The sequence below is a fragment of the Tinamus guttatus genome, unplaced genomic scaffold (assembly GCF_059628265.1).
Source record: "Tinamus guttatus ecotype Peru unplaced genomic scaffold, ASM5962826v1 Tinamus_guttatus_pri_ptg000643l, whole genome shotgun sequence".
NCBI lineage: Eukaryota > Metazoa > Chordata > Aves > Tinamiformes > Tinamidae > Tinamus > Tinamus guttatus.
The window spans coordinates 223,646-354,021 of NW_028289177.1; the positions used below are offsets into that span (position 1 = coordinate 223,646).

Genomic DNA, 130,376 nt, shown 5'->3' on the forward strand with positions numbered 1-130,376 from the left:
AATTTTCCCAACTTGTGGTTGCCCCAAGGACCTCGCAACAGGAGCAGAGCCGCTGCTGTGCCGTGCCCATGCGACAGCACGAGGATATTGCAAAGAGATGCCAAGAAACGGCCGGGGTGGTGTCACCAGCCGGGAGCTGGTGAGGTGACAGGAGTAACGCATCGACACGACGCACCGGTACAAACACAACATGGGGGAGAGGAGGCTCGGCCACCCCGACCCAGCTCCTGCTTTTCCTACATCTCTGCTTTTGTCAGGCCCTGTTTTCACCTCCATCCGTTGCTACTCCCTTTCCAAAAGTTGTGCTCTGGCCCCAGAGCTCCCCGCTCTCCCCTTCGGGCGCTGTTAGGCGGTCGCTGCCGCCCCAGGTCTCCCGAGCGCTCCCGTCCCGTCCAGCCCCGCTCGGCGGCCGCCCGAGGGCAGCCCCTTCCCGGTGCCTCTCCCGCTCCGCGGGGCTTCCCCGCTGCCCGCGGCCGCCGCCCCCCGCCCGCCACGGGCGACGGCGCCGCTCGGCCGGGCCGGGCTGCAGCCTCCGGGCCCCGCGGCCTCCCGCCAGCAGCGGCGGCCCCGTCCCGAGCCCGGGCTCTGCGCAGGGCCCCGGGGCTTCGGCCGAGCGGCTCCTCGCGGGCCGCTCCCCAACGTCCCCCCGCGCTGCGCCCATCGCGCCGCCTGCTACCTGCCCGGCCCGGCCCCGCCGGCCCCTCCAGCCCCGGGGCGCCGGCGCGGCCCCGTGCGGCCTCGGCCCGGCCCGGTGCGGCCCCGTGCGGGCAGCGGCGGCCCCGGCTGCCGCTCACTCACCTCCGCCATGGCCGCGCGAGCGGCGGGGGGGCGCGCGGGGCCCGGATGCGGCGGCGGCCGCTCATTGGCTGCGGCGCCGCGAGGGGGGGAGCCCCGGGCGCGCGGCGGGGGCGGGGAGCGCGCGGCGCCGCGGGCCGGGGTCAGGGGCCGGGGTCGGGGGAGGCGCCTCCGCCATGACGTCACGGGGGTGTCATGGCGGCGGCCGGGGGTGTCATGGCGGGGTGTCATGGCGGCAGGGGGTGTCATGGCGGCGACATGGGCTGTCATGGCGGCAGCAAGGGGTGTCATGGCGGGGTGTCATGGAGGTGACGGGGTTGTCATGGCGAAGTGTCATGGCGGGGTGTCATGGCAGCGACAGGGGGGGTGTCATGGCGGGGTGTCATGGCAGGGGTGTCGTGGCGGTGACGGGGTGTCATGGCGGTAGGGGGTGTCATGGTGGTAGGGGGTGTCATGGCGGCGGCCGGGGGTGTCATGGCGGGGGGTCATGGCAGCAGCCCCAGGCCGCTCCCGGCGGCTCCGCGGGCCGTGGCGGCGCCAGCCCCGCACGGTGCCCGTGCGTGTGGAAGGGCCGTGGCCGCAGCGCACGCGGGAGCGCCTGTGCGCATCCCGCTCCATGCCTGCCGCCGGGAGCGGAGCGGGAGGGGAAGCAGCAGGCGAGGCCGCGTGCCGGAGCTGTTCCCGCGTGTCCAGAGCTGCTCCCGCGTGTCCGGAGCTGCTCCTGCGTGTCTGGAGCTGTTCCCGCGTGTCCAGAGCTGCTCCCGCGTGTCCAGAGCTGCTCCTGTGTGTCTGGAGCTGCTCCCGCGTGTCCGGAGCTCCTCCCGTGTGTCTGGAGCTGCTCCCGCGTGTCCGGAGCTCCTCCCGTGTGTCTGGAGCTGCTCCCGCGTGTCCAGAGCTGCTCCCGCGTGTCCGGAGCTGCTCCTGCGTGTCTGGAGCTGCTCCCGCGTGTCCAGAGCTGCTCCCGTGTGTCTGGAGCTGCTCCCGCGTGTCCGGAGCTGCTGTTCCCGCGTCTCGGAGCGCGCGGCCTGCGCTGGTGGGCGCCTCCCTGCTCTGGGCGCGGGAGGGAAGCGGGGGTTTCCCTGGGGAAGCTGCTCCTGCCCCTCTGCAGCGCTGCCCCGGGCACGGCCGCCCCGTGCTCGCCCCTCGCGTAGCTCCGTGGCCCCCGGCGCCACCCAGGGCCCCCCGTTGCCCGGGACTTGCTGTGTCCAGGGACGGCTCCTTCCTCGCAAGGTGCTTTGGAGCCGCCAGCCCCTGGCGGCTGCAGAGCCACAAGTGCCACCGTGTCCCACGGCTCGTGACGCCGGGAACGGCCCCGAGGGGGCTGGAGGCTGCGGGTCCCCCGGGGGACGCAGGCTCAGCCTGGCGCTGCCCCGGGAGCTTCTCGAGCCCCCGCTCGTCACAGGAGCCTCTGCTGCTCCGTGTTTGTTTTCGCTTGTGCTTTTGAGCTCGGGAAGCGAAGTGTCATCAAGTGCCTCTGAAGTGATCGTGGTGGCCATCGAGCTGAGAACTAGAGCCCTTCAGCAGCTCTGTATTCCCCAGCACGGAAGATCTGGCTGCTTCTTCTGGAGGAGGACTGAAACAGATTGCAGACATTGCTTATTCAATTAAAAAACTCACCTCGTCTTTATCTTTCAGAGATACTGTGACAAAAACCTGCTGCTTTCTGTCCTGCCCCTAATATTGAGTTCACGCCAATTGAGTGTTACCACCACAAAGCAGGAAGGCCTGAATTTTGGGTGCAGCGTGCCGGGGTGCAGCATGCAGAGGTGCTGTGTGCATGGTCGCTGCATGCAGGGCTGCAGCGTGCAGGGGTGCTGTGTGCATGGTCGCTGCATGCAGGGGTGCAGCGTGCAGGGGTGCGCGGGCGCTGCGGGCGCTGCAGCTGCCCCGGTGCCGCGCGGTGCGGCCCGAACGGGCCCCGGTGCCGCCCGGAGCAGCCCTGGGCTCCCCGGCGTGGGCGGCCCCGGAGCCGCCGCTCCCGGAGGGCAACACGCGGCCTGCACCGACGAGCCGGGACAGATGCTAATCTGGGGAAGGAAAAAAGATTCCACGTTTAATTGCAGAACATAAAGATATTACAAGGTCATTAAAATGCCATGAATATGGAAATGAAATCTACAGGCATCTGTGCGGGTAGCGGCAGGGAGACGGGAGCCGCAGGTGGAGCTGGAGGCGGAGAGGTGCAAAGGGCTCTGCTGCCACCGGCACCGCGACGCTCGGGGGGACCCGGTCCGGCTGCTCCCGCTCGCTCCTTGCCGGGACTGGGGTGTGCGGAGCCGGAGCCCCTGGGGCCTCAGAGCCGCGGGATGTTGGATCTGCAGCGGGAGCGGGAGGAGCACGAGCGACACCACTGAAAAGAGCAAGTGCCAGTTCCTGGTGGAAACCTCAAAACGGGAATGATGGAGCGGCGCCGAGGCGGCTGGCGCGGGGCCCCGCGCGCACGGGGGCTGTCCCGGCCGCGCCGCCCGCGCAGGGTCAGCGCCACCGCGCCGGCCCCCCCGGCGCCGCCCGCCCGCGCGGTTTTAATTAGCACCGGATCCTCGGAGCCAGAGCCCGGAATGGAAATGTACAGGTGTCCCCTTGCTCCAGTTACCATGGCTGCCGTGCCGAGGTGGGGGCTACGGCGCCTTCCGATTTATTTAATAATTTTATTAGAGCGGCTTCGAGCCGTTGGCAAAGGAGCGAAGCGGGAGAGTGCGGGGGAATAAAACCCGGCCCCATTCCCGCGCTGGGTTATTTGCTGTCATTCTTCTTGTCTTATTATCTAGCGCCGTCTTCCAAGATGCTCCGAGCCAGAGAGCTCAGAACAAGAGGCCGGTCCTTGCAGGAGGCTGCCTGGGCAGCGCCCTGTCCTCATCCACATCCTCATCCTCACCCTCATCCACATCCTCATCCTCATCCTCATCCTCATCCTCACCCTCATCCACATCCACATCCACATCCACATCCACATCCTCATCCTGTCCCCGTCCTGGTTCCAGATAGCTCCGGGGCCCTGAATTGGCCTCGTCCCACAGGTGAGGCCGCTCTGTGGGTTCCTGGGCCCACATGTCACACTCAGACGCTGACCCCGGCCCCACGGGGCCGCCGGACCCCCAGTCCCGCGCGCAGGGGGGCAGCGTTGGCACCGGCCCCGCACAGAGCTGCCCTCCCGGCAGAGCGGCCGCCCCGGCAGCCAAGCGCCGGGCAGGAATCCCGGTGCCCCCGGCACTGGCACCGTCCTCTGTCGCGGCAGGCAAACGCAAACGCGCCCATGCACACACCGATTAGTCACCAGTAAATGTTCTTTTCTCTCCCCATTTGTTTCCCTTAAGCTTGATGTTTTCCTCTCCTGCTGCCCCAGCCTCGTTAGGATGCAATTAAAACCGGGAATCAAAGCTGCGTGGTGCAATTAAAACTACAGGCAGCGTGTGGCATGCGGCGGGGAGCAGGCAGCGGGCCGGCCCCGCGCCCTGAGCCGGCCCCGTGCACGGAGCCAGAACCACGCGCTGAGCCAGGCCCGCGGGCACGGAGCTGTCCCAGCACACAGAGGTGTCCCCGCACACAGGGGCGTCCCGTGCCCAGAGCCGTCCTTGCGCACGGAGCCGTCCCCGTCCCGCCGCTGGCCGCGGGCGCCCGCTTGGCGCGTGGCCGGGGTGTCTCTGTGCAGGGGCCCGGCTGGTGGCGGGTGCTGGAGCCAGCGCTGCCCTGCACAGGCGTCTCCCAGAATAGCCGGGGAGCGCGGGAGCAGGGGCTGCCGAGCGTATGGAGGGTGCTGGGGTTATTCGAGGCGGAGAGCGCGAGCGACGGCAGACGGGCAGCATCCGCATGGCCGGACGCGGCGCTGGCGATCCCGGGCTGCGGCAGCCCCCGCGGGTGGCTCCGTGCCGAGCTCGGTGCATCCGGAGCGGCTGGGGCTCCCGGAGCGCCGCGCCGCGGAAGGACGGGGTCGGCTCTGCGAGCCCTGCAGCCGCCACGCCGGGGCCCTGCTCCCGAGACGGCCCCGTTCCCGAGACGGCCCCGTTCCCGAGACGGCCCCGTTCCCGAGACGGCCCCAGCCGTGCGCAGCACCGGTCCCGCACTGCGAGGAGCAGCTCTCGCGCCTCCCCGCAGCAGACGGGGTTAGCAGCGATGGGAACCACGCGCACGTGCCGGAGCTGCGCAAGGGAATCGCGCTGAGCTACAAATAGGCGTTAATGACAGCCGGCCGTGCTGGGGTCTCAGGGTTTGAGTGTGTTTCTGCCCGCACTAACGCACGGTGCTGGTGTCGCGCTCGGGGCGCGCGGCCGCGCTGCCCACGCCGGCGCATTGCCATGGCGATGCCGGGCTCCACGGCGGCCCCGCGCGCGGCCGTCGCGCCCCACCGAGCCCAGCGCCGCGCGGATCAGCTCTGCCCTCCCAGCTCCCGCCACATCCCGCAGCCGCCGCCGGCTCTTCCCGCCCGGCTCCTCTCGGGCAGGAGCCCCTGGGCTGGAGGGCACCAGGACCTCCCGCCGTGTGTCCCTGCACCAGGCGTTTGCCAGCAGCTGCTGCGGGTAACGGATCATCCGAATCGTCCCGTCTGCTCCACTGCTGCTGGTTTTTCCCCTCCCTCCTGGGCCTATCCGATGCCCTGGGCATTTTGCAGACATTTCCAAGGCAGTTCAGAGCTCCAGCGGCAGCGAGGAAGGAACCAGGCACTGCAGACGCCACAGAGCAGAGAGACCTGAGCCCCCACAACCACCACGCCAATGCCGCACTGCACTGGCCCCACGGCAGCCCCACATTTCCCCATCACACACGGCCAACGACCGTGGGATTCGGTGAAGCTCCATTCCCTCCCAGGGACCAAGGGAATCTCCACTCACAGCCTCGGATGTTGCTGCCAACCAAAACAAATGTCCGGAGCAGAGGCGAGGCCGAGTGTGCCGGGGAGGCCAGGGCTCCACGGCCACCCAGCCCTGCCGCGCTCAGGGCTCGGGGGCTGCCCGCGGTGGCCCTCGGCCCGCGTCGCCGGCCCGTGCTGCGGGGCCAGCCCCGGGGCTCGTGGGCACCCGAGCAATGGGGCACCCGAGCTGCTCACTGGGTGCCGGAGCAGCGGGGCATGTGCCCGTGGTTACAGGGCTTCCAAACCAGATGGGCTCGTCTGCTTACCGGCCTCGGGAACCACGTCCAGGGCAGCCGTCACGCTCCGAGAAGGCAGGTTGTGCTCCCGAGCCTGTCGCCAGCACGAGCTCCGTTCACGCGAGCTCCGCGTGCTCGCACATCCCGGAGGAGCACCCTGCGGCCTGCAGCTGGCGGCTTCATCCATGTCATCCCCTTGGCTGGCACATGCCACATGCTGGTCCTGTGTGGTCCAGCACTGCTGCCGGCAGCCCCTGGTCCAGGGATAGGGATGAGGATGGGAGCACAGCCGGGATGGGGATGTGAATGAGCGTGAGGAGGACAGGGACTGGGACGGGAGCGTGACGGGGCCGGGAGTGCGGTGCGGACAGGGAAGGGGTCGGGATGCGGAGGGCAGGAAAGGGCGCCGGGAGCGGGTGGCCGGGGGGCCGTGCATCCTGCGGAGCGGTGCGGCACGGCGCGGCGGGCGCTGGACCGCGGTCCGGGATGGGTTGCTAGGCAACAGGGAGAAGCTTTGCCTGACCGAAATAGTCATCTGCAGCCGGGCCTGGGGGAGGGATGAGGGAATGGCCCCCGGGCCCGCCTGGGTTCTGCACCAGGGCCGCGAATGAAGAGGGTGTTTGGGAACCCCCGGCCCAGGAAGACCTGGAAATCTGGGCTGAGCCCTCGCTACGCGGGAACACAGGCTAAACCCAGGCCCAGGCCACGGACACGTTACACCTGTGACTCCTGCATTGGGGGATGGGTCAGGGCAAGCGGGATGGGATCTGTGGCCTCCACGCCGAGCGCTTGGGAACGCGGCGCTTCCCTACCCTTGGTTTCCTGCAAGTGCATGAGGAGGGCTCTGCCCCTGTGAGTGAGGACAGGAGAGGAAAACACTCAGTGATGAGGCGGGATCAGGAGCATCCAGCAGCTCCGTCTGCAGGAGGATTTCCCGGGGGACGTTCCCGGGCAGGAAGAGCAGTGCAGAGCACGGCGGGGGTCCTGCAGGGTGGCCGTGCTCCATCCCGCACCCAGGCGAACGCTGCTGACGCCCCCCAGGACCCTCTGCACTGCAGCCGCTTCCCGACTCCGAATGCCAAGCACTTGCCAGGGATTTGGAGTGTTTTCCAGCTGAGCCCATCCACTCCAGTTCAGACTCACTTAATCAGCCTCTGTGCCATTGGCTGCAGCTTTGAGAGCCGCAGGCGCCGCTCCTGCTGCCGGCCCCACCAGCCCACGCGGATCCAATCCCCATGCCCTGCAAGGAGGGTCCCGGAACGCCCCGAGCAGGACCAGCCCTTTATCCATGGATCCGTGTCCAAACTCTTCTCTCCTAGGGACATCCTCTCCCTTTGCGGCTCTCCTGGGTGTTGGAGGTGCCCCTAAGGGAGGGGATCGGGGCCAGGGTCTTGGCTCTGCTGCCCCAGCCCCACATTCCCTCAGGAATAAGGGGAGAGCTGCTGCCTCAGGGCATCCCACGGCATCTCCACACAGGGACTCCCCCCGGAGCTCTGCCCATGGCAACAGGGAGCACCCGCTGCAGCTGTTTTAGAAAGGACTTTATTGCACTAGAAAGGCATCTGTAAACAAACATTAATATATATATGATATATATATTATCCACTCCAAAAATACATCATCAAATCCAGCCACAGAAATATCAAAGCAGGAACATTAGAAAAGAGTGGGGGATGGCAGGGGAAGGCCCAGCCAGGCCGCGCTCATGGGGACAGGGACGTGTCCGTCCGTCTGTCCTCCCACGCGGCGGTGGCCGGAGGGGACACGGCCGCCCTCGCTGCTCTCCGGAGGAGCCGGGGCCGGTTCCCCCGCGGGGTCTCCCCAGCCGCCATCGCGCCGCGTCCCCGGCCCGCGCCGCCAGCGCCCTGCACGCGGTTACAGACAGACGTGAGACACGCTGGGAAAGATCAGCCTCGGATATAAATAGCCAACACCGAAATGTGCCATCTGCTGCGAAGGACGAGGAGGGAACATCAACCGCCAGCAGCGGAGGGGGCGCGGGGGCAGCAGTGCCCCGGCTCTGCCCCCCGGGAGCATGCACGAGCCCGATGCAATGGGTCACACCACAGCAAACGACGACAACAACGTGCCCAAGTTTCCACCCGCACAAGCATCTCCCGCCTGCCCTCTCCCTCCCGGCGTTTGCTGGCTGGGACGGGCTGAGCAGTGATGGGAGGGGGCAGGAGCCGGCAGCCCCCACCACGGGCAGCCCCACAGCCCTGGGTGGGAAGAGGACGCAGGGAAGAGGAGCCTGGAGCAACCACCCTGGCATCACCCTTCCAGGGGCACCCGGAGCCGCCGGGAGCCGCCTTGTCTCAGCACGATCCTGCGGGATCGGACCAGGCAGGAGCCAGGAACAGCTCTGGAAGACCAGGGTCAGCTTCACCCCTCTGCGCAGGGGCTCTTACGGGAGCCTCTGCCTGTGCTGGGGCCAGGGTGACAGTGCTGGAAACTGCCTTCGCCAGAACCCGTCTGGGCAGCGGGCTCGGTGAGGCAGCACCCAGACTGCAGCGGAGCAGCCCCACAGCCGGCCCCGGGGCAGGGAGAGCCTGGAGGCAGCGGCCTCTGTGCCGGGACGGGAGCGGGAAGGCTGCAGGGCCACCACGGCCCCGGGACGCAGCCCCCCGGCCTACAGGGAGGGCAAGAGGGTGGTGAGCGGCAGCTCCGTCTCGCCCAGCAGCGTGTCGCGCTTGAGGCTACTGCCCTTGTTGACCACTTTGAGCTTCAGGGCCATCTTCCTGGCATGGCCTGGGCCCAGCCCGTCGAAGAAGAAGTCCTCGTTGAAGACGGGGTTGCGGCTGTTCTTGACGATGGTGCTGCGCTGCTTCTGCAGCTTGCCGGGCGTGAGGCACAGCGAGACGCAGCAGTTGACGCCGCGCGGCTCGGCCGGGCCCTCGCCCAGCTCCTCGGCGCAGAGCAGGCGCACGCGCAGCCGCGCGCGCCGCGCGTCGTAGTCGGCGGCCAGGCGCAGGCTGCCCCCGCGCGCCAGGCACACGCGGTGCTCCCGCGGGCTGGGCGGCGCGGCGGCCGCGGGCCCGGCCGGGGCGCTGCGTGCGCGGCGCTGCGCGCTGGGGCTCGTGTCGGCCGAGCTGTCGTCGGTGGACAGCGAGCTGTTGCGGGCCACCGAGTGCTTCAGCTTCACCACCTTGGCCTGGCTCTCCTGGCCGAAGATCTTGAGCAGGGAGACGGAGCGGGAGAGCAGCGGGGAGCCGAAGGGCGACGACTCAGCTGAGGAGCACGTGTCGCTCTCGCCACCGCTGAAGTAGCGCCCAGGGTGCATGAGGGCAGCACCCAGGTCGGTGGGTGCCCGCGGGCCACCCTCGCCCTCGGGCCTGGCACGGCGCTGGGTGCCTGGCGAGGTCGCGGGTGAGGGGCACAGGCTGCCGTGCTCGCTGTGGAAGAGCGACTCCTTACGGCGCGTGTGGGGGCTCTCCATCAGCGTGGCAAAGCCATACGAGGTCTGCGCCTTGGGCACGTACGGCAGCGACATGGCCGTCTGCGCCTGCGGGTCCGCGTTGGTGCCCAGCTCGTTGGGCGCCCAGTCCTCGGCGCTCTCCACCTGGATGACGTGGCGGGCGGCGGGGCGGGCGCGGGGGCGGCTGGGCGCCCGGGGGCTGCGCGGGGGCCGGCGTCCCGCCAGGTCCTGCTCCGAGGCCGAGGCGCCCAGGGTGGCTGGTGCAGGGGGCTCGGGGCCTTCAGCCTCTGCGGGCGCTGCGCTCAGTTTGGGCGGGATGAAGAAGTCGGGGATCTTGTCAGGGGTGAGCACGTTGCTGTAGCGGGCGCCCCGTTGTGGCTCCTCCGGCCCCGCACTCCGGCCGTTCTCTGCCGCCCCGCGGAGCCGCTCTAAGAGCCACATGGTGCTGCCAGCTGCAAGAGACCCGCGGGCAGCTCCGTCACCGGCGACCGTCACCCGCTAGTCCTGAGGGATTGGGAGGGTTAGGAACTGCCGCGCTGGCGCCAGGGGATGCAGCAATGCACGGGCACCCACTGGCCTGGGGAGGGAGGAAACCGGCAGCACCACAGGGCAGTGGGACCAGCCGGCCCGGGGAGGGGAGGCGGCAGTGGCCGCACCGCGGGGAACCGGGTCCCAGCGGAACCGCGGAGCCCCGGTGATCGGGATCCGCCAGCCCAGGAGGAACGGCCGCACCGAGGGACACCGGAACACGGCTCTGCCGTCCCGAGGGAAGACGGCCGCCACCGCGAGGCACCGGGCAAGAGAGACCCGCCCGCCCCGGGACCCGCCCGCCCCGAGGGGCATCCGGACCCGCCACGGGGGAGGGAAGAAGCCGCCCGCCCCGAGGGGACCCGCCCGGCCGCGCCGCCCCCGGTGCCCGCGGGGACGGGACGGGGACGGGACGGGGCGGCCGCGGTGCCCGAGCCCGACCCGGCGCGCGCGGTCCCGGGAGCCGCCGCCGCCGCCGCCGCCGCCGCCGCCGCCGCCGCCGCCGCCGCCGCCGCCGCCGCCGCCGCCCCGCGCACCTGTCGCGCAGCCGCCGCCGCCGCCGCCGCTGCGGGCGGCGCTCGGGCCGCGCCTTTTATACGGCCGCGCCGCCGTATTCCTCCGAGCGCGGCGCCCCCGCTTTCCGCCCGCGCCCGCTGCGCCGGGCCGAGCCGGGCCAAGCCGAGCCGAGCCGAGCCTGGCCCGAGCCGAGCCAAGCTGCCACTCCGCGGAGCTGCCGCTCTGCCCCGCAGCCGGGAGCCCCCGACGGGGCGGGCAGCGGGTCCCCGCCGGGGGCCGAGGCAGGGGGCAGCGGCCCCTCCGGCGGAGCGCGGTCCCCTCCCGCCGAGCCCGCTCCGGCTCCGCTCTGAGCCGCCCGTGTCGGGGCAGGGAGCGGCGGGGCCGGGACCAGCCCCGGGTGGGTCCGGCCCCACGCAGGGTGCGGCCCAGTCGGTGCCGGCCCGGGCGGGGGACCCCAGTAGTGGCAGCAGCCCGAGACTTGGGTCCCTGTGGGGCTGCGAGAGGCCGGCTGCTCCACGCAAGCAGCCGCTCCCCTCACCAGACCAGGCCACAGTGCCAGGGTTGCTCCTGCACCGTCTGGTTTCGGCATCACTTGCTGCTCCGCAGTGTTGGGGTGTCTGGGCTGCTCACCCTGCCGGGCGGAGCAGCACTCCAAGAGCCCGGCCCAGGCTCCAGAAAAACAGTCAGGATCCTGGGAGGGTTTGGGGTGCGGAGCCACCTCCAGTGCCCCCAAACTGTAGCCCCTCTGCAGCACAAGGCGCTGGGTGTGGGTGGTGGGAACAAGGGAAGGAGGAAGCGGCCGGAGGCAAACAGGCCAGTGATCGCTGGGGCTGTGTTTGCCACACTCCACCCTGTGCTCAGGAGGTAAATAAGGAGCAGAAATGGTTGAGTTCCCCGAGATAATCCAGGCGCTGGAGCGGGGCCAGCGCTGCCGCCCGCACACTGGGCCCTGGCCAGCAAGGCAGCAGCGGGGGCTGCAGGTGCCTGTGGCCTGTGCTGAGCTCGCCCGTGCTCTGCGCAGGGCGGCGGGTCTGGGTTCTTGCGGCTGCCGCAGGGCTGGGAACATCATAGCCCAGCCGGGGGCTGCCAGTGCCTCCACCTCCAGCACTGCTCCAGGGAGTGACGGGCCACAAGTGGGCGGGATGCAGCACATCAGCCCGGGAGTAGTGGGATTAGCACCGGGCCGGGCTCCGGGCTTGGACCCCCCCAGCTGCAGGCGGTGCCTTTCCCTGCCGAGGCTGGGGGCCACAGTGGGGCACTGAGCAGGCCAAGGTCAGGATGATGCTGCGGCCTCCGGAGCCGCCTGCGGATGCTGTGGCCGGAGCTCGGCAGAGGCCGGGAAGGAGGGAGCGGGAGCAGCTCCTTTCAAGGAGCGCCGGCTGCCAGGGAGTTTCCTGCTGGGAACGGCAGCTGTGCCCAGGCAGAGGGCCCAGGTGCTGGGACCCCAGGGCTGCTCGGGTGGCTCGTATGTAGCTGAGCACACGGGAATGGGGGCCCACAGAGCTTTCCTTCCCCAGCTTGTTCTTTGCCTTCATGATACTCCTCAAAAATTAACCTCTGAGATGCCCCCTTCCACGAACCTTTCACTGCCAGGGGGTTCCGTGCATTGCTGAGGGGTCAGGCAGTTGGCACAAGCCCGAGGCACCAGGATAGCAGGGCACGATGTGTTTTTCCTGCAGTCATCTGCTGAGGCAAAAACATCTCCTCTTGTCTGTCTTCAGATGGGCTGAAAGAGCATCTCGAGAGGTGGGAGTTGCTTCCTCCCCCTCAGTCTGGTGTTAACTCTGGAGCCTACAGGTTGCTAGCGCAAACGCAGCTACTGCCGCCGGCTGTTCTGGCACCTGTGCACCGCCAGCCTCTTCTCCGCCATTTCTCTGCCGTTCCCAGTGCCACTGCCAAATCCTGGCCCCGCGTGACCCCATGCCGGAGCGAAGGCAGGTGGCAGAGCAGTTTGATGCGAGCTCGGAGCATCCCAGGAGCCGGCGCTCCGGCTGCATCGCTCACGGGCAGTCTAGGCTTGACAAGGACCTTATGTTTGTGTGAACTGCTCTGGGGCTGCTCCCCACGCAGGAACCTGCCCTGCACCTGCGGCAGCGGCCGGGGCTCCCACGGCTCCCCGTGTCACCGTGTGCCCAATGCTGCCACCGGCTTTGCCAGCTACCTGGCAGGTACCGATGGAAAATGACTTCAGTACGGAATCTTTTAGCTGGTTCCACTCCTTGACTCACCCCACACAGACCAGGGGAGGCTGAGCCGGGCAGTGGACGCAGGGTTGGGAGCTCATGGAGCAGCACAGAGGCAACCTGGCAGGAGCCTGGTGTTGGGTTTGGGCTGCAACAGGGCAGGCAGCAATGAAAGAGCCGTCGCGGTGCCTGGCCCAGTGCCCTGGTAGTGAACGAAGGGTCAGGGCCAGCTTGCTCGTTTCCAGGTTTAATTAGAAATGTTTAGCAAACCAGCCGCGGGAACCAAAACCCGTCTGCTGCTGCCGCCGTCTGGCCACGTCCTGGCCACCTTTGCATGGCTATGGATCCCGGCGGGAGCAGAGCCGAGCCGGGCAGAAAGGGAGGGAGCGTGGGGGATGCAGCCTGGAGAGGCGCTGCTGCCTCCGAGGCTGCCGGGCGCCTCTGCCAGGGCAGCCGGGCGCAGGGCCCAGGCGTCCGGGGAGGCACTGCCTGGCCCCCCGTGCACCGTCCGCTGGCAGCGCAGCGCCCGGGGACAGCCACAAGCCAGCCCTGATCGCTGCCTGCGCCCGGGTGCTGCCCCATCCCGGCACCGCTTCGTCAGCACAGACACCGCGGTGCTGCTGGGTCGGTGCCGGGACGGGGAGACGAGAGGACGTGGGGCCGGGGGCAGCAGGAGCGGGGCTGGAGGGACGGCAGGACACGGTGGCGCGGGGGGCTGCGGCGTCACGGCTTCCTGCGGACCACCTGGCGCAGGTGCAGCTCGCTCTCAGCCGCCACGATGGGCTGCTGGTGCTGTCGGTGATGGCCGATGAGGTGGCTGATGCTCTCGAACAGCACGTCCTTGGTCCGCACCTGCAGGCATGGGGGCCACACAGGCTCCTAAGACCCCGGGAGCCTCCATGGTGCAGCGCCCATCTGCAACTCCTGACCCATCCGCATCCCATCCCATCCCATCCACACCCCATCCCATCCGCAGCTCCTGACCCATCTGCACCCCGTCCCATCCCATCCACACCCCATCCCATCCGCATCCCGTCCCATCCGCAGCTCCTGACCCATCCGCACCCCATCCCATCCCATCCACACCCCGTCCCATCCTCACCCCGTCCCATCCGCACCCCGTCCCATCCTCACCTCGTCCCTGTCCCGCGACCGGTGCTTACCACTCCCTCGGGGTCCACCAGCAGCAGGTGCCGGGGCTGCCCGCCCTGCATCCCGGTCAGCACGTACTGCCCCGGGTTAGTGATGCTGTCCCTCACCAGGAAGTCCCCGTCCATCTGCAGCAGCTTCTCGGCATCCCGCCGGCTCATCTTCCCGTGGTACCAGGGCTCCCGCCGGAGCTGCTCCTCCGTGGGGGCCACCGGGGCCTTGCGGGTGGGAGGGCTTGGCCACCGGTCCTCCAAGGACGGGCCAGCGCCCGCCATGCACTCGTGGAGCTTGAGCGCATCCTCGAAGGGCCCTGCGGGAGGGAGCCCCGGGTGTCACCGCGGCAGCAGGTCCCACGCAGGGACGTCCCGGTGGCCGCGACGCCGCAGCCCCCCCGTGCCGGCGCCGAGCTCACGCATGTCGAAGAGATCCTTCTTGGGGCTGTCCGGGGCGGCGCGGCCCTCCAGGCTCTGCGTGTTCACGTACATGTGCTCCTCGTAGTCTCGTGGCGCCGGCGCCTGCCCGTCCGCCTGCAGGTAACCGTCACCGGGACGGGCTGCGGGACGGGCGTTAGCGCCGCCCCTCTGCTCCCCCGCAGCCCCCGCGTCCCCGGCACCCACCGGCCTCCATCTCCCAGGCTGCTCCCGCCTGGACGGGCTCCCGCCGGGGGGAAAAGTCGCCCTGCAGAGGGAGCAGAGCGGGGTGTCCGCAGTGCCAGCTGGGGCGGGATGGGGACGGGATGGGGACGGGATGGGGACAGGGTCCCTGGGTCACCTGGGCGCTGAGGGGGGTGCGGCCGGGACCGGGCCGCAGGCGGGAGTCGACGAGCCCCCCCGGCGGCGGCTCCTTGCCCGGGATGCTGTTGTAGTAGTCGTGCTCGGCGCTGTCCTCATCCGCCCCCCACGCCGACTCCTCCGCACCCAGCGCCCTGCGCAGGGACATCCCGGGCAGCTCCAGCCCCGCGGGAGCGCCGGGCACGTGGGAGCGCCGCCGTCCCCTCCTACCTGTCTGGCGGCACCACGGCCCTGGGCGGGCTGTGCAGGTACTGCTTGAAGCGCAGCTCGAAGGCCTGGCCCACGGTGGTGATGACGCTCTGCGCCAGCCCCTCGCAGCACTCCAGGATGTGGCAGGCTGCAGACACACGGATGGGCGGCTGGACAGGCGGCTCCAGAGCTGCCCCAGCCCCGCGCCCTCCCCGAGCCTTCCTCCCGCTCCGCGTTGCCCCGCAGCCGGGAGCGTCACCTCTCTGGTTGATGGGGTCCTTGGCCACGTAGGCCACGTAGTCGGTGGTGTCCTGGGGGCAGAGCGGGGCGCTCAGGGCAGGGGCCGCCCGGGGGCTCCCAGCGCTGCGTGCCGCGGGCGCTCACCGTGTCCCCGCCGGAGGCGAAGGAGATGGACTGCATGTGGTGGTTGGCGATGATCTGCGGAGCAGCGGGGTGAGCGCACGGGCGCACGGGGCCAGGGACGCCGCGCGGGCCGCGCTCACCTGGCGCGTGGTCGGCACCGTGAGGTTGAGGCCGTCCACAGAGATGTTGACAGCGATGCTCATGCCGGCAAAGCGGAGGTTGCTCTTGCCCAGGATGGAGACGAGTGCCTTGTTGGGGGCCTGTGAGGTGCCAGGCTCAGTCTCAGGAAGCAGCCCCATTCCCGGGAAGCAGCCCGGCTGCCCGGACACTCACCTTCTTCTTCCAGACGCCCTTGACGCCCGGCACCGCCTCGTAGAGCCTGTTGATGGCCTCCCTGCGGCCACCGCGCCGGGGTTACCACCCCTGGCACAGCCGCACCGGCCCTGCCGGCCCCGGTGCCACCGCGGGGAGCAGCCCGGCCCAGCCACCTCCCTGCTCCCTCCTCCCCTTTCTGCCATTGACCCGTTGGTGGCAGGTGCCCTTGGCCGCGTCCCCAGCGCGTCTCCCGACCACAGCCCCGTTCCCAGCTCAGCACGGGGCTGCCGGCGCACAGTCCCATCCCTGCCACAGTGCATTGCTCTCCCCGGACCACAGCCCCATCCCCAGCGCGGCGCTCGGGGGTCCCCAACCACAGCCCCATCCCTGGCACAGGGGGTCCCTGGAGCCCAGCCTGGCCCCAGCTCAGCACCATGGCCCAGGCTCAGCTCTCCGCAGGGACGGGACGGATGCGGCTCCCGCAGCCCCGGGACCGCGGCGGCCTTGGGCACCCTGGGCCCTACCTGGTGACCTGCGTGCGGGTGTTGAAGTCCAGGGAGCGCATGGAGCGCAGCACCTCGATGCAGCCCATGTACTGCGGGAGACGGCAGGCGGCTCAGCCGGACGAGGGGCCTAGGACTGAGCTCCCTCATCTCCCCAAAACACCCGGCTCCACCGGGGAGGCTCCGTCATGACCCCAGATGGTGCCCAGAGCTGGCAAACTCATCTGCTCAAACAGCAGCCCCTGGAGCCGCCCCTAAGCCTGGCTCCTGGAGAAGGGCCTGCGCATAGAAGGCCCTTGGGCTGGAGGGAAAGCGAGACACTGCGGAGCCAGCACATCCCAGCGGACCATCCCTGGCCCGGAGCATCTCCCCAGCTCTGAGCATCCCCCTGACCCGAGCGTCTCCCCGGAGCTGAGCATCCCCCTGACCTGCGATGCACAGGCAGGGCTGCTCCATCGCCAGGCGAGCGGCCGCATCGCAGTCTGCAGCGGCCCTGGTGCCTGCAGCCCCACTCCAAGGATGGAGCTGGGGGAGACTGGAGACCCCATTCCCAGGACCGCCCGCGTTGGGGGCTCCGCGCGGGGCCACGGTGGCCGCAGGACTCACCCGGACGATGTAGGAGACGCCGGGTCCCAGCACGCGCTCGTCAGGGTGGAGCCAGCCCTGCGCCGGTTTGCTGATGAAGCTGCCCTTGCGGCTCCACTCGTCACCCGCCGCCTTGACCCCCTCGAGGCGGGCAGCCTTGCGGGCGGCCCCCGCGCCGCGCAGCCGGCTCATCACCTGCAGCGAGCAGGGCGCCGCGCACACGGGCTCGCAGGCGCTGAGCATCGCGGCCAGCCCCGACGGCGGCGCCCCCGGCTCCGCGGGGCCCCCCGCCTTGCCCGGCGCCGCCAGCTCCTTGCTGGAGCCCGAGGGGCTGCGGCTCAGGAAGCCCGTGGGGCCGGAGAACTTCCACTGGGGCATGCGGGGGATGAGCGTGCAGAAGGTGGTGCCGGGCTCGGGCTCCTCGCCCAGCGCGGGGCACGGCGGGGCCAGGGCCGCGGCGGCGGCCGGCGAGGGGCCCGGCGACGGCATGGGGGCGGCGGGCGGGTGGCGCGAGGCGGGCGGCGGCGTCAGCGCGGCGTTGCGAAAGCGGTCATACTTGTGCTCGGGGAGCATGCCCCGCGCGGCCGGGCCTCCCGCACGGCTGCTGCGCCGGTGCCGCTGCCGCTGCCGCCGCGCCGGCCCCCACCCCCTGCCCGCTCCCCCGAGGCCGCCGCGCGGTGATGTCATGGAGCGAGAGCTGCCCGGGCGGCCGCCGCAGCCCTCCCCCCGCGCCGCCTCCCGCCCCGTCAGCAGCCCCGGCTCTGTGAGCATCCTCCAGCTCCGTGAGCATCCCTGCCTCCATGAGCATCCCCAGCTCCGCGAGCATCCTCCAGCATTGCGAGCATCCCTAGCTCTGTGAGCATCCTCCAGCTCCGCGAGCATCCCTGCCTCCCTGAGCATCCCCAGCTCCGCGAGCATCCTCCAGCTCCGCGAGCATCCCTGCCTCCATGAGCATCCCCAGCTCCGCGAGCATCCCTGCCTCCATGAGCATCCCCAGCTCCGCAAGCATCCTCCAGCATTGTGAGCATCCCCGGCTCTGTGAGCATCCTCCAGCTCCACAAGCATCCTCCAGCTCCATGAGCAGCCCTGGCTCCGTGAGCATCCTCCAGCTCCATGAGCATTCCTGACTTTGCGAGCATCCTCCAGCTCTGCGAACATCCCCGGCTCCACACGCATCCCTGGCTCTGCGAGCAGCTCTCCCACCCTGCACACATCCCTCCTGCTCCAGGAGCATCCTGAGCCCCCTTCCCAGCCCAACAGCATCCTTCCAACTCCACAAGCATCCCTCCCACCCGGCGCACATCCCTTCAGCTCCGCAAGCGTTCCTCAAGCCATGAAATCAGCCCTCTGATCCCATACCTCCCTCCCGCTCCACGGGCATCCCTCCAGCCCCGCTGCCTCCTGAGCCCTGAGCTGGGCAGAGAAGGGCCAAGAGAGCCCCCTGCACAGCACAGAAGCGGTCCCGGTGCTGGATCCCTGCTGGGAATGCACAGAGCAGCTGGAGCTGGGCTTGGGGGCAGGGGTGTCCGGCTGTGCTGCAGCCACCACGAGGTTAACGAGCTCGGAGCCTCCTGCCCACCTGGAGCCCGGGGAGCTGCTGTTCCCACTGGGAGCCTAGGGGTGATGCAGGGGCTGCTCTGCGCTCCGGCTCGCACGCTCCTGCTCAGCACGTGGCTCCGGCCACTGCCCTTGCCTGCGCAAGGGATCTTTTCTCCTCTCCACATTTCTGGCACAGGGAAAAGTCGCGATCCTGGGCCTGGTGCTGCCAGGTACACTGCCAGGGGTGCCCTGTTCTCCTGCCTCCGAATGCAGTGGTCTCACTCGCTTCCAGCTCTCCAAAGCCAGGCCTATCCCCTCCGTGCTTCGATGTGTCTGGAGGCAGTGAAGAGCAACGTCATTTTCCTGCTTCTCTGAAGAAAGGGAAACACCTGGCAGGGCCTCTCTGAGCCCAAACCGACCTGCCTTGTGCCCTGCCCTGCACCCCAAGGGCCTAAGGAGCAGCCAGGACATCCCACCAGGGCTGAATCCTCCTGCAGCCACTGCAAACCCAGCACCATCCGTGTGCCTGGAGCAGGGCCCATCCCGACGGAGCTGAGCTCTTCCCTGTCAGCCTCCCGGCAGCTTCAGCACAGGGCTCTGCAGAGCAGAGGCCCTCAGCTCCTGCTCCCTCACCAGGGGACCAACTCCCAGTGCAGCCCGTGAGGGTGACGGGGGTGGCACCCGGCTGCTCCAGAGTCAAACCAGAGCTCCCAGGGCTGCTTCAGTGGCTGCCTCTGCGCCAGCTCCCGCGTCCACCAGGTGAGGGGCTGAGAGCCAGGAATTGCTCTAAGTGCAATCAATAAATCAAGGTAATAGAATTACATCTGCTGTTGCTGTATTAGGAAGCACAGCTCCTCTCCCAGCCCCCTGCCGCCCTCCCAGCTTTGTTTTCAAGCAGCCGCAAAGCACCGGCTCGGGTCCCTTGAGGCTCCCCACGGGATGGAGGCTGCTGGATCCCCGCGGGAGCTGCCCTCGTGGCTCTGCCCCACATCTCAGAGCCTCCTTTCATGCCCTTTGCAGCCGGTCTCCGGCTCCGGTTGCACCAGGGGCCAAGACAGGCGGAGCGGGGGCAGGTGGGGGGTCCCGCGGGGCCGCCCCCCGCTCTCCGCAGCAGTAGCCGGTTTGCAGAGCTCCTCTGCGGTGCTAATGAACCTCCCCGCATCTCCGGCACCGCGTTAGGGGAATTGACACCCAATGCTCTCCAGCCCGAGAAAGATTAATTAGCGGGGGGGGGGGGGCGTGAGGAGCTGCCGGTGCTCGGAGCCCCGCGGCGCCGCCTCCGAATCCCCCCCCGGGCGATGCGGGGGAAGGGCGGGCGGTTTGTCCCGAGCGCGGGAGTGACGATCGATCCGTCCCCGCTTCGAGGACACCGCGCTCCGCGTTTCGCTGCCAGCCGCTGCCCTCAGCCGTAAATAGCGGCGCCCCCCCCGCCCCGCGGGCTCAGCAGAGCACAAAGGATCCGGCGCTGCTTCTTCCCCGGCCGCAGGAGGGGACAAAATCTGCACAAGGGACCCAGGGGACTCTCTGTCCCCACCCCCTGCCTGCGAAGGGATTCAAGGGTGTAAAAACCCCACGTTCCCCAAATCAAGGACGGGGTTTTGCACGATGCGGGATGGAGAGGCAGCCGCGCACACGTGCTACGTCGAGCCAGGGTGCCGAGGCCCCAGCTGCTGTTTCGAGAGCCCCAGGAAGGCACTTCAGCATCCCCGTCCCTCTCCTGAGCAGGGGCCACGGCCAGAAAGTGAGAACCCATCGCCGGCCTCCTGTGCCCCGACCCCCGGGGCTGCAGTTTAATCCCTCCCTCAGACAGAGATCCATGGTGGAACACGGGGGAAGCGGAGCCCTGGCACCAGCGTGGGTTGATTTCGGTTTCATCACGGAAACGCGAAGCCGTCAAAAGGCGGCACGAGGGCTCAGCCGGGCTGCAGCGAGGAGGCGCTTCGGGCCGGGCCGCGCTCGGCAGCCCGGGCTGCAGCGGGGGCAGCTCCTGCCGTTTCCAGCCCGTCCCTGGGGCCCAGCGATCCCGGCCGCGCGGACCCGGAGCCGCGGGAGCCGCGGGCAGCGGGACGGGCAGAGCCGCCGCGCCCGGGCTGGCCCCGCGGCAGCGCCCGCTCCTTCCCCCGCTGCCCCGGAGCGGCTGGGGGCGCCGCGGGCGCCTCCCCTTCCCTCTGCTCGGGGCTTCGTCCTCGCCGAAACCGTAACCCCCGCGGGAGCGGAGGCTCCGAGGCCGCCAGATGGACACGGAGCGAGCAGGAAAACGGAGCGGCGGCAACGGGGGGCCCCGGGGGACGCGGCCCCGCGCCCCGACAGCCGGCGAGCACCGGGGCGGCCCCGCGGCGCCTCCGCTGCCCCGCGCCGATAACGGGGCGGGGGGGGGGGTCACTCTCCCGTGCCCCGGCGGCCACCGGGCCGGCCCCGCTGCCGCCGCTCCCAGGATGCCGCGCGCTTCCCGGCCGAGCCCCGTTCCCGTGCGGAGGCCGCGGGACGGCGGGAGGCCGGAGCCGCCTCCCGGAGGAGCTGCTGGCGCCGGGGCGGCCGCTCGGCGCCCTGCGCGGGGCTGCGCTGGCGCTGCTGCCCTCCGCTCACTGTGTTTTATGCTGCAAACGTTCACTAAAGTTCTAGCTTTTCACTATGGTGAGAAATCAATCCCTACCGGCATACTTCACTAAAAAAAACGAAGCTTCCAGTAGCTGCTTTCTGGCTTCGGTTCCCCGCTCTGGAAAACCAGAGCCCCGTATGTCCTGGTGCATCCTCAGTGCATGGAGACAGGGACAGAGCCACGGGCCATGGTGCTCGGGGACGGAGATGGGTCCACATGGCACATCCGTAATCGAGGGGGACACGGCGGAGAATATAGGATGGTTTTACTGTATGAAATGGCACTACCACAGCGTGTCTGGCGGCGCGCGCGGCGCTGCCGGAGCACAAGCAATGTCGGTACAAGCGGCACGGACGCGGTGGCAGCAGATGGACTCGAGCCGCGTCCCACGGTGGGGCAGGGACAGTCACCTCGAGCCGGGGGGGTGTCGGGGTCTGGGCAGGGCCCTGCTCTTGGTGCCTGATGCAGGAGCCCTCCCTGCACAGGGACGGGCATGGGGAGACAGGGGTCCTCTTGTGTCCCTGGTTCTCCCACATCCCGGGCTCTCCTGCATCCTGGGCTTTCCACACTCTGCTTCGGAAGGAAGGGGCTCCGGCTGCAGGAGCCGCCAGCTGAGGGCAGGTTTCCACCTGGTGCTTTCTTTGGTTTCGGTGGGGGAACACGACAAGGAAGGGGGCAGCTGGATCCGCAGAGGGGTAGGGGCCCCGCTCGGCACACGGGCACCTCTCCGGGACATCTGCCACCCCGGAGAGGGAGGAGAGGCCCCAGGGGGAGGGATCCCGCCAAGAGCGGGGCGGGTGGGCGGTTGGTTTTGGGGGAATGGGGCTATTTCAAGGCAGGGGCACTGTGTGATCCGGCCGAGGGAGCTGCTCCGTGAGCCGATGGTGCTGGAGCAGCGGGACAGGCCCGGGGCCTCGCGGGGACTGTGGCCACATGGGACACGAGGGGCTCTGCCGCAGCCGCCTTGATGGGACCCAGCGGTAGAGGCTGGAGAGGTGACTGGAACGCGGTGCAGGGAACCGTGGGGGAGAGCTCAGCTTTGGTGGCTGTGCCCGTGGTGCCACCATGTCCCAGGGCAGGTCGTCCCCTCTGCCTCCCGCTGGCATTGCCGCGGCTCCGGCCCGGCCGCAGGGACGCGCTCCGCAGCCACCAGCCCGGCCGGCGCCGGCAGGAGGGCGGCTGGGCCGCTGACGCCGCGTGCACGACGCTCGCGAGCTCCTCGCGGCCGCGGGCAGCCCGAGCAGGACCAGGCAGCTCCCCGGGGGCTGCTGCAGAGACGAATCCAGCAGCTGGGAATGCTGCAGGAGCTGTCGGCGTCCCTAAAGCAATCCTGGAGCGGCACCTCCGGCCCGGGGAGGGTGGGTGCTGCGAGGAGTCCGGGTGCTCCTGGGGTCCCGTCTCCCTCACTTTGGCCCCGGGTGGAACCAGCTTCACTGCAGCTTCCTCTCTCTGCCCCCACGGGGGGTCACTGCATGAGAACAAATAACACTAGGACGAAACAGGATGAAGACGCTCTAACGACGGCCATCCCGCCTCGGCAGGCGGGAATGGGAGGCCGCCTCGCTCCTGCTGCCGGCCCGAAGCCACTTCCCAAGGAGCCTCCGTGCTCCGCCGCCGGCCACGCCGGCCCGGCCGCAGCCAGGCGGGAAAAGCGGCTCCGCTCCCGGCAAGGGGCGGCCTCCGCGCTCGCAAACCCCTCTGCGCTCCGCAACGTCCCTCCCATCGCAGCAGCCCGGTCACCGCTCCCCGCTGCCTTATTTCTTCTCCCCCTGCCCGTCGGCGGCTGGCGTCTCGGGCTCCCACAGGACGAACTCGTGGAGCAGCGTGTTCACCGTCTCGGGACACTCCATCATCACCATGTGGCTGCCCTCGTCGATCACCTTCAGGAAGGCGATGAGCAGGATCTGCGGGACGAGCGCACGGTGTGAGCCCGGTGTGAGCTCCCATCGCGCGGCACCGCGCACGGGGCCCGTTCGTGTCCTCACCTCGGCCATGCGCTGGTCCTCCTCCACGGGGACGAACTTGTCGTGCATGCCGTGCACCAGGAGCACGGGCACGGCGAGCTCGGCGTGATAGACCTCATCGCCCTCCGGCCAGTACTGGCCGCTCATCATGGCGCGCAGCACGAAGGAGGAGACGTTGAAGGCGTTGCCTTCCTTGAGCAGCTGCTTCTCCTTGGCGCCCTGGCGCGCGAAGCCGGCCCTGGGGACAGAGCCGCACGGGCAGCACCACGCGGGCTCCCCTGCCCTCCCGCGGGACGGCCGCGGTGTTCCCGGGAGCGGGACGCGGTGCCGCCGGCCCGTGCAGCCTCCCTGCCCGCCACTCACTTGAGGAAGCTCCAGGCGAGGCAGGGCGAGAGGCAGCGCAGCACGCACGTGGGCATGTTGAAGATGGAGCACAGGCTCGGCTCCAGCGCCGTGGGGCCGCCGCCGTTGATCATGATCACCTTGTGCACCAGCTCCGGGTACTCGTGCGCCAGGAAGGTGCAGAAGGAGACGCTGCGGGGCAGAGGCAGCGCTGCAGAGGCTGCCGGCGCGCGCGGACCGACACGGGATCCCTTCCTGCCCTCCGCTAATCCCCTCACCGCCCGGCTCCGGCTCGGCGGCCGCCGTGGGCTCCTGCAAGGGCTCCTCGGCCGCCAGGGCAGCTCCACTTAGTCTCCATTTAATTGACTTGCTATTAATAGGCACTGGGCTGCCTGCTCCGTCGCGGGCAGAGCCGGGCGCTGGGATTAGCCAGCGGATCCGGCCCGACAGGAGGGAGGCGATAAAACCTGAGGGATAAAGCTAGAACCGTCCCCCGGGCTCGCTGCGCCGCTCGCGGAGGCGGCTCGCGCCTTACCCGTACGAGTGGCCGATGAGGATGTTGCGCTTCTTGGCGAAGCGCTTGAAGACGGCGCGCATGTCCTCGGCCAGCGCGTAGAAGGTGTAGGCGGCCGCGATCTGCGGGGCCGAGCTGCAGCCGTGGCCGGCCAGGTCGGGGGCCACCACTTCGTAGCCCAGCTTGGTGAAGAAGTCCAGCTGCTCCTTCCAGATGTCGAGCGAGCCGCCCACGCCGTGGATGAAGAAGAGCACCACGTCGCTGTGCGTCCCCTTGCAGCTCGTGATCTGCTTCTTGCAGTCGATGTTGACGACTTTCTTGGGCTTGCGCTTGCGGCGCTTGCCGGGGCCGCCGGCGGCTTCCCGAGGGCCCGGGGCGCCGGCGGGGCCGCCCGGCTCCGAGAGCTCCAGCTCCACGGTGCCGTTGGGCTCGGCGGCGCCGCCGTGGCAGTGCAGGATCTCGGAGCGCACGGCGTCGCCCAGGTTCTCGATGACCAGCTGCCCGCTGCGGTACACGGTGATCTTGCGCTTGCAGTGCACGGTGCCGCGGGCCGGCGCCTCCGCGGGCGCCTCCTCGGCCGGCCGGGCCGGCGCGCTGTGTCGCACCCGCAGGACCCTCCCCGGCTTCACCTCCATGAAGCTGTAGCCGTTGCTGGACTCGAGGCTGTCGAGCGGCCCCACGGCGTTGGCCGCCTTGCCCAGCAGGCAGCAGAGCAGCCCGTCAGCGATGCTGGTCAGCATCGTGCTCCCTGCAGCGGGCGAGAGGCCGAGCGGGCTGAGCGGCCGGCACCGCCTCACGGGTCCCCAGAAACTCCCACCCGCCTCCGGGATCTGCATTAGTGATGCCAATAAATAAATATATAGGGACCTCCAGTCACAGGCACCAATACAAACCGTGAGAGGTGGCAATTGTGGGCGACAGCATTGGAGGTTTTAATTACAGGCGTTCCACAAGCGGAGGGTGAAAACGCAGCGGGAGCGCTGGGGCAGCTGGGGGGACACGGAGCCTGCCTGGGCTGCGGCGGCCCGAGCAGGGTCCCCCCTCGGGAGGGGTGCAGGGGGTCCCCGCGGGCCCCTCCGCTCGGTTCTGCCCCGGTGCCGCCGCTGAGCGGTGGAGCTGGCGGCACCGGGGGCACCCGCGCGGCCCCCGCGCTGGCAGGCGGCTCGTGGGCATTTATTATTAAGGAAGCCAAACAGGGTGAATTATTGATGCTGATGGGCTGCTCGGCGCTGCGCCCGCGGCAGCAGCACGGGGACGAGGATGGGGACGTCCCCGGCGGCACCTGCGGCAGCGCCTCCCCACCGCAGAATCCCTGCAGGGCGGCCGGGCAGGAAGCGGCCTTTCCCGAGGGGAATTAAACACCCCAACCCCAGTGAGGCCTCCGGGAGCCGCCACTTAACTCCCCAACAACTGCTTTGAATGCACCCCTCAGGACGGCAGGAGCTTTGCCGGCAGAGCGCGCGGGGGAACCGGTGCAGACAAGACAGAGGAGAGGCGGAGGATAAAGCCCTGGGAAGGCCCGGCTTTCCTCCCCGGTTCTCTCCGCTGTGCTCCCAAATGGATGTGAGGCCCGGCAGGCAGCCGGAGCATCCCGGCAGGCAGCCGGAGCATCCCGGAGGGGCCTCGCGCCCGTCTCCCACCTCCCACGGCCGGGAGCCGCCGGCGCAGGATGCTCCTCCGCGCCACGGAGGGGCACGCGGGGATGCAGGAACTTTGCGGAGCTGCTGGTTACCATGGCAACGCGCCGGCCTCCCCCCGGCTCCGCCAGCAGGAAGTGGGAATTGGGCACTGGTTACATAACGGCAGGCACAACAATGAGTCAGGCACCGGGAGCGTTATATAAACCACCTTGTCCCTGCTCCGCCGCAGCCCGGCCGGCACCGGCACCGGCGCCACCCGGACCGGAGCCACCTGGAGATGCCGGCACAGAGCCCCATGTCCCGACATCTCGCTTGGGAAGCTGGATGGATCCGAGGCCAGCCAAGGGGCACATCCGCATCCGGGGTCGCAGCTCCTGAGCCCGCGCTGCCGGAGCGGAGCGCTCGCCTCGATGCTCCTGCCTGGCAACAACCGGGCTGGGGAAAAACAACTTCCTGACCTACTTTGGGCTGCGGTGCCGCGGGGCCTGGGCGCCTCGCTGGCGCCGTGCCAGGGTTGCGGAAAAACGGGATGAGATCCAACGTGTCAGGATGGAGGGGGACAAACGCCCCCCGCCCCCCGCAGTGCCGCGGCGACGGCTCCCACCCCAACCAGCACCCCGGGGTGCTGCGGGGGCCAACGCTCCCTCCTGCCCCGTGCCAGGGACCGGCCCTGCGGTGACGGCCGGGGACAAGGAGACGTGGCTGCCAGCAGCGCCCAGCCTGTCCCTGCGGGAGAAGCCAAGGTGAACGCGGCTCCAGCAAGCGAGCCAAGAGCCGGCGGCCGGGAAAGCGGCGTCTCCCCCGGCCGCTCCTATCCCGGAGCCTCTGGGGAGCATCAGGGGCTTCGTATCTGCAAATCCCACACAAATCCTTGGGGCAGAGGGGCCGGAGACGCGGTGAGGAACTCCAGAGGTGCCGTAGCCGGAATCCGGACGGCAATAATAATGTGCTCAGCTCTAATCCCTTCCCTCCGGGGCTCACGGCTATTAATGATGACACACGACCCTCCGGAGCTATAGGCAAATATTATTCTTCTCTCCCCAGCCTCTTCTGTTCACTCACTCTCTGCAGAGCAGAGAAGCCACAGCACTGAGAAAACCCTTCAGCAGAACAAGGTTTTAAGCCTCGATCTGCAATAAGCACAAGAAAACCTTCACACCGCTCAGTCCTCAGTAAACTTCCCTCCAGAGGAAGGTGAAACGGCCGCTTTGGGTGACAAGCAGCCGTATTTATCCTCTCGTGCCTCATTTCCAAGCCCTGAGGGAAATGCAGCAGCTTTATGGGGAGCCAGGCGTCGGGAAGCCTTTCCCAGTGCTGGGAGTGCATCCCGCAGATGGACCCGAGCCTGCCGGGAGCCGGGGGGCTCAGGGCTTTGCGGCGGGCCCGGCAGGACGCCGTGAACGGCACCCGTCGGGCAGCGGGAGGGACAGGGGCTGGGGGCGCAGGGAGCCCCCGCCGCTCTCCGGGGAGACCTTGAGGAACAGGCGATTATGCAACGTCCCCGTCACCTGCGCCCGACCTCGGCGACCGACCCCTCGCCCACGCGCCGCGTTCCCCGGCGCCGCGGGGACGTGTCGGAGCGACACGTCGGCTCCGTCCCGCCGGCAGCAAACGTTCCCGGGAAGGGGAGCCCTTGCGGGGAGGAGGGACCTGCACGACCCTGCTCGGGGCAGCCGCGCGCTCCGGGCCCCGTGCCCCCGCTCCGGGGGTCGGAGCAGATCTGCCAAGGCCATGGCAACAGCGGCTGCTCTCCCGCAGCCGGCGGCGCCGTCCGCGCTTGCAGCACGGCCGGAGCCAAGTTTTATTGCCAGGTGCATTTTAACCCCTCGCAACGAGCGGCCGCACACGGAGCGGCTGCAGCCCCGGGCCGCCGCCTGCCCCCGCTTCCAAACCCCATCCCACCCGCATCCCGGCCGCGGGGTGCGCTCGGGACGCCCCCGGCTCCGCCGCGGCCGGACCCCGGGCTCACCTCATCCACGGGCGGGCGCTGCGGGGAGGCGGCTGCACGAGAGCCGCGATCCTGCAGAGGCGGCTCCGCTCGGCGGCTCCTCCGGTTACATCTTTTTTTTTTTTTTCCAACCTCCCCCTCCCCGTTTTTCCCTTTGATTTGCCGGGAAGGACGCGGCCCCCCCCCGTCCCCGCCACGCGCCCGGCGCCGTCCGCCCGCGCGCGGCTCCGCGCCGGCTGCGGGGGCCCGCGGGCTGCAGCCTCGGGAAGCCCCCGCAGCCGGTGCCGGGGGAGGGCGCTCGGCGTGACGGGCACGGCGACGTGACGCGCGGGGCGGCGTGTGGGCGCCGCAGCGCCCGCCGGACCTGCCCCGGCGGGGCCGCCCCACGCGTGCACCGAGCCCGGGAGTCCTGCGGCGGGAGAGGTTCTCCCGCTTCCTGGCGGGGTTTGGCGCCTCCGCAGCGGGGATGCGGGGAAGGGGGGGATTTTCGGTGTTTCCTCGCGGTTTGGGTGTTCGCTGCCCCCCGCACCGCCCGCCGGACGCCTGGACGTGGCCGTCAGGCGCCGATGCAGCCCGGGGACATCCAGGAGCAGCTCCCCGTGGCGGAGCGGCCCCGGGGATGCGCTGGGAGCCCCGCGGCGGCTGTGGCCCTCCGCAGCAGGACGCGCGCTGCACGTGCACGTTCTCTTGCAGCGTTTCCGCGCTCGGGGCCACTGCGGGCCCGCGGGCCGGGAACGTCGGCGGGGACAAACGCGGGGGACCCAAGCGGGGCGCCCCGCACCCCGCTCGGAGCCCGGCGGGCCGTTCCCATGGCAACATCATGGCGGCCTCCCTTGCCCCTCTAGAACTACAGCCCCCGGCAGCCCCCGCGGCGCTGTGGCTCTCAGCGCGCACGCGCATCGCTCCCCTCCCCGCTCCTTTACACGGGCTGTGATTGGCTGCGCAACGGGCGCCAATGAGACGTGGTCTTGTTGGCTGCGCTGAGGCGATGGCGGCGGTGGCGCTGGGCCGGCTGTGGCCGCGCGGCGCCGGCCGCAGGTAACGGCGGGATCGGGGCGGGGCCGCCCCTCCCGGGGCATCGGGTTCGGTTCTGCCCTCGCCGCTCTTGCCAAATCCCTAAGGGGCCTCTTTCTGTGCATTGCTTCACGAGGCCCAAAGTGCTGGCGCCCGCTGTGCTGCCTTGGGTGTCCGAGCTCTGGGATATTGCTGTGATATCTTCTCATTTTTCTCATTCTTTTCTCTCTTTTCCCCCCAAGTCTCTTTCTTCCGCAGCAAGCTGTGGTTTCGCCTTGTCTCAGGACTTTTTCAATCTTCATGAGTTCCGTGGAGCAGCCTCCAAGGAGCGGCCTCTCCCTGAAGCCTGCAGACATCAGCCAAGGCCTCGCGGGCCCCGCGTCCGCCTGGAGCCTCCAGCAGGTCCGCACGAAGGCGCGCGGCAACACGTACCAGCCCAACAACCGCAAGCGCAAGCGCACGCATGGCTGGACCAAGCGCATCAGCACCCCGGCCGGCATCGAGGTCATCCTGCGGCGCATGCTCAAGGGCAGGAAGTCCCTGAGCCACTGAGTGCTGCGGCCATGAGGCCTCTGTGTCACAGGGTGCCAAAGAATCCAGCCCTTCCTCCAAGGAAAACTGTGCTGAGCAGCAGCAACCAGCCGCGTCTTTCCCACTAGGAATGTGCAAGGAGTTGCGTTGGTTGAGGGTGGCCTTTGAGAGCTCTCATTAGTGGCTGCTGTTTGAGTGTAAAGTTAGTGTGACTTGTAAACACGACTTCCAGATAAACCTGCGAAAACACGAGCTGTAATTAAATTGGAATCTCTTGCTGCACTAATTGTTGATGCACTGTTAATAAGGAGGGGAAAGCTGGCTTGTTCTGCTGCTGTTCTCTGCAGTAGAAGCACAACTCCTAGGACACCCCAGGCAGACCCATGTCGGGGGATTTCATGGTTGGGGTGGACTGTGTTTTCAGCTGACATCTGCCGGAGCGACGCTGCCTCTTCGTGCCCGGCTTTCTGGGAGGGATGTTGGCAGGGAACGTGGCGGCTGTCGCACGAGCAGGGCTGCTGCTGCCCTGTTCCTCCCGAGCTGCCCCTGCGGAGCCGGGTCCTGCACCACGTGGCCGCGTATGTGCCATTCCCGAGCTAGAAAGGGGACAGCGGGGGCACTGTGCCAGGCAGGCCAAAGGGCCAGGATGAGAGAGGCTGAATCCTCGTTAGCAAATTACTGCAGGCACTTAACCTAACCGTGCTCAGCACGGGGCTGTGGGTCAGGATGGTAATACACTGCTAATCGTCCCCGGACTGACTTCCCCTGGCCTCTCTGCCTTCGCAGTGGCGCTAATTAACCTCCCGATTCCCGCCGCGCAATTAACACCGTCCCTCCTAATGAAGGGGCGGGCTCGCGGCCAGGACTACAACTCCCAGCGCGCCCCGCGGCCAGGACTACAGCTCCCAGGGCGCCCCGGGCACATCCGGGTCTTGCGGCCATTTCCCTCCCCCGCCCCCCGGCTGTTGGAACGGGCATTTCCTGCCTCGGCCTAACCCCGCCCTCCTTCGGGCCGCGCTGAGTGACGGGCGCCGCGACCAATAGGCTGCCGGCGTGCGGCGCGGCGGGCCAATCGCCGCGCGCGGGCGGTGGGGCGGGGCGGGACGCGAGGGGCGGCGGCGGGCTGAGGCGCGGCGGCGGGGGAGGGGCGGCTCCTCCCGGCTGGCGGCGGCGAAGATGGTAGGTGCCCCCGGCCCGAAATGGCGGCGCCGCCGCCCCGCGGGCAGCCCGGCGGCCCCGGCGCCGCACCCAGCCCCGGGTGGAGGCCGCGGCCTGCGGCGGCCCCGGCCCGCGCCGCCCGCGAGGGGATGAGCGGGACTGAGGCTCCCCAGAGGCGGGCGGGGGCAGCCACGGGGCTGTGGGGCTGTGTGGGGCGGAGGCGTCCCGAAATACGGGGGTCCCGCGGCCGGGGCGTTGTGTGGGGCTCCCCGGGATGGGGGTTTCTCCTTGCCCAGGGCTGGAGCTCGTGCAGGGCGGGGGTTCCGTGTCCCCCCGTGCTGCGGTTTCCATGGGGCTGGGGCTGTGTGAGGGGCATTGGGGGGTTCCCCACCGCACACCGTGGGTGCGGGGCCGGGACTCGCCCGGGTTGGGGCTTGTGCCCGGCCGTAACGTTGGCTACACCAAGGTGGGTGCGGGGGTTTATTAACCCCAAGGGCTGGAGGGCAGAAGGGGGCGGTTGGACCCCCCCAGATGCAGGGTGTTTCCGCATCCTCGGGTTGCACGAGGAGTTGGGGGCACTTCCCAGGCTTCTTTGTGTCCCCTAAATAGCCATTTGCGCTGGGTTTGGGGCCTTCTTGAAGTGACATCATCGTTTTTGGAGGAAGAGGCTTTTCCTCCCCGCTCTGCCAGCGCAGTAACCCATGGGGATGCCGGTGTCCCCGGGCTGTCCTCGTGCAGGCCCGGGTGGCTGCTCTTGGGCTTGTTTCAGTGGTTTTCCTCTACTTCACACCCACAGGAACGTGCTCCGTGCTGGGGTAGAGCTCTGCTTTCAGCATGTGTGCTCCAGGCCTCCTGGCTTGGAGCGTCACTGCTGCAAATCCTTTCAGAGACCAAGAATGTGACAGACACATATGGGTTGTTTGTTTTGTTTTGTTTTTTTCTCCATCTCTAGATGAGGACCCCGTGAGCGGCCTTGTCAGCACAGGAGCAGTAGATGCATCTTATCTGAATCTCCCTATTAGATCATAGACGGAACCTATATTGTTTAATTAGGTTGCTCAGTCACATTGGTTTGGTTACCCTTAGGGTTTCCCCAGAGGAAATGGGGCAACTATGCTCAGTTTTGGGAGCTGTTCCTGTTCATTTCCACCTCGAGCACTGCGTCAGCTTCGCTCTCTGGCCTGGGAACCCATCCTTGAGTTAAAGAACAGCAGAAAGCGGGCAGAGGAGCGAGTTTCTTCCTGTAACACTATACTGGAGGTGTTAGTTGTGCGATAGCTGTGTACACATGCAGTGACCTCCCGTGTCTTATTTGTCTTGTGCCCTTGGAGCAGATAAGGATCGCGTTTGCTTTGCGTGTTGTCTAACTCTGAATGTCCGGGTGTACCACTTCTAGCAGCTCCTGTGCCAGAGCGGGGCCTTTTCCTAACCTCTGGGATCTTCTCATCAGATAACCACTGGAATGTGTAGCCCTGCAGCACTGCTGTCAGGGAGGTAACCGAAAAGAGTTTTGGGGTGAACTGATGGGAATTCCTGAGGCGTCCACCAACACCAAACCCGCGTGGGTGTCCAGCCCTCCTTTCCTGTGGCTGCTGTTTGCTACTGCCTGAGCTGTGACTTATCAGTATGGAACTGATGCCCTGGAGTGACTCTGGACTGAAAAAGGGCCTGATGGTGGCCAGAGCGCTGCAGCCCCCAGATACTGTGTGAGGCGACTGGGTTACTAGTCACTAGGTTACTAGTCACTAGGTTACTAGTCACTAGGTTACTAGTCACCTTCCCGCCGTGTCTCTGCGTCGGGTTTATATCTCGCTCCTGTGGCTCCCCATCCCTCTCCACCAAGGAGTGTCCAGGTAGAGTGCGTGGTGCCAACAACGGACACGAAGGAAAGCGGATAAACAGATAAACCTGCCCCGAAGGCCGGGGGACCGGGGTGCCCAACGCGCTTGGAAAGGAAGTGTTTCTGTTGCAGCAGAGTCAGGAGATCCTCCCTTCATTTTTTTGGCTCAGCAAATCACCTATGAATGAGAAGATTTATTTCTTGGATGAGAATCCTTTGATGCCTAGTGGTGCTTTGAATCTTCAGGCGAGTGCTACAATGCCGGTAGTTGATCTGTTGAGCTAGGAGGACCTGGCGCACAGCTGGATGTCACATTGCCCGTTATGTGAGGAGGGGTCTTTGCTTGCCTTTGCTGTGAGCCACGATGCTCCAAAACATGTTTAAGCCTGGTATTCTGATGATCCCATAATGTTCTCCTCCCACCTTCCGTTTTCGCTTGCAGGAAGGAACTTTCTGTTTCGTGCTGTAGGTCTTAATTAAACCAAGAGAGCTCAGCAGGGTTCCCGCTGCTCTTTAGCACATAGCCTTCCCAGCATGTGTCTTCCACTGTTTCACTGAGTGTGATCTAGCTAGCCTGCCATCAAAACTTGGCATTTCTTTGTTGTACCGGTAGCCACTGAGGCATCTAGGGCTTTATATTTCAAAGAAAAAGCTAGGCAAGGCTCGTATGTGTGTGGTCAGGCTTTTGAGGCCGTGTGGACTTCTCTTTCTGCTTCATAGAATCATTCTTGCTCCGTGACAGAGTGTTGCCTTGGAAAACAGAAGAGCACCTGGTTTGATCCTGGGTCGTGTGCCAGGATTTCAGTCATCGCAGTAGCTGTGGCAGAGTTCAGCATGTGGGGTCGTGGTTTGTACCGATAACTTGCAGTAAATTCGTGTGTTCTGTGGTGTTTTGCCAGCAGAGCTTCCTTGTTTCAGAGCTCAACCTATTGGAGAGATGTCTGTCTTTTATGTCTTACATCTTTTATGTCAAAAGAGATTCAGTCAACAACTCTCTTCCTCAATTACTGAACTTGAGAAGTATAATAATGAGCCAAACACAGAAACTGGATTTACCTACTTTACAAAAACAGCTTTGGGTTTTTTTCAGGTATCTCACTATATAGGACCTGGCAACATTCTTTGAAATCCTGCAGTTACTTAATGACCTTTTTGACTCCTTTGAGAATCAGCACAAAGCAAGCAACCAGAATATCACCCTTTCCTTCTTCCCCTACATCTTTGTTTGTGCTCTGTCTCTTTTTAGGCAGATTTTTTGAAAGGATTACCAGTCTACAACAAAAGCAACTTCAGTAGATTTCATGCAGACTCTGTATGTAAAGCATCAGTAAGTATTGAATCTAATCTGTAACCTCTTTGTGCTTTGGAAGTAGTTTTCTTGCCCAGCTCAAAGATGCTAGAGTGAAACAGACTTTAAATGAATGTTTTGTTCCTTCAGAAATATGTGTGCATATAGCTGGTAGCTTGTAAGTTGAGATTGGCAAGAAATATTTCCTGCCTGCGTTGGTGAGGGATACGACGTCGTATCAGCCAAGCCAAATCTGTGATGTTTTCTTTCCTTTCTGTGTAATTCTTTAGTTTAGCAATAGTCTAAAAAAATGATGAATGGACTTTTTTAACATATGAAAAAGACTGAAGCTTCTCAGTATGGTGTAACAGGACAGACTGTCACAGAGCATTTGTGGTTGTGGTTAATGGGGTTGGCTTAGCTAAGTTTAAATATTTTTTTTTCCCTGTGTTTGCTCTGTAATTATTCTAATTCTCCTATAGAACAGAAGACCTTCGGTGTATCTTCCCACAAGAGAATATCCATCTGAACAAAGTAAGTCTGAAGTTTTTTAAACTTTACTCTTTTCAAATATTAAAATCTGTTGTATCTGTAATTTCACTTATTTTAAATGCCAGATCAGGTAATGCTACTGACCTGTTGCCATAGCGATTAGCCTTGGTTGTTGGGCTTTGTGAGTTTCTTTCCTCCGCCCTTATCAAGTGGTGGTGGGTCCTGCATACAGTCCTTATATTGAAAAAGGACCAGGCTGTGGCATGTGGAAGTGATGTTAATGTTGAAGCTTTAAAAGTTGTTTTTAAAATGACTTCAGCATGTTCCTCTTTTTCCTTGGCAGTCATAGTAACAGAAAAAACAAATATACTTTTGCGTTATTTACATCAGCAGTGGGACAAAAAGGTATGGTTGTCTCTTCTTAATATTAATGTCTTGTCTTGAGGTGCTGATTGTGACTGCTAGAGCTGAATGTTGTTTATAACCAAGATATTGATGATTAAAGTGATCCAGTCCTCACAAACTGCAGTTCGTCAAAAGATGAAGGCAACTCTGCCCTTTCTTTTTTTTTTTTTTTTTTCCTCCCCGTTCTTTTTCTTTCTGTTTCCATTTAGTGTTCTGTCTGGAACTTGGGAGACTTTGGTTGCCTTTCTGAGTTGCCATAGGCTCCTCTGTGCCCTGGACAAATGAGTCTCCTGTACAGCTGTACAGCCAGGGCAAAGCTCCCGTTACCTCCCAGGGCTGCTAGGAGAAGACGTGTGAGCTCGTGAGAGGCCTCAACACCAAGTGTGTTAATGAGGCTGTGCAGGTAGCTTGGATACAAAGCCAGAATTCCCATCGAGGAGCATGCGGATAAGTCCGAGTGCAGTCTCGGAAGACTAAGATTAGGATTAAGATTAGGAAGCGAGGCGCTCTGGTCTGTGAGAACTCTGAAACGCCATGTGGAATGGGGTGAAGAATCAGCCGTCGAGTGTGGAGAGCTGAAAAAATATAAGGAGCCTTGAAGCTGAAAAGAAGCTATTTGTATGTGACAAAAGCCTTCGAGATTTAGCTAAGTTCAGAGACTGAATCAGAGCAGCAGGAGGGAAAGCATCTTATTCATGTTTATGAAGTAGTCGAGATCTATAAATAAAAGATGCTGAGAGCAATGATTTGCCTTCCAGCCCTACCCTCAAATCTGAAGAACAGTCTGGAAGGAGCACGCTTCAGCTGTGGGCAAAATCCTCTTTAGTGTTTGCTAGAGTGTGTCTGCCAGTTCATCACAGAACTGTATTCCCTCCCAAACATTTGGAAAGAGATTTGTTGCTCTGTTAGCTCCCACTAGAATATAATGCTTCAGAGTCTCACTGTAGCTTTCTCTGTCCAAACAGAATGCAGCAAAGAAGCGAGATCAAGAGCAAGTGGAAATAGAAGGTGAGAATTCGGCACCTCCACGGAAAATCGCTCGGACAGACAGCCAGGATATGAATGAGGACACTTAAACTCTTGGCTTTCTCCTCTACTACTTTGCAGGCGCTTCCTGTTTTGTCTCAAAGTGTGTAAATTTTGCCCCTTGCCCCCATCTCTCACCTCTCCACTATGCAGCCCAAACCACTTCAAACTTCGTAGGAGCCAATCTATTTATTTTTTTTTCTCTGTTTTTTATTTATGCCGTAAAACTTGTGGAGCAATGGTGGAACAATTCAGTAAATGTTGTAGTATAACCTTAGTTCCTCCTTTCTAAAAACCTACACTGTCACTTTTGCAGATTTCGTTGAATCTGTTACCCAATCAACCACATCTAGCCATGGAAGCCTGGGTAGGAGATGTGGGTTATTACAGAACCTTTCAGTGCTGTAGGCTTTCTGATTCATGTACCCAGTGATATATTACCGTGGTAAACTCTTTGGATGTGCCCAGTCCAGCCATAAGTGTGGAGCCTCAATATCTTTCTCAAATATTCCGAAATCGGCACTGCACTATGAAATCATGGGTGTCATTTAGGATTATGTTGATAATAGTGTTAGTGTTGTCAACTTGATATATCAGTTGTATTCTTTTGGCCTGTACTGTGAGGGCCGCGGTTGTTTGGCAGCATTCATTATCACGTGCATCAGCAGTCATGGAGAATTCAAGTGAAAGGCGTGTTGCTTTTGTTTCTCTTAAAATCTAACAGTCTTTTGGTCTTGAGCGAACTGATATGTGCAACTTCTCCGCTGGAATAAAAGGATACCTTGATCCTATTCTGAGTATTTGATCAACAGTGTGTTTAAGCAGCAGCTGATGGAATGGAGTTGAGTAGGCACCTGCAGTCAGACCGTGGCTGATCAGGCTGGGAGTTCCTTGGCACCCAGACCTCGTCTCTGTCTCGACTGTCAGCTGTGAATAATGGTACGTTGTGTTTTCCTGCAATGTCAGCGTGTCTGGAGTGGAGTACAGGACTTACAGTTGATCAAAATGTGAGCTTCCGTGGTCTCTGTTGAAGACCAATCTCTTCTGGACTGTGATAGTTCAGTGCCTGTTGCCTGTAACCCTTCAGTGATTCTTCTGTAGGAGCCGAAATAGAGACCCACAGGTCATCTAGGTGGATTCAGAAGTTGAGAGAATAAAAGGAAATGAGCATCTTCACCTGAACAGCACGGGAAAGGTGTAGCTTAGTAATGATGTCTTGTCTGCTTTAATGTAAGAAGCTGACTTCACGCTGTGTTAGTTTAAACTGTTGCATTTATAGTTGTGTTTTTTCCTCATTCACAAATCCTAAACACCAATTCAAGAAATCGTGTGAATGTTTTTCTAGAAATCCTGGATAAACCTAGTTCAGAATGACTAGAATGGCCAAAAGCTTTGAGGACAGGGTTTCTATTATCCCCTTCACCACATTCCTTTCCAACACCACGTGTTTAGCTTTGGGGGCAAAGACAATATGAAGGGAGATAGACTGTTGTTGACGACTATATGTTATGAGGCGGAACTTTGGGAAGAGCAGGGCACAGCTCCTGTTGTGTTTTGAACTTGCACGAGGCACCAAGTTTCTCATACAGCAAGCGAATTTGACTTAAAGTTAACACTGAATAGTTTAGACCTTTCCTTCTGCCTCACAAAGTTACCTTTTTGCTGTGGCAGTAACCTTAAAAGTAATGGGATGACACTGAAGATGCCAACTATGTTGGTGAAGATAAAAATACTGCGATTTCCTTGTAATTTACTGGCATTTGCAAGAGGCCTCCTCCCAAAGTTACGCTGTCAAAAAGTGCTTTTGTGCAAAATGCAGGATGTTAACTGAAGATGCCATGTTCACATCCAGCTTCACAAGGATGTGCCTAAAGCTGAAATGGAAGAATCCTGTGAAGAGCTGTAAGACACCAAACGAGGAAGCTGGTGGTGAAGTGTGACCAATCCGTGTGCGCAGCAGAGCTGGAGCTGCAGCCTGGCAGACTAATGCTTGTACAGTGCTCTAAAGTTGTAAAATGCTGTATAGTTCTTGATTTATATGGCAAGGTCTGAGCTTTGCTGACTTCTCTGCCAGACAGAGTGATGTACCATTAAAGAGAGTTGGCAGTTCCTTCCTGCTGTAAATCCCCGTCTTTGTTCCCTCTGTGTCTTTAAAAATGACCTTGTTAAAGGAGCCTTTGATATATTCCAAGTATTTTTAGTAGGTACAAGATAAAAAGGATTGCTGTCTTTATTTTCTTCTCCCAAAAGTTGTTTTGAAGTGATGGAGCAACAAGTTTTTGAAGGGATGCAGCTCTAAGTATCAAACCGTGTTGGTTTTCTTTTGCATTGGTGGCTGTGTGATTTCTGATGCCCACAGTGGATCCTCTTACATCCTATCCAACTCGAGTGAAAGCTCCCTTCTTCCCTCCTCCTTCCCCAACCTGCTTTGCTGCTGCTGCCCCAAGTGCCGTCCTGGGGCCGTTGCACTTCCATCCTCTCCACAGCTGTTCAGTTCATGGTAAGTGTGTCAGGTTCGAATGTTGCACGGAAGATCTTGCCTAACTCTGACTTCCTGGTGCCTTAGTGCATTTAAAAAAAGGAAACAAAACAAACAAACAAGGTGCATCTTTGCTAACTGCACTGTTTGTATAATACCTAATACTCCTCTAACTTCTGATTCTCTTGTTACAAAGTGACTGAAATTTAGTGACCCTTAGGGGTTTTTTGTATATGTCTGCATAGTGGTATTTTTATTGTTTCTGTTACCAATGTATACTAAAGATTTAGTTTTTTTAATGAAAATTTGAGATGCTTGTCAGAGATGAGTATTTAGTTGCATAGTGTCTCTTTTGTCTAAAGTCAAAGCAGCAGAAATGCGTTTCTTTGGTGTCGGAGGAGGCGAGTGGCAGCCCAGCCTGTTGGGAGGCTCTGCGGAGCGCTGGGTGCCGCGGGGAGCAGCTCGGTGCATGGTGGTAACTTTAGTGCATTACCAGCTTGGTCACTGCCTTTTCCTGACGTAAAGATACACTTGTGACTGACCCGCTGGAAAACTAAAGTTCTGCTTAGCTTATTTCTTGATATCATATGGCTTTTTTTTGCTCTCTCTCTAAGAGGAAGAATAATCAAAAATCTCCTTTCTACACAAAAGACTTGGAGAAGGAAAGAGTTTGAAAGAGGATAATTCTTTATAACATGCCTGGCTTCATAGCTGTGAGCTCCTGGGTACCTGTATCTGAGCGGTAAGGTCTGTGTTCGCTTTCTGAACGGGTGGTTGGCTCTGGAAGCTTCCAGGGTTGCTTCCCTGTCCCAAATCCTCGGGTGACGGTGGCACCTCCGGCTCTCCGGCGGTTTCTGTCCGTGGAGGCTGTGGAGACCCTGCAGGCCTGGAATTCCTGGTCGGAATTCCGCGCGGAGGCTGCGCTGTGCCGGGGTCCCCGGTACCAAACCCCGCGTGGCCGGAGGAGCAGGTTCCGTGTGACGCCGGCCCGGGCTGCCGTTCGTTCAAACCCGTCACCACAGGAGCATTTGACAAGTTTTTAGGTGCATTTCACTGCAAGCAAACAGGCTTTTAGGACCACGTGGTTATGTCAGATTGTTTTTAAGTGTTTCCTCAGCCTAGAAAGGACACGAAGCATCAGCAGGGCAAGGGAAAATCCCACAATTAGGACATCATCTTAATATTTTCACTAAGTACTAGGCAGATATAGTAAGTATAATTTCAAAGTTCTTTTTTTACTCTTTTTTGGTGAGCGCCTTGACACTGGCCTTAAGGGCAAAGACCAAGCAGAAGTCTGGAGGATTTTTTTTTTTTTTAGATAAACATTGTTTTAAGCACTGTAGTTATCAACCGTATTATCACTTCTTACTTCCTGTGTTGTTTATATACCACTAACTTCACGTTGTTCTGTTCCTGTGGTTCCCACTGGCGTGTGTGTAGCAGGGAGGCTGTTTGGCTTTTCCAGGTTGATGGTGCCAGCCCGGCAGGCGGGAATCGCGGGGCCGGAGGGGCCGGGGCCGATGCGGCTGCGTCGGGTTGCGCGTTGCCTCCTTCGCCGTTGGACACACGGGAGACGCTTTTCGGAGCGGGCTGGACGCACCGGGGGCTGTTTTGGGCGCGCGGGCAGGTCCGTGCGCCCGGAAGGCGGCTGCATCCCGGCACGCGGCGGCGTTCCCGCCGGGATCGCCCGCGACGCGTGTCCGTGTGCGGCGCTCCCCGCGCGTCCCGTCCGGGAGCACGGACCGAGCCGTTGGCATCGGAGCCGTTGGCATCGGAGCCGGCGGCCGCATCCAGCCCGGCCCGAGTGGCTCCTCCGGGAGCAGGTGCTGGAAATTCCTCCGCTTGCTCCGCGGCTCCTGAGCTGCCCCGTGTCAACCGCCCGCGTCTTCCGGAGGGTCTAATGTTAGAGGAACAGTAGGACTGCTGGAATCTCATTTCCTTGTTTCAACTTCTGGAAAAAAAAATCCTGAACACTGAAAATTAAATCTTGGTGGGGAAGAGCGATTTTGTAATTGAAACATGGGAATAAAATATCAGCTTTCAAATTCTGTTTAACACCGAGTTGTTTCTTTTCTTATGCAAAACGTTCCCCAGATTTGCCCAAGTGAGACTCCTCGTGTGTGTGATGTTACATTAGGTTGCTCTAGGGATAAACGTGTTTCCTGGGGTCCGCTGGAGCTGTTGATGCTTCCCGAGTTTGGGCGGCTTCGGCCCTTTGCTGGTTGGAGCGCGGAGGTGGGTCCCGGGGTGGCAGCACCGGGGGCGGCGCTGCCGCCGCTTCGCCCCGTTCCGAACCCGCGCGTTCCCGCTGGTCCCTCCGCATCATCCGCGGCCGCTTCCCGGCCCCCGCGCTCCGTTCGGAGCAGCCGGCTGCGCAGCGCCGCCGAGGCCTGGCCGCCACTTCCAGCCTCTCTTTGCCATTGGATTTTTAGGCCGCGTGTTCCAGGCGGCCCCTCCAGGGAGCATCGGAAAGGCCCGTCCTGCTCCTCGCTCCATCCCGTAGCTTTTTCCCTGCTTTGAGCCTTGGTGACAGCATTCCCCATGTCCCCTTCCACCTTCCCCGGGAACAGGACACGGAGACCCCCTTTCCCTAAACGCAAGTGCCACGAGCGCTGCTGGGGGCGATAAATGAGCACATCTCGGACTTGCTGAAATATAACTTTATTGCATTTCTGCAGGTCTTACAAAAATATGACAAAATAAATTAAAAGGAAATAAATAACCCCCCATTTAATTTAATTCCCAAAGAAAACAAATGAAACAAAAATCAGGGAAAAAAAACCCTCCTGACTACAGTAAGTGCCGAAGGGCGAGTGCCGGGGCGGGCGGGCGCGTGGGGAAGGGCTGGAGCCCCGCGGGGTTGGTGCGAAGGTTGGTAACGAAGCTCCGTGCAGGAGCAGCCCGTGTTAAATAAGGAGGAGCCCCCGGAGGAGCGGAGCCGCGGAGGGAGAGGTGGCCAAGGAGGGGATCCTGGTTATGGGGCTGGGCTCGGGGCGCCTCCTGCCCTCCCTGCGCGTCCGGCTGCTCCCGTGCCCCTTTCCCGGGGCTCCCGCTGGGTCTCCCTGGGTTTCTTTGCCCCCATCCCCAGCATTGCGGATCCCCGCGCTCCCCTTTTCCCGGCTGTGCCCCGGGAGCCCAGCAGAGCTGCAGCCTCTGCTCGGATCCCCCTCGCTGTCCCCTCTCGCGGTGTCGGTGCCGCACGGAGCGGCGGTGCAGGACGCCCGGGCCCCCAGCGCAGCGGTGCCAGGGCTGCCCCGGCTCCCGTGCTGGCGAGGGAAGCGCCCGGCCGGGGTTGTCGCTGCGTGAAATGGCTTAGATCAAAGAGGAGAAAAGCACGAGTTTGCAGCGTCACATGAAGAACGGAAAAGAGTCGCTCGCATTGGGTTTTGTTTCGTTTTTTTAGTGCAAGAAATGTTGCCCATGCATGGAAATCCAGGCGCGCCCCCCGCCCTCGCGGCAGCCCGCTCCTCCGGCGGCGGGATGTCCCGGTGCTGGGAACGGAGGGAGAAGTTGGAGCCCCGGCAGCAGGAGCGGCCTCGGGGAGATGCAGCGGAGCGGGACGAAGCGGAGCGGGGCGCGTGGCAGAGAGGCCGGAGGCGCCGGCGGATCGGGCGCAGCGGGGCCGAGGCCGGCTCCCCCCGTCGGAGCCGCAGCTCCCGCGTGGGGCTCTCCCGGCACGGAGCTGCGTGCGGCTCCGCTGGTGCCTCCGCGGGGGACGCGCTGCTGCTGCTGCTTGGAGCATCGAGGCTCCGCTCGCGTGTCCGCGCTGCGGGATGAGGCCGGGTCCGCGCCGGAGCAGCAGGGGTGTGCGGGGACGTGGAGCAGCGCGAGGAGCAGCGTGTCCGCAGGCGCCGGCTCCCGCCGCGGCCCGGCGCCGTGTTCCCATGGAGCAGCACAGGGAGCAGCCAGGGCCTCCGTGTCCTTGGCCGCTCGGGGCAGCGAGCAGGGAGCCGCACTCGCCCCGGGGCCCCGCTCAGAGTTTGTAGGCGCCGCTCTCGTCCTCGGCCCGCAGCTCCGGCTCCTCGCGCGCCCCCTCGTCCGGAGCCCCGTTGAGGTGGGACTTGCTGGTGGCCGCTTTCTCGCCCGCCTCCGCCGGGGGCCCGGGCCGGGGCGAGGCGGTGGCCGCGGCACCGTTGCCCCCGGCCCCTTCGGACTTGCCAAAGTTGAAGAGCTTGCTGGGGTTGAAGGGCTTGGTGGGCGACTGCACCTTCTCGCTCCCCGCGTCCCGCTTGGTCTCCGGCGACTTGAGGAACTTGAAGCTGAGGAAGCCGGGCAGTTTGTTGTCGCTGCCCGTGGGGGACTGGGGCGACCTGGCCGCGGTCGTGCCGGCCGCCCCGGCCCCGCCGGACAGGAACTTGCCCTGCAGCGGGATGATCTGCTTGAGCTTCATGACGTTGTTGGTGGCCAGCAGCGAGCTGGGTCTCTTGGGCTTGTCGTGCGCGGCCGCCGCGGCGCCCTTGCCCTTGGCCTGGCTCTTGTCGGGGGCCGGGTCCTGCCCGGCGGCCTCGGGCCTGGCCTCGTCGCGGCCGCCCTCGCGCTCCTTGCGCGCCTGGTACTCGGCGTGCCGCTGGCGCTCCTCCTCCTCGCGCTTGCGCCGCTGCTGCTGCTGGAAGTGGTGCTGCGCCTGGCGCTCGTGCTTCTGCCGGCAGCGGAGAGCGCGTGGGCCTCGGGGACGGCACCGCCGCACGGGGAGGGACACCGCGGCGGTGGCCGGGGGACGCGCGGCGCCCCGCGGGACCCACCTTGAAGGCCTCGCGGCGCTGGTACTCCAGCTTGGCCATCTCCTCGGCCACCCACGCGGGGATGTCGGGGATGGCCACTTGGATGACGTATTTCAGCAGGAGGGCGAAGTGCTGCGGGCAGCGGTGAGGGCATCATCCAGGTGCCACCAGCACCCGCCACGGGGACGGGAATGGGGACGGGAGCGGGTGGCGTGTCCCTACCTCCAGCACCACCACGGAGACGATGGCTCCCTCGGGGCTGAGCCAGGGGAAGAGGCGCTGCAGCTGCCCGCACTGCGCCATCAGGTAGCAGTTGACCATGATGGCCAGGATGCCCATGGCCTCCATCACCTTCTGCAAGAGAGGTGGCAGCAGTGACGGGCTGGGGAGCAGATGCGGGAGGGGGACGGGACGCGGGGACCCACCTGCCACTGTCCGATGCTCTCGACGCGGCGGCCGAAGGGGCGCTGCAGCCCCGTGCACAGCTTGAAGGCGTCGCTGCGGATCTCGATGATGTTGTTCACCAGGGCGCACATGGCGGCCAGCGGGAAGGCGGACGAGAAGAGCACCACGTAGCCGAATTGGATGAACATCTCCTGGTAGTCCTGGAAGGTGTCCTGGCGGGGCGGGCACGGCTCACCGCGCGGCAGGGGCAGCCCGGGGAAGCGCCGGGTGCCGGGGGCCGTTCCCGTCCCCGCGCCGCGCTCTGCCCCGCTCACCTCGTACTTCTTCATGCAGCTCTCCACCTCGGCCTGCGTCAGCTGCGTCGAGTAGTCCTCCTCGGGCGGGTCGATCCAGGAGGCCCGGTTCTGCCTCCTGGCCTCCTCCTCGCCCGCCGCCGCCTCCTCCTCGCCCGCCCTCCTCCTGCGCGGGGCAGCCGCCTCGGGCGCCCTGGCGGGGCTGCCGGGCGGCCCTTCGGCCTCCTCCTCGTCCTCGCAGAGCTCGAAGACGCACGCGGGGTCCATGCCCTTCTCCACCATGGTGGGGCTGCCCTCCTCGAGGAAGCTGTCGTCCTCGGGGGCGCCGGGCTCGCCGCGCCGCTCCGCCTTCTCGCTGAAGCTCACCTTCTTCAGCTTGAGGCCGCAGTCCAGCGCGCTCTCGTCCTCCGCGTCGGCCGCGCCGCGCCGCCCTTCCTCGTCGTCGTCCTCCTCCTCCTCGGGCACGCCGCAGCCGCCGTTGAGACACGTCTTGGTGGCGGCGGGCGCGGGGGCGGCGGGGCCGCGGCGCGGCGGGCGCGCGAGCAGGCGCAGGGCCGCGAGCGAGAGCTGCCGCAGGGCGCCCAGGCCCAGCGCGCCGCGCGGCAGCCGCCCGCTCACGTGGGGCTGCGCCGCCTCCCGCACGTTCTGCACGAGCTGCCGCGTGACGAGCAGCGTGGCCAGCGTCTGCGCGGGGACACGGGCGTCACCGGCCACCGGCCGCTGCCACCCAACCCGGCGCGGGCTGAGCCCGCCCCAGCTCACGGCACTTGTGTGCCCTACTCTCCCCCCACCAGCACCAGCACCCTCCCCGCTCCTACTTTGGATACTCCCAGTCTCCAGCAAAAGCCCAGGAGGCCCTTAAGGAAGATGAGGGAGAGGTGGAGGTGGAGGAGGATGAAGGGGAGAAGGGCCTCTTTGAGCTGACGCACGAGGCTTTGGGAGAGAGAGAAGATGAGCAGGAGCTGTGGAGAGGGACAGAAGGACGGACAGAGACAGACAGAGAGAGAACGCGTGAAGAGCAGCGGTGGCGGCAGCGGGGGCTCTAGGGGTCCCCTGTCCCCGTCCCCCCATTACCTCCTTCAGCCGCTCCATGTCCTTGAGGTAGAAACCGATGTAGAAAAGACTCAGGTAGGAATTTACAAACTGGAACTGCCAGGGAGGGAGCTGGTGTCAGCACGGGTGACCAAGGGTGCCCCCAGTGTCCTCAATGTCCTCAGCATCCCCAGTGTCCCCAGTATCGTGGTGTCCCTGCTGTACCCGCTGTCCCTGGACCCCCAGCATCCCCAATGCTCCCAATGTCCCCAGTGCCCCCAGCATCTCAAGCATCCCTGGTGCCCCCCATGCCCATGGTGTCCCACAGTGTCCCTGGCATCCCCGATGTCCCCAAAGCCCCCAGTGTTCCCAGTGTCCCCAGTATCCCCAATGCACCATTGTCCCCCGCGTCCCAGGCTGCTCACCAGGACCATTTTGATGATGAGGTGTTTCTCGTAGGCACTCTGCAGCCGGTAGTTTTCTGCAAGGCAAAGGGACCGGGTGAGCAGGGCCGGGGGGTGGCCCGTGGCGCCCCCGTCCCGCCGCGCACCCATGTCATTGAGCCAGCAGGCGATCTTCTTGTAGACCTCGTCACACGCGGCCACCACGAGGGCCAGCACAATCTTGGGCAGGAAGCGCAGGACACGCGGCAGCTCCTGGATGCTCAGAATGAACTCCTGTGGGGACGGGGACAGCGGGGACACGGTGTCACCGCGGCCCCTGCACCGGCCACCTGCGGCGGGATGGGACAGAGGCAGAGACCCACCTGGAGCTGGAAGCAGCCCAGCATGATGAGGAAGACGAAGGAGAGGCAGGAGAGGCAGACAGGGAGGCTCACCAGGCACTGGAAGAGCAGCCGCTTCCAGGGTGGGTAGTAAAACTCCTCGGCGCTCGTCACGGGGCTGATCCTCTTGATGCCCTAAATGGGGGGACGGTGGCGCATGACCCCCCCGTGGGGTTGGGGACACAGGGGGGTCCCTCATGTCCCACCCCCTTCCCAAGCGCAGCCCCCACCCCCAGCAGAGAGTGGCTCTGCCCCAGCGAGTGTCACGAAGCGGCCAGTTCTCTGCCCCGAGCCGGGGCGTCTCGTGGGGCAGAGCGGGCCCAGGGCCCCCCGCGCTCACCCTGAACTGGGGCCGCGGCTCCTCGATGGACTCGGCCGGCGTGTCCAGCGTGCCCCACTTGTAGGCGAACTCGGCGCCCCGGCGCTTCCACTCCTCCAGGAACAGCGTGGCCCAGATGACGTTGAAGATGGCGAAGACCACGCAGCACACGTCCTGGCTGGTCTGCGGGGGGAGGCCGCGTCGCGCCCCTTCTGTCTCTGTCCCCGTCCCCATCCCCGTCCCCGTCCCCATCTGCACCATCCTCACCCCCAGGGTGGCCCTTTCAGGATGCGGTGGCTCCCACTCTGCAGTGAGGAGCAGAGCAGGGAAAACCCAGAGAGACGGATGGAAACACCCCCAAATCCTGGCCGTTTGCCCCGGCGGTGCCGCACCTGGTCGCTCTCGGTGAAGGTGTAGAGGATGGAGCCGAAGACAGCGGGATACACCATGGCCGAGGTGTAGAAGCCCAGCCAGGCAAAGTACATGGCGATCTTCACGCCGAAGTAGTCACAGATCTCGTCTGGGGGGCGGCGGGGACGTGAGCGAGACAGGGACCCCCCGGCACCCGCGGGGTCCCGGTGCCCCCCGGCTCGGTGCCTACCGAGCGGCTGGGCCTCGCACACCGCCTGCACCCAGGACTTCATGAGCCGCTTGAGGATCCTCTGCTCGTGCAGCGGGAAGACCTGCTGGATGACGCCGCGGGCTGCCAGCTCCGGGACTGCGCAGGGCGAGCGCCGCGAGAGCGCGGGGAGAGCGCGGGGAGGACACGGAGAGAACATGGAGAGGACATGGAGAGAACATGGAGAGAGCGCGATGAGAGCGTGGAGAGAACACAGAGAGAGCGCAGTGCTGCCCAGGCCACCACGCTGCTCCTCCCCACTGGATCAGGCCACAGAGGGACCTGTCACTGGGCAGCTTGGAGCAGCAGAGCAGGGACAAGGAGAGGGGGGACGTTTGGTGACCGGGCCACGTCAGTCTCCATGCGTGACCTGCTTTGCTGCTGGCCCGACACCCGCTCATCACTGAGGTATGGCCGGCACCTGGACACAGCCCCAGGGATGGGACACACAGGGACAACAGCCTGGGGCCCTTGCAGGGCACGTGTCCCCGCGGCTCCCAGCTGGAATGCAGTGGGTTGGCCAAGGGAAGCAGGCTGGGGAACAGGGGGCATGCACCATGCCATGCTGCAGCGTGCTGCGCCAAGGCGTGACACACTACGCAATGCCATGCCGTGCTGTGCCAAGCTGTGCTGCACCATGCCATGCCGCACCATGCAATGCCAAGCCGCGTGGCACCATGCCACACTGCACCATGCTGCAGCATGCATGCCACACTGCAGGGCACCGCACCACGCCAGGCCGTGCCGCGCCAGGCCGTGCCGTGCCAGGCCGTGCCGTGCCAGGCCGTGCCGCGCCAGGCCGTGCCATGCCAGGCCGTGCCGTGCCAGGCCGTGCCGCGCGGTACTCACTGATGGGCTGCCCCTCCAAGAAGTGGATGTTGTGCAGCGCCTCGCCCTGCTTGGCCCGCAGGTTCTCCAGCCAGTACCTGATGATGTTTTGCCGTTCCTGCGGCCCCGCAGCACCGTGAGCGGAGCCAGCGCCACCCCCAGCGCCCCGCGCCCGTCCCCACCGCCCACCTGAGAGGTGAAGAAGTAGAGCTCGTTCTCGATGTTCTCGTAGATGTAGTCCTCCTCGCAGGAGAAGCTGCGCATGCCGCCACCGAACTCGGCCTTCACGGGCTTGCGCAGCCCGATCTCGTCGGCCCCGCGCAGGAGGCTGCGGGCACGAGGGCAGGGGCTGGAGCGGCGCCCGGGGACGGGACGGGGCCCACGGCGCCCGCCGCCCGCTCCTACCTCTCGTAGGTGGCAGTGACGAAGAAGGCGTAGGCGCGCGTGTGCTTGTGGTGCCGCACCTGCACGATGAGCTCGGGGATGCCCAGGCGGATGTGGTTGAGCAGCCAGAGCAGCGTGTGGTCGTCGGTGGAGTCTGCGGGGCCGCGAGGAGGCGCTGGCACCGGCCACAGCCCCGCGGCCCCGGCCCGTCCCCGCTGCCGGCATCTGCCTACCCGGGAAGGTCATGAGCACGTCGCAGTTCTCCGTGGGCACCGTCTTCATCCAGGCTTTGTGGGACATGATGTAGCGCCCGGCCTGCAGCAGCCGCTTCCCGAAGAGTTTATCTGCCAGGGAGGCGGTGCCGGGTGAGCGGGCGATGCCGGCGGCACCGGGTGCCCGTCCCAGGCGCCGCTGCCGCCGGCTCAGGTTTCTCCTCTGGCAGGTCAAGGAGCCCAAAAAGGCCCCGACAGCTGCAGGGGAGGGCGGCAGAACAACGCGCACCCCTCCGCTGCCGGCGACGGGAAGCGGCAGGGGAAAAAAATCAAAGAAAGAGAAAAAATGGGAGTGCAAAAAAAGCCACGGGTCTCCATGGAAACGCGGGGAGGCCCCGCGCTGCGGGAAGTCGGGAATGGGGGCGGGCGCTGGGTGCAGGGGGTCCCCACATGTCCCCAGATGCCACCGAGCGCATGGCAGGGCTGGACAAGCCACCAGCCCATGGATTGGAGCTACGGGACCTGCAGCTCTCCTTGTCCTGGCTCGGCCCTTGCCTCAGTTTCCCCCTCTCGGGTCACACGGGGGGACGTGCGACAGGCCGGTGTCCCCAGGGGCCTCATGGCACCTCTGGGGTCCCCATCCAGCTGCCACCCGGCCCCAGGGCCAGGCAGGGCCTCGGGGCACCGGAAATCCTGTCCCAGCACCGCGCGCCGGGAACCGGTCAGGCTGGCAGGGAGCATCCCGTCTGCCGGGGCTGCTCCGGCCCGGAAATGCCGGGACACCCCCGGGCCCTCCACGGAGCTGCCCTGGCCTCGGGGAACGGCGCTCGCCACCAGCCCTGCCTGCGCTGAGACCTGGCAAACTCATCTCCTTGGCTGCATCCATCGCAGACCGAGACCTGGCAACTCCATCCCCTTGGGCTGCTTCCGTCCCACGGGTGGATGTGAAAGGGAGCCCTGTCCCAGCGGGCCGGGGGCGAGCGGCAGAGCGGCCGGCGCCATGCCCGGCACAAACCCGGCTTTGTGGCAGCCACCGCAGCTGCCAGTCCCGTGCCTCGGCCTGGCACGGGGGACACCTCGGCCTGGCAGCGCCCCGGGGTTGGTGACACCAGCCTGGGGGCTCTGCTGCCTGCGTGTGAATTGTTCCCACCTTGCAAGTCCGGGGAGCAGGAGCTGGCCCAGGTGGCCGCACGTGCAGCTTGCAAAATGGACCTGGTTGTGCCAGCCACGAGCAGCTCCCTACTGTGCCAGGCCCAGATATCCTGCTTTTTTCCCCCAAATCTGCCTGAGCCTCCTGTCTTGCCAGGGAGCACCCTTGTCCCCTGCATGGGGGGACCTTTGCTGCGAGGGGCCATGGGAGGCAAAGGGACCCCAGCGCGGGGGCAGCACCATGGCCCCCTCCTCGCGCATCCTCGCGGGGCCGTGCCGCTAACCTTGGCTCCCCGGTGTAAGGTCACCGGAGCTGCAGCGCTCCGGGGACGGGAACGCGCTGCCCGGCCGGCACGGAGCGGAGCCCACAGCCACACACGTCATCCCAGCCCCGGCGCCGACGCTGCCCTGCGTGGGAGGCCGCTTCCCGCGGGGACCCGAACTGGGTCACTTGCTCCTGGCGCTCCAGCGAGCAGGAGTCCCCAGCTCCGTTCCCCGCTGCCACCGCACGCAGCCTGGACCCCTGTGACGCCCCCCATGCACCTCCCTGGCACCCAGCTGCCAGGGAAGCATCGGTGAGACTGCCTGGTCCCCAGGCCGCTCCTTTGTCCCCTGCCCTGGTGCCAGGCTGGGGACCAAACCTCCACCCGCATCCAACACCCACTACCCGGCTCTGTTCCAGCCCCGTCCCTGTGCCAGGGGGCACGGAGCTGGCGTGGGGGTCAGCATGGGTCCATCCTGTTGGGGGCATTTGTGCACCCTGGGGTGCAGGGACACACAAGGACTTGGTCGTGGGGGCACAGCCCTGTCCTGGGGGGCCGGGACCACATCGAGGCAGGGCACACAGACTGATCCCAGGAAGAGGGCAACACAGAGACCCAATCCCCAGGGATCACCCCTGTCTAGGGGATGCAGGGACCAGATTCCCAGGACACTTGGAGCTGTCCAGGGGGAAGCACAGAGCCCAGGGGGGACCACAGCCCCGTGTGGGGGGACAGAAACCCGGGGGACAGCCTGGGGGATGCGAGCGCGACACGGAGGGAGGTCGGACAGCCCGGGGCTCGCAGCGCTGTTGGGGGAGACAGAGACCTCCGTGCCGAGCGGCAGTCGCCCGGGCCAGGAGCTGTCCCGCAGCCCGGCCGGGCCCAGCGACATCCGCATTGAGCCGCAGGGAGCGGCCCCCCCGCTGCCGCCGCCCGCAGCCCGCGGCCCGGGACCGACACGGGGGCCGAAACCGCAACCGACACCGGCAGCGACACCGCGATCGACACCGGGAGCGACGCGGGATCGGGGAGCCGCGCCCGGGCCGGCTCGCACCGCGGTGGAGAGGGGGGAACCCGCGCCCGGTTCCCGGTGCCACCCCCGTCCCCCGCCCCGGTGTCCCCCCTCCGCCGGGTGCCACGTACCCAGCACGCCGGCCGGGGCCGCGGGCTCCGCTCGCTCCTCGGCGGCCGGGGCCCGGCGGGGCCGCTCGGCCTCCTGCGCTGCCGCCGCGGGCTCGGGCATGGCGGGGGCCTGCGGGGGCTGCGGGGGCTCCTCGCCGCGCCGGGGGCCACCGCATGGGGCCGCCGGGCTGCGGGCGCGGGGCCGCTGCCGCCCGAGCCGCCGCCGCCGCTGCCGCCGCTGCCGCCGCCGCCGCCGGGAGGAGGGGACAAAGCGGCCGAGCGCCGCTCCCGGCCCCTTTAATTTTCTGCTGGGCCGCCCGCTCCCCAGCGCCCGCCGGCGACGGCCGCGGGGCCCAGGCGTCCGGGCTGCGTCCCTCCCCCTGCCCCCCCCCCCAAGGATGGTCTGGGGGTGAGAGAGAAGGGGAGCAGCCGTCCTGCTCCCCCCATCCGGCCCGATCCTCTGAGAGGAGCTGGGGGATCCCGGGCGGCAGCCGCCCCCCGCCCCAGCACCCATGTCCTCACCATGTCCCCATGTCCCCCTCTCTGGATGCACCCCCTGCCCCCGAGGTGTTCCTGCATCCCCTGTCCTGGTGGTCCCTCCTTGCCCCTCATCCAGATGCCCCCCAGGGGGTCCATGTTCCCCTTCCCAACCAGTCCCTTCCCACCGCCCCAAATTCCCATCACTGCCCCCATGTACCTTTCCCCTCCCCAACCCCATGCCCCCCCGCCATGCCCCCCCCCCCCCGGGTCAGGGTGTTATTTCAGGCACGCCAGGCGGGCACGATGGCACGCAGGGAACCCGACCTGGGCTACACAGTGTCCCGCTGACCTTTCCGAGCCCTCCTGCGGCCCCTGCCCTACGCCCAGCCCCGGGGGGAGGACACGGGGGGATATGGAGGGGACCCCGCGCAGCCCCTCGCAGGCTCCGCAGCGCACAGGGCCCTGTGTCCCCCACGGCAGTGCGGGTGTCAGAGAGAGCAGGAGCCCCTGCGCCCTGCGTCTCACTTGGTCCCCAAAGCGCCACTGCCTGCCATGGCTATTTTGGGGCAGCCCCTGGGTGACAGCAGTGACAGCCACAACAGACGAGGACACAAGGACTCGCCCCTCCCCCTGTGGGGCCACCAGCCCAAATCCTCCATAGTCACCACCCGGGGTGGGGGAGGGGGGGGGGCTGTGTTCGGGGTGCCCAGGACCCTCTGGTGACACGGAGCAGCCTGGACCCCACTGTCCTCCCCCAGGGCAGAGGTTGTGCAAGGGGAAAGCTCCAGAGGGGAGAAAAGGAGGGAGGGGATCCGGACTGGCTCCCGTAGCTGGAATTGGCCTGAGGAGGGTGGGCAGGGGGGGTGTCCCCAGGGCTGCGTGTGGCAGGGGGTGCACGAGAGGTGTGATGCAACCTGCCCAGGAACCCCCTGGAGCGGCCTCCAGGCCAGGAGCTGCCCCCGGGATGCTCTTTGCTGCAGTCTCTGCCCCGTCTCCTCCCGGCCATCCGCGTGCAGGGGGCTCGTGGTGGGGACCAGGGCGGGTGGCTGGAGCCGGCAGCGTTCCCAGCATCCCCACGCGGACGGCGCTCGCTCCTCCCCACTCCCAGCGCCTTTGTCTGCATGGGCCTCCCCCTCCACTGTGTGTCCCCATGTCCCCGCGAGGCCTGTGGGCTGCACAGCCCTGGCACCACGTGCTGGGCGCCCATAGCGAGTGAGCCCGAGCCCCAGCGTCCTCCGGAGCCTCCCGGTGTGCCGCGGTGCCTCCCCGTGTCCAGGACATTTCTGTGCTTCACGGAGCGGCACCACAGCAGGAGGCTGCGAGCCCCATGCTGATGCCACCGTTCCCAGGGCCAGAGCACCCCCGGGCCTCAGCGGCCTCCTGCCCCAGAGCCAAGCGGCCCCCAGTGCTGGGAACCCTGGCCGGGAGGGGTGGGCACAGGGACGGGGTGTCCAAATCCTGCAGGAGCTTCCCATGTGGGACCAGCGCAGGGGACACTGCCAGGCGCTGCAGTGGCTGTTGGCCAGGGATGAGGGACTGAGCGGGGGCACCATGGTGCACGTAGCTGCTGTCCCCCCACTCCCACCCAAACCCAGGTTTGGAGGCGAACGGGGCTGGAAGTTGTCTTTACGGTGCAGAACAGGCCCTGCCACATGACCGCAGCCCTGCTAGGTGGTGGCTGGCGGCTGCGAGTGTCCCGTTCCCAGGGAGGTGACAGCAAAGCCACATGCCCTGGCCTGCCACGCTGCGACCCAAATAGCTCCAGCACCTCGGGAGCGGGGACCGAGCACCCCCGGGGGGTGGGCCGGGACGGAGGCAGCGGCGGAGGCCGCCGGGGCGAGCGCAGCGCTGCGGGGACAACGCGGCGACAAGGGGACCCGCGCCGCGCACGCCGCCGGGCGGAAGCACTGCGCCCCTGCGCTGCGCAGCCTCAGGAGGCGTGATGTCAGCCGCGCGTCCTGACCAATCAGAGAGGAAATAGGCATAAAGCCCGCCCCTCTCGGCAGCGCTGGCCAATGAGTGCGCGGGGGGAGCTGCTCGGCCCGAGGCTGCCGCGAGTGCCCGGGGCCCATGGCGCTGCGGAGGGCGCTGAGCGCGGCGGGCGGCGGGTGAGGGGACCGGGCTGGGGGAAGGAGGGGAGGAAAAGCGGGGTGCCCCGGGGTGGGGGCTGCGTGGGGACAGCGGGCAGGGGGGGCCCCAAGGTCGGTGCAGCCCGGCAGGGGGTGGGGGATGTCCCTGGGGTGCACGGGGGTGCACGGGGTTTGCATCCTGCAGTCAGGGCGCAGTGGAGGCACCTTGGGGCGGGGGGCTTGTGCATGGGGCACAGGGTGCCCGTGCGCCCTGCCTGCCCCCAGGGCCGCGGGGGTGCACAGGGGGGCTGCACAGCTGCAGCTCCATGGGATGCGCTGGCAGCGGGGTGCATCCCTGCACCCCTTTGGGATGCGGGAGGGGAGCCCCCCGACCCCCTGCTTTTCCGCCCCGCAGGCGGCGGCACCTCTGCGCAGCAGCGCACGGCGACACCGTCTTCGCTGTGTCCTCGGGCCACGGCAAGTGCGGCGTGGCCGTGATCCGCGCCAGCGGGCCGGGCTGCCGCGCGGCCCTGCAGAGCCTCACCGGGCGCCCCGCTCCCCCGCCGCCCCGCGTGCTGGCCCTGCGGCGCATCCGTGACCCGGCCACCGACGAGCCCCTCGACCGCGGCCTCGTCGCCTGGTTCCCGGGTGAGAGATGAGGGGGTCAGTGCCAAGACGGGGACCCCAGTGGCCACCATGGGGCTGGTCCCGGCTTGCACAGACCCTTGCAGCACGACTGCCTGCTGGGTGGGCGCCGTTTGCAGCCCACCGAATTGCATAGTCCCTGGGGGGCTCCTGGGGTGCTGCCCGTCCCCAGCACGCGGGTGCTTCGCAGGGCCCCAGAGCTTCACCGGGGAGGACTGCTGCGAGCTGCACGTGCACGGCGGGCCGGCCGTGGTGAGCGGCGTGCTGCAGGCGCTGGGTAAGGAGCCGGTGCCGCGGAGCCGCGGGTGACGGAGCGCGCGGCGGCTCACGTGGGCGGCTTGCAGGGCGCCTGCCCGGCCTGCGTCCTGCCGAGCCGGGCGAGTTCTCCCGCCGAGCCTTCCACAACGGGAAGCTGGACCTGACGGCGGCCGAGGGGCTGGCCGACCTGGTGCAGGCGGAGACGGAGGCGCAGCGGCGGCAAGCGCTGCGCCAGATGGACGGCGAGCTGGGCCGGCTCTACCAGCGCTGGAGCGACTCGCTCACCCAGGCAAGGGCGCCAGGGCCAGCGGGATGCTGGGGACCTGCTGCCACCCCCCAGCGTGTGGCTGAGCCGCTCGTCCTCCCAGGCGCTGGCCCACATTGAAGCCTACATTGACTTCAGTGAGGATGACAACGTGGAGGAAGATGTGCTGTCACGAGGTGAGGGTGGCAGGGGACGGGGTGGGCCTGCCCAGCGCTGGCAGCCCCTGTCACCGCCGTTGTCCCGCAGTGGCCGAGGCCGTGCGGGCGCTGGAGCAGGAGGTGGGCGCCCACCTGCGGGACGGGCGCCGTGGGGAGCTCCTCCGCAGCGGCGTCCGCGTCGTCATCGCCGGCCCCCCCAACGTGGGCAAGAGCAGCCTGCTCAACCTGCTGGGTGAGTGAGTGGGGCTGCGAGGGGGGCGCGGGGCCCCCGGCATCGCCCCTGAGCCGCGTCCTCGTGCAGCGCGGCGGCCGGTGGCCATCGTGTCCCCCGTGGCCGGGACCACGCGGGACGTGGTGGAGCTGTCGCTGAACGTGGGCGGCTACCCGGTGGTGCTGAGCGACACGGCCGGGCTGCGGAGCACCCGCGACCCCGTGGAGCGCGAGGGCGTGAGCCGGGCGCAGGAGCGGTGAGGGCGCCGGCGCTGCCCCCGGGGCCACCGTGGGCTCGTCCCGCGCCGCATCCCTCCCCTCCACGTGCCACGTCCTTCCCGCTTGCCCCTCGCAGGCTGCAGCAAGCGGACCTGGTGCTGGCGGTGCTGGACGCCGGCACGGCAGAGCCGGGGGGTCTCGGTGCCGCCCTGGGGGCCGTGCTGCCCCCGGGCCCCCCCAGGCCCTGCGTGCTGGTGCTCAACAAGGTGGACTTGCTGGCGGGGGACAGCGCGGGGACGCTGCGGGCCGCCTGTGCCCGGCCGGGGCTGCCCCCCGCAGCCCTGCTCTCCTGCAGGACGGGCGAGGGGCTGCCCGCGCTGCTGCAGCTGCTGCGGCAGCACCTGGAGCGCCTGTGAGTGCCACCGTGGGGACGGGCTGGCCCAGGGCAATGGGGGCCGGGCCCTGCAGCCACCTCTCCCCCCGGCCCAGGTGCGGGGACCCGGGGGCCGGCTCGCCCAGCCTCACGCAGAGCCGCCACGGCCACCACCTGCGCGCCTGCCTGGCCGCGCTGGCCCGTTACCGCGGGGCTCGCGGCGCCGACGTGGCGCTGGCCGCCGAGGAGCTGCGCCTGGCGCGGCGGCACCTGGGCCGCATCACGGGCCACGTGGGCGCCGAGGACGTCCTGGACATCATCTTCAGGGACTTCTGCGTGGGCAAGTGATGGCCCCCCCGCCCCGCTGCTCCCATTAAACCCCAGTGCCTTCAGCTGCATCCGTGCCCTGCCGTCACGCTCCCCGGGCGCTCAGGGGACGTTTCCTGAGCCCCAGCCTTGGAAAAATCCAACTGCTGCAGCGTTTCCGGGCGGGAGGATAAACACAGACGGGGAGAGTCTGCAAGGGGAGACGCCGGCCCCGCTGGCTCCCCCTGAGCCGGCTCAGGTGTTCCCAGATGTCCAGGTGCCCCCGGAGTTCTCGTGTCTCTGATGCTGCTTTGGGCTCGGGGGCTCTGGGGGCTCCTTGGGAATCCGTGGGCTTCTCCCACCGCCCCCCCCGGGGCTCCGCAGCGGAAGCTCCTGCTGCTCCGTGGTTATTTATAGAGGAGCTCCAGGAAATCCTCCAACGCCGAGCGCGTCCCCTGCTCCCCCCGGGGCTGGCGCTGGGCACGGGGCCGCTGCAGCCCCTGCTGCCCCAGCCCGCCCTGTCCCGGTGCGGCGGTGCCATGTGGCACCATGGCACAATGCCCGTGGCGTGCTGGGGTGCACATCCCGCTGCCGCGCGCGCCAGGAAAGGCTCTTTAAACAGGAAGGCGAGGGAAGCGCCGCAATAAATCAGTGTGTGGCAGCCGGACAGCTCATCCCGGCACCCGGCGCGTCCCGCGCGCGGCTTTGCCACAGGCCCCCTGCCCCGCTCCTGGCTGCCGGCCGAGCCGGCGCTGGTGGCTCCAGCTTCCCCGGCCGTGGAGAGCACCGGGGACGAGGTTTTCCTAGGGGAGGTCAGGGATACTGGGGCTCGGTGGCCAGGGGCTTCCCGCTCGCTGTCGCATGCAATTCCGGCACGGGAAAGCGGGGCCGGGCTTGGCCCCTCTCCGAAGCGGCCGTGGGCGCCCAGTCCCACAAAGGAGCAAACAACAGTCGGGATCGGCCCCTCCTGGACCTGTCGCCGCTTGCTCCCTTGGGTGTGCTTGGTCTTCCTGTCTTTCTCCTACCTTTCCCCTGGGATGGAGCATCCCGCTCCCCTTCCATGCCGCAGGAACGCAGACACGTGCTGTCCCGGTGCCAATGTATTTGCAGCCCCCAGCCCCAATATACAAACACGTGCCCGCGGGCAGAACTGTGCGGCCCCGCTCCCACAGCCGAGCGGAGACAGGGAAACGGGGAGAAGGGAGGATGGAGAACGCCGCCCCGTGCCTGGGTGAGACGCGGATGCCGTCTGTGCCGTGGGAAGCGCCGCTCCAGGCTGGTCTGGGCACGCGGGAGCCGTGTGCCGGGCTGCCGGCCTGGCCACTAGCCACTGCAGAGAGGAGGGTGAGCGGGGCGGCCCCAGCGCGGGCGCCGCCGGCCCCGGCGCGCGACTCACCTGGGCTTCGGGGGCACGTACTGCTCCATGATCCTGCGCACGGCTCGCTGGATCTCCTCCGCGTTGATCTTGCCTGCGGCGGGGAGAGCGGCTTGGGGCCGGGCCCGGCTCGGGGGGCTCCCCGCGCCCCCCAGCGCGACGCACTCACCCATGTTCTCGAGGACGCCCGGGCTGCGCAGGACGTCGGCGCTCGCGTAGGTGCCGGCGCTGCCGAAGGCGATGGGCCGCCCTCCGAACGCCGTGCTCGCCGGCACCCGCGCGCCGCTCGCGTCCAAGAAGGTGCCGAGCTGCAGAGCAGAGCGAGGCGGTGGGTGCCCGGCTGCGGCACGGGGCAACCCTGTGCCCGCCACCCCGTGCCCACCGCCCCTTGCCCACCTTGGAGCCCATGCACATGCCGAGCTGCTCCTTGAGATACGCTGCCTGCGCTGCCGCCCGGCTCTTCTCCTCCAGCTCCTTGGCCAGCAGCTCCTTGGCCGCCAGCAGCTTCTTCTGCTCCTCCTGGCTGCTCTGCGCGCGCTGCTCAGCCTCCTGCAGCCGCTTGCCCAGGTCCTGCTTGTCGTGCGAGCAGTTCAGCTGGCACTGGGCCACCATCATGCTGCACACCGTCTTGCCCACGTACTTGGCGTCGCGCTCCTGCTGCCAGAGGAAGAGCCCCTCGGTGCGCTGCGCCAGCCAGCTGAGCTGCTCCTGGGCGCTGCCGCAGCTGTAGGGCCCCAGCAGGTCCTTGATGCGCTGGAAGGAGTAGCGCACGTCGTCGCGCAGCGTCGTGCACTCCCGCTGCTGCAGCTCCAGCTGGGAGCGCGTGGCGTCGCAGCCCGCGCGCGTGGTGAGCAGCTCGCGCTGGCAGCCCTCGCCGGTGCGCGTGGCCGTGGCCAGCGCCGCGCTCGCCTTCCCGCAGCGCTCGTCCAGCTCCCGCCGCGCCAGCGCCGCCTGGTCCTGCTGGCTCCGCAGCGTGGCCTTCTCGGCTGCGCGGGGAGGCGGAGGTCGGCGCGGGGGACAAGGACGCCCCCCGGTCCGGATCCAGCTGGGACAAGGCTGCTCCCTGGCTGGGATCCGCTGCGGGGACAGGGACGCTCGCCGCCGCGCGTGCCCGGCGCTTACCCTGGCAGCTGGCGTTGATGAGGCTGATGGTCATGTGGCACTCGTCCAGCTTCGTCTTCTGGTAGAAGACCATCCTCATCATCTCCTGCAGCTCCAGCTGGGGGGAACGGAGCGGGTCAGCGTGGTCCCCCCTCGCTTCCCCCCCAAACCTCCCTTCCCAGTGGGAGCAGCCCCGGGACATCGCTCGGCCCAGCGCTGCTCCCAGTGGGAATGTGGATGGAGCAAGCAGGGCAGGGTGAGCAAGCCGGGAGAGCCCCATCCTGCATGGGAGCCCTCTGGTCCTGCGTGGGGGCCTCCCATTTGCCACATCCTGCTGAGGCCAAGCGAAGTCCAGGGAGCAGCCGGCAGCCCCCCCATCCCGGGAAGCGGCTCCAGCGGCTGCGGCGCAGCCGGATGGGCCCTTGGGACCGCAGCGCTGGATCCCAGCGGAGCCGGGGGACGGGAGAGCCGGAGGAGCAGGATCCCGGCGCGGGATCCCCTGCTCAGCCGCTCACCTTGCCGGCGCCGGAGCCCTGGCTGCTGTTGCACTTGTCGAGCTCCCGCTGCACCTTGTGCAGCGCCAGCTGCAGCGCCTGCCGCTCCTTGGCTGTGGTGTTGAGCGCCCGCGTGAGGTTGGCGTTGCGGCCGCTCAGCGTGATGATCTTGTTGTAGCGCTCCTGCATCTGCCGCTCCAGCAGCTGGAGGTGCGTGTCGGTGCCGGCGTGCGCGTTGCCGTACACCATGAAGAGCACCAGCCCCAGGATGATGAGGAACTGGATCAGGGAGGTGAAGAGGAAGACGTACTTCATGTAGAAGCTGCAGTCGCGCTTGGGCACGGCCGCCTTGGCCTCCACGCCAAACTTGGCCATCCCGTAGCTGCTCTTGTCCATGTCCCTGGCGCTCTGCGCGGCCCCGCCGGCCCCGGGCCCCTTTGAGCGGGGCCGCGCCGGGGTGGAGCCTGCTCCCGCCGCCTGCCCGGCCCGTGTTTATATTGCTCCCTTTAATATTTCCTTCTGTTGGACTCCTTCCTGCTTCTCCGGATGCCTCGGACCCGCCAGGTTATCGCTCCGCAGCTTCTGTTTGCAGGAGGGCTGCTGTTCACACCGATAGCGCCGGGGGCACAGGCCGGTGCATCCCCTCCTGCCCAGCGCGCACCGGTCCCAGGGGAGCCCCAGCCGGCCCGCAGCGCCCGCAGCGCCCGCAGTGCCCACAGCGCCCGCAGCGCCCACAGCGCCCGCAGCTCCTGCAGTGCCCACAGCATCCAGAGCACCCGCAGCGCCACGGAGCAGCCCGCGGAGCCCGGCCCTGCTTGCACCCGGGTCACTTAGGGGTTGCAGTCGGGCTCTGCGCTGCCATCGGCTCCGGGTGCTCCCATGAGGCTGGTCCTTGGCACGGGGTGCTGGAGCCGCATCCCGACTCCCGCATGTCGGACTGTGGAGCCAGTGACGGCGGCCGCCAACATTCCCAGCCCAGCGCTGCATCCTGTTCCCAGCACCGCACAAAGGCCGGGATGCTCAGTCCCCCTGCGTGGCCCCGATGCCACGACCCTTGGGGCCGCCACCGGCGCCACGGGCTCCGCAGCCGCCGTGCCCAGCCCCGGCAGTGCCCGGGGTGCCCGGTGAGGGGTTTGCACGGGGAGGTCACTGCGGGTCCCCACGGCAGCTGCGCCTGTTGCCTCCAGGCTGTTGCACAGGGGGTGCTGCACACTGGCTCTTTCATGCAAGGGTGTTGCACGCAGGGCTGTTGCACACCCTGCAGCATTCCCCAGCTTTGCCCACACAATTCCCAGCTCGGACACAGTGTTCCCATGCGGTGCGAGGCCACACTCCTGTGTCTCCCACCCTGAGCAGACGCACTCTGCGTTCACAGCGCGGTGCCCGGTGCCCAGCGGCGCAGCAGGATGTCTGGCCGGGGCCGCGCAGGGCGGCGACGTCCCTGCAGGCAGGGGACCGAGCCGGGCACTGACCCCGGCCAGGAGACCCGGGCTCTGTTTCCTGCTTTCTCGCCGGGCCGCGCTCCCCGGGGGCCGCTCAGCGCTTGTGGCGCTCGCGACGGTGTCGGCCGGCCCCAAGGCTGCTCTCAGCTACTGCTGCTTCCTTCCTGAGCTGCAAATAACAGGGCTGAGTCACTGCCCCGCAACAGGCCCCAGCCCCGGCCACCGCGGTGCCAGACGCGCTCCTGGCCCCTCTCCGTGCCCGTTTGCAGCGGGCAGCCCCTCCACCTCAATCCTGCACGCTCTGCTCGCTGCACTGGGGCAGGACCAGGGCTGCTGCTGGGCTGGGGGTGCCAGGCGCCGCTTTGGGGGGTCCTCGGCCTCGGCAGCGAGTTCGACTCCTTGCTTGGCCCTGCTCTTGCCCAGCTCTTGCGCTGGACCCTACGCATCGCTGGGGCACCGTGCGCTCCCGGGACGTGTGTGCAGTGAGGGTGCAAGGGACGTGCACACCCGGGATGTGCAGCCGGCTCCCGATGCCCGTGCCGGTCCCGTGCATGCCCGGCCCGCGGCTGCTGCCTGCACCGGGGCCTGGTGCTCTCCCCTCCAAAGCCACCAGCCAGCGGCTCCGTCAGCGCAGGGCGGCCCTGGCGGGAACAAGCTGGGCCGGATGCTCCTGCTTGAGCTGCCCTCTGCACAGGATACAGCAGCGGCAGGAAAATCCCGGCTTTCCTGGAATCCTTCTACCACAGTTTTAAGTGGTTCAAAGAACCTGGGAAATGACTGGGAAGCGGCAGCATCTGCTGTTCCACGGCGGTCCCAGGGTTTCTTTAACTTCCTGAGCTCAGAGCTAGGGAGCAAGGCGGGATTCACAGAGCATGGAAAGATCCCAGTGAACAGAGCGGCCTTTATTGCACAGACGCCGCCGCACTTGCAAAGTCTTTCCAGTCGCTGGTGGCTGAAAACACCGCGGTCCAACCCCGCGGGCAGGGAGGAAGAGTGTGGAGCGGCGGCACCGCGGCCGCGCCGCCGGCAGAGGGAATCCTCCCTCCGGCAGCGCGGAGCTCCCGGAGCCGGCGGCGCCCGCGGGGGCTGCGGCGGGTGCAGGGGGCCCTGCTGCCACCACGGCCCTGCTGCAGCGCAGAGGGTCCCCACTGCCCCGCGCTGCTGCTGGGGGCTCAGCCCTTCCTGCGGGACAGGGGATGGGGTGAGCAGCTGCTGTGCCGGGGCACAGGGGTACTGCACATGCGTGTGGGACATATACACACACACACACGTGGGGCACACGTATGTGGGATGTGCACACACATGTGAGGTATGTGCACGCGCATGTGGGTGATGAACATGCATGCAGGGCATGTGCACATGTGTGCAGGATGCATGAAGGGCACATGCATGTGTGTGCAGGGCACAAGAACACACGTGTAGAACACACGCATGCATGCACAGGGCATGTGTCCAAGCATGCAGAGCACATGGACATGCGTGTAGGGCACAGGCGTGCATGCACAGGGCACATGTGTGAGTGTGCAGAGCACATGGACACGCGTGTAGAACACACGCATGCATGCACAGGGCATGTGTCCAAGCATGCAGAGCACATGGACATGCGTGTAGGACACACGCATGCATGCACAGGGCACATGTGTGAGTGTGCAGAGCACATGGACACGCGTGTAGGACACACACATGCATGCACAGGGCACATGCACCCAGCAAGCAGGGCACAAAGGCAAAGGCGGCAGCGCCCGGGCTGTACCGGCGAGGGGAGCAGCAGCGCCCGCCCGGGCGGGAGCTCCGCCGCCGTGGCAGGACGTCCAGCTGGGAAACGCAGTCGCGGCTGCGGGAGAGCAGGGGGACATTACAGGGGCTCCAGCTCCCCGGGACGCAGGAGCCGCCGGGCAGGGCGGGTGGAGCGGGACGGAGGGTCCTTCCTTACAGGCGTCCCTCGAGCTGGCGCTGCCGGCCGTCGCAGCGCTCGCCGTGCGCCCGCAGCACCCGCTGCTGCTCCGCCGCCGCCTCCAGCCGCCGCTGCAGCCCCAGCGCCTGCTCCTGGCTCCGCTGCAGCTGCTCTGCGGGGGCGCCGGGATGGTAGCGCTGAGCTGGGTGCCCCCGCTGATGGTCCCCACGCCACCCCTCATGCTGTCCCCACCTTGCAGGGCGGCCTTGCTGCGGGCCAGCTCGTCCCCTTCGTGCTGCAGTGCCAGCACCCGGCTCTGCAGCACCGTCACGTTGTGCTCCAGCACTGCCTGCGCACGAGGGGACGGCACCGTGAGGGTGGCCGGGCCGGTGCCATCCCATCCCCAGGGAGGCCTCCTCACTGTGCATCCATCCCGGGCTTGACAGGGCTCAGGGATACGGCTACGGCACCTGGGAATGGGCAGCCCCCCTTGCCCCGTGGGAAGGGGCACCCCCAAACAGCACCAGGCTCGGCCGGGAAGCCGGAGCGGTTTTCCAGCCCCTCCAGGCCATTGTGCGGCCGGAATTGCGCAGGAGGCAGCGAGGCCCCGGCTCCTCCTCCGGCTCCGTGTTCGGCCAGGCCTTTTCCCAGCTGGGTCTGCAACTAAAAATAGGCGAAGGGCGAAGCGGCAGCCCCAGGCCGCGCAGGCCGGATAATTATACGTGTGCGGCTTGGTGGCCACCAGGAATAGCCGTCATGGCCAGGCAGCCGGTGGCACCGCGAGTGCAGGACGCTCCACGGGGCAGCAGCTGCGTGCCCTGCACTCCCTGCCGCGTTTTGGTCCCTCTCCCTGGTGCTTTTCCCCTTCCACTTTGCTCCCGGTGTGGATGCCCCTCCTTAGCATCCGTCCCCTCGCAGCGAGGCTTTCCCATGGGAACCCCCTGCAATTCCAAACTCCCCGGTGGACACAGGACCTACCGCGCGCTCCCCGCATGCCGCCAGGCTGCCGTTGAGCCGCTCGCCGCTGCTGCGCGCGTCGTCCAGCATCCGCCGCAGCCGGTCCCGCTCCCGCTGCAGCTCGCCCAGCTCGCGGCTGGCGTTGGCCGCGCGCTCGCGGCACGCGCGCAGCCCGCGCAGCGCCTCGGCGCGCCACGCCAGCACCGCCGCCGCCGCCGCCACCGCCGCCACCAGCAGCAGCAGCGCCGCGCTCAGCGCCAGCGCCCGCAGCGTGGCCCGGGCCACCGCGGGCACCGCGCAGCCGCCGCGCGCCATGTGCCGCCGGTGCCGGTGCCGGTGCCTCGCCGGGCGCCTCCCCGGCGCTAATTGCTGCGCGTGGGTTTGGCCGGCCCCGCTGCGGTTTCGTGCAGGTCGCAGCCCGTCATTGCCGCGGGTTGGGCTGGACGAGGCTCTGCTCTCCACCCCGTGGGTGACACTGGAGGGGACAAGCGGCCCTGGGGACTCGTGGGCTGGGGTTGCTGTTCCCCCCGTGTTGTGGCTGCTCCGAGGCATTCGGGGGACTTTTTGTGCCCGTAGGGTGGCTGAGACCGCCCCAGCGCTGCCCATTGGCGTGGCGAGGGGACCAGGGCATTCACAGCCCACCTGGTAGCCCCCTGGGACCTGTCCTGGCCACGCGGCACTTGCAGGGGGATGAACGGAGTCCCGGCAGCGCCACAAGCCCCCGCGCTGGGGGCTCTGGGCGGGGGATCCCCCCTCACCCTGTCCATGCAGCGTCCCAGAGCGGGGTCTTTTCACAGGGATTTATTTGGTTCCAGGCTGCAGAACCGCGGTGCACGTGGGTCCCGCCTGGCCCGCGCACGGCGCCCGTGGGGCTGCGGCTGGAAGGGAGCGCGTCCCCGCGCACGGCGCTGCCTGCGCTCAGCAGAGCAGCGTCCCCGTCCCCGCCAGGGCCAGCACTGCGAGGCCCAGGGACACGGCCCTGCTGGGCGCTGCGGCCGGGCTCCCGCGCGAGCGCCGGCTCTGCAGGGCCTGCAGCTCCTTCAGCACGTTCCAGATCTGCGACTGGAGGCTGCTCCTGGGGACGGGCACAGGGACAGTTGGGGGACGGGGTGTAGGGCCCGCGGGGTCCCACCTGCTCTGCTGCTCCTCCTCCACGTGTTACCTTTGCCGGGCAACGTCCTCCTTGAGCCTCCTGTGCTCCTCTGCGTGGAGGCGAGAGCGATGGGTCAGCGCGGCCGAGGGGACAGGGACCAGCGTGGCCCAAGGAGGACGACACGGTCCAGGGATAGGGATGAACGTGCTCCAGGAATAGGGATGAGCATGCTCCAGGGATGGGGGACCAGGGGGTCACTCACCTTGCAGCGCTGCCGCCTCGTCCCCCTGCTCCGAGTCCCGGCGCTGCAGGAGCTCCAGCGCCTGCTCCAAGGCCATGACATTATTCTGCAAGGAATCCTGCAGGGACACGGCAGGGAAGCGCTGCGTCCAGGACCTGCTCCCGCCTCCCTGCGCCCGGCGCTGCAGCCAGCACCTACCAAGCGCGTCCCGCACTTGTCCCCATGCTGGCGCGCGTCCTGCAGGGCCTCTTTGACACCCCCCAGCTCCGAGCGCAGCGCGGCCACCTCTGCCAGCACCTGCTCCCACTTGGCCCTCTGGGCCTCCTCCAGCCGGGCCAGCTCGTCCTTCCCCACGGTGTCCCCTGCGCAGCCCTGGCACCGCGCAGGCTCCTGCGCCGCGGACGGCAGGCTCAACGCCAGGGTGAGGGCCACCACCAGCATCACCGCGACCCCCGCCGCGGCCAGGGCCAGCACCACGGGCCTCTTGCAGGTGGGCATCTCTTCTCCGGGACCCATGGGCTTCCCTGGACAAAAATCTCTGCTGCGGGAGCTCTGGGAGGGGCCTGGAGCCTCCCTGCAAAACAGGCAAGTTTCGTTTTTTCAAGATAAGGAAACTGTCAGGAAATCATGTGGTTTGGGACCGCTCGGACACACTCTGTGCCTGGCGGGAGCAGTCAGTTCCGGAGCTGGGCTGCACTGCAGGGTTTGGGATACGTAGGGAATGGGGGGGGATCCCAGGGAAGGGGTAACCGCAGCACCGGAGCTCCCGCTGGTGGAGGCGGGAGAAAGGGCAGAGGGTGCCAAGAGCCTTCGCCCGGCGCCCCAGCTGCTGTGAGCGCCGCTCCAAGCTCCGCACGGCTCCACGAGCTCCATTTGGGAGCACCGTGTGGAGCTCCGTGTGTGAGTTCCGTGCGGAGCTCCGTGCCGCTCCGTGCCGCTCCGTGCCGCTCCGTGCTGCTCCATGCGCGTCACTGCTGGCCCCCTGGGCAGCGCGGCCGGCGCGGGAGCCTCCGGGCCTGGCGCCGCCTGCGCCACGCGCTCTGTTTGCTTCTGTTGTGGCAAAATCCAAAGTGCTTTTTTTCCAAGGCCGGTGCGAAAGTCCATGGCTTTTTTATTTAATACTTTCCCCACTGACGTTTTTCAGTGCAGGGAGCTGTTGCCCGACCAAAGTCAATAACAGCTCCCCCCCGCTCTGCTCCTCGAAGCAGCTCCAAATGCCTGGAGCGGCCGGGGTGGCCAGCGCCACGCGGAGCATCCCGGCACGGCCGGAATGCGGAGGGGAGCACCTTGCGGATCCCGGCCCCGGGATCCGGAGCAATCCCTGTCCCCGAGGCCCAGCTGCCCCCCCCGGCAGGGACGGCTGTCACCCGCTCACCTTTCCTCCCTCCAGCTCCTAAAAATAGCCCTTCCAGATGTTATTTTTATTCTGCTGTTCCATGTGATTAAAAAAAAAGGATCCCAGTGGCCGTGAAATGAGAAACACACAAAATATTTACCAAACTTCCACTTTTGAGTCAGATTTTAAACATCTGGAGAATTAAAAGGCACTGGCAGATGTGGGCAGCTGTCATCATAAAGGCTTTAAATATGTTGTTATTGTTATTTATGGTCTGGATCCTGGCAATGAGAGAAGGCCAAAAGCTGCAAAAATAGACCGGAGTGGGGCAAAAGGATGTTTTTTCCAGAACCAGCTCGTTTCAGCATCGCGCCTTTGAGCCCTGTGATACCAAGTGCAGCTCTCCCAGGGCAGCCAAAAGCCTCCACGGGAGGATGCCCTGGGGGAGCGGGCGCCATCCCGACCTGCATCCCGCATCCCGGTGCCTCCGGGTCGCGAGGCCCCAAGGAGGCTCCCGGCACGGGGGTTCCCAGGCTTCCTGGGGAAGCTCCTGGGCTTTCCCACGGGAGCTGGTGCTGTTGGAAGCACACGGCAGTGGGAACCTGTAATGGGCGTGGGGGGAAAATCTTTGTTTCTCCTTTATTTTATCCTGTTTCCCCACTTAGCTCTCTGTGCACCGGGAGAGCAGCAACGGGCACCTGGGAAGGGCCCTGGGCACCTCCTCTCCCCCTCTTTGCTCCCAAATCCTGGTCCAAATGCGCCCTGCCTGGCGGGGGTGGCACTATCCAAACCCCCCACTCCCCTCCTGGGGATCCTTCACTTTGGCAGGGGACAAGGCAGGGGTCCCCCCCCGGGCGTGCAGGGACACTGTTGTTTTCCTCTTTCCCTGGCTGCTCCGGAGGGATCGAGGGGAGTGGAGCAGCATCTCTTGGCCAGACGGCCTGGAATTCGGGAGCTGGAGCGGGCGCGGGCCCGGCAGCGCTGGCACCGCCGGGGCGGCTGCCGACGGGGAGGCTGCGGCGCGGGAGCCGTCCCCAGCGCTCCCGATCCGGAGGGGACGTCCCGGCCCCGGGGCTGCATCCGGCCGGAGGGTCCGGGTCCGGGACCGGGAGCGATGCCGGGGCAAACGGAGCCGCGGGGCGGGAGCTGCTGCCGACTGGCGGCTTCTCCCTTTCATCCCGTGCCGGCGCCTGTTCCCTTGCAGCCTGAAACGTGGGGCTCGCTCCTATTTCAGGCTGGTGTTCCGGATGCCGCCTTTTATTATTTTAATTTCGGCGCTGTCATTACATTTTCCATTATTAAATGCAAAAGAAAAAAAAAAAGAGAGAGAGAGAGAAAGAAAAAACAAAGCAAAACGAAGCCGGGCGAGCTGCTTCCCCGGTGCGTTCCAGCGCGCGGCTGCCGCGCGGAGCAGCCGCCGTCCCCAGCCAGCCCTGGGACGTGCTGGCCGCGAGCGGCCGCCCCGCGCGCTGCAGCCCCAAAACGGGGACAGAGCCCTGGGGGGCAGCAGGCACCCACTCCCAGTGCATGGAAAAACAGCGTTTCCAAAGGGAAAATGGGAGCAGGAGCCCCCTTGGCCAGGGTTCCAGCTGCCCCCGGGACGTGCCGGTGCTCCCCGCGCGCAGGCGGCTACCGTCGGATTCATTTACGTTGGGCTGGGGCCATCCCTAATTGCTGGCGGGGCGGCACGGGGAGCTGCTTTCGCTCGGCTCTTTTCCCTGCCCCGCTTTGCTATTCCGTTTTGGACGGCGCTCGGAGGTAACGAGAAGCAGCTGGGCCCTCCGAGCAGCAGCGGCGCCCGGGACGCCCGCGGCCTGCGATTCTCATCACGGCTGCCCCAGCGCGACCGCTGCTCCGCGGCGGGGACCGCGACGGGGACCCTCGGGGACCCGCTCCGGGCTCCCGGTGCCTCTTGCTCTGTCCCAGCTGCGCGGGCTGCGCTCGTCCCACCCGCATGTGCCAGGTCTTGGGAAGGGGAGCAAAAGGGGGTTTTTAACCCAATATGATGCAGAAAGTCCCTCCATGCTCCTCAGCGCGGGGTCCCAACACAACTGCTGGCAACGAGGCCGAGCAGAGGCGAAGCCGGCGCCGCCGCGGCCGGTCACGGGGAGCAGCCGGGGCAGGAGCGCAGGGCTCGGCCGGCGGGGGGTTATTTCGGTACCCGCTGACGCTCCTTGGCACGAGCTCAGAGCTGCAGCACGTGGGTGGGAGCGGGGCCGGGCCCGGAGCCCCCAGCGCAGCCAACCCGGCACGAGCGGCCCCGGCCCCCCGTTAAACCTGCCCCACGTCCCAGGGCTGCACCCCCCCAACCTGCCCCCCTCGTCCTGGGGCTGTGTCCACCTGGGAGCCCCCAGCAGCCGGTTCCCTTGCGGGGGACGAAGCTTTTCTGCCCCTTCAGGGCTTTTCCAGGCCCTGGGGGAAGCAGCAGCAGCGGGGGCGGGTGACAGGCGCCCTCCCCACCGAGAAGGGGCCGCGCGCCGGGGGCGGCAGCAGCTGCGCAGCCCCGTCCCGCGCAGCCCTGCGCTCCCTGCCCAGGCGCTGCGGCTCCCGCTGCGGTTTGGGGTTTTCCTTCCAGCAGCCGGTTTCCTGTGCAGGGGCCGAGCGGGGCAGAGGCCCCAGGCGGGAGCCCGGGGGGCTCCGGAACAGCCGCATATGGAGCCCTGGGGACGGGGACGCGAGTCCAGTGAGGGTGGATGGGACCAGGAAGCAATGGCTCCCCTTTGCCCAGGTCCCCGTGTCCCCCACCTACCCCATACGGAAATCCGCAGGGTTGGGGCACCCTGACACCTGGCTCCCTACGGGGCCTTCCCTGCGCCTTGTGCTGAGCAGCCTGGGACATCCAACCCGCTGCTCCCAAACCGCCGTTTTTAGCCCCGTTTTGGTCCTGACATGCCGAAAAGCAGCAGCCGCCGCTTCCATCTGCCCAGCGCTGGGAGCTGCTCCGACCAAGCCAAACAGCTGGGGCAGAACAACCCTGCCCAGTCCGCGGTCTGTGGTGCCACCCTTGACGCTGGTCCACGAAGACCGCAGTGCCCTCAGCAGGAGAGCACAGTGTGGCTCCAAGTGGTGGCGGCAGCACCGGGGACATTCAGCACCAGGGACATTCAGCACCGGGGACATTCAGCACCCGGGAGCAGGGCTGTGGCAGAGCTCGCAGCCATGTCCAGCTCCCGGGGTCTCCGGGTGCCGGAGCCGGGTGCTCCCTCCCATGCACTATCACAACGTCGGATCCTGCAGCCCCGCTGCGAGTCCAGCGGAGCGGGAGGGGGTCGGGCTTTGGGCTGTGGCTGCTGAAGCACCAAGATGTGTCCTGGCAAACCGTCCCCTCGCGTGCCCTGGCCGCTTTGATCTGGCAAGTGGCAGAATCCAGCATAAGGGCAGAAAAATGCCTCGCCTTGGCCAAACCATGGTTTAAAAGGGAAACATTGTCCTGCGAGGAGAAGGGGATTTTTTGGACCTGTAAACACAGCGTGTTCCATTACAGCATGAGCCCGGCGGGTGGGAGGGGGCGTGGGACCACAGCCCAGCGCGGCTCCGGCCCAGCCGCTGCTCCGGTCCGCGAGCGCGCCGAGTTTTGCAGGTCTCTGCAGGAAACCAACGCTCCCCGCGCCCGGGGATTGCGGGTCCCGCCGAGCCGGCCCCCCCGGGCCATCTCTCCGCCCTCCGGGGACGGACACACGGACCCCCCCGCCCGGGGTGTCCCCGCACTGCAGCGCCCGGCGGCTCCGTGTCCCCCCCCGGGGCTGCCGCGCGGCTCCAAGGCAAACGGGGCGGCGGGAGCGCGGCCGGGACGGCGGCCCCGGTGCCGGGGAGGGAGGATGCGGCCGCGTCCCGGCCCCAGGGCGCCCCGGCCGCGCACAGAGAGCCACGCGGCGGTGCCACCACCGTGTATTTTGTAATAAATAATGTACAAGTCCGCGCGGCCCCCCGCGCCCCTCACCGCGGCGGCGGGGCGGCGTCCCCAGCGCTTCCTGCCCCGGGAAGTCGCCCGGTGGATCCCCCCCTTCTTTTTGTTTTCAATCTTTATTTTTGAATCCCCACCCCGGGGGGAGGTGGGTGTCGGGAGCCCCGGCCCGGGGGCGGGTGGGGAGGACGAGCACCGAGAGCCGGCCCCGCGGCGGGGCGGGGGGCGAGCAGAGCACCGGGGTGCGGGATGCAGGACGGGGGATGTCGTCACTCCCGTCCTGCTGCTCCCGCGCCCCAGACGGTCCTTTGGACGGGGGGGACACACTCCCCGCTAGTGACACCCCACCGTGTCCCCGCTGGGCCCCCGATAGACGCGCGCAGGGTCAAGCAGTGAGTAAAGGAAGGGGCAGCGCGGGGGCGGCAGGCGGGGGGCTCAGAGCTGCGCCCGGACCCTCCGCCGGCCGCCGGGGCCCCGCGGGGCCGGACCGGCCGCCCGCCAGCCCGAGGGGAAGTCCAGCACGTCGGGGGGCGCCCGGCGCTGCTCGTTGGTGCCCATCTCCCGGCGTATCTCGGCCAGCGCGTCGGCCGGCGCCGTGAGCAGCCGCTGGAAGAAGCTCTCCTGCGTCACCGGCCGCTCCCGGCACGTGAAGGTCATGGCGGTGCCGGTGCCAGACTTCATCTCGCGCGAGAAGCCGTCCGAGGTGCCGTCAAAGCAGCGGCCGATGGCGATCTCCTTGGCCAGGCGCGGGTTCTGGTCCGTGACCGTGTAGATGCCGTAGTTGTGGCCCAGCGGGTCAACGGGCGCCAGCATGGTGAAGGCGGCCGTGTTGTTGTTCTCCGCGAGCGGCGGGTGCCGGGCCAGGTAGTCGCGCAGGAGGCTGTTGGTGGCCGTGCGGCGGCAGCTGCCCTGGGGGATGATGGAGACCAAGGTGCGGTCCACGAGGCTCTGGTCGAAGAGCATCCCGCTGCACTTGAACTCCACGCAGGCGCCCGAGCTGTTCTCCAGCTGCATGTCCCGCACGCTGCGGGTGTCGCGCAGGCCGTAGAGCTGCCCGCGGGTGCGCGGGTGGCTGCCGCCCACGTTGCGGGAGCGCACCATGTACTCCTGCGGCCCCTCGATCTGCACCTTGATGAAGCACGCCCTGAACTCCTGCGGGTTGGGCCACCACGACAGGTAGTCACCCGTCCAGGACGTCAGGTCGCTCTCCTTGAAGGGCACCACGTTGTACTCGTACTTGTCCACCTCCACGCGGTAGAAGCGGAAGTGGTTGGCGCTGGCCGGCGCCTCCTCACACTCCTTGAGGCTGCGGTAGGGATAGATGGGCCCGTTGGTCTCGTCGATGTTGTTGGGGTCAGGCTTGGCCACGTTGATCTGGAAGGCCGTCTTCTTGAAGCTGGGCTCGTCGTGGTCCAGCCGACGGTAGCCCAGCTTGTTCAGGTAGGGCTGTGACACCCCCACAGCGTTGGGGTTCAACTTGGGGCTGGAGGCTACGGCCTCCAGCTCCTCGCCGCCCAGCGTGGCCGTCACATAGGCCGAGTAGGCGTCGGGGCGCTCACCGTCGCAGAAGGCGGGCAGGCAGGCGCCGTTGGGCCCCGTGACGATGCTGTCGAAGCGTCCCCAGGCCCGTGGGTTGGTGGGGTAGCCGGGCTGGGGCTCCAGGTTGATGAGGTTGATGACCACCCCTTCCAGCTGCTCGTAGGCATTGAACTTCTCGTTGCTGTAAGCCCGGACCTTGACGAAGCAGCGGCGGTTCTCAGGCACGTCCAGGTTGAAGAGTCGCCTCTCCCGGATCTCCATGTTCCCGATGAGGAAGGTCCTGTCCTCCCTCTTCTTCCTCCTCTCCTTGACCTGGCGGAAGACGCCTTCCTCCTCCCACAAGCCAGTCTCCGGGTTCAAGGACCACAGCTTCATCTTCTGCAGGTGCTCTGGCATCCGGATCTGCCTTGCATCCATGCGGACCTCCACCCGGCCCGTCTGCAGCACCTCGTTGGACTCCCCTTCCCGAAAGTCCACAGCAAACATGCCGTAGGTCCGCAGGGGGACGATTTCCCCTTCAGCGTTGGCGAAGCTGAGGTCGCTGGAGGCGGCGCCCGCTGTGGCCATGTCCCTTGGGTCCAGGAAGGTGACGCTGGCTTTGACGGTGCCCTTGAAGACCTCCCCGGAGGGGCGCAGGAAGGCGCCGGCGGGGATGACGAGCTCTCCGACGGGCTCCTGGCCACGCGCCTCCCCCAGCGGGATGGCGTTGGTGCGGCCGGCGTCCAGCTCCACCGGCGCCTTCTTGCGCATCATCTTGACCTCCTGGTAGACGGCGCCGCCGCGGCTGTTGAAGGGCAGCACCTTGATGGTGTCCACGAAGCGCTGCTGCCGGTCCACAAAACGGGCTACCAGCCGCTGCGTGTCGGGCGGCACCTCGATGGTGAAGGAGCCCTTGTAGCCGGTGAAGCCGATCTTCTCCTTGCCCAGGAAGATGTGGCCGAAGCGCAGGGGCTCGCCGCTGTCGGCCGCCGTCACGCGGCCCTGCACCAGCACGCGGGGCCGGGCGCAGGGCCCGCAGCCGCACTCGGCCACCACCTTGACGGGCAGCAGGGAGCCGGCGCAGGGGATCTCGCGCAGCTCCATGCGCCGGACCCCGCAGCAGCGCCGGGCGCCCTGGCCGCACTGCGGCTCCGCGGCCGGGTCGCCGTTGCCGCAGGGCGCCGCCGGGCACTGCCCCACGTCGTAGTAGCGGGGACCCGCGGCAGCCCCGCGGCACTCGCCGGGCAGCTCGATGAGGTTGGGCTCGGGCTCAGCCTTGCAGCTCTGCTGCCCAGGGGCTGCGGGCGGCGCGGGAGGCACCGCGTTAGGAAGAGGCTCCCCGTGCTGCGCCGGGCACCCTACCCACTGCTCTTGCACCCCCAGGCAAGGTGCAATGACCTGCCTGGACCGAGGCACCCATCTGGGCACAGCTGCCCAGCCCATGCCCCCCTTCCCTTGCAAAGCCCCTCCTGGCACCATCCCTGCTCACCCAGCACGGCCAGTTGTGCCGGCGCCGAGCGGATGGCGCCCGCCTCGCTGCTGGCCTTGCAGTGGTAGGTGCCAGCGTGCGCCGGTGTCAGCGCCCGCAGCACCAGGCGGCTGCTGTACTTGAGCACCTTCCTGTCCAGCAGCGTCCCGTTGTGGTACCTGCGAGGGGCCGGGGTCTCAGCGCCAGGCACGTGCAGCCCCCTGTGCCGCTGCGCCGGCCCTGCGCTCACCAGAAGTACTTGGTGGGCACAGGGCTGCCCGCGGCTTTGCAGCAGAAGGCGACGTCCTGCCCGGCGCGTCGCACCTGGCCCTGGGGCTGCATCACCATGTAGGGCTTCTCTGCAAGGAGGGAAGGGAGAGGAGGTGCCCAGTGTCCCCCGCCACCTCCCAGGGCTCCCCGTGCCCGCGGCGCCGCTCTCACCCAGGGGCTGCAGCACCAGCCGCGCCACCGAGAGCCCCGAGCCGTTGGAGACAACGGGTGCCAGCCCTGGGGCGAACTTCTCCAGGTGGGCGCTGAGGTTGGCGGCGGTGCCAGGGCAGAGCCCGGGCACCTGGAAGCGGCCCCGCGCGTCGCTCCGCGCCAGCAGCGCCGGCGGGCGGCCCTCCAGGAAGATCCGCGCTCCGGGCAGCGCCGTCCCCGCGGCCGACACCACGGTGCCCTGCAGCGCGTGGCCCGGGCAGGCTGCGGGAGGGAGCGCAGTGAGCGGGAGGGTGGCACAGGGGTCTGTAACCCCATGGGGACAGCGGGTACCTGGGCAGGGCGCAGAGGGACATGGCTGCACCTCGGTGGCCCGTCCAGGGCACGGAGACTTCTTGCCCGCGGGGCAGCTGCGGCGGCGCAGGCGCTTGGCGGCGGCCCCGCAGCTGCGGGAGCAGGGCCCCCACGCGCCCCACTCGCCCCACGCGGCCTCTGCGGGCAGAGGTGCCGGGTGGGCATCAGGGGCCGCACGCAGCCCCCCAAGGCCCTGCCGGCACCGCGGGACACGGGAGGCTCCTGCGGGCGCTGCCGCCTCCCGAGGCGCCCGGCCGGGCCCTACCTGGGCAGGGGCCGGCGCCGCACGGGCGCCGCTCCACGGCTTTGCCCTTGCACTTGAGCTCCTTGAGGGCGGCGGGGTGGCGGGCGCTGACGCAGCGGCGCTGGCGGCTCTGGGTGCCACGGGCGCCGCAGGCGCTGCGGGAGCAGGGGCTCCACGGGGACCAGTGCGACCAGTAGATGTGGTCTGTGGGCGGCAGGGGATGCACCCTGGGGACTCCCGCGTGTCCCACCACTCCCCGGCTCCATCCCCTTGCCAGGGAGGTCCCGGGGCCGGGGAGCAGCGCGGGGGCTCCGGCCGAGCTGTCACTCACCCAGCGGGCAGAGGAAGCGGATGTGGTAGTTGGAGCAGGTCTTGCCCGGCGGCTGCTCCGTGTTGACGCAGCGGAAGCCCTTTTTGGGGCTCACGTGCACCACCTGGCCCACGTCCTGGGGCAGCTCCCACTCGGTGGTGCGGGCCTGCACGGCCACGGGCCGCGCGCACACCCGCGCGCCGTAGTAGAAGCGGATGGCGTCCAGGCTCTCGTAGTCGCCACCTCCGCCGGGGTGGTCGATGTTGAACCAAGACGTCCACTCGGCGCCGCCGCCTGCGACGGGCCCAGCCGTGAGCCCGTGGGGCTGCGGGCTCCGGGGCCACGCGCTGGGCCGCGGGCGCCCGTACCTGCGGTGGCCAGGTCCGGCTCCACTAGGTCCGGAGCCGCCTTCCAGGGCTTCTCTGGGGCGCTGCTCTTGCCCGGCTCCGAGTCATTCTCCACGGGCTCTGGGGGAAGCGAAGGGCGAGTGCGGCACAGAGCCCAGCGGCTGCCAGAGCCCGGCCGAGCTGGCGCAGCCTGGGGAGCCCCAGGAAGAGGCAGGAATTTGGGCTGCAGTTTCGGTGCCCCGGGCACCGCCAGGACGGGAGCGGGGGCTGGTGACGGGGACGGGGTGACGCGGCCGGTCCAGGTCCTGCTGCCGCCGCGGGGAGCGACCTGGCGATCCCAACCAGGTGGTTCCCGACCGGCCCTTCCCAGCCCTGCGCAGGGTCTCAGCCCCGCAGAGGGCACAGGGCAGGTGGCACCAGGAGGCGGCAGCACCACGGGAGCCTCGCGGGGGCCGCACCGGGGCCCCCGGGAGCCCCGGGAAGGAGCCGTCCCCACCGGAGCTGCGGGAGCCTCGCGGGGCGGCCCCGGCGCTTCCCCCGTGGGAGCGGGACCGGAGCGGGAGGACCTGCCCCGGCGGGAGCGGGGCTGGAAGAGGGAGGATGTGACCCACCGGGAGCGGCTGGAACTGTCCCGATGGGAGCGGGACCGGAGCGGGACCGGAGCGCGAGGAGCTGCCCCGGCGGGAGCGGGGCTGGAAGAGGGAGGATGTGACCCACCGGGAGCGGCTGGAACTGTCCCGATCGGAGCGGGACCGGAGCGGGACCGGAGCGGGAGGAGCTGCCCCGGCGGGAGCGGGTCCCCGCGGGCCCGGGCTGCCCTACCTGGCGCGGCGACGCAGTGACAGGCGGCGAGCGCCAGCAGCGCGAGCGGCGGCCCGAGCATCCCCGCGGCGGCGCCGGGCGCGACTGGGAGCCCACGGGCCCGCGCCGCTATATAGGGGCCCTGCCCGCTCCTGGAAACCGGATCCTGGCACGTGGGGCTCGGCCGGCGCTGGCGCCGGGACAGGCGGGGAGCGGGAGCCCCCCCGCCCGCGGGCGCGGGGCTGTTTTGCAGCCGTAAAAAAAATAATAATAATAAAATTGGAGGGGCGGGGGATGCGGCGGGGGGGTCCCCGGGGGGGAGAAGCTTCCAGCTCCCAGCGCCAGGCGGGCACCGGGAGCCACCGGCGGCCACCCCGGGCCGTGACCCGGGCGCTGGGGTCGGGGGATGCCGGGGCCGCCCGGGGCTCCCGCATTGCCGGGATGCCGCGGAAATTAAAGCGGGGGGGGCGGGCGGCTCCGCGGCCCCGCGCGCGGCACGCGAGCACCGGCCCCCCCGGCCCCGGGGCCCCCCCGCGCCGCCCCGGGGCTGTCCCGGCGGGACGCGTGGCGCGGGGGGGCCGCTGATGGCAATTCCAGGCCGGGCGCAGACAGCGGCTGTTCGCGGATTGCATCATGTCTCGCGCGGGAGCCGCGCTGGGATGGCCTGGATGCGGCGCGGGGGGGGCACCGCGCACCCCCCGGGCCGTCCCCGCAGCAGAGCCCGCAGGACGGAGCGGAGCCGGCGGGGGGGGGGGGGGGCTGGCGGAGCCCCCCGCGCGGAGGCTGCAGCCGAGGCCGCATTCCTGGCGGGGAGGCCGGGGCTGCCAACAACAACAGGCGGCGGCGGCCGGGGCTCCCCGCGGGGCCGCCACGCGCGAGGAGGAGGAGGGGGGGAGGAGGGGGAGGAGGAGGAGGGGGAGGAGGGGGATGCCCGGTCCCAGCTCCGCGGGGTCCCGGGGCATCCAGGCAGCCCACGGAGCGGAGGGGCCGGGGGCTGCGGAGGCTCCTGGGCCGACCCCGCACGGAGAGCAGAGCCGGGCGGCGCTCGGAGCTGCCTCCGCTCCTGCCTTCCTCCTCCTCCTCCTCCTCCTCCTCCTCGGGGCCAGCAGGAGCCGCTGGAGCTGCGGGAACAGCACTGGGAGCCCCCGGGGCCCCCGGGCAGCCTCGTCCCTGCACAGACCCCCCCACCTGGGGACAGGGTCAGCAGGTAAAGGTAACAGGGAAGGAAAAAGGGAGGAAAAAGGGAAAGAAACAAACACACACACAAGGCGGAAGGTCAAAAGCAAGGTAGAAGAGGCTGGGAAGGGCTGGCGCGTCCCTGGCGTCACCTTCTCCACGTCCCCAAAGCTGCTGCCTCCGAAGCAGCTCCGTGTCCACGGCCCCGGCTCCCGGTGGGGACAGGGACACGACACTCGTGTCCGTGGCCAGCCGGCACGGCAGGACTCGCCGCCCGCGCGGCTCCCGGCCGGGGAACGTGAAGCCGAACAAAGCGTTGGTCGTGCGGCCGGCGCCGGAGCTTCCGAGCGGGAGCGTCATCGCTCCCGTGTCCTGGCTCACCTGCCGGCGCCGGGATCGGCTCCCGCTCCCCGTGGAGCGGCACTGGGAGCTGCGGCCGGAGGGGCCCCGGGCCGGGAGCCGCCCAACAAGATGCGGAAGCTCCATCCGGGTGGTTGGGAAGGCGCCCCACGGATCCCCCATGCCCAGAGCGTCCTGGGAGACCCTATGGATCCCCCCACGCCCCCGGGTGTCCTGAGAACCCCATACACCCTATAGACACCCCCGTCCCGGCAGCCCTCCGAGCCGCCACGTTCCCAATCTCCGGTGCCCTCTCCCCATTCCCAATCTTGTGGTGCCCTCTAGTGAGTCCCAGCCCCACAGCCCAGCCTGGAGCAAAGAAGGGGAGGACAAAGGCCGCAGGGAGGGGGACCTGCCACCCCCCAGGCCAATGTCACCCATCCCTGGGGAGCCCTCACCCGCAGCGGGACGGCGGCCAAGAGCGCTGCGGGGCGGGAAGCTCCTTCCCTCTTCCCCAAGTCACATCCCGGGATCCAAACCCCACATTTTTGACCCCCATCTCCCCTTGGAGCTTCCCGTGCAGCAGCAGCAGCGCAGCCTCCCGCTGGCCACGGGGCCACCCCCGCCCGTCCTGTCCCCAGAGGGGCTGTGACACTGCGGGACGAGGGGCTGGGGACAGAGCCAGGAGCCAGCGAGGAACTGCCGGGACATCCCCCCAGGAGCAGCTTTAATAGGAGACGCTCGAGCGCGGAGCGGAGGCCGCTCACACGTAGTACTGCAGGCCGAACTTCTCGTTGTCCAGCTCGCGGCTGGGCCGCAGGTAGTAGAGCTCCTCCAGCGTGGGGGGCACCCAGCGCTCCGTGTGGAACACCGACTCTCCCACCTGGAAGCGGTGCCGGTGACGGCGCGGCGCCCGGAGCCCCCGCGGGGGCAGCCTCCCCGCGGCGCCTCCCAAACCCGGCCGGGCCCGGGCCCTGCTCCGGGCACAGAGGAAGCACCAGGAGCCGGATCCCGCAGCAGGAGCCGCTGGCCGGGGATGCCTGGGGCAGCGCCCTGTCCCGTGGCGCTTGCCGCCCGCAAGGCACAAACCTGCCAGCCGGGCACGTCCTTCATGATCTTGGCTTCCTCGTCCAGGTTCTCCCGCAGCAGCCGCAGGGTCCTGGGGCGCAGGGAGGCCTCAGGGCTGCCCCGCGGGGCCTGCGCGGGGGCTACAGCCCAACCAGGGGCCTCGAGGGGCCCCGGGACCGAGCGAGCGCCCCCCGCCCCGCGGTACCGCCCGGTACCGGCCCAACCCCCGCGGTACCGCCCGGTACCGGCCCACCCCCGCACCTGCGGTCCGCCTCGGCCTGCAGCAGCGGCATGAGCGCGATCCGCGCCTCCAGGTCCTCGATGAGCAGCCGCCTGCGCCGGGGCAGCGCGCGCGCTCAGGGCGGCCCCGCGGCCCGGCCGCCCCGAGGGCCGCCGCCCCCCGCCGCCCACCTGCGCTCGCGGTTCCACTTGACCAGGCGGTAGTAGCCGAACAGGAGGCTGCCGACGCCGAGCGCGAAGAGGCTGTAGCCTGCGGGACGGCGGCGGGGCCGTGAGGGGCGGGCAGCGCCGCTCCCCGCTCCCCGCTCCCCGCCCGGCGGGCCCCGGGCGGCCCCGCGCACCTGAGAGGCCCCGGCGCGGCAGCTGCCGCCGGTAGTCGATGGCGCCGTAGCCGCCGGGCGGCGCCATGTCCTGCTTCACCTTCGCCGCCGCCGCCATCTTGGCGCCCCGGCACGGCCTCGCTTCCGCCGGCGCGGGACCACGTGACCGCTGCGCCGCCTTCCCGCCACCCTAACGCCGGCCTTAAAGCGGCGACGCCGGCCTTAAAGCGGCGACGCAGCGCGGGGCGCCCGGGTGGGGCCCGCTCTGAGCGCCCGGGGAGCGGAGGCGGCGGGAGGGGGCGGCCGTGACCCCCCCCCCCTGCCCAGGACCGCGGAGCGGCCCCTCTGCCCGGTCCTGCTGCAACATCCTGCGGCCCAACACGCACCAAGCGTGCACCGAGTGTGCATTGAGTGTGCACTGAGTGTGCACTGAGTGTGCAAACACGCACCAAGTGTGCACTGAGTGTGCATTGAGTGTGCACCGAGTGTGCAAACACACACCGAGTGTGCACTGAGTGTGCACCGAGTGTGCAAGTGTGCACTGAGTGCGCATTGAGTGTGCCCCGAGTGTGCAAGTGTGCACTGAGTGTGCATTGAGTGTGCACTGAGTGTGCAAACACGCACCAAGTGTGCACTGAGTGTGCACCGAGTGTGCACTGAGTGTGCAAACACGCACCAAGTGTGCACTGAGTGTGCATTGAGTGTGCACCGAGTGTGCAAACACGCACCAAGTGTGCATCAAGCATGCACCAAGTGTGCAGCAAGCACACACCAGGCCGCATGCAGCCGCTGGTGTGTCGCGCAGGGGCCGCAGAGCAGCGCGCTGTGGCCACCAGCCATGTCCTTGCAGCGGCGCCTGGGTCCGCGGCAGCTCCGCGCTCATCCCCGCCACGAGCCCCCCGCTCGCTAAGCCCTGACCGCGGCAGATCGAGGTCGCCCGTGTCTTAGCGCTAATCGGGTCGCTAATCCCTGGGCCGCAGCCTCGCAGATGGCCCTGGGGCCGGAGCAGCCCCCGGGGGCAGAAAGGGCGCGCGGGGACGCGCGTGTCCGCCCTGGGCTCAGCCGCGCTCCGGTCGCGCACACTGGGCTCCGGCAAAGCGGCCGCCGGCGCCCGGAGCACCGGGATAACGAGCCCTTCCCCGGCTCCCGCAGCGCCTGCGGCTGCCCGGCACCGCCATTCCCTGGAGGCCCGGGAATGCTCCAACACTTCTCCTGGGGAGGCGGCTCCAGGAGCCCCACGGAGCGGCTGCCGCTCCGGATCTGCCGCTCCCCATGCGGGGGATGCAGGGGATGCTCCCTGGATGCAGGGGACGCTCCCCGGGATGCAGGGGACGCTCCCCGGGATGCAGGGGATGCTCCCTGGATGCAGGGGACGCTCCCCAGGATGCAGGGGATGCTCCCTGGGATGCAGGGGATGCTCCCCGGGATGCTCCCTGGGATGCAGGGGATGCTCCCTGGGATGCAGGGGATGCTCCCCTGGATGCAGGGGACGCTCCCCGGGATGCAGGGGACGCTCCTCGGGATGCAGGGGATGCTCCCTGGGATGCAGGGGATGCTCCCTGGGATGCTCCCCGGGATGCAGGGGACGCTCCCTGGGATGCAGGGGATGCTCCCTGGGATGCTCCCCGGGATGCAGGGGACGCTCCCCGGGATGCAGGGGACGCTCCCCGGGATGCAGGGGATGCTCCCTGGATGCAGGGGACGCTCCCCGGGATGCAGGGGACGCTCCCCGGGATGCAGGGGATGCTCCCTGGATGCAGGGGACGCTCCCCAGGATGCAGGGGATGCTCCCTGGGATGCAGGGGATGCTCCCCGGGATGCTCCCTGGGATGCAGGGGATGCTCCCTGGGATGCAGGGGATGCTCCCCTGGATGCAGGGGACGCTCCCCGGGATGCAGGGGACGCTCCTCGGGATGCAGGGGATGCTCCCTGGGATGCTCCCCGGGATGCAGGGGGTGCTCCCCTCCCCGGGATGCAGCGGCTCCGTGGGGAACGCGCAGGGCCCCTGGACCAGGGCGGAGGGAGCCGCGCTGCCCGGGGAAGGGTCTCCATGCGGCTCCAGGCTTGGGAGCAGCGATGGCAGGGAAGAGCCCACGGGCTCTGTGCGGATCCAGCGGCAGCCTCAGGTCTCCACGTGCAGCCACTTGTACTGTAAAAATATTTGTAAAAAAAAGAAAGAAAAAAGTGATACGGGTATTTCTCTGTTTCGCTGTCTTTTAGACTGGACTCAATGACGGAGCACGAGCCGTGTCTCTGCTTCCCTCTTCCCAGCGAAGCTTCTTTGGGAACGCCGCAGTTCCCAGCGCTGCTGCCAGGGGCAGGGAGCAGCGGAGCCCCCGCTCCCTGGAGACGCTGCTGCTTCCGAGGGCCGCTCCGGAGCTGGGAACGGCCGCTCCAGGCACGCGCGGGGCCGGGGGCTCCGCCGCTCTCCCCTCCGAACCCGCGCGCGGGGCCGGGAAGGCGTACGTGCCTCGTCCCGGCCACATCCTATCGCAAGGAAGCGCGGCAGATTCCTGCCTTTTCATTTCAACTCCTAAAATTCCACACAGATTTTAATCTTCTCCTCCCCTTCCTTCCTTCCTTCCCCCTTCTCTTCCCGGCGCTGCTGCTCCAGGGAAGACTCCGTGCCCAGCGCCAGGCCCGGCCGCGAGGAGCCCCCGGAGCCGCCGCCTTCGGCAGCCTTTTGTCCTCGAAAGAAGAGGCAGACCCAAGCGTTCGTCCATGTGTTTATTGTCATCCAAATACTAAAAATCCCTCACAACAAAGCGTACAGTTCCCGAGCTCGGATCCCTCCTCCGGTGAGGCTGACTAGCAGGTTTTCCTGGGAATTTTCTTTTCTTTTTTTTTTTAATTTTTGTTTTATTTATCAAAGATTTAGAGTCACAATAAATATGAGTGACAAAAACATACCCTGCGCTGGCGTAACGTTACTCTGTTACACTTTCTCTTAGATGATTATAAATTTTTCTTTTTTTCTTTTAAAAAAGCGCAATGCAGTTATTTTGCTAAATGCAATACACAGCCTAACTCTGCCTTAAGCAGACAAACACTACTGCGGTTCCTTGAGGTCTTTTTGCATTTTTTTAAATATATATATATATATTTATATATATATATATATGTATATATTTTTACATTATTAAAAAATGCCTTCTGTGCCCCCTCCTTCCAAAAGGAGAAAGTGACAAATGAGCCGAATAGGGTTTTGGTGAGACCTGTCTAAACCTTCCCTGTTTTCTACACCCGAAGTCCCCCACTTCCAATTCCTAACTGTACTTTGGTAAAAACTTCTTAGTACGCAAAAACGTGATAACTAGGTCTGAAAAGTCAGAGGTAAAAGAACGGTTCCTAAAACAACAATAAAAATATCTATAGGAAAAAAAAAAGCCTATCTTGAATTTAAGGTTAACCAAAAGTCTTCTTCAATATTACATCTGGAATGCCATTTACAGGAATCCCTAGAATACAAAAATCAGCAAAGTCACACTTTACATGAACTGGAAAAGCTGTCAAAGTCGACTGCACTATAAAAATAAACGGTTCAACCAGGCCACTTTTCGTGTTTCTGAGCAAAGAACTGCCACCCAGCCCGTGCTCAAAAACCAAACGTAATAAATTAGGTTATAAAAAAATAAAATTAAAAAACCACACGGCTCCCAAATCGCAACACTGGTTTCCAATGAAAATCAGGGGTTTATTTCACAAGTTGCTAAAATCTAAGTACAATAGTCGTTTTCATTATTACTGTTATAAAATCTCGCGGTCGCGACGTCTCCGAGGAAGGTTTATGGCTTGCGGCCCCGCGCGGTCGGTCCTCGCTCCGAGGGCTCCGGCTGCGGCGCCGCTTCCTCCAGGGCCCCGGCAGCCAGCGGGAGCCAATAGCCCTTAAGGCGGCAGGAATCCAGGCGTGACAGCAGCACAAAAGACACGGTTTGTTCCTGAAAGCGCGGCTACAACGCCCCTGCTCCGCAATCCCCGACCGGGAATGCCCAGCCGGGCCGCGGGACCGCGGGCGGGCGCCCGCCTGTCGTTGTTCGTTGGTTTTTTGGGGCTTGTTTTTGCAAGAAAGGGGACAGACGAATGGCGAAAGAGAAGGTCTGGAAAGACTGTAGCAAGTGTTTTAACAACTACCCTACCCTAACATATGACACGTTAACATGCCCCGAAAAGCGCTCCCAGGCCAACGCGCCGCTCCGGCTGCCAGGGAAGAGCGATTCCGCTGGCAACAACACATGGGATACCACTTAAGTCTGCTCCTGGCGCAGGTACCTAGAACTCTGCAGAAACACATACGCAATAAATATATCCTCCAAGTTACCTGCAACCCTCCGAGAACCACGGATTAAAAGCAATGCCAAGACCCTGGGGGACCCCGACGGCGCAAAACCCACCGGGGACTTCGTGTTGGCCAAAGCCCGTGGACGATTCTGCCCCAAACACCTGCATTTTGGCCGGGGTTGTTGGAGGCCGAACGACAACACGGCCGGGGGCCGCACTGAGCGCAGCCCCACGGAGCCCTCGGATGGTAACGAGTCTCCCCCTGCGCCGGACCCAGCGCGACGGGGCCGGACGGCGCCGGCGGCTCCCAAATGGGCTTGGACACAGCTTTTAAAACGGGTCATTCCAATCCTCCTGCTCCTCCTTCCAGTCCCCGCTTTCCAGCATCGGCGGAAGCCAAAGCTTCTTCAGTACTGGAAGGAAATTGTTAAATTGTCCAGATTTCCCCAAAATGAGTTTGAATTTTAATGGAGAAGTTCATTTTTTTTTAAACAAATGCACTTTTCCCAGATCATTTAATAGTCCCAGACACTTGTATCAGAGATGCGATAATGCAGGCATTTGTCAGAGAGAAAAACAACCAAAACAAAGAAAATCTCCACACATTGAAGGAACTGAAACATTTTCATAATATTTCAAAGTGCAAAAATAAAATGCACTCACAATTTCTCTCTCCACATCTCCCAGTCCAAAATATCTTGGAATGAAAAGAAAAATTTTAAAACTCAAACTAATTCCTCTCATCCCCATTTAGCTCTTAATATACATTTGTAAAACAAACAAACAAACAAAAAAAACAGTCAAATTGAAATTCTAGGGCTTTATACAGCAACAAATACCATTTTGCAAACCTAATTTTTCTATACTACTGAACAGTTTTCAAGAGTATCTAAATACTGAAATCCACACAACAGAATAGGGGCTAAAACGAATGTGAGTTTTCTTTTCCACTAAGCAATAGTTAGATCTTAAGAGGGATGACCCTATACAGTAATTGGTTTAAAGTGAGATCTAATTGTAACTGCTAAGAAAATAGATTCAGCATAGACTGAAGAGTAATCCCTCCCCCCTTTTCTTTTATATATAGATATATAGATATATATATATATTTTTTTTTTGCAAATAATTCTTATCAGCACTACTTCTAGTACTGATATGCAACCTAAGTAGTAAGGCATGTATTTCTGCCACTTGAATTCAACTTCAATTTGGGAGAAGGAACAGGGAAAAAGCAGAGAAGACGATGAGAAGAAAAACTGGACCTGATGAACTTGGATTTAAACCTGCGGAATCCCCAAAATATATTAAAACCACATAGAAACCTGTCCTTAAAGCAGGGTTGCCTAAAGCTCTATCAAAAACGAAACACTGCAGTGATGGGACAGAGGAACATGCTCGGGACGCCTGGAAGAACGGAATTCCAGAGGGATGGAGGTGGGCAGTCCTGCCCGGACGCTGCTCGGAGGGAGCCGCAGAGGAGAACCCGTTACCTGAGCGCAGCCCCGGCTCCTCCGCGCTCCTGCTCGCATGCGGCTTCTGCAATTCCTGTCTTTGAGTAGAATTTCTCAAAACAACAACAAAAAAATAGCTCAATTTTTTTTTTTTTTTTTTTTTTTTTTTACTTTTAAGTCTCCGGGAACATATGAAAGGCCCAACTGCTTTTCGCTGAATTAGAAAGACTGAACAAAGGTGTTTGTCTATTCAGTAAATTTGATTTTGCACTACCAAAAGTTCAAAAAGTCTATTCAAAACAGAATCCAACAAAAGTGAGAGACTCCTGCACTGGTTCCCACCTACCAGACAAGTTTTGGTGGCAGCCAGTCCCTTAGAAAAACAGACTCAACTGGAATTGGAGTTTGTACTCATTTATCATTAGCTCATCATCAGATGATTTGGAAACATTATAATCTGTAGGCTGCCTTCCTGGCTTGAGGAGGGGCAGGGAAGAAAAGCAAACATGAATTCGGCTCACTAAACGTATCTGCAACATCAGGCTGAAATTCCTCTTTCCTTGAACCGCCGTCCACGCTCGATCGCGCGTTCCCGGTGAGCGGGAGTTACTAACACAGGAACCGAAGGCAGGGAGTCCTTAGTCCTCCTTTTGTGCTGGTGACAAAAACCTAAATACATAAAGCCAAAAAATTATGAATTCTTCCCCTTCCCTGACAGCCTTCATCATCAACCAATCCTAAGAATCTGAGAACCAAACGAGCTCAAGTCTTTCCCACCCACGTGGTGTCATTTTCTCATAGCAGGGACAGCAGCACTCGATGTGATGAGGAGTGGTCTTCTTGCATCCTATGAAGCCTGGGGCATATCCAGCTGGGATTAAAGCAGATTCCACTGTAATGTGGTATAGAAAGGATGGCAGAAACAGGTTAAGTCTTCCTCTTGGGCATTCCTCTGCATTATTTCCACGTGGCAGACTGTGGGATGGACCGTGGGGGAATCATATCCAGGAGATATTCGCGCTGGCGGTCTACTGCTGAAGACGACTTGTGCACAGCTAAACTAGGATTAACAAAAGGTAAAGCCCCACCTGATAAAATACAAAAGAGAGCAGAACAAGCATCACCATACAGTAAAAGCATGAAGAAAAAAAGAAAGAAAAAAAAAAAACAAGGTAAAATTAGAAGTTAAAATTCCATAAATGATGTTTGTATCACAGCAACAGCTTTAGTTAGCAGTTCGAATATGAGAAATTCTAGGTGTAGGTACAGTACTTCACTCAAAGAAAGGAGATCTATTGTGTGTTGATTACAGCAAAGAGAAAACACCAGTCAAAATTAAATGACTGAATTAAATTCCCAGAATGAAATGACAAACTCCTGCAGTGCAGCACTGACTGTGCACACAGACCCAGTGCCGAGCACGTCAGCACACAGTAAATCCACGTGCAACACTGTAAAGCAGTGCTGGTTTTACACGGTACCACTCGATCCCTTCTGATGAACATGAACTCCACCAACAGCAGGTGCAAAGAAGAATATTGAGAGCAAAGCCTTGGTACCAGCAGGTTTTCATGCAGGAAGTGTTAAAGAGAAAGCATTCTTACCCAAGAACTATGCTTGTTGGATAGAGTGCAGCTAGTAAGCACAAAGAAAAGAAACTTTAGAGAAAAATCTACCTGTGGTGATGGGAGTCTTCTTCCAGGCGGCAGCGCTGCCCTTGCTGACCGGTCTCTCAGCATGCTTACCTGGCCTGCTCCCCAGTGCTGCTGCAGACGATGCATTCTGCAGCTTGGGGGACTGGCTAAACGCATGCAACACTCCCCGCGGGGCTCCCGCGCCGCGAGACATCTGGCTAGCGGTCTGCAAGAGAGCACAGAGCCGCGTGGGCACAACGGCCTCTCCTGCGAGCAGCCCTCACCAACCCGCACTGTCCTTCCCTCCCCTGCTCTCTAGACTGGGGACAGGCTGTTAGTCTCAGGGCTGACAGCTTCAAGGCGTCTCTATATCAAAATAAGAATTGGCTTTATATTTCTGGAAGTGTCTGTAGGAGTGGAGAGTCAAGGAGCTGCAAAGCAGCAGCGCTGCGTAGGCATCTCCAGACCAACCCTTCTCTCCAGCGTCCCCGCACGTCCATCACTTCACCCCAAAGCAGCACTTGAGCACTTTCCATCTTCTCCCTGTTCAAAGGTATTGCAAAGCCTAAAAGACCCGGGCTCTGAGGCCACGGGTACTACCCATTACCCTGAAACTTCACAAAAAGAGTTAGGTGTTCCTGCCTCAAGTGAGATATTTTCCTCTCTTAGGCATTTGCCATTTAGCACATCCTAAAACAATGAGGCCCACACTCTGTGGGATATGAGCTGAAAACCCCAGGATAACAACAGGGACTCGGCAGGAGGAGCATGACCGGCTCCCGCAGCACACGGGACACAGTTTGGGTGTCACCACGACACGACAGAACGTGTCCAGCAGCCCCAGCACACCCGTGGAGCCCCGGCACGGCGCCTACGGACACGGACACGTCGTACCTGCTTGAGCGAGTGGTGCTGCGCGATGGGCTCTGCCTTGCTCTGCACCGGGGACGCCGTCTGCTGCAGGATCCTCTGCTCGATCTCCTGCTCCTGCTGCAGGGCCTTCACGAAGGCGGCCTTCAGCCGGTTGGTGTGCTCGGCCTTCAAGGCCTTCTTCTGGTTGGACGTCATGCAGGTTTCGCACATGATGGTGCCGTTCTTCTCCTCCCGCCAGCGGCACGTGAAGTCGGTCTTGCACTGCGCGCACACGTAGGGCTCGCGGGAGCAGGCGGCGACTGCGACTTTACCTGGGGAACACGGCGGGGTTAGCCCAGCTCCACCTGCACTTCTGCAAAAAGAAAGCTAAAGCCATCTCCCCCGCGGCGTGGGGCGGGGGATTTACACCTTTGCTCCATCTACACAAATTAGGCAAGAATGGGCTTCCTCCTTTGTTTGGAGACAATTTCTCCAGGATATCTTTCATTGCTGTTGGTGAACATACTGGTAAGGAATGTGCTGAAAATCTCTCTTTGGGGAATTCAGTGTTGATGGACAAATGAGTGGATGAGGGAAAGGCAACAGCTCTAAGGAGGACTGGAGGTGTTTTAGAGAAATCTTTATAATTAATGCCTAGCACAAAAGTCAGACCACTGTGAAATTCTAGAATTATGTAGTTAAATAAAGCAACTTAAAAATTGTCAGAGAAAGTGAATCCAGTACTAGGCAGCCTATGAAAATGTAACTCTGCAAAGCCTGAAGCTCTTCACCGCCTGCTTTTTAACTCGAGTCCACATGGCAAAGTTTCTCTCTTCATCTATAAGGAAGATTTTGAACGCTGTCTCACCTTGAGTTTCCAGCAAATTCTGCACAACTTCCTCCAAGCCGACCAAGTAAATAAACTCGTTATTAGCCGCGCTGGGCAGGAAGTTCATCTCCGGCGCGGGAGGCTTCGGAGGCGGAATCTCGAGCAGCGTCTTCTCCAGCTGCTTGCGCAGGGCCAGCTTGGCGGCCGCCTGCCGGCTCGCGGGCGACTCGCCCGCGCTGCCCATGGACGCGGCGCTCGTCGTGGTGGCGTTCGCCTGCGCCGACGTCACCGCGGTGCCTTTGATCGAGGTCGGGGACGCCTTGGGGGAAACGGGGACATCTCGGTCAGGGACAGGCGCAGGACGTTCAGCCCTTTGGAAATACCCCTTTCCACCGAGACGACAGTCAGTGTCTGCTGTGACGGTGTGTGCAACAGGCGTGTGTGTGTGTGTGCGTGTGTGTGCGCGTGTGTGTGTGTGTGTGCGCAAACCGTCTCCATCTCCCACTACGTCTTACTTTACGCAGTTACCAAACAGATCACAACACGTATGCACACTTAGATCCTATTACAAATAACAGGTCATCTAATCCTCTTATCCTTTTTCTAAATAATTTCATTTTCCTTCACTGATCATTTCCACATATTGGAAATCTGGAGGAAAAATAAATGTACTTTTCATACGACTTTGCCAAAGTCATTACTTTTACTTGTAAAATAAAACCCTGTGCTTCTTTTATCTACACTACTTGCACGCCAATATCTTCTGGTGTTTCAAAATAGAAGTGCTAATCCATTTTGAGTTCTGTTTACTAGAACACTCTTTTTCTTTATTCTTCTTAAAGAAGAAGAAAGAATATTCTGAATGACAGCTTCGTATTGAAATAGCAAATGGGAAAACTCACATCCCTGGTATGTGTACTCCTTCCCAATTTTCCGCAGTATTTTTTCCCCATTTCTGTGCAGAGTAGGTGAATAGGAGCACAGAAATGGTCTGTGCAGGAAGAGGAGGGCAGGTGCAGTAACAAGCAACCACCAGCTCAAGAGCGGTCATTGCATCTGCCCACCTGTATCCTCACGTTAATGTAACGTCTGGTGCAAAGCTCCGGAACTCACCTGTGGGATATTGACAAGCAGGCTGGCATTGGGGACATTGGCGACACGGATCAGACCCTGTTGTATAATTCTCTGCCCCTGAATTTGCACACTGGGGACCGATGCCCGCGGTGCCAGCAGCAGCGGAGGCGGCCCTGTGCTGGAGTGCTGTCGGATGTTGTGGATTTGCTGGGAAGACACAGAAATGGGCTGATGTGATGGTTCCATGAAGGATGGGGAGGATTAGATAGTGGGAAGTAAGTGGTGGAAGCCAGATGGGATGACGTGAGACAGTGGAAATGAGGCAAGGCGGGGAACGCAAAAAAGCGTGATGATTAACATCCTTGTCAAAACAGGGCATTTCTCCTTTTCCCGCTGTCAAAGTGAAACTAGTAGAATAACATCCAAAGAGACCCTTATGTCTGAGGCCATCATATTAAGGACAAAACAGTTACACCAAAAATCTAAAGTTTTCAAGTCAAGTTTCTTTCAGAATGTGCAATAGTTAAGCCTGCCTCATTTTAGAGGCATTGGAAAAGCTGTTACACAGAACGAGCAGGTTGCTACAGCTGTAACAGCAAGTGAAACACCAAATGCTTTGTATCCTTCTCTTCCTCAGCACTGGCTACGCAACACATAAAAGTAGACCTTTCACTGGAGAATAAATCCTCATTTAACAAGAAAACTTTTTTTCTTCATGGTCTCTCTCAGAAGTGATCACTCTACAAGCACACATCGCACTGCAGCCCCACTCCTTCAGCGACACCACTGCTTTCTCTTAAAGATGATAACGACCTCACAAGCCACCACCTTCAAATTTCAACTCACTATCTCATTTCAGCAGCTCTTTTTCAATCTGAAGATAGACACAATATGGAAAAGAGTGAGTTTTAGCATTTTAAAAGGTGAAATTGGTAAGGTGGGAAGAATAACATGGGAAAAAAGTGAAAGCACAATGAGTTTCACTTCCTCTGCTGCTGCTCTCCCAAGCAGCGGGGAAAACTGGAAGTCTGTAAAGTAACTTTCACGAAAAAAGAAACTTTTTTGGTGCAGCTAAAGGAAGAATTATATCCCATATCACCAATCTCATGGTTCACTGGATGTGTTATGGAGCAGCAGAATGTGTAAGTATGAACTGGAATGATGGGGAAATTGTATCCAAGCCTATTCACGAACTATAGAGAATCCTTCTGGACAAGAAGGATGACTAAAAAACATAGTTAAGAAAAGGAAAAAAAAAAAAAAAAAAACAGAGTTTATCTACCATGAGACAAATACTTACCTGTGCCCCTCTGACAAGAGGTGGCATCACTATCTGTGTGTTCTGCTGAGTCCCTAACTTTGACGAAGTCTGCTGGCCACCACGGACCAACGGAGGAGGAATAACAGTGCCCGGTATACGTGTAGAAGAGGTCTGCAAAACAGAAGATAATTCACTTGTTTTTCTTTATTCTGTATATACATACTTTTTCTGTAGGTTAGTGCTCTGCTAAACAGTATCTAAGATCTTAAGCAGCAATATAAACAGATGCAAGGGTGGGATAGCAGTCTGGCTACATGCTCAGAGATGGTTCTCGCACCTCCTGCACAGAACTCAAAAGGTAAAAAGCAATTCTGAGTGACATTTTCAACCACAACAACAAAAATCCAGGAAATGCCATAGCTGCAGAACTGCTGTACTGCAGACACGGAGAGGGGAGGCGTAAGCGCAGCGGGAGAGAGCGCATGGCACATGGGAGCAGCCCCAGGACACTCTGTGCCCCCGGCTGGCGCGAGGGCCGCGAGGGCATCGGGAGCAGGACGGCCCCGAGCCGGCCCGGCTGCCCCAGCTCCAAACACAACTTTGTGGTTTTTTTCTTTGCTGGGGGTAAGAGAACTGGGAACTGCAAAATGCCATCTTCAAGGAGAACCGTGGGCCAGGCAGAAGCTGGAGATGCAGGAGCCCAGGCAGGTGAGGGACTGGACACAAGCATGTACATGGGGAGGGAAAAGGAGAGTGGGAAGGGGACAAGCTTGAAGAAAACAAGGCAAAAAAAAGAAAAAAGATAAGGAATCAGGCTAGAGACCTTTGGAAAGCTGCTGTCCATGCTTTCTGGGCTGCAGACTAGTAAATCCTGCAGGTTTCCCACGCCGTTATAACGGGACACGGCTTCATGCACCGCTTACGCTGCGGTGGCTGCTCCGCGGATCCCGCCCCGCCGCTTCCCGCTCCCACCTTCGCCCGAGACTCCCGAATCCCGAAGCTCCCGCTTTCCTGCCTGTCATTCGGCTGCACACGTCTAGGAAACGTTTCCCGTTTCTGTTCAGCCTTTTTACTGAAGGCCGAACGGCCCCAGCCTTGTGCACAGGGATTCAGAGAGTTCTTACGCTCAAGCAGAAGCAGATGGAGATTAGGTTAATTTGCCCAAACACTGCAAATTAGAGAGGCTGACCAGAATTGTGCACCCCGAGCTCCCACGCTCTGCCCTCATCGCTGCCACGTACCAACGTCTCACTGCCTGTTTGCTGCAGATCTAACATGGGGTCCAGTTCCTCTGAAAGTGCTGTCTTTAGGCAACTTGCCTCAAGGAAGAGATTACTCAAAACTAACGAATCAGGTTTGGGAATATTCCCTAAAGTGATAGCAAGGTTAACCCTTTCCCCCACATATTGCATTTCAGGGGAATTAAAATAAATTTAGAACATATGGCTGCAACTTCAATATTTTCAAATGATGTTTGATGATTGAAATTTGTTTGAAATGAGCCCAAAATAAAAATCAAAAAAAGTTTTAAGCCCTGAAGTGGAAAAAATACTTATATAGCTCAAAAAGAAGATTAGCTGGGGAGATGTCAGTTTGCTGTTTCCTTCCATGCCCTGACGTTTTGCAGTATTTCACTTAATTTAGTCTGAACCAACACCTTGCCCACTATGGATGGAGCCATCGGGTGCAGGGGAACCCCTGCATCTCGCTGAGCTCCCGCAGCTGCTGGGGCCGCTGACCGCGTCCAGGGTGTTTCTGCGCCAGGACCACACGGCACCTTCTGCCCAAGGTTCTTCCTACCAGTATCCAAATGCATTTATGAGCAGAGGGGACCAGGCCCTGCAGGATGAGCAGCCGCTGGCAGCTCCGCTTGTGACAGGTACCTCGGGGGACAGGGTGACACCTTCTCCATCTCCCACCCCACCAGCTCTTCAGGAGCTTGCAGCGGGGTCCGTGGAGCTAGCGCTGCGTCTCTCACAAAGCGAATACCTAAACAACCGTTCGGCAGCTGGGTGCCAGCTCCCTGTGTGCTGCCGGCCCCTCCGGAGCTGCGAGCTCTCCTGCAGCGCCGCCGCACTGACCTGGAGGGCCGGCTTGCCCGCAGGAACGCTCTGCGGCCCCCGCACCAAGGGCGGGGGGGCGGCCACAGCACTCCCAGAGGAACCGGCAGGCTGCAGGAGGAGAAACCAGAGAGAGAGCACAGAGGGTGAGGCCGCGCGCGGGGCTGGCGGCGCCGGCAGCGCCGGGAACGCCGGCGGCACCGGGAACGCCGGCGCTCCCCTCCTCGCAGCCGCGCGAGACGCTGCCGGCACCCTGGTCCTTCCCCCCGCCCCGCTTCCTCCAAGCATCTCAACATGCGTATTCAAATGAGGACGTTATTAAGCAAGCACAGATCAGATTATGCTAAGGAATAAATAAAAGTGCCCACACACCAAAAACACAGCGAAGCAGAAACAGATTTCAACAGCCTCCGTTTATGGCCCACTTCAGGCTTAGCCACCGTTACTACTGGTTGCAACTAGCCAGATTCAAGCACAGTGTAAAGCGAGCAGTGTTTATGGAAAGATTTCAGATAAAGAGGTTCAGAGTATGCTGTGAATTCCAACAGCCCAGGTTCCTTCGTTGGACATGCAGGAATGAACTGGTACTTGCACAGGTTTTAACTCCAGCTACTCAAACAAATGAAAGTCCAGGAGAAAACACGAAAAGAACAACCAGAAGCAACTGTACTAATGTCCATCTGCTGAGCGAAGCACACTTAAACCTACACCTTGCAAAATCAAGTCAGCAACACACACTGCAAAGTAAAACAGCGGCCAGCGCTTGGAACGGGTCCCGTGGCACGGGGCGTCCGTGCTGCTCCCTGGCCCCCATCCACCTCCGCCCCTCGTGCCAGCACGGATGCTGCAGGGGAAGCCGAGCGCCGGCGCGGGCAGCTCCTCGCACAGAAACAGCGATATTTTTGCTGTGTTTGTCTCCTACAGATCAGTTTTCTCCCCTCCTCTGCGTGTGTGATGTGGGGGAGAAGGGAATTGAGGGCGGGAGGGCTGAGCCGGAGCCAGGGGCTGCCCGGGTTCCTGGGTGGTTAAAGCGCAGCTCTAAGCACAGAGCAAGAGCTGGAGCCGGCCCTGGAGCGCTGCCGCGCGGCGCAGCGAGCGCGGCCGGCCGCTGCCAGCTCCCCGCGCTGCGGGGCAAAGGCTTTAACCAGTCTGTGTGCTGACAGGAAGAGTTATTAGCAAGAATCTCCTCCAAATATGTCTCTGTGCTGCATTAAGGACTGCATGGTGTTTAATACTTTGAAGTATATTACGTTCATAAATGCATCTAAGTTTCAATAAAAAGGCCTCTGGCTTTTGGACGTGGTTGCCAGGATAATTGTCCTGTCGTTTGGTCCTGACAAAACAAACCAAAAAACAAAAGAATCCCACAAAAAGGAATTGTTAACAGGATAAGACCCAAGATTTCATTAAAAGTGAGATGTTCCTTATGTGACAGCTACAATGTACTCTGAAGGCTGGTTATGGCAACTGCTATAGCTGTTCTTCTTATTAGCATTCCAAAAGATAAGATATTAAATAACTGTAGGAAAAATAAATACCTTCTGAGTAGTGGTCTCCTTCTGGATTTGACTTTGCCGTAACTTTTTCAATAAAACAAGCTTTGCTTCTTCTAACCGTAGCTCTTCTTTTAGTTGTTTAATCATTCTCTCACGCTCCTCTGGACTGCTTTTCTGCAGGGCCAGTTACGGCAATACAGGATGGGAAAAAAAAAAGGAGGGGGAGAGGCAAAAAGATGCAAGTTATGACAAGAACTTGGAGCGGTGCAATTGTCACGTACGTCTTAATATCACTGATATGCCTGCAATATGGACACATAACAACTAACCACAGAGAAAGAACTCCTCAAGGGGAAAAAAGGGCAAAAGAGACTTTCAAGATTTCTTCACTAGCAAAGTGAGCAAACAAAGCAAAAGGAAGTCTGAAAACAAATGCTGCATAAGAAATACTGCATCCACAACACAAACTTCACTAGAAAGGCAGTTCTGGAAAAGGTGCACTTTAGAAACAGAAAAAAATCGGAGGAGCTTCAAAATAAACAATAAATAAGTGCAAAGTCTTAGGCAGAAGTTCAAGATTCCCTGCGTTCAAGTCAATCTCATGAGGCCACATATCCACCTGATCACAGGTACCCCGTGGGAATAAGAGCTGTTTTCTTACAGCAGAACCTAAAGTTGTGTCAAGTCAAGCAGACTCACCATGAGCGCCTCCGTGTTGGTCTCTTTTAATGCTATTTTTGTTAAACCATTCATTCTAGGGCTAGAAGGTTCATTGTCTGATAACACTATAACATCTGGGGAGGGTACTCTCTTTTCTCTCTTTATTTCACTGTAAAGCAGAAGAAAAAGCAGAGAGAATGAGTCAATAAACAGAAAAACAAACTACTTCACACTGCATTGAGAGTAATGTTGTTTACTAACTGCCTTAATCTTGAATCTCTTAAGTTCTGCAGTTTGACGGGAATGAAGTCATGAAGTCGATCCCAGTCTTCTTTTTGTAATGCAAATGTTTGCAAGTTGTGACCTCCCAAACAAGTTATTTATGAGAATCTTAACGAAAGGAGAACTATTCACGTGTGCTGCACTTACCTAAGGTTAAGCACTTAATGACATAATCTTCTTTCTGCACCAACACTAACAGATTCTTTTCTTTTCCGTTACTTACCAGCAGAAACCTATTACAGTCTCAACACACACATCTGTGAAGTTCTACTGCAAACAACCAAAACGCTTCCAGATGGATATTGATTTCAACCTTTTCTGTGGCTTGGGCGCGCGGAGCCTTGCGAGATGGCTGCGCCTGGCACGTGGTCCGTGGGCAGCAGCCGCCCCTGGACTCCTGTGCACAAACACGGTATCGGCACCACGTTCTGAACCACCCGGACCAGCAGGGACGGACACACGGACTGACACCCTGCAGCGCCCTTCCCCGTGCCACGGACACTCCCTGGGCATTTGGCAGCCGTCCCTGTGGCCCGGGCCATTCAGCAGGCCGCCTGCTCAGAACATGGTGCCGAAGGGAGGAGCAGATGCTCTCTCTGATGCCGGGATCTGGGACAAGCAGCAGCCAAGGGGAATGTTTAGGACGAGGTGCAAAAGTGCCTCTAGAGGGCACAACGAGCCAGGAAACCGGAGCCACTCCGACTTTGAGGAGGTTTCCAAAGCGAGCACAGCGCAGGTGAGGCGTCTGCGGCTCCTGCTCCATCCAAACGCACCTACGGGGCCCAAGTACTCCTGCAAACAGGCCCCACTCAGGCAGTTCCAGCTGCCTTGGTTTTCTCTTCCCAATAGCAGCCAGGGTTAAGGAAACACCGGGGTCTGAGCTGGACACTTTGGAATCCTGTCCAGGCTGGAGGTTCCTGCTATGAAAGATGAAGATGTAACTGCAGAAAGTTCTTGTCTTTCTTCCTCCCGCTTCTCCTTAGGTCACCTGCCACCCTGTCCCATGAAAAACCATGGTAAGTGACGCTACCCAAAAACCTGGGGTTCACCTAACGGCAAAGGTTGGAGCTGAATCCAAACCAATGCATTTTGGGGCACTTTGGGACCCTTCACCAGCTCCCCCCTTCAAACAGCTCCTGCTTGTGAAGGCGGGAGGCCTGCGGGGAGCGGGGCAGCCAGCCCCAAAGGCCACCGTCGCGGACATTGGATTCAGCCACGGACCAAGCGGCACAGTGACAGAACTCGGGAATTCCTTGATACAGTTCGGGAATTCCTTGATACAGTTTGGGAATTCCTTGATACAATTCGGGAATTCCCTGTCCGGCTGCGGCTGCGCGGAAGGACGGCGGTGGCCCCGGCGCCGTCTCGGGGTCGCCCAGCGGGGCCTCGGGCTGCCACGAACGCTGCACGGGAGCGAACGCGGCCGCGAGGGGCGCGGCCCGGCCGCCGTCCCCGCGGGCTCCCGCCGCCTCCCGGCCCGGCCGCGGTCACGTGGCGCCGCCGCACGTGACCCGCCGCGGCGATAACCATGGCAACGGCCGGTCCCAGCCGGTGGCGCGGCCTTCATTTTGTGAGGTGAGGTCAGGGCCCAGGTGCCGCAGAAAATGGAGCGGGCCGGGCCGGGCCCGCGCGGAGCCGGCGCGGCCGGGCTCCGAGCACCGGGAAACGGCGACAAAACCGTGACAGTCACCGTGGGGATCCCTGCTTTTTTTTTTTTCCTCCCTCTTTTTCTTTTTTTCAGCTAGTGAAGGGAGGCAACCTCGCAAGAGGACACTTGACAACTCTCCCGGTCTTCTTCTTTTCCGGGATACTACAGGGAACGTGGTGGTGCGGGAATAAAAAAATAATTCCCTAAAGCTTAATTGCGAACTAGTCAAACAAGGAGACTGAACAGCCGAAGCCAAACGCGGCCAAGGGGAGTTTGCAACCGCCAGCGATCCGAGCGCGGCGTCTTTGGGGAGAAAAGACGGGAATCCCACGGGAGCCTCTTCCATGGCCCCGAGGAGGCCCCGCGAGGCCGGAGCTGCAGCCCCCGCCACGGCTGCACCGGGAAGTCCCGGCGAACGCGGCCGCCCGCTCCAGCACGGAGCGGCCCGCGCGCTCCCCGTCCTCCTGTCGGCCCCGTCGTTACCCCGAGCGAAAATCAGGGGATTCAAAACATGCCTCAAAACAAGGCAGACAGCGGGGGCGTCCCAGCAGCTAATAAGCTGGGACGGCTGCCCTGGTGCTCCGCGCTCCATCCCCTGCAGCCACCAGGAACGTCCTCCGGCCACATAACGACGCCGTTTGCCTCGTGCCCTTCAGCCTTCGTGAGCGCTGCCGCCTCCATCACCCGGAGCCGCGAGCGGAGCCGCCACGTCGCTGCGGACGCGTTGGAGCATCCGCGAGGATAAAACACAGCTCAGCACCCTGCAGCGAGAGCCCATCGCCCAGCTAAGGGCCCTCAGAAGTTCTTGCTTCCTCTCTAACACCCTATTTAAAACCTCAGGGTTTCCTTAGAGTTCAGCATTCCACTGGACCTGCTTTATCCACAGAAATCAAGGAAGTTGTGATGGATCCAGAGACTGTTTGGGATGATTTGGGACTGCGGGGTGACACGGATACAAAGCAGACTTTGTTCCTTCCCTGTCCTTCCTCTGCACCTAATGGAATGGGATTTGATTAAACTACATCTGCCGTTAAAATGTAATACCAGAACTCCAAGGAACTTTGGCACTAGCACTGCCGTAACATCCCTTCAAGAACAGGCAATTATTACGTAAAATGTACATAAGCTGAAAAGGAGAACCAAAATAAGGGGCTGCACCACAATCTAGGTCCTATTGCACTTCCCTGTCACTGAGGTTATGCTGGTTGCAGTTAATTTGGATTAAACTCTGCAGAGTTTGGATAGCCAGAGGCTGCCCCATCATCTATTTAAGAGCGCATCAGAATTCCAGAGTTCAAATCCAGCCCTTTAAAAAGTTTCAAACATGATTTGTCCAACAAAAAATACACACATGGTCGGAAACCCTCAAAGCACCAAAATGTGGCATCCAGAGCACAGCCACTAGACCCCCTTTTAATACAAACTGTTGTGAAAGTTTAAGTTATTTTCAATTGCACCGCACAACAAAAGGACAACACGATTATCCCGAGCTCCCAGAGCAGGGCCGCATTCCCCAAGCACACAAATCATAACCTGCAAGACCTGAAATTAAAGGGGGAGAAGAAGCTGGAAGGGATTATTTGCCTGAAAGCCCCGATTGTCAGGACAGTCTGCAAATTCTCCCCTCAACTTTCCTGGCCGTTTCCAGCTACGCAAACAAGCAGCGTTTTACAGCTCACGGATCATTTCGAGCAGCAGCAGCTAAAGCAGGGGGTATATTTGATGTGTGCCTGTAGCAGACAGGAGACAACAGATGGGTGCAAGCATTCTCGGGGGAAAAGAAGCTAAATGAATAAAAAGAAAACTTTAGGGCTTATCAGGCTTCTAGTTGTGATTGAAAAAAAAATTCTACAAGAAAATCCAGGCTTTTTTTTTTAGTAGTTTAACGTGAGAACACATAATGCACAGGCTGTGTGCAGGGGTTGGACTGCACCATCTCTAGGGCTCTCCCAACCTTAGGGGTTCTGTGCTTCTATGACTGTGACACTTAAATCCCATCCCACCCGATGCAAAAATCCCAGGAATCATCTCGGTTCATCAGCTAACCTTAAATTGTTTTAGATCGAGGCACAATTAGCAGGGCGAGGAGGACTCCCTCCTTCATCCCGCCCGCAGCTCCAGCCTCGCTGCTGCTCTGAGCGCTGTCAAACGCCACGGAGAGGAGCAAGATGTTGGTTTGGCCTTGGGTGACCCCTCCAAACTTCTCCCACTGCAGCTCGCTTCTGTTTCTCCTGGCATCAGCGAGCGTGCTCAAACCAAAGCCTATTTTTAACTTTAATTTCAAGGTCTAGAAAAAGAATTAAAAGAAACTTTTTTTTTTTTCCTGGTAAGCTTGATGCAGACAGATATTGCCAAGTTCATATTTCAAATCTTGAAAAATCAACTGATTTCGGAGATTATCCATTTTACCAGCTTTACGTCAGCTAAACTGTGATTATTGCCGGACTCCCTTTCCCAAGGAAAATATTATGTTTCCAGTTCTAAAAGCATTAAGGAAGTTTAAAAGCCAAAACACCATACATCACTAAGCATGAATTTATCCAACCCAAGAAGCTTGTAGCAATCCAAGCATTTTAAGCAAGAGATCTTTTCCATCTCTTCAGAAAAAAATCAGTTCAACTGCTTTAAAGACACAGTCTTCTGAAAGCTGCGAGCTAAAATCCTCCAAAGATCAAAGGTCTGAAAATGTAAGTCCCACACTTGAAAAAAAAAATCCTTATGAAATTAGGATTCTCCTCCTGTGCAATGCCAATTTTGTTCTTATATATGCAGGCGATCAGATTAATTTGAGGAGGTTTGTTCGGAACCAGCAGCATCTCCAGTCGGTTCTCATTCACTTGGAGGTATCTGCATCCCGAGGCTGCGGGGCAAGGCCACCTCCATGCTCCAGGAATGGAACCACACACTGGAAAACCCGCGGCATCCCCAGCAGGCAGGAGCAGAGCCCCGGAACGGGCTGCGTTCCCTTCGGAGACGCGCGGAATCACTCAGCTTCATTCTTTGGCACTTGCTACAATTCAATTCCTTAAGAGCTTTATACACATATATACTAATAAAGTTCTTCTAACTTTTAAGCAGTAACCAAAGAGAGGATCCAAGTCTAACTAAATTCTTAATTAAATTTAGCGTGGCCAAGTTCCGTGGATGTGGGATCAGGCTGCCCCTTATACAAAGGCATTTTATTTGTGCAGGAAAGCTCTCTCCCCTCCTGCAGAAACTAAATACAACAATATCTTACTCCTACCTGAAATAAGAACACTGCAGAGAGAGGATATTCTCCCTTCCAGTCTAGACAGCTGCGTTTGCTGCAGCCGCTCTCAGATCGTTCTGTCCATCACCCATCTCGCAGCGCAAGGGAGCAGAAACCCTCGCTCACCTCGCAAGAATATTATGAACGTTCCCTCACGGCCGCACAGAGAGAACGTGCATGCAGGGACAGGTAACAGCAACACTAGACTACAGCGGTCTAATTTATTAGACTTCTGGAATGATTGATCTTTTTAAGATATTCTTCAGAAAAAAAGGAGTATGCATACCTGTGTTAATTAGCAAGCAGTGATTATGCCAAAAGGCACCTTAAGAGATTTACTCCTAGTCATGCAGCTCTGACATGGAAGCCAATCTCCTGCTACGTAAATTAACCAAATCTGTATTAGACAAGTAAGTCCACCTTAAACATCTCCTTGAGCAACTTTACCTGCCCTTTTGGTAGAAGGTTTATGGAGCAGTTTAAAACCTTGCCTCAACAAATCGATGGAAAAGGCCTTGTTTTACATGGACCGAAGCAACAGTTGCATAAAGTAATCTGACTTCCATAGTACTCTGCATTCAAGGGATGGTCACAGCCCGTTACACGATGCCTCAGTTTTTGTAAAGGATCCCTAGAGCGCGTCCACTTTGTAACTTGGACATTTTTCTGTCCAAGCCCGTATTTCTCTCTCAGCTGCTCATCACAGCCGCTACTGTTGTGGCGTTGGTGAGAAGAAAAATGAGCAACAAAGTTACAGAGAACAAGCTGCTGAAAGTCAAGCAAGGAGCCAGAGCTGCAGCACCCGCTTTGAGGATCAACTCCAGCTTTAGGAGGCAGAGAACTGGCTCGCGGAGCCCTTCCCCACAGCGACCGTGCAGCCCCCGGCCCCACGGCGCAGGCTGGGCCCTACTCACCCCTTGGACGTGCTCATGTCCACAGGTTCATCGCCCGTCTGCACCTCCACTTTGATGGTAGCTTTCACTTCTCCACCTTTTAACAATCCTTGCACTTTTGCAGCTGCAGGATCTGCTTTTATTTTCATGTCGCCTTCAGCGTTTACATCCGCTCCTAATAGTCCTTTTTCCATTTTTATTTTTTTGCTGTCCACATCGTTATGCGGTACCTCACGTTCTAGCGCTCGTTTCTGACTCCGTGTCCTGCATGCTTCCTCTGTCATTGTGAGGCTCTGCAGAAAGAGGAGACACAAATGAGTTAAGAGCATTGGAAAAAAAAAAAAAAAAAAGTTGGGCAAAACACCTTAATTTCCAAACAGGGCAAAGTACAGCGGTTACTGCACAAGAAGCTCAGAAAGAGCAGCCACAGCCTCGCCGGGGCGCTCACTGAGCCTATCTGCAAACGCATCTCAGCCGGGAGTTATTAAGCACTGAGCATCCCCCGTGCCTGCAGTTTTTATGGTAAGCAGAAAACAAACAACAAAAAAAGGCAAAACAAACCCAGGCACTCACACACCCGCACACAAACCCCCCGGATAAAGCAGGATCACGGCGGGTCAAGGAAACCTGCACGGGAGCAGGGGAACATACAAACCGGCACGATCACCAAGTTTGGAGCTTTACCAACAGGCAGGAGGAACGAACGCGTTTTCTCGTATGCAAATGAAAGTAATTACAAACCCCCCGCTCAGGATCTCTCCGGGAGCCCTGCCATGGATTTCCTAGGGCTCTGCCCGCGTGCAAGTTTCGGGGATCAGATGGTTGGGACGCGAGGGGCGTCCTCGGCGCGCGGCCACGGCCACTACGGCACTGCCATTGTAGGAGCCAACTTGAGACTTTCTCCCCTCCTAATGAATGAGCCCGGCTTTTCCAGGGCTGCACAGGAAGTGCTCCGCTCCCGAGGGATCCCGGTTAACTCCCTGCGTGCCGGCGGCACCGCGAGCCGGGGCCGGACCGGGACCGGCCGCCCGGGAGCTGAGTCAGGCTTTGATCCCATGACATCACCCGGCTCCACATGACCCTTCCCAGGATGCAGCCCGACACACAAAGCGCTTCCAGAAACCGGTCTGCGCCGGCTGCGGCGGCGGCCGCGGGGTCAGGCCCGGCGCGGCAGCACCGCGAGCGGGAGCCGCTGCCCTCGCGGATCGCTCCTGCTCCTGCCATGGACGGGCTCAGGAGCAGCGCCAGCAACGCGGGAGCCGGAGCGAGCGTTTGCAAGGGTTTAGGGCTGGAACCCTGCAAGCCCCGTCAACCTCTGCCTCTCCCCAGGCCGCTGCGCTCGGGGAGCTGCGGCCGCGGCGGCAGCGCGTGCGGGAGCGCACGTGGCCCATGGCAGGGCCGCGCTCCGGCGAGGGGCACGCGGCGAAGGTGGCGAGCAGGGACACGGCGGGGACGCGGCAGGGACGTGGGGACACGGCGGGGACGCGGCAGGGACGGGGGGACACAGCGGGGACGCGGCAGGGACGGGGGGACACGGCGGGGACGCGGCCCAAAGCCGAGCGCCCGACCGCTCCCACGGCGCCACCGCCGTCACCGCCGGCCGCTCCGCCACAGTTCCCTGCATTGAACAAGGGACCTTCTGCCCAGGCGGCTCCGGCTCGGGGTTTGGCCCCCCAGGCCTCGACACAGGCCGAGGATTTGGCCCTGTGCAGCACCCGCGCGCTGCCCGTTAACCCACGTCCCTTTGCCGTTACCTGGCACGCCGCGACTCCGTCCCGCGGCCGCAGCAGCCGATTCCCGCAGCGCCGGCATCGCTCCCGTACCGGACACGCACGGGCGAAACCTTCCCTGGGAAAGGGCCCAGCTCCCCGCGGGACACCCCGTTTTCCTCCCAGGACACCCCGTTTTCCTCCCCGGAGCGGTGCAGCTGCTGGGACAACCCCTTTGCAGACAAAACCCCTAGTTTTTGTTAAGAGTTTGAAGTATTTCGCCACAGCAAAGAAGGGGAATGGGGAAGCGTGTGGGGAAAGGAGAGCGTCAGCGAAACGGTAACGTCTGCGCTACCAGAAAGACCCTGTGACGAGATGGCCCAGCAACGGTGACAACCCAAACTGACCATCGCTGCAAGCGCAGCCACCAGATGTGCGTATACATAGATATATATATATATATATATGCACACCAATGGAGGAATCCGGCTGCACAGCTCCCCTGCCACCACGATGTTAAGTCATATTTATTATAGATGAGCCTTAAATGACGCCGCCTAGAAGAGCTGTTTAACTCTTTCAGGAAATAACTGTGGTGCCTCCAGTGCTATTGCAACATGGCACAGGTGGAAGGCAGGATTACACAGAAATGTTCCGTTTTATGGGCGGCTCTGCTCTTTGTTACGCGGGATGGCACAGCTCAGGGCAAGGTGTCGGGATTAGGCGCCCAGCACCGGTCTGAAGTGCCACCCCTGTAACAGATTAACCATAGGATCAATTCAAGGGTTTAGTACACAACGGGCACAACACAAAATGCAGTAAACCTCTCGCAGGCCACGGGGCTACCCCATATAGTCCTATCAAAGGCAGCACCGATCCACTGTCCCTTTAACACACGAACAACAAAAGAAATCCCAAAATCTTCCACGAGGTCATAACCTCTTCCTGCTACGCTGTTAAATGTTACGGACACCCAGGATTCCACCTCTGTGCTTTCCCTAAAGGAAAGCATCGGAAGGGATCTCTTGCCGTCTTCCAAATGGTCTTTTCCAAACCGTCTCCCCTCGGGAGAGCAGGAAGAGGAGGGAGGCAGGAGCAGAAGGGTGTGCGGAGCCCCCGGCGCCTCCGGGGAACAGCGCGGGGCCGGGCGCACAACGAGACGGGCCCCGCGGCCGCCTGTGCCCAGCGCTCCCGCTTGTCCTCGCCCCGCGCGTGCGAGCGCCGCGCGCCGCCTCCATTCCCATTCCGGCATCGCGGCGCGAGCTGCAGCCGCCTCCATTCCCGTTCCGGCACCGCGGCATCGCGGCACGAGCTGCAGCCGCCTCCATTCCCGTTCCGGCACCGCGGCATCGCGGCGCGAGCTGCAGCCGCCTCCATTCCCGTTCCGGCATCGCGGCACGAGCTGCAGCCGCCTCCATTCCCGTTCCGGCATCGCGGCATCGCGGCACGAGCTGCAGCCGCCTCCATTCCTGTTCCGGTATCGTGACACGAGCTGCAGCCGCCTCCATTCCCGTTCCGGCATCGCGGCATCGCGGCGCGAGCTGCAGCCGCCTCCATTCCCGTTCCGGCACCGCGGCGCGAGCTGCAGCTGCCTCCACCGCGGCTCGGAGCTCCCGTCCGGCTGCTGGAGCCGCTGGAGCCGCTGGGCAGCAGGGGCTGCCCGAGCACGGAGCAGCTACAGGGGCTGACCCCGAACGGCAGCCGCGCACCGAGCGACCCGGCAACAGGCTGGTTGCTGCTTTTTGGCAGGATAAATCAATGAATAAAGAGATAAACAACCCTCTTCCAGGCCAATCTGGAAATTTTTACAGTAAGGAGAGAGAAAAAAAAGAGTTTACCAGAGAGCCCTGGAGTTCAAGGCAATGCCTTGCAGTGCAAATCATTATTGAGTATTATTAGACCACTTGAGATATTTTCCAAGTGCAGTTGCTCCAACTGAAGCCAGTGATGGAGCAGTCCCTCCTGCTCAGCACAGGGCCCGGGGGGCCAGGCTAGACAGGGCGGACACGGGATGCAGGGAGCCCCCTCCTGGGATTTGGGATTCGGATCTGCGGGCAGGAGGCAAGAGGCTGCAACAAGGCGCTGCTCCAACCAGGCCTCAATTTGCTCTGCCATAAATATATTTTTTTTCCTTTTTATATGCTCGGTGTTATCTAAGCGAGAGGTGCCGTGTGCTGCAGAAGGTCACAGCAAGGTTTCCTCCACAAACCCGTGTGTGTGTACAGTGCACACACGCGTGTGCACGGATCAGCACGTGCCCACACGCAGGGGAGGGAGCTGCTGTCCTTGCCACGTGGATTTGCAGGAGAAACTTCGTCCCGCTAAAGCAAGAACCAGCTGCTTTTTAAGGAATAAAACAACCCAACTGTAGTAAGATAAAAAACACTGGTTATTTTGTGGGTAGGGAAAAAAAATCCCTGACAGAATTGGACGGGACAGCCCCAAATGGTCTCCGCTCCCCGTGGCCGGTGCCCCCGTGGCCGCCGCGGTGCCCGGGCCTGGTGGCCGCAGGCGCCAGCCCGCGAAGGGTTAAGCCCTGCCATTTTGGTGCCATTCACGACATGTCCATTAAGGGTGTTACATAACAAAATGGCAGCGCTTAACCCTTCCCGCGCCGCGCTCCCGCGGGATGCGCCTCCCGCTCCGCTCCGCGCTTCCCGCCGGCCCCGGAGCCTCGAGGGCGGCGGGAGGCCCCGCGCCTGGGCCTGCTGGCGGGAACGGCGGGAAGCGCCCGCGGAGGCGCCGCGCGGCCCTCGGACACGGAGCTCGGGAAAGCGGGAACGCGCCAGCCGCGGGGTCACCTGGGAACACCTTAGCGGGGATACCGGCCCGTGGGATTTCGGGAGGAAAACGCTGGAAATTGGGGGTCACGGCGTGCTGATCTGCCCCGAAAGCAGCGGCACGAGCCCCACGGCTCTTCCCGGTGCCGCCCTGCGGCTCCGCGTCCTTCCGAGGATGCTTCCGTCGGCATCCGAGGGCCCGGGCGCCATCGCGGGGCCCGCAGGGCGTCCGCGCGGGAGGACGCGGTTGGGCTTCCCGGCGCCTAAATATTTCCCGGAATCGGCACACGAGCCCTGTGGAAACCTCTCCAAGCCCAGCGCGGGATGCCACAAGCCTTAACTTGGGATTCGGGCAGGAGCGAAAAAAAACTTGCACAAAAATAACAGCTTTGCTCCTCCTAAACATCTTTTACTAGTGCTGCTATTCTCTCCTCAGCGTATCCAGCCTAAAATCTCAGAGGAAGAAAACAAAGCAAAAAAAGCACTTCCCAGCTCTGCCACGATGACACAGATTCCCTGCTTGCCCTGCAAGTTGACACCGTTTCTTCCCGTTCTGCAATAGTGATTCACAGCCGCAGCGCTCGGGAGCTCCCGCCGGCCCCGCGCACGAGGGCAGCAAGAAAGGCAGAAATCACTAAATAAACAAGCCCGGGCTCTTTATTTCAGCTAAACTTTTCCTGATTTAAGAGCTCACAATAAAGGGGCTTTTTTTGAGAGGGAGACCCCTCTTTATTATGAGAAGCGCGTGGCCCGACTTCAACCTGGCAACAGACACATCAGGTGCGGGTTCCCTCGTCCCCCCAGCCCTCGGAGACACTAAGCAGTGATTAAAACCTGTTTATCCAGGGTTTATTTTGACTCAGAAATAAAACCTTTCACTTATAAATCACTATAATTTTATTTAAGCTTTTATTTCCGTGGGCAGATTTAAATATTAAGTAACAGCACTGCAGACTGCAATCAAATGCTCCCCCCCTCCTTCATTAAATGCATGCTTCTCACTGGAAAAGGGATCTAGGTTGGTTCATTTAATGCGAGAACAGCAAAATTATCATGTTTAGATCGTCACACCAAGCGGCAGCTTTTCCAGCCCCACATGCTGTGCACATTATACTACAGCCTATCCCCGATTCGCCGCGGTTTTGGAAGCCAAGGGAGCAGGTTTTCCATGCACAGGCTGACCTGGGCTGCGCATCACCGCTCCGTACTAAGGCCATGCTCACACACACCCCTATATATATTATATATATACAAAAATACACACGCACCCCCTTTACAGCCTCAGTAAGTTCATGGAGCTGATAGTGCAGGTAGATGTAAAATAAAGAGTATCCAAAAGAACAATTCTGAATTTTCTTATTTATCAACTAACATTCTAATTCTTACTAAAACCTCAAAACTGCATTAATTCTGAGGTCCACTTCTCAGGGTTTAGAGAGGTGTGTGTAGAGAGCACTACTCACAGCCACTAAATGAGGAATTTGTTTGACCCGAGCTCTGCCCCAAGTTTCGTAGATCTATTTTTGTCTAGAAACTACTGGGCAGGAAGTCTGCTAATGACTCGTGTCTGGGCTCTGTATCACCAACAAAATCACGGAGATTCCTCGGTGCAGAATAGCAGGTAACTACCTGTTTCAGTTATGGTCCATAACAGCAGCATTTTGATAAAAGTTGATTCGGAAAAATAAGATTGTATTTATGCACATCCCTACAGCTTCACAGAGGTACTTTTCAAGTATTTTCAGGTATCTTTTTAAAAAACACGATTGCATTTAACCTTTTGGTCTCATGAAACAGAGCACAAATTACTGCACATTTAAACTTTGGAAGCTGCATCTCCAAAGGTGGTTCTTCCCCTCCAAACTCCGCTGCTTTGCACAGATTTGGGGACTTAGGTAAGAAACAGTCACAACACAAAAACCAGCAGCGCTTACGGCTTCACCACAGCATTAGCTCTGAAGCTGGCTCTGGTAAGTCACACTAAACCAAATTGGTGCATTTATGAGTAGACACATCAATATTTACATTGTTTCTAACAAGCTGCTTTAGGTAGGCAAGTATCACTGCACACAAAATAGCTCATTGAGACTATTTTCCATGGCGTTACTGGTATCCCCAGCACCGTATCACCGTGAGACCTAAAGAAGTACCTGCAGAAATGTCATATTCATTCACAATCTTTCTTTTTGTGAAACGCTTAACGTGCACAGGATGCCCAGGGGAAGCGCGTTGGTTTGTCCCCCTCATCGCACCCGGGCTGCGCAGCTGGTGCCAATGCCCACGTAAAGGAAGTGAAACTTCTCTGTGCATCTGCCAGGAGGGCCTGGGACCGGCTCGGGAGCGCTCAGGGAGAGGGGACGTGGATCGAGACACAGGAGCCGAATCCAGATCCCAGCTCCACCTGCTCCGGACCCTCCTCAGCATCCCGCGCCACCAGGAGCAGAGCGCAAGGAGAACAAGATGATCCCACCTCTCCCGCTGCCCATCCGCATCTTCCATTAACAAATCCGCGATGGGGCTGGAAACGTCCGTGCCTCACCAGGGATCAGTGTGTCACACACTTATCTGTGAGGAACTCCCTACCTGTCAATGAAGTTCATGGGTTCCCAGGGGAATCCTGCCCGGTTCCGGCTGACGGGGATCGCGACGGAGATCCTGGGGGAAGACAAGACAAGATGGTCAGCAGGGTTACACTGCCCGCGCACCACCACGAACAGAGGTTTTGCTGCAGGAAGCTGCTCTCGGCTCTGCGCGTGCCAGCCAAGCAGCAAACCCAGCGCGGGGCATTTCGGGGCTGGACGCAGCAAACCGGGCGCGCTGGCCCCGCCGAGCGCTCCCGCGTCCCTCCCTGCCACCGCTGCCCAAACGTGCGGCAAATCCCACTCTTCATTTCACCGCCCGGCACCACACGGCCTCGCACCAGCAGCTTTCGCTAGGAAATAACCTCGGTCTTGTTTCTGTTTCGCCGGCAACACGAAGGTGCAGAGACGCAGCCGAGCAGAGCCGGCCCCGGCCACGCGCGAACGCGTCTGCCCAGCTCAGCCGCTCGGTGACGACGTCGCGTCGCCGTCACTGGTGACCACGTCATGTCACTGTCACCAGTGATGACATCGCGTCGCCGTCACTGGTGACCACGCCATGTCACCGTCACTGGTGACCACGTCATGTCACTGTCACCGGTGACCACGTCGCGTCCCCGTCACTGGTGACCACATCATGTCACTGTCACCAGTGATGACGTCGCATCCCTGTCACTGGTGACCACGTCATGTCCCCGTCACCAGTGACGATGTCGCGTCATCGCTGCCAGGACACCCGCGCAGCTGCCCGGGCTGCGGGTCCCGGAGGGCACCGACCGGCCCCGCTCACACCAGGCACCGGCCACAGCTCCGCGGAGAGAGGCCGGAGGGAGCGGGAACGGCCCCTTAGGGAAGGGTTTTCCTAGAGAAGGGTGGACAGGAGCCGTCGAGCAGCCGGAGCGGCTCCTTCGGAAGGGCTGCAGCAACGGGCTGAGGTTGGCGGGAAGGAGGCGCACGCAGGTGAAGGCAGCATCGGTTACCCCTGACTTAATGGAAAACAAACCAGGAAGGTCCCTTGGGCTTGTTCTGCCGCAGGATCCCACTCCCTTTCGCTCGTTCCATGGGAGGGAAAGGAGGAGCTGGCTCAGGGCAGGATGGAGCAGGGACTCCTGCACAGGCCCTGCGCCTCGTTTGCCTTTGTGCCTTTGCAGAAGTTATTTGCAATCCTGCGCACGCAACATTGGAGATTCCGACATTCCCGGTCCCTCTGGGAACACCGAGGGCAGACCCTGCCCGCGAGCCGGCGCCGCTCGCACGGGGAAGGAGCTGCGGGATCCGCGTGCGTCGGCTCCCTGCCGGCTCGGCCGCACCACCCGGAGCCGCTTCCCCGCTCCCGGCGGCTCCCGACCGCGTCCTGCCGCCCCAGGGCAGCGCGGGGCTCCGCCGGCCCCGTCCTCCCGCCGGGCGCAGCGCGGGTACCTGCTCCGCAGGCTGCACCGGGCCCGTTGCGCCCCGCGCGGCCTCGGAAACTTGGGAATCGGAGCCACGAGCGGCTTCTGGGCCCCGCTCGGCCACCCAGGGGCGCGGCCGCACTAATTATAGCTCATCCTATTAGCGCGTTGCTAATGAGCAGCCAATTGCAGCCGCTGCAGGGACCCGGCGGAGCTGCGAAAGGGACGGACACGGGATGGCCGGAGCCGCACGGCTCCGCGAGCGCCGGCCCGGCACAAAGGAGCCCTTTGCTGCCATGGGAAGGCTCCAGGAAGGAGCACGCGGAACAGCCCCCTCGCAGACACACACGGGGCCGGCGCGCCCGACGCGCAGCGACGAGCGGGAGCCGCGGGCTGCAAGCGGCATGAACACACGGGACGTTCTGCACCGCCCGCAGCGCGCGGCCGGAGCGGCGGCACCGCGCCGGACCGGCACCGGCCCAGGAAACCCGGCGCTGCCCCTGGATGCGGCGCGGGCTCCGGGGGGCTGGATTCGCGTGTGGGGCACAGACCCTTGCGTGGCTCCGGCAGCCACGCGGCACCGGGAGCGATCGGGATCCCGAACCGCTCGGCGCTGGGAAGATCCTTCCTCGCGCAGGGCGGGAAGGGCTCCCGCGGCATCGGGATCCGGGAGCGCCCGGAGCGCTGCTGTCATGGGACCAAAATAGTCCTTGTCTTGCAAGGACACGGGGCAGCGGTTTAACCGCTTCGCGCCGCGGCGGCGGCTCCCCCTGCGCCCTGGGCCGAGGGGCGGCTGCATCCACAGCGAAGCAGCGCCGGAGAGCGCGGAATCCCTCACAGGACACCGGGAGCTGCTTTAGGAGCACTGCGGGAGCCTGGCAACTACCGTAAAGAAGTTATCGGCCAAGAGGAGGATTCCGCGCGCAGAGCAGGGCGCCCGTCGCAGCGGGTGCTCCGCACGGCAGCGCAGGAGCAGGGCCTCGTCCCGCCCTGCGGCACCGCGGCCCCGCGGCAGCTCCCGGCGCTCCGGGCCCCGCGCAGGGAGCCGGGGGCTCCGGGCTCTGCGCCCATCCAGGCTCTGCGCCCATCCGGGCTCGGCCTTTGCCCAGTCCCTGCCATGGCCCAGCCCGGGACACCGCGAGGGCCGTGCCGCGCGCCAGCGCGTTCTCGATTCCCCCGTTCGCGGCCTGGCGCGTCCCGGGGCAGGGGCATCAGCAGCCCCCTTGCTCCCTCTCCTCGCGAGCGCCCGCTTTAATCAATCTCCCCGGCTTTTACCGAGATTACGCAGAATTCAATCAAGTGTGGAGACCTGAGAGATCCAAAGATAAAGAGGTTCCAACAGTGCAGCCGTGGGGGGAAAAAACAAAGCAAAGCGAAGCCACCAACCCGTTCTGTTGGAATATTTGGCTAATTTGCCTGGTTTGACAGGCGCCGTCCCCTGTGCAGAAGCACAGGGCAATTCTGTGCTCTGTGCAAATGAGCGCGGAGGGAAGACGAGGAACTAGGGAAACCCTCGGCTAGAGGAAGCACCAAGTTGTGTAGCAGCAAGGAAGCATTTGCATCGTTAATTTAACATGTAGAACTTTGAATTGTGATATAGTTACAGCAATATCTCCTTTCACTACTATTTCAAGCAAATAAGAGAAGGGGAAGTTAGGGAAACGCAGAGTTAGCGGCACTGGATCTGCGACAGAGCCAGGCCTAGGGCCGAGCAGCCTGTGCCCCTGCCCCACATCGACCCAAACGAACCCTCCTCGTCGCTGCCTGGGCGGCCTGGATCCCTAAACCAAAACCCTACCACGAGGCCAAGCCGCAGGGACAGCAGCGCCCTGCGTTGGGGACAACAACCGAGCAGACGTGGACGGAGCAGCTGCCTGGAGAGGAGGAACGAGAGCAGAGCAGAGGCGCCCGGGAGCGAGCGGGGCTCGGAGGCCCCCGCGCTCGCAGCGGCATCGATCCGCACCGGGGCCGCGGCGCCGCCAGCCCCACGCGCTATGTAGGCCAGCGACGGCCCCGCTGCCGCGTTCCCAGAATCCCGGAAGGGTTGGGGTTGGAAGGGATCGTGGGATCATCTAGTCCAACCCCCTGCAGGGACACCCAGAGCAGGGGCACAGGTGGCATCTGGGCAGGGCTTGAAGATCTCCAGAGAAGGAGCCTCCTCAGCCCCTGGGCAGCCTGTGCCAGGGCTCCGGCACCCTCACAGCAAAGTTCTTCCTCACATGGAGATGGAACTGCCTGGGGTTCAACTTGCACCCATGACCCCTGGTCCTGTCACTGGCCACCACCCAGAAGAGTTTGGCCCCATCCTCCCTGCATTCTCCCCTCAGGTACCCACACATATTGACCCGATCTCCTCTCAGTCTTCTCGAGGCTAAACAGGCCCTGCTCGTTCAGTCTTTCCTTGCAAGACAGATGCTCCAGTCGTGGCTCTGGGCAGGACCCTCTCTAGAGGCTCCAGGTCCCTCTTGTCCTGGGGAGCCCAGAGCTGCCCCCAACACTCCCGGTGCCTCCGCAGAGCCGAGCAGAGGGACAGGATCCCTCCCTCTCCCGCTGGCAACGCTCCCGCTGCGGCCGGGAGCCCATGGGCCCTCCTGGCCACGAGGGCACCCTGCTGCCTCCAGGGCAACCCGGGGCCAACCGGGACTCCCAGGTCCCTCTCAGGGAGCTGCTTTCCAGCAGGTCAGCCCTGCTCTGCGCTGGTGCCCGGGGTTATTCCCCGCACTGGTCCTCGCTGACCCTCGGGAGGTTGCTCTGTGCCCAGCTCTCCGTCCTGCCCAGGTCCCCCTGGACGGCGGCGTCACCCGCTCCCCCGGTTTGTGTCCCCGGTCCCCGCGCGGAGCCAGCGCCTCCGCGGGAGCCTCCGTCCCCCCCCTCCTCACAGCAGCCGCGCGGGAAGGTCCCTCGGCCAAGGACAAGCACGGAGCAAACGGATGGAGAAGATGAGGAGCAGGAAAATCAGACCCAGTTACTGACATCTAACGCCCACGACAACGTGCGAGGACGCCGAGCAGAGCCGCGGAGCTGTCACGATTACAGCGAACGTCGACAGAAGGGACGAGCACCTCCCTCCATGCACGGCTTCGCTCTGGGGGGAGGACACGCAGCAGATCCTCGAGCGCTCGCAGCGCGTGAACGGGACGGGGATTCCATGGGGAAGTCTGCGCACTGCCCCGCTGGCCGGCGCCTTCCCGCGCGCGGAGACGCGGGCTCCCTCTGGAAAAACATTCCCTTGGGAACGTCCAGCAAGCTGCTACCTCCAGAACGTGCCCAGGCCTTTGGCGTCGCCAGGCCCAAAGCCCTTCCCGCTCCCGTGGCTCCGGCCCGGAGCATCCCGGGACACGCGGCTTTCCGCCCGCTGTTCCGAGGTGCTGATTAAGTGGGTTTCTTTCCGGACTCGTCAGCCTTCCCACACAGGGTATTTGCGGAACACACCATGACGCTCCGACCAGGCTGCTCTCGGGACGGTCCCGGATGATTTTCCGATGGGAAGCAGCCACGGAGCGCAGGGAGACGCAGCAGCCCCGCGCGCTGCAGCCCACGGGAGCGCCGCAGCATCCTCACCTTGTGAACGGACACAACAACCTGCATGACCCAGGGCTGCGCTACTGCGTCGCGCCAGGATTACTCCTCAGGTTTGATCCAGAACGTCACCGACCTTCCCTTCGCACAGGCTGCACCGCACAAGCCAAGCGCGTCTCGGCAGCGTCTCAGGAGCAGGTGCAGAAAAGCTGCTGCAAATGTCACCTTTTCCCCCACATCCACACAGGTTAAGTCTGAATTTCAAGAGGCTCCAAGACCAGACCCCGTGCGTCACCCGCAGAGCTCGTTAAGGCACCTCAAGCTCCACGTCCCCCCACTGCGTGTCCGGCCGCAGAGCGCCCTCCGCATTCCCAGCACAGCCCACGGCCGAGCATCCGGCTGGGATAACTTCCAGGATAACCTTCGCGCACGGCAGACACCAAGAGAGGGATGTTTAAACACCTAAAGCACCAGGTTCTTCCAAAACTTACCACCAAACTTGGCCATTTGGAACAGCTGGGCACTTGCTCTCAAAGAGCACGTTACACCCACCGCAGGTTGTATTCCTAAGGACTTTTTAAGCAAAAAGCACGATGGAAAGTCCCTACAGCCGAGCATGTGGTCCACGTGCTGGCACGCGCCGCGGCGGCACCCGGCTCCTTTGGGGACGGGATTGCTGTATCCTACGGCACGTGAACGCTCCCGGTTTGCTTCCTGCCCGGGGGCTCCCGCTGCTCCCGGCACGGCCCAAGCGGCCGCGGCAGCTTCCGAGCGCCGTTAGCAGCCGCGGGGGAGCCGGCCCCGGCGGGACCCCGCTCCGGCCCCGGGACACGGTCCGTGCCAGCGACACCCTGGGCGATCCCGGCAGCCGCTGGGAAAGCTCCGGTGCCGTCAGGAAAGCTCCGGTGCCGGCACGGAGCGCGGAGCGGAGGAGGAGCCGTGTTTACCTTGTGTGCTGCCCCGGGGGAGGGCTCCTCCGGCGGCCGCGTTCCCATCGCTCCCGCTGCGGGCAGAGCCTCGGAGCGCCCCGGGAGCACGCGGAACGAGAGCGGCTGCAGCTCCGGATTGACGCGGGTTCAAGATGACACGGGAACAGCAGGCGGAGCGGCGCGGAGGGCACCGAGCCCGAGGACGGGGCGGTCACACTGCAGGGCGGCGGAGCTGCGCCTGGTTATCCGCCACCTCCTGCTTGCCGGAGCGTCGGGAGCGCCGCTCCTCCGGCACGGAGCCTTCCAGGGAGGGCTGCAGGGCAAGGCCAGGCTGTCCGCACTGCCGGGCTTGCGGAGTCGGGAAAAACACGAGCCGAAATCCTGCCGCTAAAGCACCCTGCCCAGAAACAGCCCCCAGCGCCTCTCCTGGGGGAAAGGGCAGGTGTTCCTGCTGGCCCTTTGGGGCAGGAAAAAGCAGGGAAGCAAAGAGAGAGCACGGGAAAGAAAAGGGAGGCACTAGAATGAACACAGCCTGAAATGCTTAAGATTAGGGAAAAAGAGAAAATGCAAGAGTAGAAAAAGAGCCGGGAACAGGATTCAGCAGGAAGGAACACGAGCAGAGCGGACGGAGGAGCGCTCCGGTGCGCCCTGAACACCGCGTTGGTACCACGGCCAGTCTGCCCCGCTCGGAACCCCGCGTGTTCCGGGTCCAGAACTGCCCCGTGTATCTGGCTGGGCTCCAGGAGAGCCCAAACGGGCCAGTGCCACCCGTCAGTGCCCGGGACACGGGACGGGAGCCGAGGGGAGCGCGGGGACCCCGGGATGCCGCAGCCTGCCGGGAAGCTGCACGGGGGGCCGCTCTCCAGGCCCCTTCCTCTTCTTTGCAGGAAGGACATTGGTGGGAGGAGAAACGGCCTCCCGAAACGGAGCCTTTGTAGGACTAACCCCCAAACAAACACGCTGGATGAGCAGCGCCCCACGGCCGTGGTTGAAGCACGCGACGGATTCAAGCTCTCGACCCTGGGCCTTGCAGGGACCATCCCCAGCACCAGCCGGCGGGCAGGACGCACGGACCCGCGGAGCTCCAAAACCCCGTCCGACCAAAGGACATCGCTACCGAGACACGAGGTGTGCAGCTAACGAACACGGGACACAGGAAAATTAACGACTTCCCTGGCCTCGGGACTTGCCACCCGCCGGTCACGCGCGGTGCTCCGAACCCACGCAGTGCTCCGCGCGGGAGCGGCTGTTCAGCTCCTCAGGATCTTTTAGGTGTTCGTATCTGCTAACGTAACAAACTCACCATCACAGCGAGGGAGGTAACACACACATCTTCACCAGGAATTCTCATTCAAAAGCCACGTGGTGTGAGGTTAAGGCGTTCCACAGAGGCATAAACTAAGGAAGACCATAATTAAAATAAGACTAAAGGGAACTGTTTTAAGCCACATTTTTGGTGCCTTTGTAAGACACAATTACACCCATTTTGCAGATGGGGTAACCCACGCACAGAGAAGTTTCAACTTGTCCTTGGGAAGGAGAAGGGGAAAGCAAGAGCAGGTCGCCCAGCACAGAGGGCACCGGCCGGTCCCGGCGGCTCCTCGAGGGGGAAGAGCCGGGATCCCGGGCGGAACGCCGCGCTCGCCCGGACGGAGCTGCCGCCTTCCCCCCAAGCTCCCCATCGCGCCCCCTTCCCAAAGGGGCTCTCCAGCCGATGCCCCGCTGAAGGCTCCCAGCCCCGACGCACCAGGGAGCCCAACTCCAAAAAATGCCATTAAAGACCAGGAATGCTCAGAACGCCAGCACCTTGTGCGGTCTGGGCAAGGAAGAGCAGAAAACGCCAACAGGGGAAACTGCGTCTTAATCAACCTTAACCTTTGTTCTGTCCCACTCCCGCAGTGCTTCCTGCGGGCAATTCGCTGCTCCTCCACCTGAGCACGGACATGATTCAATGATTCATCTCGCGGCAGAGTTCAGCGGGGCACGCAGGGCGGCCGCACCGCGCGGCCAGAAGGTATCGGAAAGCAAGCGGTGAGTTCCTGAGAGCAGGTGCTGGGCTGGGGAACACACCAGGGATCGCCCCGAACCAAAGCGGGGGCCGATACGGGTTGTCCTCTGCGCGTGGAAAGGGATGCTACAGGAACGCACAAGCAGGAGGAGGGAGGAAGAAGGGGAGAAGTACCCTAAAAAAGAAAATCTGCAGCGATGGGCAAAGAGGAAGGAGCACCTATCTACCGCTGCGCCCAGTGGAGATGTGCAAACCACGTTACACTGCGCACGCTGCCCGCACCGGGACAGCGCGGGCACCAACTGCACGTGGGCACCGGCATTAACAAACCTGAACGTGTCTCCGTGCCCCTGCCCAAGGCTCGGGAGCACCGGGGCTGCCGGGACTAACCCCACCACGCGGCAGCCCGGAACGGGGTCGGACCCGCAGGCCTCGCGCACGCGGCGACCAGTGCGGCATCCGTGACAGCCGCGCGCCCGCTCCGTGGCCGTCATTCCTCGCTTCCTTCCTTAACCCCCTGCTGCCGCTCCTCTGCTGTGTGCACGCATCCCTCGCAGTCCCACTTGCTCCTACCCACGTCTCCTTTTATCCGAACCCCTGCTCCACAGCTGCTCCGTGGAGAAGGAGGGTTTCACCCTCTCCCGCAGCTGATGCCCCTGAGCTTCGGGACACCTTTTCCCGAAGGTGCCGCTTTTCCTAGGGGCTAACAGGCAGCTCTGCCACTTGTGCTCGTGTGCGAGGGCACCAGGGAGGAGAGGAGCACGAACAGGAGCCCTGGGAGAGGAGCTGGAGCCTGCAGGGCAGCCCAGCGCCGGCCGGGATGTGCGGCGGCTGTGCCAAGCGGAGGAGCTGTGGAAACCCGATAAAGACGAGCGGGAGCAAAGCACGAGCGCCGCGGGGAAGGGGGGCGCGGGCCGGTGCCTGCGGGACACGGCCGGGGTGGCGGCTCCCACCGGGGACGCTCCAGCCGCATCCCCAAGGCCGAGCCCGGCCCCGGTGTCTCCGCTAATAACAACGGGGCGGCCCCGCCGGCCGCCCGGGCCTGCAGCACGTGCTGCGGACACGGCCCCGCCGCGCCGGCTCCCCGGGACTTTTATTGCGACACGGCGCGGCCGGTGCCGGCGGGGCCGCCCGGGCGGCGGCGCCGCGGGAGGAGGAGGAGGAGGAGCGCGGGGAGGAAGGCGGCGCGGCGGAAAACCCGCAACAACTTTCGGGAACGCCCGCGCCGCCGGGTCCCCCTTCCCGGGGCGCGCGGAGCCGCCGGCCATTCCCGCCGAGCGCCGGGGGAAACTTTCCCGGCACGGGCGGGAGGCGCCGGTAGCGCCGACCCTGCCGGCTCCCCGGCGGCTTTCCGCCCCCTTCCCGGGGATTAATAAACAAGTGCGGCCGCAGCTGCACGCGGGGACTCTGCACTTCTGCCGTGGCCGCAGCGTCCCGCGGAGCCGCCGCGCATCCCGGCGCGCCGGCTGCTTCCTCCGCCTCCCGCCCGAGACAATAAACCGGCGAGAACTTTTGGAGCCGCCAACTTACGTGCGGGGCGCGTCCCCGCCGGCTCCCCGCGCACCCGCCTGCCGCCGCCGGGCCCCGCCGCGGCGCCGCGCACACATGGGGCCGCGGCGTCACGCGCGGAGCATGCGCGGCGCGGCCCGGCGCGCGCCGCAGCGGGGGGACGCGGGCGGCGGCGGCGGCAGCAGCGCGGGGGCCGCCGCCGCTTCCGGGCGCCGCCGGGGGAGCGGCCGCCCGCGGCGCCATTGGCCGCGGGGGGGCGCGGCGCGCGCGCCCATTGGCTGCGGCGCGGGCGGGGGGCGCCGCCGCCCGGGGCCACGTGGAGCAGCAGCCGCGGCGGGGCCGGCGCCCCGACCCGCTCCGCTCCGCTCCGGCGGGCCCGGGGCCCACGCGGGCGCCGCGGCCCGGGACGGCGGGAGGCGCTGCCGGGCCCGGCCGCGCCGCTCGGGACGGAACGGGCTGCGCCCCCCGCACGGCGCTGGGCCGGGGAACGCGCCCCGAGGCGTCTCCGCGTCCCGTATTGCACACACACACATATATATACACATATATATATACACAGCCTTTATACGTGTGCACGGGTGTGCAGAACGATCAGGACGGATGCGCTGGTGGCCGGCAAGCAGCCACTTGGCACACGAGAGCCGCGAACGCACCGAGGCGCTGCGGTTCGGTTCGGTTCGGCTCGGCTCGGCTCGGTTCCCCAGCTGAGTACCGCCCTTCTCCAGAGGTGGCTCCAGGAAGGAAACTTCCAAGCACGTCCCGGCTCTGCGTGTGGGATGCAGCATCCAAACAACCCGCCCCACGCTCAGCACTACCAGACTGCCCGGGTGACACCGGTTCCTTCTGACTTTTCCATAAATCTGTGGTTTTTTCTCTATCAGGCCGGTGCCAGTGAGCGTGCCAGGCGCAGCCCTCGGGATCCCCAGTTCTCCCCGCTCCTGCTGTCCCGCAGCCGGAGTGCTGCAGCGGGGCCAAAGGGATTTTTTCCATCACAAAGGCAGTGACTCCTGATCTAGTTTATGGGAGATGCTGGAATATGAGCAAAAATTACTTCCAGAGCCCTAGTCCATGGCTTTCCTTAGCCCCAGCTGTCAGAGCTCTGCTAAAAGGAAACGTAGCAAACCAAACCAATAATACATCAGAAAACCAGACAGTTGGGTTGTTGGGTTTTTTTTTTTTTTTTTTCTGGGTGAGCCCTTCCAACACGAGGAGCAGAAATATTGCTATGGGCTAAAGAGAAATCCTTTATGATTTCCGCTCACCAGCATACTCGAAACAGCAAAGTTAGGGATTATTTAGTAAATAACTTGGAACAGGAGGGTGTAGTTTCTGACAGGCTGCAACTGCAGCAAGAGATTATAAAGCCTGGCTTTTCTTTGGGGCAAAGTTCAGTTTTTAGCTACTAGATGTTGCTGGGGGAAGGTAAAGGTGCAGCATCCGCAGGGACCGCAACGACGGAGTCACCGCGAAGGAGTCTGAGCACGAGAACCGCGTAGCCAAGAAACGGGCCGGGTCCCTCCAACGGGACAGCAAGGGGCTCGACCGGCGGCTCCGGCGGGGAGGGCGGCTGCCACCGGAGCCGCTCATTCCTAGGAACGCGTCCGCGTTTCTGTAAACCGCTGCGGGAGAAGGGCCTGGAATCACCGCAGATTACAGGGGGGAAGGGAAGCTGATTTAATTAATCTATCCGGATGAGGCTGCAAAAGTTGCTAAGATGTTGTAGAGATGTAGACGGTGTAGAGAAATATCACTTAATTTGATTTTAAATCATTGCTCTTTGCTGTTGCAGTATCAGAATAGTTGGGCACACGGCAACCGTGAATTCAAAGTAGTGACAGACGGCTTCTTAACGTACAAAATAGCCAAAAGATTCAGCGAATGTTCCCGCTGTTGCCCTGTGCCGTCCGCGCGGGCCGGTCCTGCGGGAGCAGCGAGGCTGCGCGTGGTTCTGTTCTGTTCTGTTCACTCGCACATATTCTAGGAGCTCCGCAGCCAAACATCATCCCACTGCATGAAACTGCCACCTTTCAGCAGTGCAATAAAAGGGGGTTCTTTTTTATAGACACCAGGAATTCAGAGGTATCTGGCATGGGCCTGCACACCACAAACTGTGAGAAGAGCAGCATAAAGCAGGAATAGCGCTGGCGGCTAATTTGTGAGCCAGCTCTTAAACAGTATGTTCAGCATCGCTTGGTAATAAAATCAAGAACCCAAGAAATAACTTCTATTACACCTAGCTTATTTTATATCCCTAAAATATATATCTATATCTATCTTTATACCTGAGATCACACTCTGGACGCTGGTCCACGAACAAGGTATTTAAGAGTGAAATAAACTGCACCTTCTATCTCCGAATGCTACAGATTTTCTGCCAGCTTTGGCTACGCATTGCTTTGCACACTCACACATACAGACAGTTTGCCACGCGAGGCAAATACTGCGTTTAAATTAAAATCCAGTCGCTCAAAACGCAGGAAACCCTTCTGCAAGCAGCGAGCGGCCCTCGGCAAGCCCGGCCCTCGGCGGCAAGCGGGTACCAGCAGGTCGTGCCCGGCCTCGGCGCCTTCGTACGCCGAAATGCAGAACACAGCAGGGAGCTGATCTTGTCAGAACGACAGCAACGTTGGGGACTGGGGTGTGAGAGAAACCAAGAGGCACCGTTTGGACAAAACCCACGCGGGTCAGCAAAGGAAGAACACGAGCGCGCCGCCCCGCTGCAACGTGGAGCTGCTATGGGAACGCCGCCCAAAGGAAGGCCCGGCTGGAGCCCACGCCGGAGGAATGCTCCTTCCCAGCCCTGGTCAGCCCCCACGGTGTCAGCAGCACGGGAACATGCTAATATTGGCACACGGAACAGGCCAAACGGGTTCCCTAAAGCCGCAGCCAACAGGGCTGTCAGTGGCGCAGAGGGCTCCGCGCGGGGATGCCTGACGCTCCCGCATCGCGGCTGTCCCGACGCCCGCCGTTCCGGAGGCGAGCTCAGAACTGCTGCCGAGGGCACGTTGCTCACTCTAGCAGCGAGACCGTTCTTTATTATTATTGCTTTTTTTAGGCAAACCAAAACATCTTGTAATGAACTTTTTAAAAATCTTTTATATTGCTGCCTCCCACCAATACAATTTTAAGACGCTTATGCTAAGAGTGGAAGGAATTCCACAGACTCGAGATCTAGGGACCTCCCTTCACTTATTTCCTGGTGAAGCTGCGTTGCGGCTGCGAAGCCAGTGCAGGCTGCAACCCCACGAGCTGCTCAACCCGACCGTCTGCTCGGCAGACTACGGTGACACCCTCAACAGGCGCTCTGCGACGCTTCACGGGCGGTCCGTACCGCGTGCCACCGCGTGCACCGGCCTTCCTCCCATCCAACGGGATGCCGCAAAGCAGGATGTGAGACGGGAACAGTGAAAAATCCACAATCTGAGCAGCAAGGAAATTAAAACCGTTCGTTCTGGAACTGAAGAAACTAAAGGTCAGTAACGTACAGGACGGGTGTCTCCAGGGTGACACGTTCCAACCTGCTCCCTACAAGGGCTTTAGGAGCACGAGGAGACAGAAGGGGCTTTGCCCGGGCCAACGAGCCCTTCGTGGACTATCGATTTGGCTCTGAAGTGGGAGAACGAAGTCCACCCCGCGCTGCTTGTGCGTGTCCGGATCCGCCAGGGACATCCCCACGTCCCGACGGCGGCTCCGCGGATCGGCGGCTCCAGGCTCAGCCCCGGGGCCGGGGCTCGGGACAACGGCTGCCACGGGCACCTCCTGCGCCTGGACGGATCCAGGGCGCTCGGCCCTGCTGGGAGGAAGGAGCCGGGGCAGAAACGTCCCCATCAACGGGACTCAAATCCCGCCTCTCCCGAGGCCTCCGGGGAGCAGCACCCCCACATCCCTGGCTGCAAACCTGCGCCAAGGGCTGAATCGGATCCCGGCCTCCCTCCTGCTAATTGCATCACTCGTTGAATATTCACAAGCATCTTTTTCATCTAGACCTACCAGCCTATTTTTAACCGTCTCATCCGCAGCCTCTGAATGCTACGTGAAAAGAAAACCACAAGGCCCCAGGAAGACCCTTATTATTGCACTATATTTTGCACAGGAGCGATCTGGTTTGCCAAGTGTCCGTGAGTCTCTTCTCCAGCATGGAAGCCTTTCCCGGAAGGGAATACGGGACACTCGGAGTCTGAAGGAACCCACACACAAGCAATGTCCAACCAGCAGCCGCTTGCTGTGCAGTAGCTGCACTGCTAATCATTTCAGATTTCGTTTTAACGCAAACTCAAAGTTCTGCCACACTCAACACGCTGGATCGGATGGGTTTGCTGTATTTACCTGCTGATTCCCTTTCGCCTAAGCAACACCCTGCACCATCTCACTGCTGAGCTCCCCGGGAAGGGGCAGCCTCGGATGCTACCAAATGTCCAACAGTTCTGGGTATGAACTGCTTCCATCTGAGCAGCACCGTGAATACTGCCACTTGTGGATAATTTGCTCACTCCTTATTCAAAAATATTTAAACCCACATATACTCTGAAACCTGAACTGTGAAGGCAGAATAAAAGCGCTTTGAAGTGCGCACCGTTAATAGGAGGTTAATTCTTAGAATTAAAACATACATGGTACTTCCTCCAGCTTGGATAGCATTTGCTTGGGTTTTGGTCTTTACTGACCTCCAAACGAGACATTACGGGGAAAATATCAAATAGGATCTAGAGGATTCCAAGTTTTTACTGGGTCGGGAACAGAACCAAGCACTTTGTGCTCTCAGGGCTCTCCTCGCAGAGCTGGTCACCAGCCACCCCACGGTCTGCAAGACCAGCTCTTCCCCCCGAGGGATCCGGTAGGATGAACGCCGTGTTTCTGCCTGAAATGGATCGTCTTTCAGCAAGATTAAGCAGCAGAGCTGCGAGTTTGGCAGTATTGTAGATTAAACAATCAGGAGGCGCGGGGCTGTGGTGGCGCGTTCAGGAACGGCACCAAGAGATTCCCGACCCGACGGCTTCCGAAGGCAGACGCGCCGCTCCGCCGAGCGCCGGAGCGAAGGCGGAAACGGCCTGGGAGCGTTTCCGAGCAGGATGGGCGCCCGTCTCCCAAAGAGCCTTGGAAACCGCAGCACGCATCAGAACAGGCTGGGAGGGAGCTGGGCAGAGAACTGAAATCACATCTACAAATCCAGCAACAGGCAAGAGAGAAACTCAGCACGATTCTGGTTCAAGAGTGACTGCAATAAAAGTGAGACTAAGCAAAAGGTGGGAACTTTGAGCAAAGAAAGAGCTAGAGCAGCATCCCTTTAACAACCATCAACGCTGAGAAAGGCAGTGCCCGGCATTTGAGCTGGGTTCTCCAGACACCCTGCAGAGCTCAACACTGCCCTGCACCTTCAGCCACTTACGTCTCCTCTCTTACAACATCCTCTCCTTGGTTAGGATGGACCTTACTGAAGTTTGGATCACATCAAACCCAAACAAGCAAGTTATCAGTGTGTCCCAGAGCACGTCCATGGGCGAGCGGGAGCGTGAGAGCTCAGTGTGATTCCAGCTGCTGTAACCTGCACTGCTCGGCTTTGAGAGCAGAATACTCCAAATCTCCAGCCCTCTGAGAGTTGTGTCTCTCCGTGATGTCAGCAGGGAGATGTCAATATATACAATTGTATCATAGGCAGTGATGGACAGACTGATGCAAAGCCAGAGGTCTAAGACAGGATAACTGGGGTTTATTGGTCTAAATGGAGTTGACTAGATAAGACAGGTTGATATTGAAGCGTGCTGCACATGGAAACCCTCGGTATTTCTAGGACTATGTGAGTCTCACGCTTTGCTCAATGCAGGCGCTTAGGGCATCCTCCTGCAGGGTAACGGGACGTTCACTGCCACACGAGCAAGCCCCAGCCTTTCCCCATAACGCACACAATTCCAACTGCAGCTCCCAGCGTCGCTTCCTTCGCTCCCCAACGCTGCTGCACCAGGCCAGCGCCACAACCTGCTTTCCTTCTGCAAAGCAAGGATCGTAAATTAGATTCCGTCCTAAATTTAGGATTGACGGGACCGGTCACCACCGATGTTATTTTTCAGGCCGCTTTCTAAGGAAAGGTATTCCCAAGGCCGCTAGCACCTCCGCGCGCGTGGAGCTCCCAGGAGGGTTGGGATGGGAACCGGGTGCCCTCAGGCGGCCGGGACGACCCTCATGGAGACCGACGCGGCGTCGGGAGAGCGTCGGCTTTTCCGTGTTCCAGAATAATCCGGGATTTGGGGATGGGGCTCGCTCCTTGCCACCAGGTAACACTGCCATCACACGCAGCTCCCGCGCTCGGCCAAGGGATCCTGGCACAGCCCTCGCGCGGGCGACTTCGCCCAAACCCGGCACCTTCTCCGCTCCGCAGACCAGGCCTGTCCTTGTTTAATAACTCCAAAAAAGGACAGCCCAATTCTTATCTTCAGAGTCTCTGGAGATTTAACATCCTTGGCTTTGTATCCTAAAAGGAAGGAAATTTCTCACTTCCCTAGCTATTTCAGTTATATAAATCAATTGTTGAAGGATAGTTTAACTGATCTACGTATAGGAACCCGGCAACTATATCTGGGCGCAGATGGTATATGGAGATGCCTATTTATAAATTAAAAATAAAACGGGGTGTAGTTTGTTTGGTAATTACAGGGATGTACTTTCAAAAGAATTGTGAAATCTATTAGCTGGGAAAAGTCCTACTTGATTCAATAGCGGCGCTCGCGATGCCAGCTCTGTTGGGGACAGTGAGAACAGGCTAAACCTCGAGAACGCGACCCAGGCACAAAGCTCCTGCACTGGGGCCCTTTGGGCCCGAAGCCTCAAACACAAGCACCAAAATCCGACCATCCTCCCGTTTTCTGCAGCCTGCTTTAATGTCATGGGGTAAGCGGGTTCTGCTGCGTATGAACTACACAACCTATGAGAGATAAGAAACGAGGACTCATGATGTGTGCTGTAAAAGGGACAACAAAAGGATGGAAACCCACGGAATTTCACCTGCTAGCTCCAATAGCACAAAGCTGATGGTCTGCTGTGCCAAATGACCATTTGGATGAGCAGAAACCATTTGGGTGCTTCGGCTTGTCAGCACCCCCGTCCCTTCAGCAAGGAGCAGATCTGCTCTGAGCAACAGAAACCTACGGGATGAACCGATGCCCCGGCAGATACAACAGACCTGTTTAAAATGAAATGATAATAGAGAACAACTAGATCGCACAGAGCAGCAGCACTTTCGTGTATCTATTCCTAGGGAAATGCTGTGCTCCACAAGAATGTTTCACAAGCAGCATTCCCGTGCTTGTTCTGCTGAACTGGAAGCCCATTTGACTCAAAGTAACAAGCTGAGGGAGAAGGCAGGGAGCGTTCGCTCACACAACGGTATTTTTTATCTTTCCATGCTGACTTTTAAGCTCTCTCCTCCAAGTCCACCGAAGAATCCAAGAATAGTAACTTCTCCTCTCATTATGATGGGTGGATGTTATTTGTTTCACTTAGGTCAAAATAAAACATTTATTACCCAATTCTGAAGGCAAGCATACACAACCAAAGAAAAGGTAAGACCTGGAGACACTCTCTGCTGTTTTCTATGGTCAAACTACCTTTACCTACGCAGTAAAACAGCTCGAAGGCTTCAAGCCTGGCTAAGAAACAGCACTGATACATATTTGCAAAAGTCCATGCTATCTTGCTGTGAAGAACAGGGAATTAGTCAGCAAAGGGCTCTGCTTACAGTGCGTCTTCCCTCATTGTTCTTTGGCTGCAACATTCATTGATATTTTTGGTTGCACACCAAAACTGTGAAACTAGATCCTCTGAGTCAGCCCAGAAACTTAGATGAGAGCGGATCCTGCGGCCGGCACGGCACGGAGCACGCGATCAGCGAGGCAGGCGGCGGAGGCGTTTTCCACACAACTTCTGGAATAGCTTTTTCCTCACGTTTTCTCTCACCTTTCCCGTAGTGCCCCAAGAGCCACGCAGAGATTGCACGAGGCAGCGGCCACGACGCTGCCCAACTCCGCAAGCAAAAACGACGGTGTCAGAGCTGCGACTGCTCCCATGTTTCAAAACAGGACGTGAATTTGCCACCGTACTGGCCCTACCCGCTAACACCTTTCAGCTCCTACCTGCCTTGGGAAAATCCGCTCGGATGAACCCCAGATCACTGCTCACAGACCCGTTTCTTCATGCAAGACCCTCTAAAACCGCTCGCGGCAACAGAGCTGAAGATGCTCGGAAGGGAGCGGAGCGGGAGGCAGGGAGCACCGCAGGCTCCGCTCGCTCCGCGCGGCCGGCAGCGTTCCGGGCGCACGGAGGGACCGCGGCGCCGCGGGGACACCGACTCGTGTGCTCAGTTTGGTGACGTCCTGGTGTCCTCAAGCGCTTGAAAGAGTCTGAGAAAACGAGTCATCTGCAGCAGACTGGGGTTAGAAGAAAAGCTCAAGTTTACCTAAAGTTTAAAAGAAGGCTGTCCACTACAGAAAATCACGCTTTCTTTCTTAAAACTTTGTGCTTAGGATGCAGCCAGGAAAAACACTCAAGTATTTTACAAAGTTTTCCCTGCATTTAACAGTACGCAGCTAATTCATCTAACAATTTGCATCCCCAATTTCTGAGTTGTTTTGTAGCTGTCTTTAAGGGACTTTTTCAATTTAAGGCAGAAAGCCCTCATCTTTTTTGTCGCCTATACTTTTTGTTTGGAGTGTCCAGAAATACTTTGCTGCATTTTAACAGAAGTTAGTTACTTTTAAATACTTAAATGGACAATATTCCTTTACCTACAGTAACTGTCACAGTGTGTGCAGCTTAGACATTACTTTTTTTTTCTCTCTAGCTTTTGACCACACTTACTACAAAGACAGAGAAGAATGGGGGGGATATAAAATTAATACCGAATTGGCGTTTTAGGAAGCCGTCTGTGCGCGCTCCGAGATGGCAGCGAGCTGGGGGTGAGGAGAAGGTGGTAGACCACAGACAGGATATCACTTTATTTCGAACAGAGCTCGTCGCGCGTACAAACCAAACCAAACCCCCCGGAGCCGTGCGGAGATAAACACGGCCGGGAGGGGAAAAAAAGAGAAAAAAAGAGGGAAACGGGAGCGCGGCGGGGCCGGGGCGCGCGCAGGCCCCGCTCACCTCCATCTTGGCCCTGCCGCGGTTCCGCCCGCCTGGCACCGGCCCCAGCGAGCGGCCGCTTCCCGCGGCGGCCACCGGGCTGCCCTCCCCCCCCCGCCCCACGCCGCGCGCGGGGGCCGCCCCGGCCACGGGGCCCGCGCGGGCTGGGGGCAACTTTTGTGCGCGGCGGCGGCGCCTGCCCGGGCTGCGGGAGCCGCGGGCACCGCGCGGGGGGGCGGGGGGCGGGGGCAGCTCCCGCACAACCCCCGGGCGCCCCGAGTTGTCGCCGCGTGTCCCCCCCCCGCCGCCCCCCCGCGCCGGTGCCGCCCGCCCCTCCCCCACGGCCCCTCCCCCGCGCTCCCGGGACTGGCGCTCGGGCCCGGCTGGGCGAGCGCCGCTGCCTGCCGGGCAACTCCCAGGATGCACCCGGGGCTCCTCCCTGGCACCCCGGGCCGTGCCCACCCCTCATGGCACCCCCCCCACAACGTCTTTTTTATTATTATTCTCCCCCCCCTTTTTTTTTTTTTTCTTCCCCTTTTTTCGGGGCGCCCCCCCCGCTCGGCCCCTTCCCCCGCGCCCGGGCCCGCCCCGCCATGCCGGCCGTGCCCCCCGCCCCCGCGCGCCCCCGCTCCGGCCCCGCGGCCGCCTGGCCGCCCGCTCCGCGCTGTCCCCCGCGCGCCGCCGCCGCCGCTGCCGCCGCCCTCCCCCGCGGCCGCTGCCCCCGGCTCCCCCCTCGGCCCCTCGCTCGCCCCCTGCCCCCCCGCGCCCCCCGCGCCCTCGCCCCGCCGGGCGCTGCCCCCCGCCCCGTCCCCGCGGGCTGCGGCGGCTCCCGGTGTCACTCACTGTCCGCAGCCCCCTCGGAGCCGCCTCCTCCTCCTCAGCGGGGCCCGGGCCGGACTGGGGCCGTGGGGGGAGGGGAGGCGGCTCCCTCAGGTGGCCACTGACAGGAGGAGGGAGGCGGGCGGGGGGAGGGGGCTGCGCGCGCACGGGCCCCGCCCCGCGCCCGCCCCCCGCGCGCCGCCGCGGGACTCCCAGGGTGGCGCGCGCGCCACCAGCCGCCACCTCCTCGGGACGCTCCCCCCGCCCCCCGCGTTGCTAGGCAGATTTGGACGGACCTGCGGCCCCGCCCCCCTCGCCGCCTGGCTCCGCCCACTCCCTTTTTTTTGACTCCGGCGGCGACCAATGACAACGTGGGGCTGCCCAGCCCGACAGCCAATGGGAGATGGAAACGGCCTTCGTCCCGCCCCTGCCGCGGGGGATAAGGCGAAAGGGGCGGTGCTTCGCGTTGGAGCGACGGGCGGGCTCACCAGTCAAAGCCGCCGCGTGGCAGCGGGAGCCAATGGGCACGGCGAGCGCACAGAAAGGGGGTGGGGCCAGCGGGCGCTCCCCGCCCCCGGCGACCCGGGCATGGCGGCGGGCGGGGCGGGCGCGGCGCCGGGGCCGCCTGAGGTCACGCGCGGGGCGCGGCCGCGCGGCCCCCCCGGCCCTTATCCGCCCGCGCAGCCCGGCCTGGGGCCCCGATAGGGGCCGGCGGCGGCGCCGCTTCCTGCGGCCGCAGGGGAGGCCGGAGCCCCCTCGGGAAGGGGCGCGGCGGCGGGGGCGGCCCTGCCTCGCGGGCGCCTCCCGGGCAGAGCGGGCCGCGGCGGCGGCTCCGGGCGGCCCTTGGCCCCCTCCGCGCCCGGGGGCGGCTCTTACCGGCGCAGGTAGGAGCAGCCCCGGCGCAAAGAGAGAGGGAGAAAGGAGCGAGCCGCGATGCTCGAGCCCGCCCTGCCCGCGTCCTGCGGCCCGGGCTGCCCCGCGGAGGTGCCCGGGCTCCCGCCTGGCGCTTCCCGGCGGATCCCCCGGCACGCGGCGGGAGCTGCGCTTTGTTTCTCGGTGTTAGCGCCGGCCTCGCGCGGTTCCATCCTCCGCGCGCCTCGTTACAGGATTGGATGCGCCTTCCCGGCGGGTCGTTTTGTTTCTTCCAAAGAAGTAGAGCGGAGGCAGCGCTTACTTGGTTATTTCTCATTCATGCTTCCACATGGAATATGCGTGAGTGGGTGCACTTCCACTGTACCGAGGCAGGGAGTGACAGCGGGAGGCACCGGGAAGGCCTTCCCGGGCGGGCAGCAGAACCAGAACCGGGATCCGGGCTCATTGCGGCCCACGCTCCGGGACAGGACAGTGCCTACGCTCAGGAAAAGTTCGAGGCTCCCAACGGTTTCCCGGTGTTTTCCACCCTCGATTGAAGATGAAACACACTTTTTTTTTTTTCCTCCCCACAATATAGTTTTAAAGTACCTTCCTTCGCCCTTTGTACAAGCCCATTTTAGGTACGGCTGATTAAGGGTTAATAGTGTAATTCATTCCTAACTAGTTGTTATTCTGGTTAATGCGCTGAGCACAAAAAGCCACCAGCTTCACCTCAGGCCATTCAAAACTTTATGGTTAACTACTAAGGATGAGAGATCCTTCTGAAGTGATGCTTTAATTACACAGTGCACACACAAATGGGGGCATTTTGGGTTCCAACTGACTTCACTCACGGTGTTGTCAGAAGAGCTTCAAAGCAGGCTCAGCACAAGCTGCATTTCATTACCTAGCACTTAGGAAAATCTGCAGATCTCTGTGAAGATTTTATTTCCTTGTCCCGGTTTATCAGAGTTTTACTCAAGTGGCAGCAGAAGAGGCAGCAGTTCCGGTGGTTCTAGCAAACGTTGGAAGATCTGTTGTCTGTTTTGATTCAGAAGCCTGCTAAGGGGTTGAACGTAACAAGCTAAACTATGTCAAAAACACTTAAACTGGAAGTTGGAAAACTGGAAAAAAGTTTGTCGTGTCCTGCCACAAAGCCCTGCAGAGCGGACACAGCGCGAGGAAGCGGGTGGACGTTTCCATCAGGAATTTCTGGTTCTGCGGAGCGGGAGTCCCTGGGCCGCGGCGCCCGTCCCCCTCGGGAGGCTCCTCGTGCACCGACCTGCACGCGGCTTCCGGCCATTCCCAATGCCGGGAATGCTGCCGGAGCTCCCGGCACAGGGCTGGGCAGCGGGGCGAGCGCCTCTTGCCACATAAAACAGACCCGAAAGGAGGCAGCGTTACCTGCAGATCCACGGGAGGAACTGGTATTCTGCAAACTGCTAGAAGAAAAATTAAACTTTATTTAAAAATTCTTCTAATATAGAAAACGAGAGGAAACAAAGGCAACAAACTAATGCCTGCATTTCCATCTCATTACATGAGTTACTGTATTTACAGCCTCAGAAAGGAGCACTGGCAGAAGGAACACGTCCGGCTAATTACGGAGAGCTACAAACAACAAAACATTGTCCGAACCTGACATAACATTTAAGGTTCATGGCAGGAAGCAATTAAACAGACTTGCTAAGACAGAGGAGCAGACCCGTGTGAGCGCGTCCCGACGGCGCGGGGATCCCGCACGGCCTGGCCTGGGAACGGCCCCGCGGAACACGAGCAGGTTCGTTAGCGACCGGGCAGCAGGACGGGGCCGGCGGAGCCCCGACCCGACCGTCTGAACACCGAGAAACGGAGTAAAACCAACATCGGGAAACAGCGTGGAACACGTTGTGCCAAATCCACGCGCCCGCCGCGGCGGAACAGCGTAAGGCCCTGGTACTTGGTCAGGGTTGGTTTTCGCTCGTGGCTTCACATCGAGTGCACATACAGGGTGGCAGGGGTGAAGGCTTTTGTTTTAATCTCCCCGTCCCCAAATTGAGCTCAATTTCCTGTGAACAGGGGCCCTTCCACTGTTCATACTGTAGGGAATGAAATACAACAGGCAAACACTGTTCTTCAGACTGTGTTCTCTATACACACACAAGTTTTTACACCATCTACAAAACAGGGACTAGATGCTTCTGTTTAAGTTCTTGCTACTCGTTTAAAAATACTAGAGGAAAAAACTGTACAGTTTCCTAAATTACATCTTTAGAAGAATATTTCTTTTTTAGAAGTTCATAAAAAACTTCGTGTTTGTTTCTATAGAGAATTAAATGTCAGCACAAGGAAGATTAGAAATATGTTGTTCAAATCAAGTTAGACAGACCAAGCACTTAACAGAACATGATTTGTAAACGGCAAAGTTCTAGTTTTCTTTTCAACTTTACATACGCATTCAAAAATTAGGAAGAGCTTCACTTATGAGGTCCTTGTTTTAATCTCTGCTACATACAAAAGATACTGAAAAGCAAAAACTATTAAATAATTTAATATACAAGTGTAGTTAAAAAGCACTGTACATTGTAACAAATGTACATTGAGTTTGAGAGAGAGAAAAATCACCAAGTTATTTTCAAATTTACATGATCTGTGAAATTCAGTGATGGAAGAGGACAGGAGCGGAGCCCTGGGCTCCTCGGGCCGGGGGACGTTGGTGCCTCCGGCCAACAACTGCCATCCACGCAGGAGGAAACCGGGAAAACCGGAGGGGAGGCTGCCCGGTCCCAGGGAGCCGGAGTCTCCCGCTCGCTCCTCCCGGTCTTACAGGGTCGGGAGCAGGGAGCCCTCGAGCACTTCCTTCCCTCCCGGGAACAGCCTGGCACGGGATCTGGGCTACAAAGCAGCCGGGTTTGTGCAGGACGCCGAGAAACCGGAAAATTGTCCTGCAAACCCTGCGGCTCCGCAAATCCCGGAGCGGAGAGACACGGTCAGGGAGCTGCGGCCGCCCGGATGGCGCGAGCGGGGATCCTGCTGGCTGCGAAACGGCCAAACCACAGCGCTCTGCGCGTAACCCTAAGAAAACAAAGCCTTATAGAAACAGCACTTTTTGGCTAACATTTAAATTAATTTATTATCGTTGCCATGGACATCTAGACACCTAAACAAACTCAGATTGAACAAAGACAAAACAAGGTGCTTGGGTTATCAGAATGGGACTCGGCAAGCTTTGGAGTACCCTGGTACCATCCTTTCCAGGTACCAGGCGTTCCCCAGCGGTTCCTACTAAAAGCCTAAGAGCACCACCAGGAAAAGGGCCATTATAGCAAGAGGGTTAAAACAGGAGCCGCATCCTGGCGAGCGCTCAGCACCTCTCCGAGCGTTCCCAAGGGGAGCGCGGCCGGGGCTGGAAAAGCACACGGAGAATTAACAGCAGCGCCGGGCACCAGCGCTGCCGAGCGGGTCTCCCCGTCGCTCCCGATCCGCACCCGGCGCTGGGCCGGCCGCGGAGCCGCTCGGGGCGAGGAGCCGCGCTGGGGACGGACGCGGGAGCCCACGGGTGACGCCGGCCGGGCGCCGTGCCGGGCCTGTCCCTGCGGCCGCCGTGCCGGGACTGTCCCTGCGCCGCCGCCTCCCGCTCCTCGGAGCGCGCAGGGAACACACGGGACCTCGCACCCTACCGGACCTTGTGTCCTGCAAACTCGGTTATAGAAATCTCCTTACTCCGACCTGGGTTTTTCTGCTGGAGGTTTAACAAGGCCTAAAATTCACGCGACTTCTGTACGAGTAAGTTGCAGAGAACAAGAGCTAAATAAGCATTGCATGTTCAGTAGAGGAAGCGTAAAATCCTATTTTGGTACTTGGACAAGTGCTTGTCCCTTTAATATCATTCAATAGTTCAAACTGAGAAGGTTGAATTATAAAAACCAAGCGTCTACGTGACCTTTTGCAAGACAAGGGACAAGATTTTGAAAAAGAAAGGCCATTAAAGACAGATTTCACAGTATTCCATCTAGCATAAATTCTGAGGGCTTGAGGGATCAAATATTTCTTCTTAAATATTTGCTTTCTCTCCCAAAAGAAGCGGTTACAGAAAGTCCTGATCCACCTAACAGGGTCCTCTCCCCTCCCCCTTTTAAGCTGGGAGATAAATATGCAGAGCTACCAACAGAGAGAAACAGCTTTATTTGACCCCATGAACCTTGCAAGCTTTACATGACACTACAGCGACTGGCACGAATCCTGGCTATGGAGCTGGACACTTGAGGAATTAGCAATTCCCATGCGGCTTCCTGCAGAACCCGCTCGGGCCCTGTCTCTGCTCCTCCGGGACGGCGGCAGAGGCCAATGCACTGGAGAGTTCAAGAACCAACCTGAGATAAAACAAGAGCTAACACGGAACGTCTGGGAACTTCAGCTGTAGCCAAGCGCAGGACCAGGTTTGACGAGCAGCGCGCGCCCGGGGCTCGTCCCGGCTCCGTGACGCGCGGGGTCCCGCGCGCCCCGGCGCTGCCACCGCTCCTTAAGGCACAGGGGCTGCGTGCGCCGGCGAGGCCGCGGGGACGCCGCGCACCGGGGTCCTGCTCCGGCCGGGACAAGGAGCCTCCTCCGCCGCGCGGGAGCGCCGGGAGCCGCGCGGGAGCACCGGGAGCCGCGCGGGAGCCGCACGGGAGCCGCGCGGGAACGCCGGGAGCCGCAGGCCTGGCCGGCCCCGCGCGCAGGGACGGAGCGGGGAGACCCTGGGGTCCAGCACGGA

At 62.5% G+C, this 130,376-nt stretch overlaps 12 protein-coding genes and 1 pseudogene across 18 annotated transcripts; 3 read left to right on the forward strand and 10 right to left on the reverse strand.

Annotated features, from left to right (window-relative positions):
• Nucleotides 1–8,506: 8,506 nt before the first annotated feature.
• C2CD4C (C2 calcium dependent domain containing 4C) lies at nucleotides 8,507–10,377 on the reverse strand. Its single transcript, XM_088535733.1, has 2 exons — nucleotides 10,357–10,377; nucleotides 8,507–9,744 (listed from the first exon to the last, which is right to left on the reverse strand). Exon 2 carries the CDS (start codon nucleotides 9,731–9,733, stop codon nucleotides 8,507–8,509), a length of 1,227 nt encoding a protein of 408 aa, XP_088391859.1. The 5' UTR covers nucleotides 9,734–9,744; nucleotides 10,357–10,377.
• A 2,859-nt stretch (nucleotides 10,378–13,236) lies between these two features.
• On the reverse strand, nucleotides 13,237–17,101 carry SHC2 (SHC adaptor protein 2). Its single transcript, XM_088535747.1, has 12 exons — nucleotides 16,436–17,101; nucleotides 15,851–15,921; nucleotides 15,345–15,405; nucleotides 15,152–15,271; nucleotides 15,033–15,086; nucleotides 14,908–14,959; nucleotides 14,670–14,796; nucleotides 14,413–14,593; nucleotides 14,286–14,346; nucleotides 14,081–14,221; nucleotides 13,683–13,978; nucleotides 13,237–13,371 (listed from the first exon to the last, which is right to left on the reverse strand). The coding sequence occupies exons 1-12, from the start codon at nucleotides 17,099–17,101 to the stop codon at nucleotides 13,243–13,245; spliced, it is 1,959 nt and encodes a 652-aa protein (XP_088391873.1). The 3' UTR covers nucleotides 13,237–13,242.
• A 4,791-nt stretch (nucleotides 17,102–21,892) lies between these two features.
• Nucleotides 21,893–27,009, reverse strand: ABHD8 (abhydrolase domain containing 8). The gene is made up of 5 exons (XM_088535714.1): nucleotides 26,982–27,009; nucleotides 23,394–24,120; nucleotides 22,880–23,050; nucleotides 22,538–22,754; nucleotides 21,893–22,456 (listed from the first exon to the last, which is right to left on the reverse strand). Exons 2-5 carry the CDS (start codon nucleotides 24,110–24,112, stop codon nucleotides 22,307–22,309), a joined length of 1,257 nt encoding a protein of 418 aa, XP_088391840.1. The 5' UTR covers nucleotides 24,113–24,120; nucleotides 26,982–27,009; the 3' UTR covers nucleotides 21,893–22,306.
• A 1,239-nt stretch (nucleotides 27,010–28,248) lies between these two features.
• On the forward strand, nucleotides 28,249–28,698 carry MRPL34 (mitochondrial ribosomal protein L34). The gene has a single exon (XM_010225698.2). It carries the CDS (start codon nucleotides 28,275–28,277, stop codon nucleotides 28,524–28,526), a length of 252 nt encoding a protein of 83 aa, XP_010224000.1. The 5' UTR covers nucleotides 28,249–28,274; the 3' UTR covers nucleotides 28,527–28,698.
• Nucleotides 28,699–29,624: 926 nt separating this feature from the next.
• Nucleotides 29,625–35,802, forward strand: DDA1 (DET1 and DDB1 associated 1). The gene is made up of 5 exons (XM_088535762.1): nucleotides 29,625–29,684; nucleotides 32,750–32,830; nucleotides 33,274–33,325; nucleotides 33,627–33,688; nucleotides 34,654–35,802. Exons 1-5 carry the CDS (start codon nucleotides 29,682–29,684, stop codon nucleotides 34,762–34,764), a joined length of 309 nt encoding a protein of 102 aa, XP_088391888.1. The 5' UTR covers nucleotides 29,625–29,681; the 3' UTR covers nucleotides 34,765–35,802.
• A 5,358-nt stretch (nucleotides 35,803–41,160) lies between these two features.
• Nucleotides 41,161–49,462, reverse strand: ANO8 (anoctamin 8). Of its 2 annotated transcripts, XM_088535726.1 has the most exons (18): nucleotides 49,346–49,462; nucleotides 46,812–46,922; nucleotides 46,600–46,732; nucleotides 46,384–46,522; nucleotides 46,216–46,312; nucleotides 45,349–45,465; nucleotides 45,140–45,267; nucleotides 44,769–44,930; nucleotides 44,411–44,563; nucleotides 44,195–44,321; nucleotides 44,070–44,125; nucleotides 43,687–43,761; nucleotides 43,431–43,574; nucleotides 42,634–43,296; nucleotides 42,340–42,531; nucleotides 42,137–42,268; nucleotides 41,936–42,046; nucleotides 41,161–41,832 (listed from the first exon to the last, which is right to left on the reverse strand). In XM_088535726.1, exons 1-18 carry the CDS (start codon nucleotides 49,443–49,445, stop codon nucleotides 41,167–41,169), a joined length of 3,306 nt encoding a protein of 1,101 aa, XP_088391852.1. In that variant the 5' UTR covers nucleotides 49,446–49,462; the 3' UTR covers nucleotides 41,161–41,166. The 2 variants fall into 2 exon arrangements, with proteins under 2 accessions (XP_088391852.1, XP_088391853.1); XM_088535727.1 differs by lacking the exon at nucleotides 43,431–43,574.
• Nucleotides 49,463–51,874: 2,412 nt separating this feature from the next.
• Nucleotides 51,875–54,499, forward strand: GTPBP3 (GTP binding protein 3, mitochondrial). The gene is made up of 9 exons (XM_088535748.1): nucleotides 51,875–51,912; nucleotides 52,289–52,521; nucleotides 52,709–52,795; nucleotides 52,863–53,065; nucleotides 53,145–53,217; nucleotides 53,288–53,431; nucleotides 53,501–53,666; nucleotides 53,765–54,040; nucleotides 54,118–54,499. Exons 1-9 carry the CDS (start codon nucleotides 51,875–51,877, stop codon nucleotides 54,347–54,349), a joined length of 1,452 nt encoding a protein of 483 aa, XP_088391874.1. The 3' UTR covers nucleotides 54,350–54,499.
• Nucleotides 54,500–55,630: 1,131 nt separating this feature from the next.
• On the reverse strand, nucleotides 55,631–57,740 carry PLVAP (plasmalemma vesicle associated protein). Its single transcript, XM_088535749.1, has 6 exons — nucleotides 57,299–57,740; nucleotides 56,805–56,901; nucleotides 56,079–56,668; nucleotides 55,852–55,990; nucleotides 55,704–55,776; nucleotides 55,631–55,637 (listed from the first exon to the last, which is right to left on the reverse strand). The coding sequence occupies exons 1-6, from the start codon at nucleotides 57,671–57,673 to the stop codon at nucleotides 55,631–55,633; spliced, it is 1,281 nt and encodes a 426-aa protein (XP_088391875.1). The 5' UTR covers nucleotides 57,674–57,740.
• A 2,908-nt stretch (nucleotides 57,741–60,648) lies between these two features.
• On the reverse strand, nucleotides 60,649–61,885 carry CCDC194 (coiled-coil domain containing 194). The gene is made up of 3 exons (XM_088535750.1): nucleotides 61,592–61,885; nucleotides 60,866–60,962; nucleotides 60,649–60,785 (listed from the first exon to the last, which is right to left on the reverse strand). The coding sequence occupies exons 1-3, from the start codon at nucleotides 61,883–61,885 to the stop codon at nucleotides 60,649–60,651; spliced, it is 528 nt and encodes a 175-aa protein (XP_088391876.1).
• Nucleotides 61,886–62,488: 603 nt separating this feature from the next.
• LOC104580030 (uncharacterized) lies at nucleotides 62,489–63,402 on the reverse strand (annotated as a pseudogene).
• A 5,153-nt stretch (nucleotides 63,403–68,555) lies between these two features.
• CILP2 (cartilage intermediate layer protein 2) lies at nucleotides 68,556–73,706 on the reverse strand. Its single transcript, XM_088535751.1, has 8 exons — nucleotides 73,646–73,706; nucleotides 72,845–72,943; nucleotides 72,498–72,770; nucleotides 72,188–72,370; nucleotides 71,572–72,060; nucleotides 71,381–71,489; nucleotides 71,152–71,309; nucleotides 68,556–70,960 (listed from the first exon to the last, which is right to left on the reverse strand). Exons 1-8 carry the CDS (start codon nucleotides 73,704–73,706, stop codon nucleotides 68,580–68,582), a joined length of 3,753 nt encoding a protein of 1,250 aa, XP_088391877.1. The 3' UTR covers nucleotides 68,556–68,579.
• A 2,196-nt stretch (nucleotides 73,707–75,902) lies between these two features.
• Nucleotides 75,903–76,896, reverse strand: NDUFA13 (NADH:ubiquinone oxidoreductase subunit A13). Its single transcript, XM_088535771.1, has 5 exons — nucleotides 76,789–76,896; nucleotides 76,619–76,697; nucleotides 76,469–76,540; nucleotides 76,229–76,298; nucleotides 75,903–76,022 (listed from the first exon to the last, which is right to left on the reverse strand). The coding sequence occupies exons 1-5, from the start codon at nucleotides 76,883–76,885 to the stop codon at nucleotides 75,903–75,905; spliced, it is 438 nt and encodes a 145-aa protein (XP_088391897.1). The 5' UTR covers nucleotides 76,886–76,896.
• Nucleotides 76,897–83,215: 6,319 nt separating this feature from the next.
• GATAD2A (GATA zinc finger domain containing 2A) lies at nucleotides 83,216–105,555 on the reverse strand. 6 transcript variants are annotated; one of them, XM_088535766.1, is made up of 11 exons: nucleotides 105,508–105,555; nucleotides 98,457–98,728; nucleotides 92,402–92,531; nucleotides 91,745–91,876; nucleotides 90,228–90,317; nucleotides 88,186–88,317; nucleotides 86,925–87,113; nucleotides 85,851–86,130; nucleotides 85,025–85,314; nucleotides 84,173–84,356; nucleotides 83,216–83,584 (listed from the first exon to the last, which is right to left on the reverse strand). In XM_088535766.1, exons 2-11 carry the CDS (start codon nucleotides 98,717–98,719, stop codon nucleotides 83,454–83,456), a joined length of 1,821 nt encoding a protein of 606 aa, XP_088391892.1. In that variant the 5' UTR covers nucleotides 98,720–98,728; nucleotides 105,508–105,555; the 3' UTR covers nucleotides 83,216–83,453. The 6 variants fall into 6 exon arrangements, with proteins under 6 accessions (XP_088391892.1, XP_010223012.2, XP_088391894.1 ...); XM_010224710.2 differs by lacking the exon at nucleotides 105,508–105,555 and having other exon boundaries at nucleotides 86,925–87,092; nucleotides 98,457–98,779; XM_088535768.1 differs by lacking the exon at nucleotides 105,508–105,555 and having other exon boundaries at nucleotides 84,242–84,356; nucleotides 98,457–98,779.
• Nucleotides 105,556–130,376: the final 24,821 nt, after the last annotated feature.

Excerpts from the sequence above, each read along its gene's own strand:
- C2CD4C (XM_088535733.1), bottom strand. The coding sequence starts at position 9,733 with ATGTGGCTCTTAGAGCGGCTCCGCGGGGCGGCAGAGAACGGCCGGAGT.
- SHC2 (XM_088535747.1), bottom strand. The coding sequence starts at position 17,101 with ATGACATCACCGCGCGGCGGCCTCGGGGGAGCGGGCAGGGGGTGGGGG. Across the intron at positions 14,960-15,032 it reads TCGCCTCCGGCGGGGACACG|GACACCACCGACTACGTGGC; the intron begins GTGAGCGCCCGC and ends CTCTGCCCCCAG. Across the intron at positions 14,347-14,412 it reads AGGGACCCTGTCCCCATCCC|GGCGACTTTTCCCCCCGGCG; the intron begins GTCCCCATCCCG and ends CTCCCTCTGCAG.
- ABHD8 (XM_088535714.1), bottom strand. The coding sequence starts at position 24,112 with ATGCTGACCAGCATCGCTGACGGGCTGCTCTGCTGCCTGCTGGGCAAG. Across the intron at positions 23,051-23,393 it reads CTCATCGGCCACTCGTACGG|CGTCTCCTTCTGCACCTTCC; the intron begins GTAAGGCGCGAG and ends TCTGCCCCGCAG. Across the intron at positions 22,755-22,879 it reads CTCGCCTGGAGCTTCCTCAA|GGCCGGCTTCGCGCGCCAGG; the intron begins GTGAGTGGCGGG and ends CTCTGTCCCCAG.
- MRPL34 (XM_010225698.2), top strand. The coding sequence starts at position 28,275 with ATGAGTTCCGTGGAGCAGCCTCCAAGGAGCGGCCTCTCCCTGAAGCCT.
- DDA1 (XM_088535762.1), top strand. Across the intron at positions 33,326-33,626 it reads AGAATATCCATCTGAACAAA|TCATAGTAACAGAAAAAACA; the intron begins GTAAGTCTGAAG and ends TTTCCTTGGCAG. Across the intron at positions 33,689-34,653 it reads ATCAGCAGTGGGACAAAAAG|AATGCAGCAAAGAAGCGAGA; the intron begins GTATGGTTGTCT and ends CTGTCCAAACAG.
- ANO8 (XM_088535726.1), bottom strand. The coding sequence starts at position 49,445 with ATGCCCGAGCCCGCGGCGGCAGCGCAGGAGGCCGAGCGGCCCCGCCGG. Across the intron at positions 44,564-44,768 it reads AGCCGCGGCCCCAGTTCAGG|GGCATCAAGAGGATCAGCCC; the intron begins GTGAGCGCGGGG and ends CCCCCCATTTAG. Across the intron at positions 42,269-42,339 it reads AGAGCATCGGACAGTGGCAG|AAGGTGATGGAGGCCATGGG; the intron begins GTGGGTCCCCGC and ends CCTCTCTTGCAG.
- GTPBP3 (XM_088535748.1), top strand. The coding sequence starts at position 51,875 with ATGGCGCTGCGGAGGGCGCTGAGCGCGGCGGGCGGCGG. Across the intron at positions 52,796-52,862 it reads CGGCGTGCTGCAGGCGCTGG|GGCGCCTGCCCGGCCTGCGT; the intron begins GTAAGGAGCCGG and ends GGCGGCTTGCAG. Across the intron at positions 53,218-53,287 it reads GGAAGATGTGCTGTCACGAG|TGGCCGAGGCCGTGCGGGCG; the intron begins GTGAGGGTGGCA and ends GTTGTCCCGCAG.
- PLVAP (XM_088535749.1), bottom strand. The coding sequence starts at position 57,673 with ATGGACAAGAGCAGCTACGGGATGGCCAAGTTTGGCGTGGAGGCCAAG. Across the intron at positions 56,669-56,804 it reads CATCAACGCCAGCTGCCAGG|CCGAGAAGGCCACGCTGCGG; the intron begins GTAAGCGCCGGG and ends CTCCCCGCGCAG. Across the intron at positions 55,991-56,078 it reads GCATGTGCATGGGCTCCAAG|CTCGGCACCTTCTTGGACGC; the intron begins GTGGGCAAGGGG and ends TCTGCTCTGCAG.
- CCDC194 (XM_088535750.1), bottom strand. The coding sequence starts at position 61,885 with ATGGCGCGCGGCGGCTGCGCGGTGCCCGCGGTGGCCCGGGCCACGCTG. Across the intron at positions 60,963-61,591 it reads CGGCATGCGGGGAGCGCGCG|GCAGTGCTGGAGCACAACGT; the intron begins GTAGGTCCTGTG and ends CCTCGTGCGCAG. Across the intron at positions 60,786-60,865 it reads CAGCAAGGCCGCCCTGCAAG|AGCAGCTGCAGCGGAGCCAG; the intron begins GTGGGGACAGCA and ends GCGCCCCCGCAG.
- CILP2 (XM_088535751.1), bottom strand. The coding sequence starts at position 73,706 with ATGCTCGGGCCGCCGCTCGCGCTGCTGGCGCTCGCCGCCTGTCACTGC. Across the intron at positions 72,944-73,645 it reads TCACTGCGTCGCCGCGCCAG|AGCCCGTGGAGAATGACTCG; the intron begins GTAGGGCAGCCC and ends CGCTTCCCCCAG. Across the intron at positions 71,490-71,571 it reads GCTGGTGCTGCAGCCCCTGG|AGAAGCCCTACATGGTGATG; the intron begins GTGAGAGCGGCG and ends CCCTCCTTGCAG.
- NDUFA13 (XM_088535771.1), bottom strand. The coding sequence starts at position 76,885 with ATGGCGGCGGCGGCGAAGGTGAAGCAGGACATGGCGCCGCCCGGCGGC. Across the intron at positions 76,698-76,788 it reads GCCGCGCCGGGGCCTCTCAG|GCTACAGCCTCTTCGCGCTC; the intron begins GTGCGCGGGGCC and ends GCCGTCCCGCAG. Across the intron at positions 76,023-76,228 it reads AGGACGTGCCCGGCTGGCAG|GTGGGAGAGTCGGTGTTCCA; the intron begins GTTTGTGCCTTG and ends CACCGCTTCCAG.
- GATAD2A (XM_088535765.1), bottom strand. The coding sequence starts at position 98,764 with ATGCTCTTAACTCATTTGTGTCTCCTCTTTCTGCAGAGCCTCACAATG. Across the intron at positions 90,318-91,744 it reads AGGAGACCACTACTCAGAAG|CCTGCCGGTTCCTCTGGGAG; the intron begins GTATTTATTTTT and ends CTCCTCCTGCAG. Across the intron at positions 84,357-85,024 it reads AGCACCACTCGCTCAAGCAG|ACCGCTAGCCAGATGTCTCG; the intron begins GTACGACGTGTC and ends GCTCTCTTGCAG.